We start from the raw sequence: 144,179 nt of genomic DNA, 5'->3' as shown, positions 1-144,179 counted from the left end.
GTTTTGTCAGCACATAATTTTGACCGCGGCACAGCACAGCTATAGTGTTGCTCGAGTATACATAGTCGTGCGATTTGTTGGCAAAACAAGGGAATACTACACTGATTGGGATCACAGAAGCTAGCTTGTAACAAAATACTGCAAATTTACTTAATATGTAAAATTACCTTACTTACCCTACTACATGCCCGCTCTCTGTTAGAATGCGGGCCAGCAGAGTTGAAATTCAGATGTCAGTATAGTTTTAAAAAAGCTGTCGCCAGACGTGCCAATAATAGTAAAATGTTTCCTTTATAAATATATTAAATAAATTACGAGTCCCAGGCTTCACCCAGAAGAAAGCTGCCATAACGATTAATAACATCTTCCGCCAAACGTATTTCCACCTTTAATAATTGAATCCCAGAAGGATGTCGTCGAGGCCAGGATTTTTGTGCCAGAATAATCGATGGACTGTCCTGTGGAGATACAATGTTCGGCTACGACTGACTTACTGGGCTGCAAAAGGCGAGTTTGTCGATCATGTTCAACGCATCTTTCACGTACTGTGCACGTTGTTTGGTCAACGTAGGCTTTGCCACACTGGCATAGTATCTGTAGATTCAAGCTCTCCTCAATCCTAGATCGTCCTTTTCCCAACTGCGAAGAGCAAAAGTCTTTGTAAATGGGAGGAAAATTGTAAATTATAGACTGCAGCAATCAGTCGTCCTTTTGAAATTTTATTGTGCAGATCTACATTTTGGATAGAAGCTATCCATTCTCAATACTAAGAATACAAAAGGTACATAGTTAGATGGTGTCATAAAAAGTGACAAGTAATGGCTTAACTCAAATGGTTGTACATTACATACCACTATTATTTTCACTCAATATGTACAGCACCTGTCGTCTTGTGTTTTATAAATTTAATTTTTTTTAACTTTTACCCACCTGACGCAATTTAGATGTTTTGATAATGAGTGAACATGGAAATTTTATTACTTGCTGGCAAATATGAAATAAGTCGGACTACAATGTAAAGAATTTTACTTATGTTTCATTTTATGTAATGTATTCAATGAACTGTGGGTGAAGCCCGATCAACAGGGACTTACATACGCTGAGCGAAAATAATAGTGGTATGTAATATACAAACCATATTAGTTAAGCCATTACTTGTAACTTTTTATGACCTAATCTAGCTATATACTTCTTGTATTCTTAGCATTGAGACTGGATGGCTTCTAGCCGAAATCTAGATCTGCACTATAAAATGTAAAAAGGATGACTGATTGCTGCAATCTATAAATTGCAAGTCAATATAACAGTCACTGAAAGCAACAGCTTTCTGATTGGAAGGTAACCTCATGGGGTTCGTTGAAATTCTGCTAATTGCTACAAAATATTGCCTTCATACGTGTAGAACGCTCTATACTTGAACTGCTGCTTGTCCACTTGATCTTGTGCGTGGTCACGTTTCTTCCTCCTTAATTCGTAATAATCTGATGTCGATTATCTTTGAGCACAGATTGTAGGTGTTCCACCTCCTTTCCAGAACTGTCTTCATCAGACACAACACGTGCCTGGTCACCAACATTCGAGGGATGTCCATGGTTTGGCAGAAGGACACCTGCAAATGTAAATCTGTATGTGTGGGCTTGCGGCAGTCGGGATGCCCCAATGATCCACCCACTTTCCAATCGATAAAGACATCCATAAACGGTAGACAGCAACCCTTCTCCACGCCAGTCGTAAATCTGATATCTTCGTGGACTGAATTCAGATGCTGCAGAAAGCGTGACAGCTATTTTTTCATAGTGGGGACACACTACAAAAGTAGAAAAACGGTGAAAGTGACGGTATCGTCGACCTTTACACTATCGATACTTGAGATGCATGTTATATATAGTGATATGTTGCTCGAATTAATATGATTTGAAAATAGTGTATTCCTTTACTTTTATTAAAGATTATCTGATGGTGACTTCCAATATGTGAAGTACTACTAGGTGTTTTAATTCTTGAGAATTACTCTTGGCTGGTCTGGAACTTTCACAGAAAGACGCCAGAACAAAGCAGGCCGAAGAGCACCGTTAATTTAACGCAGGCTGTAAAAGGTGACGCTGATTCCAGGTAGGACAGCGTTCGCACAAGGCTGTTGTGTGTACTGCACAGAACGAGGGGATGCCTGTCGCGGGCCATCACAATGCTGACAGCAGGTAACGCCACGGACGTCTAGACGGCAGCAGAGGAATTATTGGAATTCTGCACGAGATGTCCGTCGTTCCCAAGTTAACGCTTAACCGTTTTTCTGCGGTGAGGACGTTGTAAAGTACAGTAAAGGTCTTGGAATGTAGGCAACAATGAATGAGCCTTGCACGGAGAATTGGAAGAGGGGGAGATTAGTGTTTAACGTTCCGTCGACAAAGAAGTTATTAGAGACGGAGCACAAGCTCGGATTCTGGAGGAGTGGGGTTGGAACTGTGGAAGTAATTACACTAAATAAAAGAAAACGCTTGCGTGGATTTTATACTGGAAATAATCACTTTTCTTACACCTTACGAACACAATAGAAATAAAACACTGTCGTTTTCCCCAAAGAACCTCATTCGCAAACAGAGTGTTTCAGTGTCCTGTCAAATATCGCCTTGTCACTCCCATACAGCACACAGCCCCCCCCCCCTCCGCCCCCCCTCCCTCCCCTTCCGAAGTGCGGAGCTTATGTAGGGGTAATTACACTACAGAACCATCCCAGCATTTGCCTGAAATGATTTAGGGAAATCACGGAAAAACCAAACTCGGGATGGCCGGGTTTGAACCGCCGTTCTCCCGAATGCGAGTCCGATGTGCTAACCATTGTGCGACCGCGCTCGATCACGGAGAATGCGGGGAAGACAGCGCCAGTCTCCCTAAAGGAAAGCAATATTCTGGTGGATAATATGGAGGCTCTGTGAAAGATACACGTATTTACGGCTCTATGATCTCAGCACAGCACGACAGACGAGGTGTGAGTATTCTATAAGTGTGAGACAAAAACTTCCTCGTCCCAAAGATACCTGTAGCTAGCCACTCATACATATAAAGCAGATAGGAATGTTAGGAGGGTCCTAGAAACCAGCATGCTATAATACAACAACTCCTTTGAGGCATCGATAGGATAGAACCAAAAGAAATTCCTTTTTTAGAGGGAATTTAATTGGTCGGTCTGGTCTGACGTAGTAGTTTTGGAAAATTATTGAGAAGTGGGAGGACGCTCCAGGAAAATTGACACTTGTCACTGAATGACTGCTTATGAGAGGCTATGACTGACTCTCGAAGAAGGGGCGAATGTTATGAGGGGTACGCAGGAGGAACTAAGGTGACACTTCGTTCAGTGCTAATGAGAGAATAACTTCAAATTCTGTTAGGAAAATTCGGTGTGAGATGTAATCATTTCACTTTTCAGCTCCAACTGGAACGTGATGTAAAGTTTGCATTAGGGAGTTTTTCGGGATCCACAGGTATTGTTCGACACGGTGACTGCCAACAGCAGCACTGGCGGACAGCGTGAGGACGCTGTTAAAAAAATGGGAAGTGCTGCAATCGGCTTTGGCGTGCATAGGTTGCAATGTACTCAGCAGTCGTTAGAAAGTTAACGAGTGGGATGTAGACGCCCTTCTGGCATACATCATTTTACGAACTCAAATTTTGGCAATCACTGTCGTCAGATCACAGGAACGCATCAGCGTGCTATTAATGTTGTAAACTGCCTATCAATTCCTTGTCGTGAATCTCTACCACCATTAATTACTTGTAACTGTTTCATGTTCTTGTGACAATTTGTGAGCGAATACGATGTTATTAAACAAGTTCGTGTAATACTTCAGTGGAACTACTACACACGGTTTGTGTGAGGACTGATAATAAACAGTAGAACTTGTAACGTTGACCATCAGTTTATTCGTATTTCACCTGGTAATAAAATTCAGTTGTCACTATCCATCACGCTTTTGAAGTCTATAGGGTCATAATTTAGTTTTAATACAAAATCCTTGTGTAACGAATGGTAGTTTACAGTCTTCATTAGGCATCTACATACTGATATAGGCTCATTACCTAAGGACGTAGGCAGAGACGTAGTACGTTTTGGGGTTGCCATGATAACAACAGTGATTGCATACTTCGTGATATTTTTACAGCGTTTTGCCTAGTATAAGAGAGAAGTAAAATTTTTGGATCACTGAAACTAGATTGGTTTACAATCAGGTTTCTTGAGACGTAAATCCACGTTAGTCATAGAACTTCTGCTGGTGCGCATTAAATAACGTAGGCATGTGATATTTCAGCTTTCTCTCGTTTGTGTGGGTTTTACTCCACATCCTTTCGTTCTGTCAGCGTTGGTACAGCGTCGAAATTACTTTGGACGGGTTTAATAATATTTTATTTACCCTGTGAGGAGTTTTGAATAAGTGTTTGAATGACGAGAAGGACACAGATGAGAGTAGCTAGAAAGTTATTTAACGGAAATTTCGAGTATGGAGCGAAATTAGATAGGGAATTATCAGGTATGGGGTGGGGATCAGATAACATTTCCCACGGAACGAACAATTCGGACTCCATCCGTGCTTCAATCTGAACAGACGGAGAAATTCCAGTTAGAGGGTGCGATCGGATATGACGGGGAGAATGGGAAAGAGGACGCTACAGTCTCTTCACTACACGATGGCGTCGTTGAAAGGATCAGAGTTTGCCGGGTAGAAGGGAGCAGCAGAGCTGTTTCATCATTGCAGACGCATTCGCAGTTGAGCTCAGAAGCGTGTACTCTCAGGAGATGAGATGAGCAAAGTAACTCAGAACTTGCTTTATTGCAATGATTGAGAAAAAATGAAATAGGATTAGGCAGCGATAAAAAAATATTACATGAAATGAAGGCAACTAGAAAATAGATAAAGGAAAAAGGAATATTTTGAGCGAAAATTTGAAAGATCTAAAAAGGTTAGCGACAGAAGCAAAGGGTGAGGCTGCAGGGGCCAAGAAGGTAGTGCAACCAGCTAAATAGCTGACACAAGACTTAAAAAAAAGCACAGGAAGGAATAAATACACAATTACGACAACTTCCAGTCCTGGGAAAGTAATTGGAAGAAGTAAGCAGGAGGCAGAAAGAACAAGAAATACGCACGGTAGAAATCGCAAGAAGACTGGACAATATTGAGCTGATATTGTGATGAAATTAGATGAAGCCACAGTAGTGTTAGAATAGCAGAAGGAGAAATTAATCTTACGCAAAAGACAGAAGAGATGAGAAGATCCTGGGAATTCGAATTTAGCTTCAACCAGAGAAAATAAGGGAAACTATCATTGGTCCAGTCGAATACGTCACAAGAAAGAGGAATTAGAAACGAGAATGCTTTTCTTGAGCCGGCCATGCGACTTTCACGTTTGGAGATGGATAACAACCCACGAAATGATTGTACTCCACTCATGAGGACGCATGCAGTGGACATGAACGAGTTTGTCGCGAGGGAAAGTAGATGTAGTGAAATAACAACATACGAGGAACTTGTAGCAGTAAGTAGATGGTAACAGAAGGAAGAAAGACTGGGTTATCTTTTGTGATAACTGGATTTAACGAAGGGAAGGTTTCTGCATCTCATAGTATCGAGAGCTACTATGCGGTTGATGTTTCACAGGGCTGTTCCAAGAATAGAGGGCACTAGTGTTGATGTTTTGTGGTATTAAGGTCCACGCCCAGAGTACGTTTGAACACATATTAATAGAGTGCAACGTCGAAGAGCCTTTCGACCAAAATATAGATAGGGAAGGAAAGAAGAGTTATGTATGCTGCGCTAAGACACGTTTGTGCTGAATATTTAAGGAATTCGGGGGGAAAGAAGTTGGCAACTTTTTTTTATTTATTCAGGGGCACTTGGATGCTGGAAGATGTGGAATGTCGAGGACACCTGGAAGTAGAGGGTGTACGACGTGGACCGGCAGTAGCTGAATGCCCATCAGGCAAGAATTGTGTTACAAACGTACGTATCGTATGTATACAAATTTAAACAAAGCATGACGTATTTTTCGATGAATTTATTTTCTTAGATGAGTACGACGCCAGTGAGTGCGAGGAGGAGGAATAATATGGGAAAAAATACACGCTGACAATGTGTCAGACAGCAGGAGAGAAACGTGTTATGGAAGATAAAGGTTTACAAAGGAAACATACAAAGGTAGAGAAAAATTGTCACTACATTAAATTTATATTTACAGTTATTCTGTCTAACGTTTGTTTCACGCCACATTTGAAAAATTCAGAGATGAGCATTTATTTGTTTGTCTTTCTGTTTTCTTCGTTGTGAATTTGCTTAAGGCAATTGACAAACATTCCGAGAGAAGCACCACGTGAGGAGTAATAAGAGACAGGTACCATACAAAATGCCGATCGACCGGTAGGTAGATGGAGTAGATAAACAGATGTAGATAGTAGAGCATGATTGTGCGGAAGTTATTTGATCCACCTTCTTGTTTAAAGGCGACAGAATTTGTATTAGGTCGAAACTACATAAGTGTTTACGATTATATCAACATGACGATTGTGGTGGGTAAAGGCACGTTAAATTTTTGAAAACGCTAGCATAGTACACTCGAGTGCGTACGTAAGCTAGCATAAAAGGTTAAATCTCCACCTTGTAATCTATTCCTATTATTACAAGTAGTAAATATATATAGAATTTCTTGTATCTCTTGGAATGATTCTAGGCCATTGAGCCAAAGAATTTAACTTTTACAAAACGAAAAGCAAAATACTGAAGAACATAGAGCCATTGTCTGCATAAAACAATTTCATTAATAATATAAGGAGGAATACGTACGGTTAATGTTTAATCAGGCTAATTTCTGCTTTACTACTTACGTACAAAGTGTTTGCAAGAATCTGTTTAGTTGTAAGCAATGTGCAGATGGCCCAGCAGATTACGCGGGATTGCTGAGCGGATCTCACTTATGCTCGCGAGACAGGAGGGAAACCACAGAAAGATGACCAGCAGCTGTGAAATCAAAAGTAGGGGCTGGTTGATGCACATTCTATTGAACGAGACCACAGAGGTAGGAAGCGAGCACAGTAACCCTGTCTCACGTGGAGGCCCGTGGCGTTCCTAGATACTGGTTGCCTCCTGGCCAGATAACAGCGGGGACAGCGACTCACCCACTAAGGAGACACTGATGGTGGGGAGGGAGGTACGACATTGGCAGACGGCAGAGTTTAGACATTGACAAAAACGACTCTGCAAGTGGTAACGAAAGTCAAGGAACGACACGAGCTGGCATCATATGAAATGGAACCAAACTAAATCATAACTCGAAATCAGTGTAAACCCGATTCTTTGTGCAATACCGTGAACTATGGGATCAAATGCCATATCCAGTTAACCCATTCCAACATCACATACCATAGTTACTTTCCCTCACCACATCATTACGAGAACCTCGTATGACTACAATTTTCACTAACACATGGAGGATAGAACAACCGATAGAGATTTTGATGAATGGGCTAAGGGCAAATCCAGCCAATACAAGAATCCCAGAATGGAGTCCTGCAGTCAGGTCCACGAAGAAGATGTATGTATATGCCAATGTAATGTCATACAAGTATCCTCATGCAAGCTGTTACTAATGGATGAGATGAAATGTAATGGAGAACAACAGCAATGGTGATCGGTTTATCTCCGCCTAGAAGCCAGGACAATACTACATCTTTTTTCGGAGCAACTTGATCTTCGCTACCCCTCCCCCCTCTCCCCCCCCCTCCCACCCCCACAGAAGCTCTGGAATGAATCATTTTGCCCATAATAAGCGTGTTAACACTGTGTCTCCAAAGGTATGGAGGAAGGTGTTGCCCTGTGTTGTCTCAGATTCAATGAAGGAAAAAGGATTTTGTGACTTACATTTACATACTGGGTGATCAAAAAGTCAGTATACATTTGAAAACTGAATAAATCACGGAATAATATAGATAGAGAGGTACGAATTGACACACATGCTTGTAATGACATGGGGTTTTATTAGAACCAAAAAATACAAAAGTTCAAAAAATGTCCGACAGATGGCGCTTCGTCAGATCCGAATAGCAACAATTAGCAGAACAAAGTAAGACAAAGAAATGATGTTCATTACAGGAAATTGTCAATATGTCCACCATCATTCCTCAACAATAGCTGTAGTCGAGGAATAATGTTGTGAATAGCACTGTAAAGCATGTCCGGAGCAATGGTGAGGCATTGGCGTCGGATGTTGTCTTTCAGCATCCCTAGAGATGTCGGTCGATCACGATACACCTGCGACTGCAGGTAGCGCCAAGGCCAATAATCGCACGGACTGAGGCCTGGGGACCTGGGAGGCCGAGCATGACGAAAGTGACGGCTGAGCACACGATCATCACCAAACGACGCGCGCAAAAGATCTTTCATACTTCTAGCAATATGGGGTGGAGCGCCATCTTGCATAAACATCGTACGTTCCAGCAGGTGTTTATCAGTCAGGCTGGGGATGATGCGATTCTGTAACATATCGGCGTACCTCTCACCCGTCACGGTAGCAGTTACAAAACCAGAATCACACATTTCCTCGAAGAAAAAAGGCCCGATAACGGTAGATGTGGTAAATCCAACCCATACCGTGACTTTCTCGTCGTGCAATGGAGTTTCCACGAGAGTTCTAGGATTTTCGATAGCCGAAATCCTGCAGTTGTGGGAGTTGACAGACCCTCGGAGCGTGAAATGAGCTTCGTAGGTCCACAACACGTTACTCAACCAATCGTCATCTTCCGCCATCTTTTGAAATGCTCTCACCGCAAATGCCTACCGTTTCACTAAATCGCCAGGTAACAGTTCACGATGCCGATGGATTTTGTACGGATAGCATCTGAGGGTACGCCTAAGTGCCAACCAAACAGCAGTGTGTGGAATGCCGGTGCGACGTGCGACTGCATGAGCGCTGACTTCCCCGTGCATAGACGAACCCGCTACAGTCTCCATTTCCTCCTGAACTGTCTCAGCAGCATTACGCCTTGTGCTCGGTCGGCCAGTACGGGATCTATCGTCTAAACAACCCGTGGCTTCGAACTTCGAAATCATTCTCGCCGCAGCTACATTTGTCAACGGACCTTTACCCGTTCGAATCCCCTTCCTATGGCGATAGGATCGTAACGCTGAACTAGCACATTCCCCATTTTGATAATACAGCTTCACTAAAAGCGCCTTTTCAGGTAACGTCAACATGCTGTGACTGCTGGCGCATCTGATTCTCTCTCTCATTACAGCTCCTTTTACACACGATTGTCATGTGCAGTCACTGACGTCTTGCTGTCCAGCGCCATCTGTCGGACATTTTGTGAACTTTTTTTTTGTTCTAATTAAACCCCATGTCATTCGAAGCATGTGTGTCAATTTTTACCTCTCTATCTACATTATTCCGTGGTTTATTAAGTTTTCAAATTTTATACTGACTTTTTGATCACCCAGTATACTGGAATGTTCTTTCTTTCTGAACAAGACTTCTGGAATTCTTTGTAAAGTTGATCTTTTATGTCTATGTCTATGCCATTCAGTTGTTTTATCACTGTGAAGTTCAAACATACACAACAAGTGCAAAATCACATAACGATAAATTTGCAAGTAAATGATATAGCACTACACTGATAAAGAATTGAATTGTTTGTCAATGTCATGCTATATCATTCACTTGCAAATTTATCATTACGTGATTTTCGAATTGTTGTATATGTTTGAGTTGTTGTAAAAGAGTGAATCTCAAGTTATAAATTTTTGGATCTCTTTTTAAACTACTAGTGTATTTATGAATTAACTTCTGATTTTTTGATGTTGTGATTTGGAATGTATACTTATTGTGTAATTGATTATATCTCTCATTTGTTCACATTTAATTTGAAGTAAGAGTGTTTCAATGGTGTGTGTGTGTGTGTGTGTGTGTGTGTGTGAGTGAGTGAGTGAGTGAGTGAGTGTGTGTGTGTGTGTGTGTGTGTGTGTGTGTGTGTGTGTGTGTGTGTTTTAGTGTCAAATTTTGGTTACTTTGGAAGCTAACATTAAGAGATTACCACCGTGTGGTTAGAAAAGAACAAACAGATAATATTGTAACTAAATACACTCTTTCCCGAATTAAGAGTGACTGCTTTTCACCGAAGAGAGCTAGACCAATTTCCTTTTATTATTGTTTAAATTCTAGTAGCTGTTGTCATCATAAGGCTGAACTACATTGGCTTGCAACATACGTAAGTGCCTTCTGCATATCAGACAGCACATAAGTTTGAATGAGGGTGGGTCACACAAGTATGTGTGTGGTGGAAAATATTGTGCTTTCACTTATAGGTATTAGCGCATCCCATCCAAAAAGTTATAGTCAATTTTGTTTCCAGGTACCAAACTAGTAGGGATACTTAAATTATCCTTCAGTCTGCGACACACAGAAATCTGTCATAGAGCTTGCAAATTTCACACATAAATGGGATGTAGCGAAATATGATGAAACTGATGGTGGTACTGGAATAAAGTGGGAGCGCGGACACTTTTGATGGCAAACTGTTATCAAATTAATTGTGATGATCAGTTAAATTGATCAATATATTACCCCTCCCCTGATTATGTAATTGGTTTTCCCCAGCTGGTGCATGTCCCCTTCTGCCATCCTCTGGAAGGTCCCCAGACCTTCCTCTCCCCCACCCCACCCCCTTCAGCCCCACCTGCAAAATTAAAAAAATGGCCGGAAATGCAAAAGATTGGTGGGAAATTCCAAAAAATGGCGGAAAAATCACTCAGTTGGTAATGGGCTGTTAGAATGGGAGGATCTCATGACAGTAATATATATCGTCAATCACACTGCATTGAACAATTTAAGGGACTGGAATATTGCTTAAACAATTTGTGGGGTGAATTTCACATTGTACATTCTATTTACTTCAAAAATTTTTACGCTAACAAGATTGCTAAATTTGATGGGGAATATCTTTGTGTGCTAGCGATATCGTTGTTTATTTGCAGCAGCCAAGAAAGTGTGGAATATTGTTTATTTAATCGATTTGTGGGAGGATGCCTCTGTGAGCTCACACCGGCAGTATGTTGTTTGGTGACCACCAACTAATTATGTTGGTTGTCCGATCATGAATGGTGGCAGACTATAATTACACTCATTACTAAATATATCTGAGAATCACACATCTAAAGCAGGAAATTACAAATTGTCATAGAACTAATCATATCTGAAGTCTTCAACACTGCTTGAGCATCACACACATCTTCAAATTCCAAAAAAAAAAAACAAATAATTAAATTCCGATCACAAATACATCGATAAGTCCCGTTTGAGAATACTGCTCCACTCACTCTTACACTAAATATATATCAGAGCACATCGAATACTGTTAGAGAAGCGTACAGGAACCACGCGTCAGCGTCCACCGACTACATGAGTACCGGGAACTGCAACCACGTCGGTTGGCTCACGTATTCCCGCGCATCCAGGTCGAGAGAGGCCCATGCACGGGGCTGGCTCGTGTGGCGCGCAGACCGGAGGTCGCACTAATCCCCCAAATAAAGTATAAACTCTTCATGCGGTTGTGCCGGCAAGTAAGAGGTGGTAAGAAGATCCAGTTCTCCGCTGGCACAAACTTAAGATATGATGTACTCGTCAGATTACTGTGCCACAGCTAGGCAGTGGGAACAACGTAGCACAAAAAAACGTCGTCAGTAAACACCTAAACATTCCACAAGGATCGCGAAAAACGGCGCTTAACATGTATACCGCAAATAGACGCACCCGGTAAGAGCTCCATGCAGATGCACAAAGCTAGAAAAGTAATTCCCTTATAGCACTTCACTGGTACCATCGCAACAACATGTCTGCTTCCTACGGTGTCCAGACGCCTTGTGCCCAAACCCGCGGAATGGTGGACAGTGGATGTATAGGAAATAGCCCATTTGCATTAAACTTCTGCTCCCACTCTATCAAACTGATTTACTAATTAATTAAACCGATACCCTCTGTGTGGGACAGTTTTTATTTGCTTCCTATTGGTACATACTAGGACTGCCATATTTGGTATGAAAATCTGGGGCTGACCCTAATTTCCCCCTTCTGGATTTTCCTTGTCTTCTGTTGGTGGATACTGGCACTGTCAGGTAGTTTGACGGAAGGTCCATTACATTGGAGGTAGCTGAAATTGGTAGTGAGAAATTAAAATTACATTTCAGTTCCGATAAATCCTTAAATATTTTGCAGGAGACAGGACAGCAGTTTGATTGGAGTGTGCTCAGAATACCACTATCGGAAACAATAAATTGATCAATCGGCAATTAGACGTCGCGATTGGAGGCGATGCTGTATAAAATGATAGTTGCAATTTCAAATTTCGGCAGGAATTTATGCCTTCGCGGTTTTGCAATTCCCGACATCTACAGGATTGCTAACTGTGTGTTTTTTAAAGCACTATAGAATTCCAAGATAGGTTTCCTCTGCTTCACAAGGAAGAAGGAGGGGAAGGGGTCTAACATGTGACAAGATAGTGGCAACAACGAATCCACATTTATTTAATTCTGCTGCATGACAGAGTCCACTGGGATGTATTGAGAAGCACTCAGCGCCACACACACAACAGACATCACCACATGGGCAGGTCACTTTGGAAACATGTACAGTTAAACCACGATGCATTCCATAGTGGGTGTCAACGTAATATGCCGAAGATTGCGGAAACTTCTGTAGCATCTGGCGATGTGTCGGAACAATAACAACAGTAACTTTATTTCGCAACAGTTTTACTTTTCCCCGACAACTAGCGTGATTATCATTTGTAGATGAACAGCGTCCGAAAAATTATACTATGTCCGCACTTACATCACCTGAGTGACGTTTCACGCAGCCTATCAAAGCTTCCCAGTAGCAAAACCCTCCCTCCATATCATCATTATCAGATATTTGTCTAGAAATAAAGAGCGTAATTACAATTAAAAGCACTTGCGTTTTTATATTTATGTTACGTACGATCTAGCACGATAGCCGGCGTATGCCAGAGCACGAAGAACTGGCACACTTAACGTAGAAAGAGTAACTTAGGGAGGTCAAGCTAACTTCTACGAAAACATCACCTCAGCCCCAACGTCTCATCCCAAAGTATTGTCTCGATTTCGCTACTTCGAGGAAATGATTTAATATATGTCTTACAGCCAACCAGTATCGAGAACACACTGTAAGCATTCTCCTCTTCGATGTCGTAAACAAATGGATTGATCTCCAGATTTCACCAAGAGTGCTGCGTCGTCATACATTGATGTGAGAGATAGTGTCTATTCATGTATTCTCATCCACATACTGTCCTTGCGGTATCGTTGGAATGATCCACGGTTCAATGATGGCACGTACGTTGGAGTCCAATACTGACCCGCACCGTGCTGTTTGAAAGCATCGGTGCACTTTGTGACCGTACCGTGAACCCTGTTACACAGCCCATATCACATGACACAAATAATGTTTCATAGTGTGGGAAATATCCAGGAGTAGGAGGTGCAAAAACTATTTTCCTTAGCGGAAACACTTTCTAAATTCAGTAAGATTCTATTACGATTGACCGTCTCCCCTATGTGGATGGGACTCTCATTCGTAGGATAAAGTCGGAGACTGAGAAATCTCATCAGTAGCTTTGTTGTTTACCACCCCAGTAGATGAATTATATCCATAGCAACACTCTGCACCTTCTTTGAATCTATCGGCTAAGGATCCTGAGAAAAAGAACTGTAGATGATCTCTCTCTATGCATCTCGTAATTCTTTGTCCTTAATCAATCCTCCTGCAACATTGTCTCTGACCAGCAGTATGAGGGTACTATACCCGCTGCATTAGACGTCTTGTGAAAGAACAGAACCCTTCGATATTTTGCTTCCGGAAAGAGTGTAATACGTATTCCAAACTTCTACAACCGATCATCGCTAGTGACAAAGAGCGGTATTATCATTCTAATACTGTAACTGCCATTCTGCGAAGACTGTTCTGTATCAATCTTACGTCACCCGTTCAAATTCACAAGCTCTCACTAGATGCCTGCGTGTTGACGAGCTTAGCACTCCTTATTGGCGTATGGCACATACGAGCCTGATACGTTCGAGAGTGTTGTGGTGATATAACAGACGATTAACAACAAAAAGAAACACATGGAAAAAAAACTGGAAATTTGTGGTAAGGTCTTATAGGACCAAACTGCTGAGGTCATCGGTCCCTAAGCTTAGGCACTACTTAATCTAACATAAACTAACTTACGCTAAGGACAACACACATACCAAAGCCCGATAAAACGATAAAACCACTACCTCCTGTATCAAAGAAAAAAGAAAAGATTTTTCGTGATAGAGTAACTATATAGCTTTCTGGAAGTGTACGGCGCCCACTGTTCACATCCAACTACGGTTTGGAAATTATGCTATGCTCACACCAATCCCATAAAATGATCATCAACAACAGAAAACCCATGAAACAACATCTTACGAGGAAATAGACAACACATGGCAGTAGTGTTTATCATGTGAAATTACACGCCATGCCGCACTAACTCTGTGAGCAGATCAGAGTCTTGGATACAAAGCATCTGCCAGGCAAACGTATACACAGCGGGTGCAGTACCTTACAACCTCCTGTCAGTGACTTGACTTAGAATCACTGCAGTTAAGAAGCTGAAGACTCGATTTATGTCCAAGATGTGACAGGGAAATGGAGTATTTAGCATACATCTTTATTCGCATAGAAGAGAGCGCCAAATCAAAGTTTGGCAATCTGTGTCGTCAGATCACGGAAACGGATCAGTGTGCTAATAACGTAGCGGCGTACATATCGGTTTTTTGTCTTGAATCTCTTCCAACCTTGGTTACTTGTAATTACTTCATGTTCTTGTGATAATTTGTCAGTGAATAGAATGTTATTAAACATATTCGTGTTTTGCATCTGTACAACTACTGCACTCGTTTTGTGCGAGGATTTGTAATAAACAGTAGAACTTACGGTAACTTTGACGTTCATTACATACGTATCGCATTTCGTCACAAAATTAAATTACAGTGTCAGTATTCCACCAGCCTTTTTGAAGCCTGTAGGGCCGCAATCTAAAAAATCTTTGCATAAGAAATGCTAGTTTACAGAATTAATAAGGCATCTATATACTGATATAGGTTCATTATCTAAAGGCGTAGGCCATGCCGTAGCACAAAGTATCATCTACAAAACTTTTGATCAAAATTTCTTCAGAATCAGGTGCCCTCTCCTCAAAGTCTTCCATAACAAGATTGCTACCAGAGTGGAGAGAAGACTATCCATGGTAAAAGCGTCAATTTGCTCAAAATATTCACTTTTGAATATAAAGTTGGTTGAGGGAAGGGCATGATGAAATAGCGCTGTTAAATCGGGTTTGAACCTACTGCTGATAAGAATGAGTCCACGAGAGGCAGTTTAGTGAAGAGTGAGACGACATGGAAGCCTACTAATAAGTCGGTCTCATTGAGTCGAAGTGGCTTGATTGTGATGGCGGTTTTCATCAGGATAAGGCGTGAGACCTGGTGATTTATTGTAGCTGCTTCAGAAAGAAAATATAGAAAATATTTTATTACCAGTGACACGTCTCGCGACAGTGAGTTTTATTAATTTGGCATTTGGATCTTAACACCGCGACGCCGAACTCCGACAGAGAATGCGCATGTAGTATCACCATTACGCATGAGCCTGTGTGCTGTAGATGGAGCGATATTTGAAGAGGGCGCGAAACAAGACATAGATCGCTCATGTAGCTGCTGTCTTTGTGCATGCGACTCCACCCCAGGTTTTTGGTATAAACTTATCGGAGTTAACTAGCAGTCTACACCTCGACCTGACGACGCCTGCCAGTCTTCATAGTGCTCGCGATTACCTAAGCAGGAAAATCCGGAAGACAATGAGGGTCTCTACTTCCATTATACCACACTGGATTACTTGCCTCTCCCTACTGCGCTAACTGAAAATTCAGAAGATCCACTACCGCCGACGGTGGCAGCAGTTTCAAGATCCGTGGGACAAGCGTCATGTGAGGCGCATGCAACGCGAATTCTGCCATCGCCTCAACGATTGGAAATCGGAGAAATGGTTGGACAAGATATATATTAATCTCCTCCAGCATGTTGGAACGGGATGTTGTTTGAGCCCTGAGGTGCACCACGCCGAGAACTCATCATCCCATCCGCACGACATATCGCTTAACTTATAATGCCCACCTTTTAGTAGAAAATCTGGTGATGCATTTGAAGCCCAGAATCAGCTGCTTGTGAAAAACCTAATTTCTGATCAACTGCAGGATTGCAGGATGAACGTGATTTCTGAATGACGTTGCCGCTTTTAGAAACAGACCACCTCTTACTGCCCCTACCTTACATCCCTAGCAGAAATCCAACGTATCCTGCAGGGGAGCATGGACAGTAGGCTCTCGGACTGGACTTAAAACGAACATCTCCATTGGCTCCCACGTAAGCTGCCAGTCTTATTCATGAGTGTTCTGAATCTTTGTCTCAGGAATGGCCTTTTCCGCCAACAGTAGAAGGAAAAAATGATAGCAATTCCGTAGCCATCAGAGGAACCTATGGTCCCTACCAACAACAGGCTCACCAGCCTTTTGAATATCATGGCGGAGGTCTTGGAGTCCAGCACTGTTTCGTTTCACTTCCCACTTGTCCAAGTTCTGGATCACAGAACGCGACGGCTAGGTGTTCATTTCCACCATATCGACGGCAGTGGTTTTCCTGGATCTGCAAAATGCTTACGACAGGATTTTACAGGACAATTTGCTTTAAAAATGCTGACGCAGACGGCCATCATGGATATCCGTACTAATATCGTGAATGATTTCCTCAGCTGTAAGACCTTCCTGATTGCTCAGCAAGGACAACGCTCCGATATAAGACGCATGTCGGTGGATATCCCTGAACGCTCTGTTTTGTCTCCCAGTGTCTTTAACATTTACATTAATGATTATTCCCGTCATCCCACACTGCCACTTGGAGCAATACGCGTACCAGCATCCATACGACCGCCCGTGACGCCAACCAGCTCATGCTCGCGGACGCAACGATCACCTCGTGCCGTTCAAAGAAGATTACACAATGGCGCCAAACCTACGGCGGTCTTCTTCACCAAATTGCCTCCTATCCTCCGGCACAACATCATTATTGGAGGTGTGCAGATCCCATGGTCCCTGGATAGCAGATATCTAGAAGTCCAGATGGATAACTAACTGCTCTTCCATGCGGAGTACATCACGGAAAAGGGGCTGAAGCTGGTGAAAGCATTTTACCGGCTCTTCATCAGCAGCGACTTAGATACCAAGCCCCAACTGTACTATAGGTTGCCCACCCTTCCCGTACTTACGGCTCCCTCCAGGGTTCAGACTCTCCAGTCGCTTCAGAGTGAAGTGCTTCGTTACTACTACTACTCCTTGGCGCTACAGCCCTTGTAGGACTTTGGCTTCCCAGAGGCTTCGTTGGAGCATGCATGTACCCCCCCACCCCCCTCCCCATCACCCAATTCACAAGGACTTTTACCCTGCACAATAAGACAAACATGGTCCCTCTGGACTAATCGAGAGAAGGCTAGGGATATCTACTGTTTGACATGAAATCCGAATGACGGACAGCTTGCAATTTTCTCTTTCGTCCAATGCTAATAATTTTTTTCTGATTAATAATCAGATTTTCTTACTGTGTAAGCCGAGTGTCCGTTGCATCTGCCTGTATGTTGGTTATAAACGTAGGCTTCCGCGCCGATTGTCACAGTCAATAAAATTTTCCTTTATTTGTGATCGCATTGTCAGTACGTAAAACTACAGACGTTTCGGTCACTGTTGCAAGTGACCTTCTTCAGGGTGTTTTTTTGTTTACTACTCTTATGTACTTCTAGACGGGGCTACTTTCTAATTCTGATAGGCTGTTAAGGATGAAGGGGAGGGACGTTAGTTCTTTGTTGGTGTTTATATTAATTATTGTCATTGGTGGAAACCCGACATTTTGATTAGTATTTGATTTACTGCTTGTGATTGGTGGAAATCGGAGAATGGAAAACCATGCGGCAGTTGTGACGTGGCGTTGTTTTCTTCCTTTATGACACCAGCTGTTGTGCGGTAGTATCCTATGTACGTCCGGCTGCTGCGGTCTCCCGCAGTTTGCATAAAGCCCGATACTAAACTGGGCCGTGGAGTATATAGGAAGCCAACCAGTACTGACAGGTACCTACGTGCCTCCTCTCATCATCACCCTTCGCAGAAGAAATCCGCCCTGCACACTTTAACCAAGAGACTAACAGGACCAGCGATAAGAAACATCTAAAGGGTGAACTACAAAACTCCATTTCTAGTGCCAATGGTTATGGGATAAAACTATGGCGACAAAGAATGAAGTAAACAGAGAAGAGCTCAAGGAAGCACAAAACATCGCTCTGTTATCATATCAGGTGTCACTGAAAGGATGGGCAAAATTTTCCGCCGAGCAAGCATTAAGCCTCAGCCGGTGCTAGAAATCAAGAAAACAACGCCACGTCACAACTGCCGCATCGATTTCCATTCGCCGATTTCCACCAATCACAAGCAGTAACGCAAACATCAATCAAAACATTGGGTTTCCACCAATGAAAATAATTAATAAAAACACCAATAAAGAACATCCAACGTCCTTCCCCTTTATCCTTAACAGGCTATCAGAATTAGATAGCACCGATGTCTGCAGGTACATAAGAAACAAAGATTTCTCATTCAGCAATAAACAAAAAACACCCTCAATAAGGTCACTTGCAACAATTACCGAAACGTCGGTGGTTTTACATATTGACAATGCGCTCACAAACTCAGTAAAAAAATTTTATTGACTAAATGTAGAGCGTTTAATTCGATATATAACTAAAACTGAATGCTGTAGTTGTTCCGCGTTTCCTAATGAATCATGCAAATCTTGAAGATTCATATCCGTTTCAGAACGTCCGCGCTGTCTGGTATCAACACATGTGCGCGGAATACGCACTAGGGACGCCATAAAGTATTCGGTTCCCGTACTGAGGGAGACGTCGCCGCAACGTATCAGATGTTGCACCACTTTGATGTGGGCCGTGAGCCAGCAGCTGAGACTGCCAACTGCGCTCTTTGCCGCAGAACACCGCGGATTCCAATTTGGGTCTGTATGACTGCTGTCTAACCTACAATTTGGGAAAAGATGAGCTTATAGGAAATCAAAGGAAAAAAAATTTCTAGAAAAATGTAAGGATTGCTCCTGTGACTAGATCTCTTTGATGTTCAAATGGTTCAAATGGTTCAAAGCACTATGGGACTTAGCATCTGAGGTCATCAGTCCCCTAGAACTTAGAACTACTTAAACCTAACTAACCTAAGGAGATCACACGCATCCATGCCCGAGGCAGGATTCGAACCTGCGACCGTAGCGGCCGGCCGCGGTGGCCGTGCGGTTCTGGCGCTGGAGTACGGAACCGCGGGACTGCTACGGTCGCAGGTTCGAATCCTGCTTCGGGCATGGGTGTGTGTGATGTCCTTAGGTTAGTCAGGTTTAAGTAGTTCTAAGTTCTAGGGGACTTATGACCTAAGATGTTGAGTCCCATAGTGCTCAGAGCCATTTGAACCATTTTTTGCGACCGTAGCGGTGGCGCGGTTCCAGACTGTAGCGCCTAGAACTGCTCGGCCATAGCCTCTTTGATGTATCCAGACGACGAAAAGTTATGCAAGGTGTATAATAATTAGTTGTGAAAACTGCCACGAGTGAAATTATGGGATACTAGCTGCAAAAATATATCGCCCTGAAGTCAGTGGTGGCTTCTAATGAAACATCCGCTGTTATCTCGCTAACGGCTCCTTTGAGGAGGATGTTTACTGGACCGTTTGCTCTTTGGCCATTGTATATTTCACGTCAGTTTGCGGTATACATTATCGTAAATTAAACTACGTTCCCAGGACCTGGTGGGCCCAACGGTACCTCCAGACTGCTGTGTCAACCTGCACCAATGACGTCATTGGATTCGGTACGGAAGGGTGAACGATTCGGTGGAGTGTGCAGATGTTCCCGGTAGTGGTGCCACGCACCGACAGTACCCGATGCATTCCTGGACTGTGGAATTCTTACTGTCAAAAAATCATATGTGCTTGCTTGCCTGTCAATAGCGAATACGTAAAATATAATTTACTGTATTTATTGTCTGAAAATTTTCATCTAACTTCAGTCATTTTCATGGCGACGGTAAGCAATAGAGAAGCCGTATAATATTGAAAATATTATTGTGGTATTGGCACTGGTAATAAAGTAGTTCGTGTTGCTGAGAGTGTTGAATATTTGTGCTGAAAGTAAGTTGATGCTACGTTTCTGCGACATACAATAGTCTGAAATACACTGATTTTTGTTTACAGATGCCTCCTTGCAGTGTGCCGACCTGTAAGAAAGAAAAAGGAAAAACCAGTGGCATAAGTTAACAGGAATTTCCTGTTGATAAAGACCGAAGAAAAGCGCGTTTTCGAGTGGTTTTTCGAGAAATTTTCATGCCGAATACACTGTCATATTGATTATTAGTTTGCAGTCAACATTTGGCGGACATATACCATAAATCTAGTTCCAAGCGCAATATTCTGAAAATACGTATCATTCGCAGCAGATTTCCAAACTATATTACCTTCTTCGAAAAGTAAAGTTAAAATTTCGCTACATAAATCACCTTTTAGTAACACTTAAGAACCAATAATTTTTAAATTTGTAGATTTTAAACTACCCGTGCTCATAAAGGGCTTCGTATATTTATGTCCAGATACACAGTTTAGTACTTTTAAGCTTTCTTCATTAGCCTGTATAGGTGGATATGTTGTAATGAAAGTACTGAAGGAAATAGCCTGTCAACCTCTAAATATGTGATTTTAATGAATTGGCCTAACTCATTAGTAACAGATTTGATACATTCACGTGACGTCACAGGGAACAGTAAGTGTTATCATTCAGAGTGCTTCGTGACTTTGTTAAATGCCGTGTTAGATATTGTAGCAAGCGCTCTTGCATACTCGCAAACTTATGGTGTAAGAAAATAGCTGCAAATGTTTATAGTGCCAGAACTAGAAAAAGCAGCGTGTTTTGTTCTAACAGTGGCGAAAAACCATCCAATACCTCTGAGTTTTCTTGTGTGTAAATACTTCTTACCGCTTTTACTGAAGCAGACAGCTTCCTTCGCTACGGAAGCTTACGAAAAATCGAAGGTTTTGAAATCCAAATCGAAGAATCGAAACGCTCTGTGTGTTCAACGCCATAGACACTGCACCCAGTGGCAGCTCGTAACAGTCGGCAGTTAGCGCTTTGCGGCGACCAACTGAACTGCACATCATGACAAGTTCAGGTAAGGAATCCCGAGGCAAGCAGGATACTGGTGGGCTGTGAGTCATCACACGGCACTCGGGCGTTGTACGTTTTCGCGACCAGGACCCGCTACTGCTCGATCAAGGAACTACTCGACTGGCATCAGGAGGTTGAGTGCTCCCCGCTCTAGTCCTCCCAGCAAGCAAAAATCCCTGGTAGTTCTGAGAATCGAACCCAGGTCCTCCGCACTGACCTCTCAGCTAAGGAGGAGGACATTATTTTTGGTACACCATCTAAATTTCTATGTTTAATTATATTATTAGTGGCTGTAATTAAATACGAATAGCAGATCCCAGAGGGAACATGCGAACCAACATCTATTGATAATGTTTATTCGTGTATCAAAGAAATTAGTTACTCTGACAAATTTTGTTAGAAATAAAGGACAAACGATTACTTTTGCTAGGGGTATCGGTAGCCAAAAAGAATTGCAAGAGAGTAGTAACGCTACTTTTTTCGTTTATAAATGTATAGCCATGGTGTTTTTCTAATAATTGACAAAGGTCTTTTTAGGCAATTGTGGGTTTTATTGTTCTGAAGAAGGTGTAGTTATCTACGCCGAAACCTAGGTAAACACTAGGTGCTTTTTTCGCAGTCGATGAGGGTTTGTAGTTTTTTAATACGAATAAAAGTATTTTCGGATAGGTTTTCTATCGTTATCTTAGAATTATTAGAGAGGAATTGCAGACTGCATTGCCTTTACTCGATAAAACTCGGAAGAGAAAGAAAGTGAAAGAAAAGAGACACGTTTGAAGTCAGTACCAGTTATGAAAGAACCATAAATTTCAGCGAAACCATCTTAGGTAGATGGTTGCAGCCTCCTTTAGTGTATACGACGCAATGTATTTGGCTTCTGCACAGCTGCAATATTAACACACTGCTAGGCAATAACACTGCGTGTGCTGCAGCGGGCCGCGCCGTACCCTGTGGCAGTTATGTGATGAGGGGGAGGAGATGGGTTGGGAGGGAGGAAAGCAGCACCACGAGCTGTGCCTACCAGGACAGACAGGTACATGACGGTATTTGAAGCTGTTGCACGTGCACTAGCTGCTTACTCACCACCACGTCATAACAAAACTACTGAGATGCGAGTGCATCCGCAGCTAACAGCCGCTGAGTACATACGAGTAAAACAACTTCCTCCTCCTCTATGATCGACTTTGGTTGGAACGCTGGTTGATTTGGGGGAGGAGGGGGGGAGGGAGGACAAACAGAGAGGTCACCTGTCCCGTCGTATTAGAAAAGAATGGGGAAAAAAAGTCGGCCGTGCCCTTTCAAATAAACCATTCCGGAATTTGGCTGAAGCGATTTAGGGAAATCACGCAGAACCTAAGTCAGGATGGCCAGACACGGGTTTGAACCGTTGTCCTGCCGCATGCGAGTCCAGTGTGCTAAACACTGCGCCACCTCCCTCGGTCGATCGACATAGGAACGTCACAGATTTAATGTCTATCCACATTTGCAGAAAAACCAGCAGTGTGGCAGTGATTAGATTTCGTAGTTGACAACCAGGTGGACGGGAAAAGGTAGAACCTGTTGTTAACCCGTTAGCGTTCAAATGGTTCAAATGTCTCTAAGCACTATGAGACTTAACATCTGAGGTCATCGGTCCCCTTAACTTAGAACTACTCAAACCTAACTAACCTAAGAACATCAGACACATCCATGCCCGAGGGAGGATTCGAACCTGCGACCGTAGCAGCAGCGCTGTTCCGGACTGAAGCGCCTAGAACCGCTCGGCCACAACGGCCGGCAATCCGTTAGCGAGCTACATTTCAGTTACAGTTTGCAAGTATGACCGCGGCTGCCATTAAACACAGATGCTAAAAGATATCGGCTTGGTTCTTTCACAGCCCAACAAAGGGAATCTTTGTCTTCGTGCAATGCCCATAAAGCATTAGAATACATTGAATTCTTGACTGACATACACAAGAAGAGACATGAGCACAGCTTAACCGTCGCGTTTTTCAAAGATGTTTGATGCCGAATGTCAAGCGTTAGTTCATGGACAAATATGAAGACTCGATCGACAGGAGGACAATTATCCGAAGCACCGCAGGAGGCTTTGCAGTTACTGGAAAAAGGAGAAAGGTGAGCAGGTTCTGGACTGGCCCCCACAGTATGGTATTACATCAAAAGCAAATTGCAAGGGAAAAAGATCTTTACTTTGAAACAGTTGTCAACGTAAATTCGACGCATTTGGAAGTTTCTTCCACGTTAATACGCGGAAAACCAGTTCTCAAGCTTGTCTCGGAGATGCCAAGCATTTATCGACGCTGCGGTTGATTAGGTGTGTTATTAATAGCAAACTCATTTTTATTTTGTTCATATATGATGTATGTATATGTTTAGTATATTGTCAAACATATTTTTCTTCTGATTAACCCAACCATTATCTTATTTAACCGACTGTAATATAACCACTTACTGGATGTAGGAATTATATAAACCATTTTCAGTAGCAAAAGCTAAATGATGAGACACATCAGAGGCACACACATAAAACTGTAATTATGGTTTATCGATGACATGAAATTAAGTAATAGACTTTAAAACAGGATGATACAGCCTCTGTGTTTAAGGTGGTTTCTAGTCTCGGAACTTGAGAACCGCAGTTGAATTCTTCAAAGGTATGCTTTACAGCGTCATCTAATCTTCCCTTTGAGCTGCGATGGTGATATGTATGTATATCTTTCGATAGAAGTTAACGTTGAGCATATTCTTTAGTCATAACATTGTGGCAGTCCAATATCTATAAGGGGGAGTCTTCCTCCTATTCATACTAAGGAAGCTGCTCACTCATGCTGACGCACAAAAATCAGCATAAGCATCCGTATAACATTACGACATTGGTATGGACACCAAAGAGAGGAAGAGAGACTACCCTCGCCATACGCAAGATATCCGCTTTCAGTTCTCGTATGTGCATCATTCCAAACAGGAAGCCTTGAGTTTAGCATGGGATAGTCTATTTAATCTGCGTTATAGATCCACTTTCACTAAAATAAATTCAAACAGAAAACTTTCAAAGTGTTAAATGTTATTTACGCAAATCAGAAAATTTATCTCATTGTCCGCAATAACTCAGTGGAAACCACACGTAGGTACATTTTCTCCTTTGTGGTGGCATGTCTTAGCTTCGTCGCTCTGCAAATGTAGCATATCTAATACGTTTTTACGCAACAAATGAATAGACCCAATATGAGACGATTGTTTACAAGTGGAATTGTCAAGGATTCTCATAGATATATTAGAATCAGTAAGAGGGTAAATAAAAATTTTAACATTGTGTAAATTAATAATATATGTGGTGCACAGGATTAAAACGCAAAATTAGACAGAAGAATCTTTTAGTCCGACGACATGCCAAAACTGGTTCAAGATCTGAGGAAGTCAATAATCACAGACGGAAATTTTAATTATGTATTTAGTGGCTTGGCTCAGACTTCAAGCTGAAATTATTACGAATTATCAAAAATAGATGTATTCGTCCTGACGGTGCTACATACACCGTTACTTATACAAAAAAGTGCCAGTCTCCATATCGCTTTCCTTAATTTCCATATGACCGGTTTTGGGTCAGCTGCTCATTTTCTGATCTATTATAAATAATTATCTTGTAATTATAGCTAGTTTAAAGTACAAAATAATGGCTCAAAATTCAAGTTTAGAAGGCTTCAAGATTCTTAAGAAATGGATTATAACAGAAATATGCGCAACTTACCATTTGTTATTCTGTAGCCTGTCGAATGGGGAACTGAGGTTACACTGTCATTACTAGCCATGGACTATTCTGCTGCGGCTCTATAATTTTTCTTTACTTTATGAAACCTGATCTGCGTTGAAGAGCGCCTTCTGTTGCTGGACCGTTGTGTTTCATAATAAATTGTCCTAGGTATAGCACAGAGCATTGATGTGAAATTTAATGGCATTAAAATATTTTTAAATAACTTTATAAAACAATTGTAACAAAAATTTAAATTATTTTACAGAGGTCCTAACGGGTGCAAAGTTTGTTGCGCTCGAAAATGTCTTCTGCGGACTCATATAATACGTAAAAGACGTTCCTAAATGTAACAAGTGAAACATCGAAGAGGACATTATTATTAAAAACTCAAAAAGAGGGTTAAAATATCAAAAAGTACTTTCTCACAAAAAGTACTTTCTCCTACTTCTATTCGGCGAACATAGTATGAATCATTTCAGTCCGTAGAGGGCTCTCTTGAGCGCTACTGGCTCTTCGACCTAGAATATCACTGATTGTAATCCGGTGACCAACGGAGACTTGTCTAGACGCCCCGGACAGCCACGGGATACCAACCTGACTTTCGCCCGTCATACGACCCGACAATCAGGAGTGATGGTCTGGGGTGCCACTTCTTTTCATAGCAGGAGCCCCTTCGTTGTCATCCACGGCACCTTTACAACACAGTGGTACGTCGACGATATTCTAAGCCCAGTTTTGTTACCTATCATGGCAAGCCATCCTGGGCTTACATTTTAGCAAGGTAAACCCCATCCGCAAACGGTGAGAATTTCTGTTATCTTCGTAGTTGCCAAATTTACCTTGTCTAGCAGGGTGACCTGGTCTCTCCTAACTGAGAACATCTGGAACATTATGGGCAGGGCCCTCCAGTCCACTCGGGATTTTGACGATCTAACGCGCCAGTTGGACAGAATATGGTACGATATCCCTCAGGAGGACATCAAGCAAAGCTATCAGTCCTTTGCAAGCCAAATAGCGGCTTGCTTAAGGGCCAGAGGCGGACTAACACGTTATAGAATTGCTCAGCTTGTGATGCTGTTTTCTTGCATAAATCATCCAGTTTATGAAATTCTAATAAATTGTTAGTCTGTACATGTACATCACATCAATCAATGTCCGTCTCATTCGGATAATTCCTTCGTGGTGCGTCGGTATTTGTCTTAGAATGTACTTATGAAGTATTTTTAGTAACAACAACAGTACGGATATACAAATAATGACCGTCTAGTAACAGGGAACAAAACGCACTTAGTTTTATAAAAGTCTTAAAGAAAATATCACTTAATGCTAATTTCAAAATCCACTTGTATCTGTCGGCTATTACACAGGTAACATTAACATCGGATGTGAAGCATTAATATTTAGGGCGAAAGAATAAAAACTGTTAATATTTGAAACAAAGATATAACGAGAATGTTTTGGACCGGTTTATGATGAAAATAGCACGGACTGGGGGATTCAAATATGAAGAATTAAGAGAGCTAATCAAACGCCTAACATCGTTGAAGCGTTAAAGAAGAAAACATGGAACTGAGCAGTCCATATAAGGCGAATGATGGAAAACAGACTGTTTACAACAGTATTCGGCGGGACAATAGATGGAACGAGGGGAAGAGGAAGACCTAGAAGTTCAGAATTAGGTGGTGAGGTAGAATCTGGATGAACATTAGAACCGAATGGAGAAACAGTGCCCTCAATAGCAAGAAATGGAAGAGCCTCGTAGGGAAAGCGTGTGGTCGATAACCTTGCCACATGTAAAGCAGTAGTATGCAAATAACGTATTGAATGCCAACAACTTCACATAACGACTAAGAACGTCCGTGCAGTATTTGTCAATTTCAGGCATATTCAGTGAAATGCTTTATGCTTTGCGAAATAAATAGTTCAAACTGGTAAATAAGTCACAGGTTTCCAGCCAACTAAATCTTATTGCCAGTCTCATAGCTTCATTTTTCCAAGGAGATAGTCTCAAGCCTCGCTATGATCTCCTTCTGAAATTTACGGACAGAACGACAGCGTCACTTTTTATTTCTCGTATCTCTGTTACTTAAATAAATTTTTACCCACAGTCACCTTTGTGTTATATTTCTCTTTGTAATAATAAATGCAGCACAAACTTAAAGACGGGGATGCGTAGCAGACTGCTAGCGCAATGAGGAAACGAGTGGAGGCGAGAATGCGCACGGCTACTTGCGTTCTTCGCACTAACTTTTGCGCATGTACTTTTCTCCGCTAGCGATCGCTCACGAGCAAAGAAGCATTGTATGGACATACCCTTACTTGCCTGCGCCTTTCCTACATCTTAGATCGTTGATATGCTCGTGTGTCTTTTACAGAATTATTACAAAAATAGACAGTATATTCCACATAAGTTTTTCAGAATCAGCTGTAGGTACATATCGTTGGACAGGGGTTCCGTTCACCTTACCTCCTGATGTTTTAGAATTTGATCATCATTTTTTCCATAAGAAAAAGAGCAGTTGGAGAGACGCTATCTCATGTGATAAGGAATAAAACTCTCAGATAATAACATAAATGCATAAATAAATAGCTCGAGAATCGTGAAAATGAATGAAAATAGAATGTGTGAAGTAGTAATAAGTTATAGGCTAATGGGGAAATGATCAATGGGCAGGCCAGGAAAGCGGTGGAGACATGAAACAGAAACTAACAACAGACAATAAAGACACTTAACAATAGCTTGTAACAGGCAAATGTTTGACATCTGAAGAAAGAAAGAAGACGAAGAAGAAGGAGAAGAAGAAGAGGAAGGTGATAAGCCGCGGAAAACCGACACTGTATAACCGGACCTCTCCCGAATGCGAGTCCAGCGCGGTAAGCACTGCGCACGTCGCTCGCCGTCCCTTGAGAGATCTCTACAGAGTTCATGCTGGGAGGATACTTGGTCGCTTGGTCACGTCATGTGCTTCTCCGGTCACCTACACCTGCGCCCGCAACGTGAGACGGGCTAGCCTCCGTGCTCAGGCGGCACAATTGCCCTTTATTGGGAGGGTCCACCGTGAAATACAGCCATCACGACAGCTCTTGGTCCTCGCGTATGCTGAGTTTCTTCTAAGCTTGGACTACCTGATGGGCACTACATCCTGTTCCGCGAAGATTTTTCCGTCGCTCTATCCATCAAAACAAATTATCAAGCATATCAAAAACAACTGACAACAGCTAATCGCGTACTTGAAGAGTTCACAATAATTAATTAAAATTTTCATTTGCTTTTACAGCAAATTAAAATGGAAGAAGGGGCAAAGGGGACGAAATTACACAAATAAAGCCCTTTGAAATTACTTCCCATATTCCACGTTTGTTCTCTAGTGACAGGTGTCAGTGAACCCCACAGAGAGCACATAAAGGTGTGGAGGGTACAATGTCCTACTCTCTTGTTCGACTTGCGAATAGAACGAGGCGAAAACGGTTATCTACATGCTTGTTCGATAAGACATATCATTTCTCCTGTGTTGTTTTCGTGGTCCACACGCGAGATTTATCTTGGAGGGTGGACGATCATTCTGCCGTTGCGGAAACATGTCGTTTCCCCAAACTTTCTGAATAATGTTTCGCGAAACGAACGTATTTCTCCCTCCAGTGATTCATTGCCGCCTGACTTCATGGAGCATACCGGAAGCTGGCGTACTGATCGAACCTATTAGTAGGAGATCCTACAGCACGCCTCTCAACTGCTTCGGAGTTTGTGTTCTAATGCGACATGGGGATAAAAGACACTAGAGCAATGTTTTCCATACATGTTCTGTACTCTGGTTTTTACACACTCAGGTGACAAAACTCATGCGATACCTCATAATATCGTGTCGGACCTCCTTTTGCCCGCCATAATGCAGAAATTCGAGATGGCATGGACTCAATATGTCGTTGGAAGTCATCTACAAGAACAGAAAGCCATGCTGCCTCTATAGCCAGTGCAGGATGTGTGCACGGACTGACCTCCTGATGACACCCCATAAATGTTTAATGGGATTCATGTCGGACAGTCTGAGTGACCAAATCATTCGTTCGAGCTGTCCAGAATGCTCTTCAAACCAGTCATGGACAACTGTGGTCCGGTTGCAAGGCGCATCGTTATTTTGAAAGGTGAAGTCTATAAAAGGCTGCAGATGATCTCCAAGAAGTCGAACATAACCATTCACTGTCAATAATCGGACCAGTTGGACCGGAGGATCCAGTCCATTCCATGCAGACACAGCCCAAATATTATGAACATTGAAAACTTGGGCCCATGGCTTCGTGGGTGTGGCATTACGCTCGAAACTTACCACCAGCTCTTACCAGATGAAGTCGCGACTCAGCTGACCAATTGTCTAGCGTCCTACCGAAATGGTGGCGAGCTCAGCAGAGGCGCTGCAAGTGATGTCGTGCTGACGGCAAAGGCACTCGCGTCGGTCGTCTACAACCATAGCCTATTAACGCCAGATTTCGCCACAGTGTCTAACGGATATGTCGTCGTACGTCCGACATTGATTTCTGCAGTTATTTCACCCACTGTGACTGACAGCTTTACGCAAACGCCGCTGACCTCAGTCGTTAAGAGAATCTCGTCGGACACTGCGTTGTCTATGGTGAGAGCTAATGACTGGAATTAGGTACATTCGGCACACTCTTGACACTTCGGATCTCGAAATATTGGATCCCCTAACGGTGTGCAAAATTTAATGTCCGTTGCGTCTAGCTCCAACTACTATTCCACTTTCAACATCTGTTAGTTCCCGTCGTGTGGTCATAATCACGTGGGAAACCTTTAAACATGAATCACCTGAGCACAAACGACACATCTGTCAGTGCACTGCCCTTTCACACCTGCTGTAAGCGATACTCCACCATGTGTATATGTGCGCAACGGTATCCAACGACTTTTTGTCAACTGTATTTTAGGCGACATGGTGGGAATCAAACACAGTAGAGGCTCAAGTGTGTTTCACAGAACTAACTGCAGTCTGTTCCTTATATATAGTGGAGCTACACTTTCCTAGAATTCCTCCAATAAAATGAAGTCCACAGTTAAAAAACGGTGTTATGTGCTCGTCCCATTTCTCGTTATTTTGCTACATTAGCCTTACACAATTAATCAATGTGACTGTGTCAAGCAGCAAACAACTAATACTGTATTCGAACACTATAGAATTATTTTTCCTACTCATCTTCACTAAATTACATTTTGTCATATGTAGTGGAAGCTGTCGTTCATCGCACAAGACAGAAATTCTATACAAGTCATCTTGTGTCCTCGTATAATCATTCGAAGATGACATTTTCCTGTACATTATAGTGTTATCAGCAAACAGTTACAGAATATTGCTCACCCTATCCGTCAGATCAGTTATGTATGTAAAAGGTAAGATCAGCCCAGTCACATTTCCCTGGGCACTCCTGACGATAACTTCGTCTCTGATGAAGACTCGCCGTACAAAATACTTTACTGGGTTCTATTAATTAAAATGTCTTCGAGGCGCTCACAAATAGCGGAGAACCTATTCCGCACGCACGAACGTTTGTTAACAGTCTGCAGGGGGACACTGTGTGAAAGTGTTTCCGGAAATCTAGGAATATGGAATATGTTTGCTGCAGTTCGTTCCTGGTTCGCAAGATTTCGAGAGAGAAAAGGACAAACTGAGTTTCGATCTAGTGTTACTTTCTAAATCAGCCATTGCTGAAAGTTTCACCAATATGCATTACTGCATGTATTATACTGATATACATTAGAAGTATGGGGCTGCGGATGAATACGAACGACGTGATCTATGCATGTTGTGTCTTTTCTCTTGCCGCAAGTGTCATGTGGACGGAATAGATTCCAGTCGCTAAAGTGGTCGACGTGATCGAATTACTTCCCTATCTAAAAAATCCTCTCTGTCTTGTCTGGATATCCTCTTGTTGCAGCACTTCCAGAAAACAATGTGCGAAACCCTATTAATGTCAATTGCTGTCCAGTTACTAAGATCAGCACAGCACGTTCAAGACTTGCTTTGAGTATTTGAAAACTCAGTTTATTATATATTTTGACAACCTTCATCACGTCTTGAAAGTCGAAATGGGCTCAAATTTCATGCCATTATTCGTAACATTTGAGTGAAGTAATTAGCAGGAAATTAACAAACTTACTAGCTACTGCTGGCGTTCTTACGATCCGAAAATGGATCACACCGGGAACATTCCATTTCGACCACACTAAATGGACTTCTCAGTGTTGTGTCGTAATTTCCGGGTGATGAATCGTGGCGCTTCCTGCACGCGCAAGTGTCACAAACCGTGAAAATATCATTTTCGTTCTATTTGAGACAGATCAAAATCTGTAATTTTCATATGGACGTTGTACAATAATGAGAAGTTAAGCAGCAATAGAATTAAAGTTGAAGAAAGACTGCATTCTTACGAAGTTCAAGAAACACGAAAGTGTTTGTCTGTAGAGCTACGTCTTTAAAATACCGTTTCAAGGTTACGTGATGCTAATCAGATACTTTTTATCAATGGGTACAACCGCAAAAACTTGTCGAACGAAAAATATTCTAAGTGTATAATTATTTCATATATCAATGGAAGAAATGGTAATTACAGCGGCCGCGCGGGATTAGCCGAGCGGTCTGGGGCGCTGCAGTCATGGACTGTGCGGCTGGTCCCGGCGGAGGTTCGAGTCCTCCCTCGGGCAAAGGTGTGTGTGTTTCTTAGGATAATTTAGTTTAAGAGGTGTGTAAGCTTAGGGACATGACCTTAGCAGTTCAGTCCCATAAGATTTCACACACATTTGAACATTTTTAATTACAGCGGTACTTAGGTTTCTGGAAAATAAAGATGGTTTAGGATATGTTTTTCTATACATCTACACCGCGTCGAGTGGCGTGCCTGTCTTGTCCACGGCCAGAAAGAGTCACTGGCGGCAACTCGCGTTGGCAAGGCCGTTCCAGATACGTATTTGATTGGCGCGAGCACAGCTGAGGCTGTGGTGGAGCAATGACGGAAAAAGGGAAGTCAGTTGTGTGCGCAGGCCAGGAGGGCAACTGTTCCGCAAGCAGGTACCCCAAGGTGCTTTTTACTGGAAATCGCTAATGGTCATGGCGGAGCTTGACCTCTGTGTGGACACAAACAACCCGGCGGAGAGGTTGGTGTGTTTCGCAGGCCAGTGGACGGTGACTCCAGTGAAGGCGGAGAAAGCAGCTTCTGCTTTTATAGAGGAATACGTGCTGTAAAATCAAAGGGCAGCATTTCCGTGGTTAAGGGACGCAATGCATACAGTGCAGAGTAAAAGCAGTGCACTGAGTGTATCCGCTAACAAGTAATACTGTGCTCGTTGTTATAGTGCGACATGCCATGGCTGTTGTGTAATGTCACCCTGATCATGAGAACGTGTTCTCTACAGGCGAGAGATATTTTGATTTGTTAATTACACGCCTTGAACGTGATCGGTTTGAATGTTTTGCTTTCAAGACGATGATCTTGTTTCTGTTACTCTGAGAGCATGACTGATTTGGCCTATATTATTTTACTTTGTGAGAGTGGTTTTCTAACATGTTTTATTCTGCAGAAAATTGTATTGAGATGCACCTGTACGTAGTCCTGTACACAGCTGATAGTAGCTTGTACTAGTGATTAGTTGGCGACATGAGTAGTGGTAGACCAATGTTTACCCGTATGCTATGTAGGTGATCTTAATAAAGTTTGAGAGTTCTCTTAAGGTCCTACTATAAATTGCAAAAGTTGTATTTATTGTCTGTTCCTATGTCTGGGTGAGAACAATATACTTTACTTATTACTTTTGTCCGATTCTGTACGCTGGTGCAAAATTGATCTTGAGTCCGTTTCAATGGATTCTGTTTCATTGCGCTGAAGGCACTTTATTTGTTACTCTGTTGCTTGTCCCTTGCAACCAAGAACTATATCAGACTGCATATTAAGTTACGTTGTATTGTTATTGTTCTGTTGTCAAAAAGATTTTATGTTTACTAAATTAGTTGTTAGACTGAACGACCGCTTGCGTAAAGCCCATCCCAAACACAAATCCACTCGTATTCCACATTACATGTAACTAGGCAATCTGTCCTCAGGCGATCTGTACAAAAAAAATATAATAAGAGCTCATATAAACTATTCGATCCCCAAATTCTGAGGTGTAAATTAAACTTTTAAATAGCCAGTTTTTTGAATGAAACAAGAAAGTACTCACATCCCCTATTTATAACATAGTAACGTTGAACATTGCCCTTGCACGGCATGTTCTGATATGTTTACATGGCCCTAATTCCGCTGTTTGCTCATGCTAATGTTCCGCTCTTCGTCGTTCGTGTTTAGGGGAGTTTTATCAGCATCGTATTTTATTATTTCCTAGGTCATTGCCACTCCCCTCATTTAAAAATTGTTTAAAAAAGATTTTTAAGTTTTAACTACCGCTTTCACCAGATAACGGTATATTGGACGTGAATGGTGGGGAGTGGCTACAGGTCAATGTTCAACGTTACTATGTTATAAATAGCGTATGTGGGTACTTTGTTGTTTCATTCAAAAAACTGGCTACTTAAAAGTTTAATTACCACCTCAGAATTGGGGGATCGGATAGTTTATATGAGCTCTTATCATATTATTGTTTGTACAGATTGCCTGAGGATGCACCGACAACTGCTTCTAAACCGGTGGCAGATTTAATAAAAGTCATTCATACAGCCAGTGCGGAATTTTCTTTGAAAAAATGTCGAGGTCTGGCTATGGTTGCACGCCCTACAAAACAACATGTTAATTCCGGGGAGTTTGGTTCAAATGTTCAAATGTGTGTGAAATCTTATAGGACGTAACTGCTAAAGTCTTCAGTCCCTAAGCTTACACACTACTTAACCTAAATTATCCTAAGGACAAAGACACACACACCCATGCGCGAGGGAGGACTCGAACCTCCGCCGGGAGCAGCCGCACAGTTCATGACTGCAGCTCCTTAGACAGCACGGCTAATCCCCCGCGGCGGGGAGTTTGGTGGCCGGGGGTCTACGGTAAACCCATCATTGTGCTTTCGACCACACTCGTACACTTTGAGCTGTGTGACCCATGCATTGCCCTGTTAGTAGATGCCGGCCGCGGTGGTCTAGCGGTTCTGGCGCTGCAGTCCGGAACCGCGGGACTGCTGCGGTCGAAGGTTCGAATCCGGCCTCTGGCATGGGTGTGTGTGGCGTCCCTAGGTTAGTTAGGTTTAAGTAGTTCTAAGTTCTAGGGGACTTATGACCTAAGATGTTGAGTCCCATAGTTCTCAGAGCCATTTCAACCATTTTTGTTAGTAGATGTCATAGTACCAAGGGAAAGCAAATCATGCGGGGGTGGGCATGGCCCCAACGACAGACGCATATTTGTGTTGACAGATTGTGCCTTGTAGAGTGACAGGATCACCCAAGGAATGTCACTAAAACATTCCCCAGACGGTGACGCTACCTCCTCTGGCCTCGACCCTTACCATGACTGAAGCGGTCACACATGCCAACGGCCATCTCTCCGATGAAGCATGAAATGTGATTCATCTGAAAAGTTCACCTGTCGCCACTCAGTGAGCATCAAGTTGCCCCTCCCGCCGGAGGTTCGGGTCCTCCTTCGGGCATGGTTGTGTGTGTTGTTCTTAGCATAAGTTAGTTTAAGTAGTGTGTAAGTCTAGGGACCGATGACCTAAGCACTTTGATTCCTTAGGAATTCACACACATTTGAACTTGAACATCAAGTTGCGGTACTGGAGTGCAAATTCCAGCCGTCGTCACCGATGAACAACAGTCAGCATGAGTGCATGAACCACGCACCTGCTACGGGCGCTCACACGCAGGAATGTTCACTGACCACTTGCTGAGGAGGCACTGTCGGTAGCCTCTTATTTCATCTGGTCGGTCAGTTGCTCAGCAGTTGCAAGTCTGTACGTCCTTGCAAATATCCAGAGCTGTCGTTCACCCCTGTCACCTGCGACCTGTGTTGCACCACTTTTGCGTCGGCACAGGTTTTGGATAGGGCCACTTTGCTGTGGGCGGTGTATCTTCATTGCAGCGACAGGCGAACAGTTTACAAACAGCTGTTTAGGAAATGGTTCCACTCTTGGCCCGAAAGCCAATTATCGTGTCCTTTCGGATTATGCATTGCGACGATGATTGTACTGTTGTTGACACACGCTCCACTGCTAGTGCTGTCAGCCGCCGTCTGTAAATGGTTATTACACATGTGACGAGACCGACTAATTTTCAGTTCCGCAATACTTTTGGATGCCAGGATACCTTTGATGGAGGAGTATATTTTTGGTCACTAACCACTCCCCCCACCCCCTCTCCCGCTCCCACGCCCTTTTATAGGAAGCTACCCCTAAAATTGAGGATACGCAGTCGACTCGAAACTGACAGGAACCATAAATAATTGAAAACTGAGCACTTTTCACTAACTTTTATCGGGTCTGCAAAAACTTATTTTACGAGAAGTCATGGAAAGAAAGTGTTGCGATTTCCATTCGACGTGAGCGCCTTTCAACAAAAGAGGCGCTGGCTGAGTGACCAAGACAAATCGTCGGGGGGGGGGGGGGGGGGGGGGGACGCGGTGGGGGCGGGGGGAGTAGGGGACAGCATAAGTTTGGTTGCTATGTACATTCTGCAATTTTTTTTGTCAAGTATGTTCTTATTCCATATCGAAAGTCATGGGTCTAGGAGGGACAATGAGATAAGAAATAACAATGACGTTAGTAAATAAAAGGTATGGAGAACTGAAATGTCTACAAGTGTCTATAATGGTCGTTTTACAATCGCTCTGTTACAGATTGTCATGTTCTGTCGAACAAGGCTTCATAACAGAAATTCGCTTCTGCAGGCCCAGCAGGTATTGCACATCTGTTCAGACACAATAACGACCCATAGCAACGTTCCTTACCAGCTTTCAGTACTGGTTTTTCAGATCATGTTGTTGTATTCGTGTGACGCATCGAAACTGATTAGTGGAAAAAATGCATTATTGAACATAAAACACTACTGTCTTCCGCTGAATCTAGGGAACTAACGGTATTGCTGCTCGAAGATTTCGTTGATTAAATGTTCTTGTTGCTGCGACTATATCTGCTTCGAGTATTTGCGTCATAACATGGTGAGTAAAAGAGCTACTGTAAAATGACCGGAATTAAAATTTTAATTCGTCACCAACTCTAGTTGTCTTCAATCTACTTGTCTATTTTGTTATTAGTCCTGATTGATTTCTTTAGCTTTACCCTCCTAATCCCAACAAGTTTAATACGGAGAAAAACACATATTAAAAGATCTTCAGAATCAATGTATCAGCAGAACACAGATCTCTCTCAGTTGACTTAGTAACTGCCTTTTTGCTTGAAGAGTGCTTACCTCATGGGTACATAAGTAGCAGCCGTAAAAGTTTATTTTATCAATTTCTCAATAAAATGTGCTTCTGAGACGATTCTAAGTCATGAACCAGAGGGTTGGTTTTATCAAAAGCATTGGTGTAAAAATTCTTAGTCCTTCTTTGGTGTGGTAAACAATCTAACTGCGAAACAAGGCTCGAGTCAGCTGACGATGTTTGAAGTCTTCCCCTTGTAAGTGTCAGTGCTTGACAGACCTTTCTTGTTGTAGAACTACATGCAAATAAGTAGTTGCCAGACTCCATTAAATCAGTTGTATGTTAAATCAATCTAGTATGCAGGGCGACTTGGACGAGAAATTCTGCGTCACGCTCGTAACATTATTCTACTGCGGTTGTTTAAGCATCTGTGACAACAGTGGAAGTGGTGAGCAGTAACAGTTAACGCATGCCTTACACCCCATCGTCTGACCAGAAAGGCCCAAGCGCACTTCTTTCAACAGCGTAATACTAGTCCCAATGGATTCTGCAGTCTGCGGTTGCATGACTGGTCGAGTAGGTGTTTGTTTAGTCCAACAGCATCGACTGCACACCGACCAGCGCAGTGCTGCGAGACGGCATCAAGAAGGCGCTGACCCACACGCCAATGGAAAGAGCGGGCGGCGCCATGCCTCTAGGAAGACAGAGTGCAGCGCCTCCTATCAACGCTGATTTAACCAGCAGCCTATCGGTGGTCGACCCAGATCGGTCGCAGACGTCAAGAGCATTAGAACTGAGTAACAGGAAGACGTTACTTGGTCTGCTTTCTGCGAATACTAATGTAGTACTTGTGTGTAGGAGGCACAGGAAGCAAGAGAAGTTAAGTTTATTTTCTTTTTAGAAATAAAGTGTTGTAAGGACCTTAAAGTTTAATGTACAGCTCATTCTGCGTTCCTGCTACCAGCCATCGTCGCATCTCTCCTTCCTTGTCCGTGCCGGTGCTGACTCCCACAGTAGCCGACAAAACATCTGATGACGAGGATTCCAAAACCAACTCTGCCTTCGCTCGTCCGCGCTCTGTCACAGTACGTCTCTAATATTTCTCTTTCCTTTGAGAGGGGCGTCGCTACTATTTGTGTTAGTTTAGGTGCAGCGCTCCTCTCATTGAAATGGCCATTAACCCGCCTCCTATGCCACCTCCACCTATGCCTCCGGATGCTGCTGGCTTTGATCTAATGCGGTTCATTCAGTTTCAGAACCAACAAATGTGGCAGCTGAAGACAGCAGTCCAGCAGCTCATTAATTCGCAGTCCGCAGCTCGTGGTCGTGCGGTAGCGTTCTCGCTTCCCGCGCCCGGGTTTCCGGGTTCGATTCCCGGCGGGGTCAGGGATTTTCTCTGCCTCGTGTTGACTGGGTGTAGTGTGATGCACTTAGGTTAGTTAGGTTTAAGTAGTTCTAAGTTCTAGGGGACTGATGACCATAGGTGTTAAGTCCCATAGTGCTCAGAGCCATTTGAACCATTAATTCGCAAGCCGCTGCTGCATCAACTCCGCCACAACAGCCAGCCACGAGCACAGCACCTCCTCCATGTGTTCCACTGTAGAGCTTTCGATGAACAATTACTACTCTCAGTTCGACGCTTATTGTGCTACGCATCAAGTGTAATCTATTGTGAAACTTTCTTATTTCTTGTCAACAGCAAGCACGGGAGTTAACCGCCTCGTCAGAAGTTACTCCTGACTAGTAGGCCTGAGTTGCTAATTTTTGAAGATTTAGTTTCTGCTCTCACTAAGTATTGTGAGGACCAAGTATAGGTTCCTGCAGCTCTTTACAGCCTCTTGCGGAAATAGCCAGAACTGACATATTGTCAGTGTGTCACTGAACTTGATGCGACAGTGTCGTTTACATTGTCGTTGTGGACGGTACTATAGTGACGCAATGATTAATGATACAGTATTGGTATTGGTTAAAAATAGTCTTGGTTGCAATTTTAGTTTTTTTATTTTCCAACGACGCGTTTCGCCTTATTTAAGGGGGGGGGGGGATGTTTAAGGGGGATAAACAGATCAACTATTGAAAGAGCAAATACCTTATTTTGTTATTTCTTAGAAGAATCCTTTAGTCAGTGTAGCCGAAGGGCATCGTCGAATATATCAGGCCAACATCACCTTCGTTAAACTCAGTAAAAACTAGAAATATAAAATCATTACCTTTTATAGATGGACGCGAGAGGCACCAAGATCTGCACAACGCGTTCCCGTTCACAGGAGGGAGTACCAGAGTAAGATGGGGGCTCAGGTAGTAAGCATAATGCACCACAGCGTCGTGTGCTAGTACTGAAGCCTAATACAGAATCACCTCAAGAGGTGGCGCTGCGAAGCAGCAGTGATAAGGATGAGACATCGTAAACTGGATATACATACCCACTAAAACTTTATAAATGTAATGCACATAAAACATGGATAAGATGGAATTACTAGGGGCAACACCTGTGCAATAACTTATCCCAAAATTACGTACAATGTGCCAGACAGTAGGATTGGTGAACAAATTTTCAAATATTCTCATCATAATTTGAAATTATTGAACAGCAGGACTCTTGTAATAGTGCTGTGGAAAACTTCGAGGTCGCTCCCGTTTGCAGTGTATGGCAACGTGACAAAGAGGTAAGGCCTTGCGACCGATCACCGCACGCGAACAGGCTGCTGCGCCGTGGCCAGAGTAAAAAAGTGCCAACGCATGTGTCTGCTGTGAAATCATCCCACCGCTGCTTTTCCATGCATAAGAGACAACATTGTGCTTCGCAGAGCGCCACTTTTTTTGCTTTCGGTAAGCCAGGTCATGCATAGTCTGTGTGCTTCCGACACAAAAAGAATTCTATCCACGTTTGATCTCGTCAGCGCGGAGCACATTCGCCCTCAGTGAAGGTAGTTTCTTCCAAATCGGCTACCGGTACTAGTAATGACCAAATTTAGGATGTGCCTTCACCCCGCCCAAGTGCTGTTGAACGACACTCAGTTCATCGCTTATTGTGCTACGCATCTAGTGTAAGCTATTGTGAAACTTTCTTATTTCTTGTCAACAGCCAGCACGGGAATTAACCGCCTCGTCAGAAGTTACTCCTGACTGCATTTTCATTCTAGACACTCAAACTTCTTGTGAAATTTGTAATTTTCGGACACTGAGTGCGATTTTAGTTTGACACTGGCGCTTCCGTTACATTGCTTAATCGGGCTACTCGCCACAGTTGAGAAAAACTTGCACGTAACTTACTGTGTATATCGATCAGGACATCCCAGTCCTTGGTACACGTAGTTTGCCTGCAACATTCCAGTCTCACACCAGACCAGTGCGTTTACGAGTCTGCGAAAATATTTTTGAATAGATTCGTTTGATTTGTTTGGTCTTCGTATTCAGGACGAATTACTTTCTGTTTGTGTTTTGAGTTGACTGCGAAGTTTCCTGATTTATTTTCTGAAGAACTAGGCACGTGACAATGAAGGCTAAATCGCAACCTGTTTCGGGCGCGTCCCGTCCCTAATGAACTTACAGACAAAGTAGCAAGTGAACTTTAAAGAATAGCAACACAATGGTGTTATTGCTCCTATCCAGGCTAGTCAATGAACTTCTCCCTTAGTAATCTTACAAAGCCTTCAGGAAACCTTCGTCTTGATGCTGACGTTAAATCCAATATGATTCCACAAACAATAATTGATATTCATGCGTTGCCTCACCCTGAGGAATTTTTTTTTTTTAAATTGACTTATTCTATGCGTATTCCTAAATTCCGTTCCATGTAGAATCTCAGAAAGTGTTTCTGGTCAACACACGTTTAGGGTAGTTCAAATTTTTGCTCTTACCCTTTGGCAGCGCTTCCACGCCTGCCACATTCCAACGCTAATTAGAACAGCTTACTGCGAAAGTTACATTCTGTTCAAATTACTTCGGCGATATTGTGGTGTCACGACGTACACCGGAGAAACATATCAGTAATCTTAGTACGCTTTTACAAGTACTTTTAGCTGCACGTTTGAAGCGTCGCCAGGAAAAAAAGTGCCGTTTTTCCATTTGAAATTCAGTACTTACGCCTTGTTTTAATAGCTATGGTGTTTATCCCCCTTTGTCATGCTTGCTAACCATCCGATACCTCCCCACTCGGCGGAACTTGACGGAATTGCAGTCAGTCTCGGGAAGTTGACATGTTGTATCCGGTTTATACCCAACGCAGCCCAGATAGCGGCTTCGTTGCGTCTTTTGCGCCGGGAGAATGTGCCGTTTGTTTGCTCCAAAAAGTGCCAGAAAGCAGTCCAGAAACTTCGAAATGTCTTAAATGAGATTTTCAATCTGCAGCGGAGTGTGCGCTCATATGAAACTTTCGTGGCAGATTAAAACTGTGTGCCAGACCGAGACTCGAACTCGTGACCTTTGCCTTTCACTGGAAAGTGCTCTACTATCTGAGCTATCCAAGCACGACTCACGCCCCGTCCTCGCGGCCTTACTTCCGCCAGTACCTCGTCTCCTACCTTCCAAACTTTACAGAAGCTCTCCTGCGAACCTTGCAGGACTAGCACTCCTGAAAGAAAGGATATTGCGGAGACATGGCTTAGCCACAGCCTGGGGGATGTTTTTGCGGAGACATAGCTTAGCCACAGCCTGGTGGATGTTTCTCATTCTGGAAACATCCCCCCAGGCTGTGGCTAAGCCATGTCTCCGCAATATCCTTTCTTTCAGGAGTGCTAGTCCTGCAGGGTTCGCAGGAGAGCTTCTGTAAAGTTTGGAAGGTAGGAGACGAGGTACTGGCGGAATTAAAGCTGTGAGACCGGGGCGTGAGTCGTGCTTGGGTAGCTCAGTTGGTAGAGCAATTGCCCGCGAAAGGCAAATGTCCCGAGTTCGAGTCTCGGTCGGGCACACAGTTTTAATCTGCCAGGAAGTTTCATATCAGCGCACACTCCGCTGCAGAGTGAAAATCTCATTCTGGAAACATCCCCCAGGCTGTGGCTAACCCATGTCTCTGCAATATCCTTTCTTTCAGGAGTGCTAGTTCTGAAAGGATCGCAGGAGAGCTTCTGTAAAGTTTGGAAGGTAGGAGACGAGATACTGGCAGAAGTAAAGCTGTGAGACTGGGCGTGAGTCGTGCTTCGGTAGCTCAGTTGGTAGAGCACTTGCCCGCGAAAGGCAAAGGTCCCGAGTTCGAGTCTCGGTCGGGCACACAGTTTTAATCTGCCAGGAAGTTTCATATCAGCGCCCACTCCGCTGCAGAGTGAAAATCTCATTCTGGAAGTTTCAAAATGTCTTGTTGATTTAAAGATGCTTTGTTCATTTCGATCCCGCTAAGCCTGTGCTTTTGACAGAGGACGCTCCTTCGTAATTCCCACACGTCAACGGTGCGGGACTTTGTGGAAGCGGGGGGGAGGAGGATGGGGTAGGAGGAATGTGAAGTAATAAAGCATCGACTGCACACCGACTAGCGCAGCGCCACGAAAAGGCGTCAAAAAGGCGCTGACCCGCGGGTCAGTGGAAAGAGCGGGCAGCGCCACGTCTCCAGGAGGACGGAATTGAACGCCCCCTGTCAACGCTGATTAAACCAGCCGCCCGCCGCTGGTCGGACCAGCTCGGTGGCAGACATCGAGAACATCACTAACAGGAAGACGTTACACAGCCTGCCTTCTGGGTGTTACAATAGAGAGTCCAGTACTTGCCCAGGAATTAAGTATTATATCAATCTTAAAGTTTAATGTACAGATAATTTTGGATTCCTGCTACCGGCCCCCGGAACCTCTCTCCTCCCTTATTTGTGCTGACCCCCACAGCAGCCGACACAACAATGTTCTCTCGGAGGGTTGATGAAGAATAGTATATGTAACAATTTCAGGTAAGGGACCCTTGTCCAGAGACGACCGAGTCTGAAGGTATAAGTGAAAATCTTTGTCACACCTCCTCTACTACAAGCTATTTGCTTTCTATATTTTGAGACAACGTAGTATGGACCAAACAAGAAAAACAAGTCCAGTAAACACGATTTCTAATGTGTACGCCTTCAGAGCTATGAGCACTATTCATCTTTAACACTGTGAAACATGGGTCTTCTACTGAACAAGTGTTCATAATTTTTAGGATGTGCATTTTAGTGCCGACGTTTACTGTTCCCAAAATACAGAAAGCAAAGAGCTTGCAGTAGAAGAGGTCCGATGTCAGAGATCAGAACGATTTTCACTTACTACTTTAGACTCGTTAGTGTCCGGACCAGGAATCCCCTCACCTCTCACATACATTTACCCTTCTTTATCATCCTTGAAAGTTTGTTTGTCATCACGGAATCACCCTGTAGAACAGAATTTCGCCTGGACATCTAAATATCATTCTCAACCATTTGTATCCACAGCTGGTGCTGTCACTGGATCATGAAAAGCATAGACAATGTACCGTGTTACCTGGCAACAATTTGCGATGAGGAAGTACTACGAAGTACATACGCCTTCATCAGTAATTTACGTCGCTATCAGCTACGACACAGAGTTTCTCTGCTCTGTTTTATACTGTGAACAAACTCCTGACGTTCACACACCCGGCTTTTTCAAGAGGGTAGACCTCAACGCCTTCTTGCCTTTAAACCGTTTCACCGGAATTCTTTCCATGTGATGATTTAACAGACGGCAGGACGTGAATACAGAATAAAGTCAAGTTTCGTGATACTGCTTCCCAGCTGCGAGGCCGTCACGACCTGCCCTTTGTCAAACTCGTCAGCTTTCACCATTCTCCTCACGCGAACATGAATAAATGTTTAGTCTGTATCCCAGGCACCTACTGCACGCGCTTTGAGGTGCTGGTGAGGCGATTTCACAGTAACAGCCTGTACAGATAATTTATTTACCTTCATAATTACAATTCGAAGCACTTGCACAGGCTTATGCTTATGGAATACAATCGTGAACACGTTTGAGTATAAAAAAAAAAGAATAATAAATCTAAAAATAAGAAGTACGTAAGAACGGGATGAAAACTGGAGTGAGACAAGAGTATGATCTCTCTTCACTTCTCTTCATCTGGATTGTCAACTGGGAGAACATCAAGGAGGCTTCAGGGAGGCTTCAGGAAGACAAGAGCCAGCGCTGAACGGATCATCAACCTTAAAGCTGTACTGGCATACTCCAAGACCAGAAACCGCAAGGTGGTCGTCACCTCTGTTAATTTTAAGAAGGCTTTGAACTCCGTTGATAGAGAAACGCTTACCAAAATACTCCAGAAACTACGACTAGACAACAAAACCTGCGGAATCATTCCAGAAACCTTGACCAACATCCACTACAAGGTCAAATTTAGAGGTGAGATCTCAGAAAGCGAGATAAAAACTGGAGGGAGACAAGGGTATGGACTCTCTCCACTTCTCTTCAACTGTGTCCTGGAAAAGATTTGAGAGAATGGCGCAAGGAACTGACCAATTTGAGAGTTCAGAGTGGTGTCTACCTGGGCCGTAAAAACGGACTGATTGTAGATTGCCAGGCTTTTCCAGGTGACATAGCACCGATTGCTGATTCTCTTGAAATGTCTACAATGCAGGTAAACTGCCTGGAGAAAAGCAGAGTTCTTCACATCAAAAGGACTGAGGAGTTTAAGTATCTCGGTGAATGGACGGAACCCAATATATCAGAAGAAACGTCATTATCCATGGGAGTCAACAATTTGGAACTAGCCTGTCGACTGACTGTGAACACCTATAACAAAAAAATGCCTGTCACGCAACGTGAAACTTAAACACTATACGTCAGTCATACGACCAGTACCCTGTATGCCATGGAATGTCCTTCCATGAACCGGAGAGATGTGATGGAGAAATTGGAAGTCAGAGAGAGGAGAATCCTCCCGGAAGATCCTAGGCCCAGTAGAAGAAGCAGGGAAATTCAGAAGGTGACATAACTCGGAGCTCTACGAACAATCGAGATGCTCTCTGACTGAGCAAGAAAAAGAAGGGTAGATTCCTATAGCCATGATGCAAGATTGCTTCCAAACAAATTGACCAACCGACTATTCACCGTCTGGCAAAACAAGAAGGATCGCACCACTTGGCTAAAGAAAACTGAATAGGACATTAAAGAGCTGGGAATAGCTGATATCCAGCACAGGCAGTCTGTAAGACATACCCTAAAGGAAGTCCGAAGATATCAAGAAAAGTCCCGAAGGAAACGTACCCCTTGGACAGAAGACAGAAAGGAGTTACATCGGCAGAGGATGCGACAGTACTGGGCAAAGCCCAACAGTTGAACAGTTGAACAATCGTGGAACAAAGTAGGCCCATTCGAAAGAAGAAGAAGAAATCTGTGGCTATATTATGAATTACTTCCGTTATGTCGACTACGTCAACTGCCTAATGTGTAGTTTAGGGAGTCGGCCTTTGAAACACAGCAGCTGATAGACACCTGTATGCCGACTTAAATATATGTGCAGTTCGTTGCGCTGAATGTGAAGTATATCATTCTTTAAAATAGTAGGAATGTACGTGGGGAGTAGGAAACAAGGTCAGCAGTTCATAATGGCTCTTAGCACTATGGGACTTAACATCTGAGGTCATCAGTCCCCTAGAACGTAGAACTACTTAAACCTAACTATAAGGACATCACACACATCCATGCCCGAGGCAGGATTCGAACCTGCGACCGTAGCAGTCGCGTGATTCCAGACTGTAGCGCCTAGAACCGCTCGGCCATACGGGCCGGCAGCAGTTCATACATTACCTTATTATTTTATGTCGGGTTCCTTATAACATCGACTTTTATGTCGTTTTATTAACTCTTTGCTATGATTACATGTCTTCCCAACAAACAAATCTCAAGCAAAATATACTGCTAAAATGTTAGTCACAACACAGCTGACAAAGAGCACACATAAACCTTTCAGTCACCCACTTAGGCACAAATCGAATGCAAATTTCAATGTTAACAAAATGATTGGTATGATCACAGCCTACAGAAATCTTCCATGAAACGCCCCTTGAGGTGTTCTCCCTGGAGTATCAATACTGACAGCTGTTAATTTCTCCACATTTGAGCAGAATTCAACAATTATAATTCTGAATACAATTTATTCTCCTCTAACATTCTGCCATTGTGAAATTTTAAAGAATATCGTAACTCAGAATGAAAGTTTCACACTGCAGTGGAGTGTGCACTGATTGAAACTCCCTGCCAGATTAAAACTTTGTCCATGAAAGGCAAAGGTGCCCGAATTCGAGTCTCGGTCCGGGACACAGTTTTAATCTGCTAGGAACTTTTAATACTAAAATTGTTTGACAGCTAAACTCCCTAGGCATTTCATACTGCACCATATTTTTGCACTCAACGGAAAATTATAAATGTTTCAACATGTTTTGATAGGCAACATTACTTAAACAATCGCCTCGCGCTGTTCGCGTATTAAGAGTTCCAAAGAGAAATGTAGTTGTCTTCAGTCCCTACCTTTAAAGAGATACTGAAGCTACAGCAAGGTGTCAGCGCGTCACAATCCGCTGTTAGTGAAGGCACCTGGATAGCTTGTGCCACACTGTGCTTAACTGCGGAAGGTCATTGGAATATTACCCAGTGCCAAGTATGAAAGAATTGTTAGTGCACGTAATAGAACCGAACACATAATAACACCATCCTCCACATTGCATGGGTGTTGTCGTTCCTCTTCGCATAATGCACAGGTTGGCAGAAATAGAACTGGGCCGCAGAATATTTCCTGCACCTTAAAATATCCAGCATCCATCATCCGCTACGTGCGTGGATGATGTAAGTTAAGGTGCCTGTCTTAAGATGGAGGAAATATTCTGCGGGACAGTTCTATTTTGACATTCCTGTACTATCTGACTAGTGCATGTTACAAAATTTCTGCCTGTGAATACATTTCATAAATATTGGTTTCATAAATATTGGCTTCAAAGGTGGACGATTGGGCGAGAAAACTGAGAGAAATTAAACACTTGCGAAATAGAATAAAATGACTACATCTACCTCTGTGGCCCACGAACAACCTGACGATACTTTATGTGCCAGTATTATTTTCCTCCTTTCCTGAAGAATGATTGTCGGTAAGTGTCCATCTGAGCCCTAGTTTCTCTGGCAATAGCGCTATGGTAATTTCGTGAGATGTATGTAGAACGAAATAATATTTTGCTTGACCGTTCTTTAAAACTACGCTCATACAGTCTTAACACTTAACCTATACGTGAAGTACTGCACTTCTATCATTGTCGTCGGCTGAGCTTTTCTTAGATTTCCCTGAGCTTAGGCCTAGTTGTCAAACCTATGGCGAAACGCACTCTTCTCTTTATGGTCTTCTGTATTTTCTCTATTAATTCTATATGGTACAGGTCACCCACAACATGAAGTACTGAACAACGGATCGATATTTCGAAGCTACCGCCTTCGTGAGTGAATTATATACAATTAGAATTTTTCCAATGAATCTGTCGGGCATCAGCGTCTCCAGTACCTAGTTATTTGTAGTAGTTTAACTCCAGATGGCTTCAGATGAACACTCCTATATACTTTATAGTTGCCAATATTTTCTGTGATTGATCGCCACTAGCGTAGTGGAACAAAAATTGGTCCTGCCACTTATGCACGATACGTTAAATTTGTTCATGGTGAATGTTGATCGCCAAAGCCCATGAGGTCCTTCCTTCACAATACGCAACAGCAACATCCACGATCATTCTGATGCTTTGCCAACGTCATGCACTAGATCATTTATGTATATCGTGAAGAATAACGTCCCTAAAACAAAAACTTGAAGTAAGTATGAAGATACACTCCTGGAAATGGAAAAAAGAACACATTGACACCGGTGTGTCAGACCCACCATACTTGGTCCGGACACTGCGAGAGGGCTGTACAAGCAATGATCACACGCACGGCACAGCGGACACACCAGGAACCGCGGTGTTGGCCGTCGAATGGCGCTAGCTGCGCAGCATTTGTGCACCGCCGCCGTCAGTGTCAGCCAGTTTGCCGTGGCATACGGAGCTCCATCGCAGTCTTTAACACTGGTAGCATGCCGCGACAGCGTGGACGTGAACCGTATGTGCAGTTGGCGGGCTTTGAGCGAGGGCGTTTAGTGGGCATGCGGGAGGCCGGGTGGACGTACCGCCGAATTGCTCAACACGTGGGGCGTGAGGTCTCCACAGTACATCGATGTTGTCGCCAGTGGTCGGCGGAAGGTGCACGTGCCCGTCGACCTGGGACCGGACCGCAGCGACGCACGGATGCACGCCAAGACCGTAGGATCCTACGCAGTGCCGTAGGGGACCGCACCGCCACTTCCCAGCAAATTAGGGACACTGTTGCTCCTGGGGTATCGGCGAGGACCATTCGCAACCGTCTCCATGAAGCTGGGCTACGGTCCCGCACACCGTTAGGCCGTCTTCCGCTCACGCCCCAACATCGTGCAGCCCGCCTCCAGTGGTGTCGCGACAGGCGTGAATGGAGGGACGAATGGAGACGTGTCGTCTTCAGCGATGAGAGTCGCTTCTGCCTTGGTGCCAATGATGGTCGTATGCGTGTTTGGCGCCGTGCAGGTGAGCGCCACAATCAGGACTGCATACGACCGAGGCACACAGGGCCAACACCCGGCATCATGGTGTGGGGAGCGATCTCCTACACTGGCCGTACACCACTGGTGATCGTCGAGGGGACACTGAATAGTGCACGGTACATCCAAACCGTCATCGAACCCATCGTTCTACCATTCCTAGACCGGCAAGGGAACTTGCTGTTCCAACAGGACAATGCACGTCCGCATGTATCCCGTGCCACCCAACGTGCTCTAGAAGGTGTAAGTCAACTACCCTGGCCAGCAAGATCTCCGGATCTGTCCCCCATTGAGCATGTTTGGGACTGGATGAAGCGTCGTCTCACGCGGTCTGCACGTCCAGCACGAACGCTGGTCCAACTGAGGCGCCAGGTGGAAATGGCATGGCAAGCCGTTCCACAGGACTACATCCAGCATCTCTACGATCGTCTCCATGGGAGAATAGCAGCCTGCATTGCTGCGAAAGGTGGATATACACTGTACTAGTGCCGACATTGTGCATGCTCTGTTGCCTGTGTCTATGTGCCTGTGGTTCTGTCAGTGTGATCATGTGATGTATCTGACCCCAGGAATGTGTCAATAAAGTTTCCCCTTCCTGGGACAATGAATTCACGGTGTTCTTATTTCAATTTCCAGGAGTGTAATTTCGTAGTTAATGATGTCTTCCCGTGAAGAATTTCTGGGAAGTCCTCAGTGCATTCACAATGCCTGTATGGTACTCGTCAATCTAGTGTACTGCTCACAATGTCACAGCTTGCAGCAATATGTAACGCCCTCCGCAACAGTGAATGAACCAGTGTGTCGCTATCCAACAATTGATCTCACAGATTAATAAAAGAGCGAACTCAGTTTCTCAAAGTCCGAATTGATCTCCATGTAATAACGTGTTACACTATATGGACGTAAAATATGTTCCATGAATGTGTAGGAAATTGACGTCATTAGTTTATGTGCATCTGCCGGACGATCTTTCTTCAGAACAGGAACGTTGCTAGAAGGAGATCTCTTACTGGTAAAGTCCTCAGCTGTTAACGTTAGGTGAAGAGTGAGTTAACAGAAACCGAGTGACTATTTTTACTTGTGCACTGTTTTTATAGAGTTTACGCTCTCTCAAAATACAAAAACAAATATTCTACTTCTTACTTATTACTGTACGTTTACCATAAGTGTTACGTCACCAAACCTGCCGAGGTATAATTTTTGCAGTGGCTGTCATAACTTGGTTTGTGATGTATATATTTTAAGCAAAGTTACAAGACATTCATGAACGCAGTAGTTTCTCGTGGAATTTACAAAATGTTACCTTCCCTCTCAAGCGAAGTATACATCGTATTGACGCTTCGGAACAAATTGAAACTCAGCTGGACTGGAACATGAATCTAAACCATTGTCCTAAGAGGTGATGGCCCTTTTCGGCTGAACTACGCACGCACTCTTCATGATTTGCCCCAGATACTGAAATGTCTGTTGTTTCCAGTTTAGCAGTTTCCATATTATGAGATATGTTCGGAAAGCCTCCCTTGAAGTTTTCACTGATGAGTGAACATCGAGGGAGAGATACTAATGGGATTGCAATGATATTTTTCGAATAGTAGAAAAGACACCGCCTCAGGTTAACACCTTATTGGGAACATCTAACAGACCTCGGGGCTTTGACTTGCCCCGCAAAATCTGGTCTACCCTTAACAGGATCAGGACGAGCCACGGCCGTTGTGCGGACTCCTTGTACAAATGGAGCATAGTGCCATCACCACAGTGCGACTGCGGCGCTGACAGGCAGACAATTCACCATATCGTGGTAGAATGCCCTCTGAGGGCCTACCCTGGGCCAACAAGGGACTTAATGGATGCGACTAACAGTGCAATCGATTATATTTCTAACCTAGATGTTTGTTTGTGATATTGTAACTGTTTTGTGTGTTATGTACTTTTAGATTTTTCATACGTGATTTGTACTTGCCATACGCTAAATAAATAAATGAATTTCGAATAGTAATCTTTCCTGTGTTATCTGTCTCCATTATGAACGACACTTGAGACTGCGAAACATGTCAGGATGTAGTTGTTGCTCGAATTTTGCCATAGTCTGCTCAACTGTTGTTCTCGTGTCCGTAAGCATTTAGGCTGTTGAAAGAAATTTAGTATTTGTCACATAATTGTTCACCGAAAAAGTAACTTCTGATTTCTAAAGGAACGATACATTACAAATTGAAATCATTGACCTATTAATAAATTTATGTAGTGCCATCAGATAAATGAGCACGTTTAGAAATGTGTAATTTCAAAAATGGCTCTGAGCACTATGGGACTTAACTTCGGATGTCATCAGTTCCCTAGAACTTAGAACTACTTAAACCTAACTAACCTAAGGACATCACACACATCCATGCCCGAGGCAGGATTCGAACCTGCAACCGTAGCGGTCGCGCGGTTCCAGACTATAGTGCCTAGAGCCGCTCGGCCACTCCAGCCGGCATGTGTAGTTTCACAATGAGGTATCTCATCTGCCCCTACCTGGTATCATATTGGAGGGCTTGCCCTTTTCGTGACTCTTTCGTTTCCTTCCGACGTGGGCAGCGCAGGTCAGCTAGGTGAGTGAAGGGCAAAGTTTCTGGCGCCAGTCAGAACAGAAGCGGTTGAGGTGATAACACTTAGGCAACTAAAGCCTCTATTTTTGACGCTAATTATGTGATTTTGTAATATGATTGTGGTTCCATACGCGGTGCCAGTTGCGTAGCGATGGGTTTGGAGAAGGCCTTTGTTTGACGTTATCGCTGAAGATTTATTAATAAAATGGCATTTCATTGTGGAATTTGCAATTTTAGTTATTTAATAAACTATTTAATTTTATTTAATTTAATAAATTATTTAATAAAAAAAGGGATTATGTGACCAGCCGAAGGAATGTAAATACATCAGTTTTTATTTGTATGAAGGATTCTGTTTAGGACAATGACTCGTTATTTCTTGCCCTTTAGAAACTGCAATTACGACCCTATTAATAACTTCTTGTCACCGTGACTGGAATAAAAAAACACTAATTTACTCATTTATCAATGAAAATCTTTCAGACTTAATTTGTTTTTAATCTGGGACAAACGGAACATTACCAAGCGGTCTACGAAGAGAGTGCATCAGTGCGTGCTGTTTACCAGGTGGTACACAATGGAGATTTGATTTGTGACCAGCAGCTACGCACTACATTCTTTAGAATTTTCGATATGCCGCTATGGCCAGAGCTGGACGATAGCAGGATGTTACCAGCTGTGATTCTCACAGCCAGTTGCCGCTTGTATTCACAAGAAAAGTCTTACACCATCTCCTACAAACGCTAGAGTGCCTTACTCCAGACCTAGAGGCGAAATTTCTCTCACGAAGGCTAATATTAAAGTATTTCACTGTCAGCGACCTCTCCCCTAGCGAGTGGCCAGATTGGATCTTCATACGGCCAATCGTTTTCACAGCTGTTCAGTAGCGACCTTTTTCTCCAAGGTACGGACTTCAAAAAGCAAGTTAAAGATTGCTTTTGCTGATCTAGTAACATTTACTGAATGCCACACTGAATGCTTAAACAGATACATGACATGCTTTTTCAACAGTCACCATGTCTCTTCCTTTTCGAGCAGCAACACACAAGTCTATAAAGCGTTCGTCAAACGGCCGGGATCATTTCACTGCGGTTGGATGCGATTTGGCATTTGGTGTACATACCATTAGAATATCACATTGGATCTGTATGCAATTTAGACTTTTTGCCCACAAGAATCTTATCGCGCCAAAATTGTGTCAGCATGGCAGCATGGACACACGTACACTCTTGTTCTGCAATGGTCTTAGAATATGACTTCATGTGTAACTTAGTTTTGAACTCCCCAAGAAAATAGTCACAAACACTGGCTGAGATAACCACTAACACCATTCCTTCGTTACAGCAAATTAAGCCCCTTCTGATAATTTCAAGCTCCATATGGAGGGGACATATACATTTTTCAACTCTGTCTTCGAAGAGCGTTTTTTTTTTTTTTTTTTTTTTTTTTTTTTTTTTTTTGCAGTTTAACTGCGTCCCCGATTCTCTACTTCTGATTACTATACATAAATGCAGCAGGGCGTAGTGAACCTCCTAAGAAGTGTTCCCAGGCCTCTGGCTCCAGGCTACATATGGCTGCTTGTGTCTCGGGAAGGCAAACTCGCATCCTGCTATATTTACAAGGTGTCGTACAATATTCAATAACAGTGTATAAATGGAAAGGAGAAGTTTCTAGCTTGTCAGATAGCTTCGTCCTCATCTTTAATTTATTTCTATACGATCGACGTTTCGATCTCTGTGCAGGGATCTTCTTCAGGATCTTCCGGTATTCACGTTTAGTTTCAGTGACAACTGCCACGAATGCCTGCAGACTTACAAACCAGTTAAATAAGTTAAGGATGTCGGTATTGTGTTTACTGCTGCTTTTTGTGAAGGCTGTGGCGATGCTACATTTTCTGTAATATGTACTGCGCTTTCGTTAATGGTGGAGATGTCGGAACACTGTAGAACTCTGATACTTTCAGACAGATCCTAGCGAGCTTTTTTGCATTTCTTTCTGGAACAATAGTGTGTGTCACATGACATTTTCTTACGATATGCTAGATTTCAAGGTTTCTTTTATGAATGTCTGCAGTAGATCTTCGAGATGAATAAATCTACTTCCTATCTGTGTGTTAGCTCCTTAATCTTTTGAGTTGTTGTGATGAAAGAGGACAAGCATCAGTAACGACTTTAAGAAAGATACGCTGTTCTTCTACCATGCTAAGTATCTCAAACAACAACATGGCTAACGCAAGATGTTTAAGTTCAAAAAATAATCAGCAGTTAGTGTATCAGCGAAAAGTCGCTTTTTTTAGTACTAATTTTAGACCTGTATATACATATGCATGGTCGCAAACAGGGAGATAAATCAAAGGTATCATATTTCTTATGTGGCCGATGCATAACTAAACTTAGAATTTACGAATTCTTTTCATTTTTTGTAACAACATTCAAATATTTATTATCTTAATAAATTAGTCAATGTAACATCCATAACAAAAATAGAATATACATATCCAATACTGATTAATAAAGCGTAACGAAAAATGTCCACAATAGAAGGTTGTAAACAATTTTAGATGGTAGAGTATGGCTAAACAGAGAAAAACTTTTTCGTTTAATTATAGGATAATGATGCACAGCATTATACGATATTGCGGTTATGGACTGCTAGATAAAGGCAGACAATGAAGTTTACAGGTGCCATCAGTTCAATTTGCGGTATCAACTGATACTTCTCATCATTAATCGACTGTACATCCGAAAATATGCTGTCATTTGAGGTTAATTTATGTATGAAAGTGAAGCGGAACTGTATCACATACGTATTTTCATGGATGAATTTTAAGTAATATCTTCTTAGAAAAACACTTCTACATTTGTTGAAAGAGGAAAGAGTAAAAAATCCAGTCCAATGTTCGTTTTTTGAAGAAATGTCGATAGCTGCAAAGGGTCCTCACTGAAAAATTAAATAAAATAATTTTCGAGTGTGATAGGTATGAGAGGGTACCTCCCCAGATGGGCATTATGCTCACTAGCAAGAAATAATAAACAGTCAAATGGAGATCGATAACCATGAATCAGTAGAATTTTGCTGTAAGTGCTGTTATCTTATTTTTCTAGGTCTTATCCACGTTTATTTGTTGAATCTGACAAGAAAGACAATGAACCTTTTTCTGGTCATTTTCTAAATTTTCATCTATTTCACACTGCGCATTTCAGAGCCATTGCTATAATGTGCATATTCTTCTGTACTTTAACCCGGCTGCCCTCTATGTTGGTGAGACTCTTGATTTAGCTTTTAGTGTATCCAGTAAATTGTCCGGCCAAAATTTCTGTGACCTCAAACAGAAATGGATCTGGCGTGGAAAGAATCAGATGAATTTCAAAACAACTTTTCTAATACAGAGTTATTTTCAGTAATAAATTAATCGCTCAAGTTTAAATCTCGAACGATGAGTTTATCGCTAATGATAAGATAATAATTAACAACTGCAATATCGTATGGTTCTAGACTTTTCTGAACGGTGCGAATCAGTAATTTATTCGTTTTGAAAAGTTACCATATGCTGGACGTAGAAGACAGAGGGATGTTCGGATGTGAAAAACAGAGAAATAATTTTTGTAAGGGTATTGTTCCGGTAAGCGAAGAACCTCTAGCAAGCAGTACGCTTATCATTCCAATACCGAGATCGCATGTTTGCTCTGTTTACAGTATACTGCCTTTGTGACAGCTATCAAAGACCTCTGGTGACAACGGAACATAAGAGATGTTGAAGAAGTTCGCATTGCCAGATTGCAGGTTTGTTTAGATGAAGGAAGTGCGTGGACGAATTCGCTGCGTCGCTATGTCCACCTCGCTGACACGGTGCCTAGTATGATTGTAGCAGGTGTTGCGGTCAGAATTGCCGCCTGTGGAGCCTGGCGTACGCCTCTCCCGGCTGGTCCTTTCCGAGCGGCCTGCTGATGACGTGGAAGCCGTGCTTGTCGGCGCGATAGGTGACGACATAGACGGCGCCCGTCTTGGGCGACACCCTGGTGTACGAGCCGGACACGTCGGGAGAGCCGTCCGCCGTCAACTCCCCCTCCTCGGCCCGTTCCGAGCCGTCGCTGTTCTTGAAGCTGCGACATACAAGGAAATTAGTGTTATCACTTTTTAGCTTTGGAGGGCACCATTCAGAGGTAGGTATACGTTCTGGGTGTTCACAAATTTTTAAATTCACGTAAATATGAGAGTACCGATACGAAATTAATAGCTCCAGCTGTATAACAGTTACGGTTATTAACATATATACAACTTCAGCCCCTGTCAGTAACCGTAATAATAATTATAATAAATTGCATAACTTGCCTGGAAAAATGAAGAGTTGTTTTTGTAGAATTTTGTTCTTCTGCACATAATAACGTATTGTCTAGGGCAAGAAGTAAATAATGTCCAAGCTTTCGCTGTTCTCCGTTTCGAATTTTTGTGTAAGTGTGAGTTATCGTGCATTTTTATTTATTTGGACAAGTGTTCAACATCCCTAATTCATGTATTAGTTAATGAATTAACATCTGGGCTGAAAAATCAGGCATTCTTACATTGCACCTACATAACAACTTATGCTTATTATACACTTCTTTGTTAAATATTCTCTTGTAGTCATGCTTATTTGATTTCGTCACTTTCTCAGATAACGGATATGGTCTGGAAAGCCCTAGATCCTTTACGGCTAACTTTTCATGTTAATTTTCTTTTCTTTAGTGCTTAATACAGGTTCAACAGGGTTCATGTTGACACTCCGCAGGAAGGCCCTATTCCTGTACAGCAGACAACCAACTCCAAACGCAAACTGAAGAATTATTAAATTCAGGTAGTACCATTTACCAACAAGGTGATTCGTGTAGGATACAAATAAGGCGCTGAGAGTCATAGGAACGAGAAACACACCGTCTTCGACCCACCATATTTAAGTGAATATCAGAGAAACCACTGAGACAGCTTTTCGTGAATGTTCACATATACTACAATATGGGCCTGCAGTACAGATAAGTGACCCACCATAAGATAAACAGATGTCGCAAGTATGAATAAATTCTACAGTCACACATGCGACGATGATATGCTTCAGTGTTCTCAGTGCCTCAAATGAATTACAATGCAATAAAATCCAAAATTTAATATACTACGTTCCACTCAGAATCCCATAAAATAGGTTTTTATATCAGTATAACTACAACATATATAGATGTCCACTCTGATTTTACTAAATAGAGAGTTAATTCGGATATCTGTGGAGTTTGCTACGACTTAGCAGGATTTATGCCAAGTATACGTAGATAGAAGTCTGCTGCAGTGTACTACCAGCTGGTGGCCAGACGTAAGCTTGTAGCTGAGTCATAAGGGCTAGCACTGCACGCCATGAACAGTGCACATTGTTTATCAAATATGTATGTATTTGCCTCGTAAGACAATTAAGTCATGCCAGTTGCGCATGCGCAGAAGCTCCTTAAAACATGCACAAGTGGAGATGTGCTCATGACTCTAATTCCAACTTTTACAGAGTCTAGAGAAGCAATGTGTAGCATAGCGCGGTAGATTTAGTGCCGTGTATTTGAGATTACCGTATCTTGATTGTGTTTAGCAGTATTCAAAGAAAAATAACCAATAAATCCGCAAGGTGTCAAAAGTTAGGGTGTTCACAAGCTCTTCACTGGGGCCAATGGCAGTTCAGTTCTTGCCAGTCTTGGCTGCAAACGTAAATAAGCCGAGCTACTTCAAAGTGAAACGGGTGACTCACCACAAGTTTTCAAGACAACACTGTTTCCATATTACCAACGGAAACATGCCCGGAAAAAAGTGAAAACTATAGATCGTTTACGTTGACAATAAAATATATGCTATCTGATCAAAAGTATCCCGACAACTGTTACTAGACATCAATATGGGCTGTGTCCATCTTCTGCCTGTAGCTAACGGACCCTGGTGTGGAAATAAAAGCGAGGTCGAAAGTTGTAAACGAAATCATTCTAATACCTCTGACAGTGGATCTCTTTAACTGCAATCTCTTTGCCTTCCATATTTTTGGAGGAGGTAACATAGACCAGAAAAAGGAAAAAAAAAGTGAATTTAAACATTAACTACAAAATTCATAGTTTAAGAGTTGTGAGCATCTGTTTGGTAGAAGAGCATTTTACTTCACAGCGTCAAAGATGAACGCATGCTCGTAATTCTGAAGGTATGCAATTTAGAGCCCATGTTTACAGGGCTTTTTTTTTGTTGGTATGGTCCATACTACCTCCTCTCAAATATGGAAAACAAAGAGCTTGCAGTATAAGAGGTCTACTGTCAGAGGTATCATAGTGATTCTCGCTTATAACTATTGACTCAGTCGTTTTCGGTCCAGGGTCCGTTACCTCAAATTGATACATCAACCCTTTTCCATAATCCCTGAAAGTTTATAAATCATCACAATATCGCCTTATATAATGGAGTGACTACGTGCTATATCATTTGCACCTATACACATCTAAAACCAATGAAAAAAACCACTTCACCATATCATTATCGGATGGTAAAACTGAGAAGAAAAGTTGAAAGAGGTGTCTGAGAAACTTTAAGACGTACAGCCCGGAAGAAGGGCTCACAGAGGGAGTGCAAAACTTTTTTGTCAAAAACCGAGAATATCTTTTAAAGCCATAAAAATGATTACATTGTCATAGAAGGAGATACAGACGCTGGAATGGGAAAGGTGGTGAATTCAAATCGAACATCATAAATATGATTTAGTAGTTTCAGTAAACTAAAGTATTTTAGATATAAAAATGTATGTAGATGCACTTGGTTGGTTCACTATACCGAGTATGAAATTAATGCATGACAGGAAGATATACAGCTGGAAGATGTCAATATAGATCAAATTTTGCTTACCACGAAATTATCAATTCTTAACAGACGACGAAAGGTAAAGAAAATAAAAACGTAGAAGAAGAAATGTTTATAGTTAGTTTATTAAAGGAAGATACCAACAAAACTCTCTATTAACCAAGACATGGTAATGGAATACACCTGCACATAACAATATATTTCAGGAGTGCGATAACATTAAAGTATGATTTAAGGAAGGAAACACTCAAAGCTGTAATAACACATAAAAAAAAGAACTGAAAATAGTTGATTGAAAATATGGAAGAAAGCTACTGCAGAGTCTATAAAAGAAAATAAAGCCACTTATCTACAACATTTACAGAACCCAACAAATGAAAATGTCACTAAGTCTAAAAGAAAAACACTGATAGCCTGTAGAGGCATGTGGAACAATAAAAGATGGAGCTGGAATGAAAAGGTCATTGACATTGAACGCGTTCTCTACAGGAGACAGGAGAAAGTACACTAGCTTCAGAGGGGATCTCTGGTCTAATGAGAATTAAAGGACCATAGAAACAGTTGAAACGCAAGTGTAAGTATTTGTTTGTATAGTATAACAGATGAGCTCAATACAACTTTATCAACGTTAAGGAATAGAAAAGCACTGAGATGTAAAAGTATAAATTATTAATTGTTTGCATACACAAACAAATGAAGGTTAGAGTTTTAAATCTTCCAAACTGTTGTTTTAAAGACAGGCATGAACTGTAGTAATGGAATATAGCAAAGTATATTCTATACATAGGAAAGGAGATAAAACTAAAACCAAAACATAAAGGGATATAAGCTAGTTACACTCAACACATAAAATATGTGCAAAGACAGTATACAGAGAAGTTAGAGTAATAGCAGAAGTAATTAATAAATGACAAATTGAACAGTTTCTATAGGGGTAGATTGTGTGCAGATTATGTTTTCACCACAACAGGATTTAACATATCTACCTTATTACTTTTAGCGACTATGAAAACGTATTTGACAACGTAAATAGAACCAAATCATTAATAATTTTATTCCACAGTGTTGATGATGTTACAAATAAACAGCAATAATGTTACCAAAACACATTAAAATAAATGGGGCTTCTGCATACATAACTTTCTTTGCAACTGACCCAATAATTTGAGCTGGAACAGATGATTTATAAAATGGGGTGTCGTTGCTTAAGAAGCAAACTGATATAAATCTTATAGATCTTCAATCAATTGCACAAGTGATTACCCTTAGATTGTGTGAACCAACTGGGATGGAAGTTGTAATTAACAACCAAACAAAAGAGCAAGTTAATAAGTAATATATCAAATAGTGGTGAGTAGAAAGCTTCAGAAATTTCAGTATCTGCTTGGTAAAATTTAGTGACATTGTAAAACTGCATAATCTGTCTAAAGTAATAGCAGCACCAGTGTTGCTCTATGGACCTGAAATGTTGATCACTTAGTAAATAACAGAAACAAGGGATAAAAGTGCAGCTGTGGGATTTCTGTGAACAGTAGCTGGATGTACATTACTTCATGGCGAAAGAAACGAAAATATCAGGATGAATTATACCTATTTAATCCGAATTAATAGGGATGTAAATGATGAAATGGAAATCTAGAAGAACACCACAAGGGAAAAAGAATAAAAGTTTGCTACTTTTATTCCATTTATGTACCTTTAGGACTATGTATTACAACACAGCAATATTTTAGGGTAGAAACAAGTTAATCACTGAAATAATGTTACACAGTGCACAATAAGCAAAGATGTGATTATTCTCATATTTTTAAATACATTTTAAATAGCATAATAAACAAAATATGATTTTGTACATATTCATTGGTCTTACATCGATGTAAAATTTGTATAAATTGTATTTTTTAATTTATTACAAAATGCTAATATAACTATTAAAATAGGTAAAGTTACCCATGTATATATGCATTGATAAAACTGCTGGAACATTTTGGGAACAGTAGATTAGTGCATGAATTGTTATGTTTCATTTTTGGAATTGCCATCCTGTAAAATTTACTTTGATGGACTTATCAACCATTTCCACTGCAACCATACAGATATATAAAAATTGGTGTGTATATATGTGTGTATATTTTTCACATGTCTTCCTAAACCACTGGGTCTACTTTAACCAAGTTTAGGGCACATGCTTCAAGCGATCTGGGAAGAATTGCTGTGGATGTAAGAACTATAGGGATGGGGAGGGGGTAAACGAATGTTGCTAACACCTGACATCTAGGCTGCACTTCATGACAGGTGTGTTGTGTGGGCAGTATTGGAATGAAGGCCACAGGTACACATATGAAGGGCAACAGCTCAGCAGAGGGTGGAAAATGAGATGGATAGAGAGAGGGGAGTGGAAGTGATGAAAAGAGAAAGATTGGGGGAGTACATCGCCAGCTAGAGGTAGGAGGAGGAGATGGTTGGAAACAGGAGGAGATTTCAGATAGAGAGGAGGGAGGAGCAGATGGACAGATAAAGGTGGAGGGATGAGATGAACAGATAGAGGGGGAGAGAGAAGAAGAAGGACATGAACGGAATTGACAGAAAGAGGGAGTAAAGGAAGATGGCCACAAAGAGAGGTGTAGAAAATGGTGAGAGGCGGGAGGAGAAGATAGAGGGGGAGGAGGAGATGGAAATAGAGGAGCGATGAAAAAAAATGGTTCAAATGGCTCTGAGCACTATGGGACTCAACTGCTGAGGTCATTAGTCCCCTAGAACTTAGAACTAGTTAAACCTAACTAACCTAAGGACACTACAAACATCCATGCCCGAGGCAGGATTCGAACCTGCGACCGTAGCGGTCTTGCGGTTCCAGACTGCAGCGCCTTTAACCGCACGGCCACTTCGGCCGGCAGAGGAGCGATGAGGAGAAGATAGACTGAGACAGGGGAGATGAGGAGAAGGCAGATAAGACAGAGAAGGAGATGTACAGAGAGGGAGTGGGTACGAGATACAGATGGGAGATAGAGTGATGGCAAGTGAACTGAGAGAAGGGGAGGAGGCGAAAGACGGTGGGGGTGAAGGAGGAGATGGAAACACATAGGGGTGAGAAGAGATGAACAGAGAGAGGGGGGTAGAAATAGGTCGGTGAAAAGAGGGAAGTGGAGGAGGAGATGTATGAAAACTTCAATGAGGCATGGAAAGGTACGCATATTCAAATACAGAGATACTGTATGTAAACAGGCAGAATATGGCACTGCGGTCTCAACGCCCATGTAAGACAAGTGTCTGGCGCAGTTGTTAGATCGGGTACTGCTGCTACAATGGTAGGTAATATAAATTTAAGTGAATTTGAATGTGGTGTTATAGTCGGTGCACGAGCGATGGGGCACAGCATCTCCGAGGTAATAGTAAGTGGGGATTTTCCCGTGTGACTATTTCACGAGTGTTCTGCGAATATCAGGAACCCGGTAAAACATCAAACCTCCGATATCGCCGTGGCTGGAAAAAGATAATGCAAGAACGGGACCAACGACGTCTGAAGAGAATCCGTCAACGTGACGAAAGTACAAACCTTCCGCAAATTTCTGCAGTTTTCAATACTGGGCCATCAACAAGTTTCAGCAGGCGAACGATTCAACGAAACATCATCGAGATGGGCTTTTGGAGCCGAAAGCCCACTCGTGTAGCCTTGATGACTGCACAATATAAAGCTTTGGGCTGTTGAGGACTTGAAACATGTTGCCTGGTCGGACGAGACTCGTTTCAACTGCATGTGCAGTTGGAGTGATATGGAACCCCTGATAAGCCTAGAAGCGACTCCGACAGATGGCACATATGTAAGCATCATGTCTGACCACCTGCTTCTATTCATATTGGCAGTTAAAGCGCTGACAAAAAAGTTTTCAGATAGTCTGTGTGACCAGTTACGCTGGCCACTGATGCGATATATATAGGGATCGTGTCAACCTCTTCTGAATGAAATACTGCCTCAAGAAGGCGCATTGAAACGCCGAAACCGGCTGCAACAAAATAGGTAAAATCATAAGGACGACTGTAAGCGTTTCATTTTCTCGCAATAGTAAACGGCCGTCGTCCCAAAGACGACCTGTCGAAAGGATGTACAACAAAAACTTGCATCTACTAATGTCCATTGTTCATTCCGACGGACTTGGGCAATTCCAGCAGGACAATGCGACACCCTACACGTCCAGAATAGTTACAGAATGGCTTCAGGAAGACTCTTCTGAGTTTAAACATTTCCGCTGGCCTCCAGACTCCCCAGACATGAATGTTATCGAGCATAACAGGGATACCTTGCAACGTACTGTTCAGAAGAGATCTCCACCCACTCGTACTCTTACGGATTTATGGACAGCCTTGCATCACTCATGATGTCAATTCTCTCCAGCACTACTTCATTAGTCGAGTCCACGCCATGTTTTGTTGCGGCACTTCTGTGTGTTCGTGGAGGCCCTAAATGTTATTAGCAGGTTTACCGATTTGTTTGGCTCTTCAGTTTGTATGTACATGAAAAAAATCACACCACCGTTAAGAAGTAGTGCGACATAAACGAAAGTTGGTAGGCGAGTTTCTACATGTGAAAGATCGTGTCTCTTCAGATTTCACTCCAGTCACATAAGAGTGGCGCCAGTAGTGCCACCATAAGGATTCAGATCAGGTTTGCTTTAAATAGGGCCACAGAGATTGTGAGCGTTAGTTACCTTTGATATTGTACGTGGTGAGTTGGTGTCAGTCATGAATGCATTTAATGAGACAAAGACGCTATTGTCAACACCTCACTGAGTTTGAACGAGGTAGTGCAATAGGGCTATGAGAAGCTGGACGTTCCTTCTGCGATACTTGGGAGGAATGTAGCCACTGCACATAACACCTGAATGTGGTGGTCACGAGAACGCATCGCCACAAGCACAGACTTCAGACGGCCATGTGGCACTACTGAGCGGGACGACCATCGTGTGGCATGGGGCTCTGTCGCACTTACTGCATTCTCAGCAGCAATTTGAGAAGCAGCTGGCGCCAGATGACACGATGAACTGCGCCAAGTCTCTTACTTTAAGGACAGATTCAAGCCAGATGCCCTGTGGTGTGAATTACACTTTCAACAAACCACCGCCATTTGTGACATTAGTGGTGCCAGGCGAGAGTTCATTGGAGGGCAGGGTGGAGGACTGTTATGTTTTGTAATGAAACCTGGTTCTGTCAGAGTGGTAATGATGGCCACGTTTCGATTATGAGGCTGCGAAGTTTTCGTGAAAAGATAACTGTTCTCGAGTGCAGGCCGTTAAAGTGCAAGTCGCTAAGTGGTTTTTCCGTTTCCATTAGAGTATTTATACATAATTCATTGATAGCGCCTGTTCAAATTTGCCGTTAGAAAACATCGAGCCTCTTCAGTTTCTTACTCGTTTCATGATTTCCGCCACTATAACCTACGCCAGCAAATAACTTCGCGGTATTTACATTCGCCTGCTGCTAAATTCGCCTGACGTCCGGAAATACTCTGCCCATCTCTCCGGAAGCTAAGTTACTTTCTACTAATTATCAACTGGTGTAGCGGAATTGCTTGTAGAGTAATTTGTATTGTATATGTTTGTGTTGTTCGCTTGTAGTGTAATTTGTATTGTTTAATCTGCCATCATGTGTGACAAATGTGGATGTTGTCGTAGATTAGTGAACACGGGAGTGAAATGTCAGGATTGTGGGTTGGTGTTTCACTGGGGTGATTGTAGCGGAGAAGCTGTTATAGTGCCAGTTGAGGTTCGCCAATTGAGTTGTAGATCATGTAGCCGTGCCAAGAAAATCGCGGAACAGGGAAAGAAGATTTGTGCCCTTCAGGATGAACTAAAAATGGTGTACGTCGAATTAGACAGGTTGCAGGGGGAAAGAGACAGTAGGAGCTGGGAACAGGTAACAAGTCGTAGTCAGAAGGAGAAAACCCCAGAAATCACTTTTCAGATTCCAGTGACCAATCAGTTAGATTTTATACCGAAGTATGAGAGCCTAAAACAGTTTTTGAGCAAAGTAGGGTGTAGTAACAATTGCAATACTAGGTCGGGATTTAAGTCAGGCAGAAAGAATGGACTCCTGCTGTTAGGTAGCAGTCTTGGGAGAGGTGTAGACCAGTTGCTACAGGATAGGCTAGGAGTTGAGTACCAGGTCACAATCATCGTGAAACCTAGTGCTAAGCTTAGCCAGGTTACAGAAAACCTAGGGGCATTGTGCAAAGATTTTGATGGTGAGGACCATGTTCTCATAGTAGGAGGAGCAGGTAACAGCCTGGCTAGCAGTTCGGACAGTAGTATTAGGTGTGATCTGGATGTATTAGGAGCAGCAACATCTCACACTCGTGTGCGATTTGTGGGTGTTTTGCAGCGCCATGACCAGCCCTGGGTTAATACGGCTGTCAACCGTGTTAACAGTGACCTGGGGTGGGGGGAGGGAGTGGGGTGGGGGTGGGTGGGGTGTAGGAGGTTACTGTTGATAGAGGCCGGCCGGTGTGGCCATGCGGTTCTGGGCGCTTCAGTCTGGAACCGCGTGACCGCTACGGTCGCAGGTTCGAATCCTGCCTCGGGCATGGATGTGTGTGATGTCCTTAGGTCAGTTAGGTTTAAGTAGTTCTAAGTTCTATGGGACTGATGACCACAGATGTTGAGTCCCATAGTGCTCAGAGCCATTTGAACCTTTTGAACTGTTGATAGAAACTAAATCCCATACCTGTGCTGTGCCTGTTGATGCAATTGGGAGGCGGGGTTACACTAGTCATGGCCTCCACCTGAGTAGGAGGGGAAGGATAGATTAGTTGATCTTCTTGCAGAAAATGTAAGGGTGACCACATGCAGGCAAGACGAAATACCTGTGACTACTGGAGTCAGAGGGACACATTTTTTTAGGTTAGAGTCAGGTTACAGACAGAGGGTATTGAAACAGATTAAAACAGAACAGTGCCATAATGTCTGTAGCAGTATCCAAAGAAATAAAATTTGTGATTTTCATCAGAACATTAGAGGATTGAAAAATAAGATGGATGAGGTTGTATGCCTAGAAAATGGGGTAAATTCTGAAGGTATAGATGTTTTGTGTCTCTCTGAACACCATGTAACCACAGGGATGGAGAAGTAAAATTTAAGGGATTAGAGATTAGCATCTTATTCATGTAGAGTCAACATGGAAAAAGGAGGAGTTGCTACTCATATAAAAACTGGCCACAAAGCCAAGAACATTGAAACAAATAATTTTTGTGTAGATCAGATCCTTGAAGCATGTGCTTGTGAGTTGCTACTGCAAATACTTCTATAGAAACTGTAAAAATCTACATATCCCCTCAAGATAACTTCGGCTATTCATGAAAAATCTAGAGGCATTATTGAGCTACCTGTCACACAAAAAGAAGCAGTTAGTGGTTTGTGGTGATTTTAATGTAGATTTAAGAAAGACACTGATAGGAAAAATGAGCTAGAATCCTTGTTTGGTTGTTTCAGTCTAGTATCAGTTGTAAATTTTCCAACTCGTGTGCGGCAGGACAGTAGGTCACTTATCAATAACATTTTCGTAGACAGTGCTCAGGCAGAAACAATTAATGTGTTCCCAGTTGTTAATGGGCTATCTGATCATGATGCACAGTTAATGGAAATAACACATATAGCACCTTACATGATTCAGGCAGTTTCACACAAGGCAGGGAGGCTTATTAATGGGAACAGCACTCACAGTTTTTAGAGCAGTCTAGAAGAGGTTGAATGGGATGAAGTATACACAGAAAATGATGTTGATGCCAAATTCAGTTTATTCCACCGTAAATTTGTCTCAGTATTTGAGAGTGGCTTTCCTGAAACGTTATCCAAAAAAGCCATTACAAAGTCAAGTAAGCCATAGATTACTAAGGGAATTAAGACATTGTTTAAGAGAAAGAGGGAAATATATAGACAGGCCAGAATAAGACTGTATCCGACGTTACTTGCTTACTACAAAAGATACTGAAATATTTTAAGGAAAGTCATTAAGAAGTCGAGAAGGTTATGGGTTCTGAAAGAAATTAATAATTCGGATAGTAAGATTAAAACTATATGGAATATTGTCAAACGGGAGATGGGGCAGCCTGACATTTCACAGCATACCATAGCAATAAAGCTAAATGAAGATGTTGTGTGTGATAATTCACAAGTTGCAAGTACTTTTAACAATCATTTTCTGAATGTATCAGCAAAAATAGGGTTAAAGGGTTCAGCTGAAGAAGCAAAAAAATGTGTTAAAAATGTCATTCCCCAGGACTTTATGCCATTAGAAATATCACCAACGTTCCCCACTGAAATTAACGGAATTATAAATATACTGAAAAACAAGAGCTCGTGTGGTGTTGATGTTTGAAGTGTTGTTCTAATTTAATAAGTGGTGTGCTTAGTGATATATGTAATGCTTCGCTGGCACAGGGAATTTTTCCAGACAGCCTGAAATACGCAATTGTCGAACCTCTTCATAAGAAAGGGGACAAGAGTGACTTAAATAATTGTAGACTAATCTCATTCTCACTTCATTTTCTAAAATATTCGAAAAAGTTATATATTCAAGAGTAGTCTCACATTTAAATGAAAATAATTTACTCAGCATGTCACAGTTTGGATTCTGGAAGGGTTACTCGACTGAGAATGCTATCTACACATTTACCCATCAAATAGTACAAGTCCTAAATAACAAATTATCGCCATTTGGTATTTTTTGTGATCTTTCCAAGGCATTTGACTGTGTAGATCATGTCACACTCTTAGAAAGCCTCAGGTTTTATGGAACTGAAGGCTATACACACAGCTGGTTTAACTCGTGCTTAATTAACAGAAAGCAAAACGTTGTGCTGAATAACACAAATAATGTTGGGAGGGTGATAAATTCTAGTGAATGTGGAGTTATCACATCAATTTTCGGTCACTGCTGTTCTTTAATTATGTGAATCTCCTCTCACTTGACGTTCAGCAAGCAGAACTAGTACTTTTTCCAGATGACACGAGAGTTATAGTAAATCCCATTCCAGAAAAAGCAGCTGAAGGTATTGTTAAGGATGTATTTCAAAGAATTATTAAGTGGTTTTCAGAAAATGGACTCTCTTTTAATTTTGAAAAAATCAGTATATCCAGTTCCGTACACCAAATAGAGTTGTACTGACTACTGATGTAGCATATGAACAGGACTCAGTTAACAGCGTAGATTTCTCCAAATTTCTGGGTGTTCACATTGATTAAAACCTGAACTGGAAGCAGCATATTACCGAGCTTCTCCTACAATTAAGTTCAGATTCTTTCACTCTTCGTATAATCCCTAGTCTTGGTAATAAGCAGATCAGCCTCCCGACGTACTTTGCATATTTCCACTCAACAATGTCTTATGGAATAGTTTCCGGGGGAAACTCACCACTTAGACATAAAGTACTGATTGCAAAAAAAAGAGAGCACTGAGAAGCATTAGTGGTGTTCACCCAAGGACGCATGTAGGCAAGTAATCATGGAGTTAGGTATTTTAACTGCACCATCAGAGTACATATATTCGCTAATGAAATTTGTTACAAATAATCCATCTCGATTCGCGAAGAACAGTGATGTTCATACATACAACACTAGAGACAAAAATGACCTTTCCTATCCGTTATTTAAGCTGTTAGTTGCTCAAAAAGGAGTACATTATTCAGCAACAAAAATCTTTGATCATTTGCCCAACAACATTAAGTGTCCGGCAGGTAGCAGATCTAGTTTTAAATCTAACTTAAAATCATTTCTTTTGGACAACTCCTTCTATTCCATGGACGAGTTTCTGTTTCAGAACTGGTAAAAAAAGAAAAAAAAATTGTACCTCTAAATGTAGTTGCATGTGTAGAACTAAAAATTTCAGTAATATATATATGTATATCTTGTAATCTGACTTGTTCCACATCGTATCGATAAAATAATCGTGAAAATGATCTACGGAACGTGACATAACTAAGCCAGTTGAGGGCCTGCAACCAATCTGCCTGCATGGTAGATACACTGGACATACACCTGGTGTTACGGTCTGGGGTGTGATTTTTTGCTATAGCAGGAGCACTCTTGTGGTTATCCCATGCAACCTAACTGAATTTGTACCTAAGTCTGGTGATTCAACCTGTTGTGCTGCTATTCATGAACAGAATTAAATGGGTGTTTTGCAGCAGGATAGCGCTCGTCCACATACCACTGTAGAAAACGAACATGTTCTACGGAGTGTCAAATGTTGCCTTGGCCTGCTCGATCATCAGATCCGTCTCCAGTTGAGCAAATACGCACGTTTGCATGCTTGCATTCAACATTCTGATGGTGACACTGGTTATTAGCAATCAACATTTACAATGGCTATCCTGTTCTTACATCAACCTATGATCTTACGATGTTAATCACTTAAATATGTTACCTAGACAAATGTACTCGCAAAATTTCATAACTGTGCATTAATTATTTTCATTATTTATTTTTTGGTATGGTGGCTGTTCTACCTGTCACATAGACTTATATCTCTAATTACTTACATACCTGTTGATGGTGTGTACATGTATGAAGTTACACTGATGACCCAAACGTGTCTTCTGCGTGCCTCCCTTTTTGTCAAATGTTCAAATGTGTGTGAAATCTTATGGGACTTAACGGATAAGGTCATCAGTCCCTAAGCTTACACACTACTTAACCTAAATTATCCTAAGGACAAACACACACACCCATGCCGAGGTAGGACTCGAATCTCCGCCGCGATCAGCAGCACAGTCCATGACTGCAGCGCCAAAGACCGCTCGGCTAATCCCGCGCGGCCCCTTTTTGACGTATATATTTATATATATCGGAAAGCATGAGTGGAATTCGATGTATACACTGTCAGTATGTATGTAAGTTAATTAGAGATGTAATTCTCTGGGACAGGTAAAATGGCCACCAGTGTGTCAGTGTTGTTCATATTTAGAGTTGTTACTAGGCATGCTAGGATATGTAAGGGGTGTGGAGAGTGTCAGACGCTGAGTGATCACTGTGTAGGATGTCAAGATGCCATCTATTCATGTGAGACAGAGTTACTAGGACCTGAATGACTTTTACAGGGGTCAAATTGTGGGTCTCTATTTGGTGGGTGGTCGAATCGAACATTATGCAGATTTGTGGGGCATTATGATGTGATAGTGGTGCGATGTGCATGTAAATGTGAGGGAAATGGATACCTGTTTCAACGTCCCAGTCGCCCACGTCTAACAACCCAGAGGGAGAGTCGCCAAATTGTACATCAACCCCTCCACGCCTATGCCTGCCATCCCACAATAAGTAATGGAGTCCCTGAAATATTCTATGTCATCCCACACCGTTGGTCGGAGACTAGCAGCAGCTGGTCAAGGTTATTACGGTCACAGGTGCTGTCGTTAGCATCATAAAAGCGTCGGCTGCCCTTTTAGAAGATACCGTAGCCAGAAAGTAAGGTCTGCTACTAAATGTTGCATTTTCGACAGCGATGAATCATGGTTCTACACTACCACAGGTATGCGTCACCAGCAAGCAGCCGGCGACCTAGCCAGAGGTCCATGCTTTCAGGATTTTGAAGCGGCACAGCGGTGGTACTCCTGGGGTCAAGTCGTAGGCATCCGTCGTGTATAACTTCAGGTGATGGCTGACTGTTATTGAAGTAAGTCTGAAGGAAAAACGGTCTGTCACGGTCCTCCTGCGCTAAAAACTGTTACCTCTCAGGCGACAGTATCATGAAGCTTTTTTCCAAAAGGATAATTCTCGTGTACACACGGCATGTGTCTCTGTGAACTATGTATGTGATGTTACGATACTCCCATGGCCAGCAAGATCTTGTCACCGACAGAATGTGTGTTGGACCAAGCCGAATGTCCACCCTGTCCCAGTACCGCATCCAGAATATCAAGGACTAATTACAACAGTTGTGGGACAGGAAGGCGATAAATCTGCTTTGTGACACCCTCCTCAACTTGATCATTGCATGTATCCACCAGAGAGGTTGCAATATACTGATAAGTTGGTTCGTACTGCCACGTTCTTTGAGAAAGCTATCGACATTTTGATCACTGGTAGACCATCAAATACCCTCTGAGTCCATGAAGTTTCGTTTCCCTGTCACCTTCACTGTGTGTGTGTGTGTGTGTGTGTGTGTGTGTGTATGCACATGTGTTTGTGCCTTTGTAAAGAGAGACAGCAGCGCAGAATAAGGAACGGTCGAACGGCTCCTTGAGCAAACGGACGCCTCGCTGTTTCGTTGCGTAACGTGGTGTGGATGTGGGTCGCAGGTAACACTGAAAGCAGATGCTCTGGCCGTGAGGTGAATCGTAGCGGAGCAGCACTGAAACCGCGGGTTAACGGCGTCGAGCGGCGTGACGGGAAGGTGAGAGGAGCGCAAGTGTTGCGAAACAGAATATAGAGGAGGCTACGGAACCACTGCCATCCAGAAAGCTGGTCCTGAACGACGAGCCATTCAGAAGCGTCAGCTTTGCTGTAGTATAAACTCTGAAATGAGCCTTAAAGTATGTGTCGGTGACTGTTACAGGAATAAAAACACACAGCAATGTGAGAATTTAATACACTTCTGGCCATTAAAATTGCTACAACACGAAGATGACGTGCTGCAAACACGAAATTTAACCGACAGGAAGAAGATGCTGTGATACGCAAATGATTAGCTTTTCAGAGCATTCACACAAGGCTGGCACCGATGGCGACACCTACAACATGCTGACATGAGGAAAGTTTCCAACCGATTTCTCATACACAAACGGCAGTTGACCGGCGTTTCCTGGTGAAACGTTGTTGTGATGACTCGTGTAAGGAGGAGAAATGCTTACCGTCACGTTTCCGACTTTGATAAAGGTCGGATTGTAGCCTATCGCGATTGCGGTTTATCGTATCCCGACATTGCTGTTCGCTTTGGTCGAGATCCAATGACTGTTAGCAGAATATGGAATCGCTGGGTTCAGGAGGGTGATACGGAACGCCGTGCTGGATCCCAACGGCCTCGTATCACTAGCAGTCCAGATGACAGGCATCTTATCCACATGGCTGTAACGGATCGTGCAGCTACGTTTCGATCCCTGACTCAACAGACGGGGACGTTTGCAAGACAACAACCATCTGCACGAACAGTTCGACGACGTATGCAGCAGCATGGACTGTCAGCTCGGAGACCATGGCTGCGGTTACCCTTGACGCTGCATCACTGACAGGAGCACCTGCGATGGTGTACTCAACGACGAACCTGGGTGCACGAATGGCAAAACGTCATTTTTTCGGATGAATCCAGATTCTGTTTACAGCATCATGATGGTCGCATCCGTGTTTGGCGATATCGCAATGAACGCACATTGGAAGCGTGTATTCGTCATCGCCTTACTGGCATGTCACCCAGCTTGATGGTATGGGGTGCCACTGGTCACACGTCTTGGTCATCTCTTGTTCGAATTGACGGCACTTTGAACAGTGGACGTTACATTTCAGATGTGTTACGACCCATGGCTCTACCCTGTCTTCGATCCCTGCGAAACCCTACATTTCAGCCGGATAATGCACGACCGCAAGTTGCAGGTCTTGCAGGGGCCTTTCTGGATACAGAAAATGTTCGACTGCTGCCCTGGCCAGCACATTCTGCAGATCTCTCACCAATTGAAAACGTCTGGTCAGTGGTGACCGAGCAACTGACTCGTCACAATACACCAGTCACTACTCTAGATGAACTGTGGTATCGTGTTGACGCTGCATGGGCAGCTGTACCTGTACACGCCACCCAAGCTCTGTTTGACTCAATGCCCAGGCGCATCAAGGCCATTATTATGGCCAGAGGAGGTTGTTCTGGGTACTGATTTCTCAGGATCTATGCACCCAAATTGCCTGAAAATGTAATCACATGTCAGTTCTAGTATAATATATTTGTCGCATGAATACCCGTTCATCATCTGCATTTCTTGTTGGTGTAGCAATTTTAATAGCCAGTAGAGTAGTTTATCTCATCAGGATCAGGAATGCCAAGACATCACATCTTGTTTTCGGAAAGCAATTTAAGCTACGCAGACAAGTTTCATAGGAAACAGGTTCCTAGCTCTCGTAAAATTTATGATGCTCTCTTATTTATTTATTTATTTATTGTTCCGTGGGACCACATTTAGGAGAAGTCTCCATGGTCATGGAACGAGTCAATACATGAAATTATAACACGATTGTAGAAACACATAAAATGAAACAAGTCGTTAGTTTAAATAAAGAAAATCAAGAATGTAACACTGGAATTTGCTTAATTTTTTATCTCTTCCAGGAGCTCCTCGACAGAATAGAAGGAGTGAACCATGAGGAAACTCTTCAGTTTAGACTTAAAAGTGTTTGGGCTACTGCTAAGATTTTTGAGTTCTTGTGGTAGCTTATTGAAAATGGATGCAGCAGAATACTGCGCTCCTTTCTGCACAAGAGTCAAGGAAGTGCATTCCACATGCAGATTTGATTTCTGCCTAGTATTAACTGAGTGAAAGCTGCTAACTCTTGGGAATAAGCTAATATTGCTAACAACAAACGACATTAAAGAAAATACATACTGTGAGGGCAATGTCAAAATTCCCAGACTATTGAATAGGGGTCGACAAGAGGTTTTCGAACTTACACCATACATAGCTCGAACAGCCCGTTTTTGAGCCAAAAATACCCTTTTTGAATCAGAAGAATTACCCCAAAAAATAATACCATATGACATAAGCGTATGAAAATATGCGAAGTATACTACTTTTCGTGTTGAAATGTCACTTATTTCAGATACTGTTCTAATGGTAAATAAAGCGGCATTTAGTTTCTGAACAAGATCCTGAACATGGGCTTTCCACAACAGCTTACTATCTATCCGTACGCCTAGGAACTTGAACTGTTCCGTCTCGCTTATAACATGCCCATTCTGTCTGATTAAAATGTCAGTTCTTGTTGAATTGTGGGTTAGAAACTGTAAAAACTGAGTCTTACTGTGATTTAGCATCAAATTATTTTCCACAAGCCACGAACTTACTTCATGAACTACATTATTTGATAATGTTTCAATATTACACACAAGATCCTTCACTACCAAGGTGGTGTCATCAGCAAACAGAAATATTTTTGAATCACCTGTAATACTAGAAGGCATATCATTTACATAAATAAGGAACAGCAGTGGCCCCAGCACCGACCCTTGGGGAACGCCCCATTTAACAGTGCCCCATTGGGACTGAACATCATTACCACTCTCAATATTGCGGAGGATTACCTTCTGCTTTCTGTTCTTAAAGTAGGAGGCGAACCAATTGTAAGCTACTCCCCTTACTCCATAATGTTCCAACTTCTGCAGTAATATTTTGTGGTCAACACAGTCAAAAGCCTTCGTTAAATCAAAGAAAACACCTAACGTTCTCAACCTTTTATTTAATCCGTCCAAAACCTCACAGAGAAAAGAGAATATAGCATTTTCAGTTGTTAAGCCATTTCTAAAACCAAACTGTACATTTGACAGCAAATTATGTGAATTTAAATGCTGCAGTAACCTTGTATATACAAGCCTCTCGATAACTTTAGCAAACACCGATGGCATAGAAATAGGTCTATAATTGTCAACATTATCCCTGTCTCCCTTTTTATAAAGTGGCTTCACTACCGAGTACTTTAATCGGTCAGGAAACCGACCACTGCTAAAGGAAAAGTTACAGATATGGCTAAGTACTGAGCTAATATACGTGGAACAATACTTCAGTATTCTGCTAGATACCCCGTCATATCCATGAAAGTTCTTGGTCTTTAGTGATTTAATTATTAACTCAATCTCCCTCTTGTCAGTATCATGGAGGAGCATTTCAGGTAACAGTCTCGGAACACTTTTTTCTAAGAGCGCTATATGATTCCCTGTTGGGACTAGGTTTCTATTTAGTTCACCTGCTATATTCAGAAAGTGATTATTAAGTACTGTACATATATGCGACTTATCAGCAACACGGACATCCCCACTACGCACTGATTCTATATCCTCGACCTGTCTCTGCAGACCAGCCACTTCCTTTACGACTGACCATATGGTTTTAATTTTATCCTGAGACTTAGCTATTCTATCTGCATACCACATACTTTTTGCCTTCCTAATAACTTTTTTAAGCACCTTACAATACTGTTTGTAATGGGCTGCTGCATTTAGATTTTGACTGTTTCTAACGTTTTGATATAATTGCCACTTTGTTCTACAAGATATTCTTATCCCTTTAGTCAGCCACCCAGGCTGCCTGTTTGTGCTAGTACCCTGTTTTAAACGTTCTAACGGAAAGCAACTTTCAAAGAGCACGAGAAAAGTCTTGAGGAAAGCATTATATTTATCGTCTACTGTATCAGCACTATAAACATCTTGCCAATCTTGTTCCTTGATAAGGTTTACAAAAGTCTGTACAGCAACTGGATCAGCTTTCCTAAAAAGTTGGTAACTATATTTAACATGTGTTGAAGCACAAAAATCTTTTAGACTTAAAATTTGTGCATCATGATCTGAAAGGCCATTCACCTTTTTGCTAACAGAATGCCCTTCTAATAATGACGAATGAACAAAAATATTGTCTATGGTTGTTCTACTGTTCCCTTGCACTCTCGTTGGAAAGAATACGGTTTGCATAAGATTATATGAATTAAGGAGGTCTACCAGCATCCTTTTCCTTGCACAATCACTTATACAATTAATATTGAAGTCACCACATATAACTAACTTTTTGTATTTCCTATAAAGTGAACCAAGAACCTCCTCTAGCTTTAGCAAAAATGTTGCGAAATCGGAGTCTGGGGATCTATAAATAACAACAGTAAGAAGTTTAGCTCCACTAAATTTAACCACACCTGCACAACATTCAAACACCTTTTCAGTGCAGTACTTTGAAACATCAATTGACTCAAATGGGATACCGTTTTTCACATACATGGCTACTCCCCCACACCGCAAAGAGCTCCTAGAAAAGCTGCCAGCCAACCTGTATCCTGGTAAAGGAAGCCTCTGAATTATCTCCTTATTTAAGAAGTGTTCAGATATACCAATAATTTCAGAGTCAACATCTATAAGCAGTTCACTAACTTTATCTCGAATACCTTGTATATTTTGATGAAATATACTAATTCCCTCATTAATCGGATACCCAAGCTTTGTAGAAAGTGGTTTCTTTGTTAGAGAGACTTCCCTTAAGCAGGAATACCTATCAGCTGACTTCAATCTAAAAAAGGCACAGCTCTAACACCCACAACTACCGGAATTTTCCCATGAGTGATCCCACCACCCCCACCTATGCTGTCACCTATAAGTTTTGCCAACCTCCCCTTCCCATATCTGTTGAGGTGCAGGCCATGTCTAGTGAAACCCGTCCTACTGATAGACTCCACCGACACCACTGAAATGTGACTCATGCCTTCTGTCATCAGCGCACCCCCAAGTCTCATGTTATTACGCCTGACGGCTATATTAAGATGAGGCCGATCGTGACGCTGAAACAGTTCCACGAAATGCACATTCGTGTTGCCAGTCTGAGTGGCTATCTTTTCCAGGTCACCATCTATGTCATACTTCCCATCCCTATCAATACTATTACCAGCCCCACCCACAATCACTACCTGATCCTCTTTAGTAAAATCCCTACATAACCCCCCTATGTTAAAAGTCACCTGAGCCAATCCTGCATTAGGCTTCACAATGCTGGTGACCTGGTACTCACTCCCCAAAACTTCCTGCAACTGCTGGCCTACACCTCTACCATGAGAACTACCTAACAGCAGAACCTTCTTCTTTCTCTTAGACTTTGCAACTGTCCTAGCCACCGTAACTGCTGAGGTCTGCTGCATACTTCCTACATCTACAGCTACTAGAGATTCCTCTCCACTAGACTCTGACAGTTGGTCATATCTATTACAAACACCAATAGTAAAACTATCTGAAAATCTCCTTCTCCTAGCAGATCTCTTGCCAACAGCCAGCTCCCATTCCCCAACCCCCTTCTCCCTCCTCATCCTATCTAGCTCCTCCTGTGCGTTTTTCAACTGCACCTGAAGGGCACAGATCTTACGCTCCTGCTCCTCTATCAACTTACTCTTGCTACATAACCTGCAGTTCCAGGAGAGGATCTCACCAGAATGCCCACTGGCTTCCCCACTGCATTCCCCCCAGTGAAAATACTTCGAACAAGTCTCACACCGCAATCCACTACTCACGAACCTACGGCAAAGCCCACACTTCTCACTCATGGTAAAATTTTACAATTATTGAAACAAGAAAACAACTTTATCTAAGTTCCGCTACTACAATAAGAAGATGTTAAAAACTGACTACAATTATCACAAACTTGCTCTACAAGGGAAGTAACCACTATTATTGAAAGTATTAATCAACAACAAATGAGAATATAACAAAATACTAACACAGAAAGAAAATCAAACGTCTAATGACAGTAACGAAACTGAAAGCAGTTCGCAAAAATTTCTTCTGAAGTTATTTCACCGGAAAACACCAAGAACACCGGTTGAAGACCACTAAAGTTCCTAAATAAAATACTATACACAAACAATTAATTAGTACTTAGCTTTCGATGCGCCGCTACAGCTGCAACTGGTCAGCGCGGAATGTAAACACGGGTAAGAGGTTAAGTTGCTCGATACGAAACACTCACAAATATCAGGCCACAACACACGAAATGCAGAGGTGAATGAAGAAACCACTAATAAGTCACTTATATAGTAAATATTATCACAAAAACAGTTAAAATATATATCTGAAAACTAAAAATAGATGAAAACTTAGAGAGCGATCTCACACGCAGTCACGCGCTTATGACGTCACCCGCTTATGACCAAGCATGGCATGAAACTGGGCTATTGCTTCCGGCTTTGAGTTCTCGTCAAAAGTATAACACTTAGGTCGGTGGCAGAGGTCATCAAACAGAAGTAGCTGTGTCCATGTCAGGTAGCGACTCGAACCATTAATTGACTATTAATGTATGAGAGCGAATGGTGGCATGTGGGGAGAGTGTCATATTGGCGAAGAAGAAGCATCGTAACTATGCGTGCATCAAAAAAATCGGAGAGGACAAACATTACACAAAATAACATGGAATAGAACTTTATGTAGAGGTCTCAGCGTAATCAGAGACAGCTCACTGGAGAACAGGTCGAAACACCTATATGTAATTAGTCTGGCAAAGGAGAGAGAGCTGGAGGAGACGGCAAATACTGTAAAATTGTGATATTGTTTATTGGGATATGGTTTGTGGCTGATACGCAGGGTTTGACGAGAACGAAAGAAATGAATAATAACAGTAGACAAGAGAAAATTTAGAAATTTGAGAATAAAAACTTTAACTCCCATTTCGATCTCTTTCCCATCTCTACTTGTAACGGGTGGTCACATACCCTGGAGCAATAACCAGACAAGTGAAAATTTGCCCCTTACAACCCCAATGACCATTTTAAAATATCTTTAGCGTCTGAAATAATGTATAAGTACCTCCAACGCCAGGGGCTAAGGCCGTTGAAGTCGTTTTCCTGTTGGATGATGGTAGCGTCCTTGGTGTTAATTTGCGGTGGCGCTCCCAAGACGCTACACCACATAGCAGCCATCAGCATCAACTGGAAATAATAATTATAATTTGTATCGATCACATGATTTAGATACAAGCATTTCTAAATAATGGAATCATGATGGGGTGGATAATAATAACAATAATAATAATAATAATAGTAATAATAATATCAGTCCATACATATTATAAAAAATGTGTGTGTGTGTGTGTGTGTGTGTGTGTGTGTGTCATGTTCCACATCTCCACGTTGAGAAGTGTCGTGGACATCCAACCATTCAGCCACTATGGCAGTTTCACTGTCCTACCTCATTCTGTAGATGCTCACGAGTGTATCACGTGTATATTCGACCAGCTTCATCGTTTTCGAGATACTCGTTCACAGGCTTTGCGTGATAATAATCTGCCCTATGTCAATGTCGCTTATATCATTGGATATCCCGTTTGCAGCCCTGATATTCGCTAGAGTGATCCCCCTTCCGTGTCTACTCCCTTTATACAGGGTGAGTCACCTAACGTTACCGCTAGATATATTTCGTAAACCACATCAAATACTGACGAACCGATTCCACAGACCGAACGTGAGGAGAGGGGCTAGTGTAATTGTTTAATACAAACCACACAAAAATGCACTGAAGTACGTTTTTTAACACAAACCTACGTTTTTTTACATGGGACCATGTTAGTTTTGTTAGCACATCTGAAAATATAAACAAATACGTAATCATTGCCGTTTGTTGCATTGTAAAATGTTAATTACATCCGGAGATATTGTAACCTAAAGTTGACTCTTGAAACCTCCGACGTTCAGTTGCGTGTTGTAACAAACACGGGCCACGGTCGGCGAGCAGCATCTGCAGGGACGTGTTTACGATGACGACCGTGTTTACGAGTGTGGCTGTAGTGCACTGTTGTGGTTTGGTCTAGCTGTCACAGTGTCCGCATGTAGCGCTTGCTGCTATTGTTATTCTGCATTCGTCTCCGCACGCAGACCAACTGTAGTACACCGTGTTACCAGAAGTCTGTGATAGTGTAGTGTTGTAGGAACTGTGACCATGGTGTATTCGAACTCTGAAAAGGCGGAGATGATACTCATCTATGGCGAGTGTCGACGAAATGCAGCTGAAGCCTGCAGGGTGTATGCAGAACGGTACCCGGGCAGAGAGCATCCGACGTGCCGCACATTGCAAAACATCTACCGCCAACTGTACGCAACAGGTATGGTCGTAGCACGCAAACGGGTCCGTAACAGGCCCTTCACAGGAGAAGCGGGTGCAGTTGGGGTGTTAGCTGCTGTTACCATGAACCCACACATGAGTACACGGGACATTGCGAGAGCCGGTGGACTGAATCAAAGTAGTGTCATGCGCATACTGCATCGTCACCGCTTTCACCCGTTTCATGTGTCGCTACATCAGCAATTACATGGTGATGACTTTAATCATCGAGTGAAATTCTGTCATTGGGCATTAACAGAGAATGCGTTGCAGTTCTACCTGTTTACCGATGAAGCGGGTTTCACAAACCACGGGGCAGTGAATCTACGGAACATGCATTACTGGTCCGTGGACAATCCTCGCTGGCTCAGACAGGTAGAGCGACAGCGACCGTGGACTGTAAATGTATGGTGCGGAATCATTGGCGACCACCTCGTTGGTCCTCACTTCATTGCAGGGGCCCAAACAGCTGCAACATACATCGCGTTTCTACAGAATGATCTGCCAACGTTGCTCGAAAATGTCCCACTGGAAACGTGTCGACGTATGTGGTATTAGCATGATGGTGCACCTGCAAATTCCGCAATTAACACTAGGCTGACCCTTGACAGGATGTTCTACGGTAGTTTCATAGGACGTGGAGGACGCATAAATTGGCCAGCCCGTTCTCCTAATCTTACACCTCTGGAACTCTTTCTGTGGGGTACGTTAAAGGAGAATGTGTACCGTGGTGTGCCTACAACCCCAGAGGATATGAAACAACGTATTGTGGCAGCCTGCGGCGACATTACACCAGATGTACTGCGCGTGTACGACGTTCATTACGCCAGAGATTGCAATTGTGTGCAGCAAATGATGGCCACCACATTGAACATCTATTGGCCTGACATGTCGGGACACACACTATTCCACTCTGTAATTGAAAACGGAAACCACGTGTGTACTCGTACCTCACCCGTCTTGGTAATGTACATGTGCGTCAGTGAAAAAGACCAATAAAAAGGTGTTAGCATGTGGACGTAATGTGCTGTTCCAGTCTCTTCTGTACCTAAGGTCCATCACGGTTCCCTTTGGATCCCTAAGTAATTCGGTGCTCTCCAATACACACAATCGAACAGCGGAGGAGTGGTACTCAAGCGTCAACTTTAGGTTACAATATCTCCGGATGTAACTAACATTTTACAATGCAACAAACGGCACTGATTACGTATTTGTTTATATGTTCAGATGTGCTAGCAAAACTAACGGGGTTCCATTTTTAAAAAACGTAGGTTTGTGTTAAAGAACATATTTCCGTGCATTTTTTTATGGTTTGTATTAACCAATTACACTAGCCCCTCTCCTCACGTTCGATCTGTGGAATCGATTCATCAGCATTTGATGTGGTTTACGAAATATATCCAGCGGTAACGTTAGGTGACTCACCCTGTACAATTTCGTTACCTCGTCAAGTGCCCGCAACCCCAACAGACGGCATCCAACGTCGCGGTAGCCAGTGGTCATAATTTTTGGCTTATTAGTGCATCCACACCACTACATATTCAGAAATTTATAAATTATTAGAGTGCCTCATCATCAACCATTGTAATAGAACTACTGATGGGCGAGAGGGCCCACAGGTAAATAGCTAATAATAATAATAATAATAATAATGCTAATAGCCACAACAGCAATAATAATAACAGTAATAACAATAAGTCTTTCGAGCTGAGACAGGGTACACATTTCACTCAAGCGATTACCTCACTTTTAGGATTTGGCAAATGAAATGTCTTACATGTGCCCTATATCATCCTCTCCTTGCCGAACGTTACACTGCATGATGAAGAATCAATACAATATGGCAAAACAAGGTAGCTATTTTAAATGATTCAAAATCGATTAGCGAACAATTCCAAGCTGGAAAACAAACTGTTTTGCACTTTATGTGAATGTCTGTGTCATGTCATAGCCGTTTTCCCCAGGGAGCCGTTGACTGGCAAATAAAATTACTGAATTATCGTGGGTGTCTGCTGTGTGTACATCCTGTACTCATAGTTTCTAGGTACTGAAAACTCGAGCAAAACTAACAAAACCCCAGAGGAAGATGATGATAATGATGATGATGATACTTGGTTTGTGGGGCGCTCAACTGCGCGGTTATCAGCGCCCTTACAATTCCCCACCTTTTCTCAGTCCAATCTAACCACTTTAATCAATGATGATGAAATGATGAGGACAACAAAAACACCCAGTCATCTCGAGGCAGGTGAAAATTCCTGACCCCGCCGGCAATCGAACCGGGGAACCCGTGCTCGGGAAGCGAACACGCGACCGCGAGACCACCAGCCGCCCCAGAGGAAGAGGCTCCACTGGAGATGTCCTGAACATGTTTACGGCCTCGTCGAGTTCATTCGAAAAAACAGTCCCCATATTTTCCAATTCATTTACTGAACTTAGTGTTCGGGGGGCGGAGGGTGGACGGTGGGGGACGGGGGGGGGGGGAGGGGGGAGAAGTAACAGGACACAGGGGTAGATTACGTGTAAAATTTACAAGGGATTATACAAAATTACCTTTAGTAGACCGACATATTAACCATACGATGAGCTAATTCAGAGAACCGATATAATGTCTGAATAAAGAATTTATTCCGTTACGCGAAAAATGGAAACCGCACAGTAAGCAGGTGAAACTTTTTAAAGGCAGAAATAGAGAGGTAGAAATAATCACACTACATCAAAGAACTACGTCTATACCACATTAATCACCAAAGAAAGATGGATATCATAGGGAATATCTGAAAACATAAGTGACTAACGACATGATTGAATTTGATAGAACTGGAGCTGCTAAAAGGAAATAGGTCTTTCAGCTAAATACAAAAGGAAAGGTAGCACTGGTCCAAAATTTAATCAACCGATAGTTTGTTGCTTCACACCATGAACCGTAGACCTCGCAGAGCTGGTGTGACTTGTATGCATCAACGATACTCCCAGATGTGCCCTAGATGCAGCCACAGTGGTAGCGTAACTGTGACGAGACCAGACAGACCTCACGCTTTCTGTTCTACAGTGCAGTCTGGCGCTCACAGTATGCGATCACTACGCAAGTGACTACTAAATTTGTACACCTGAAGACGGGAATGTGATTCGAAAGATTTGTCTTGTTTATAATAAAACAAAGAGACAACTGAAGTGGATATGTTTTGTCACACGATGCAACCCAGCTTCGGATGTACTGTATACAAAAACATGAGCTTATTCTTTGTTTAAGAACCATGAAAGCTGCCTGACTTCAACACACCAGAAGGTTTCAGGTAGATTGTACAATGGTAAGACAGTGATCTAAAGTGTAAAACTTTTTCAGGGCGGATGTTTGTTCTGACCTTAGTTGGTTGTGACCTCCAGATTTAAACTGAAGGATTTGCAGAACAGTAGGGAATTAAGGATGTGAGAGCTGAATTAACTGAAAGAGCCAGAAGTTACTGGGAGTTTCAAAGGGAGCGTTGGGCAACTAATGACTGAAAGTAATACAACAGAGATGAATTGGTAGCTTTGAGAGCTGAGATGGCCAGGAAGAAGAGCATGAAATCGGCAAAAATACATGGCCTTCTAGAATTCCTTGGATGCAAACAAATATGACAGTGTACATGTGATGTGTTACGACAGTGAAAGGAACCTGTGACCACTGGAGGTACTTCATTTTACTTATTTTATGTTTACCATTAGATATACGTTTAATTTTGTCAAAAGAAACCCAAAACCATGTTCTGAAATAGTGTTTTGTTTCTCCACTAGGCAGTGCCACAAGTTCCTCCAAAAATCGTAACACAACACACACACACGCAAATGTCTTTTTAACAGATGTATACCCACCAGATGATGGAGGTTTAAACCTCTGAAACGCGTCGTGTAGATAAATAAACACTGACTGGTAACAGCAAACTTGTTGTTTCATTTAACATCGTAAGGTATCAAGGAATTGTTAGTTTGGTAATAGACGGAAGTGTGTGTGTGTGTTTGTTTGTGTGTGTGTGTGTGTGTGTGTGTGTGTGTGTGTGTGTGTGTGTGTGTGTGAGTGTGACGGCCGGGGTGGCCGGGGGTTCTAGGCACTACAGTCTGGAACCGCGCGACCGCTACGGTCGCAGGTTCGAATCCTGCCTCGGGCATGGATGTGTGTGATGTTCTTAGGTCAGTTAGGTTTAAGTAGTTCTAAGTTCTAGGGGACTGATGACCTCAGAAGTTAAGTCCCATAGTGCTCAGAGCCATTTGAACCATCTCTCTCTCTCTCTCTCTCTCTCTCTCTGTTCTGTGTGTGTGTGTGTGTGTGTGTGTGTGTGTGTGTGTGTGTGTACTTGGGGGGGGGGGGGAGAGGAAAGGGGTGTATTTGCAAAGGCTCGAGACCAAGGCTTGAATACAGCGACCGCGTTCAAGTGGATGCAAACAGCAATAATTATGTAGAGACGACGAGACTTGCACAAAACAGACTATCATGGAGTGCTGCATCAAGCCAGTATTGGAGCTGAAGACAGCAACAAGAACTGGTAATTCTTTCACATGTGTAGATGAGAAGCAACCTGGGGAATTCTCTCGTCACATATTACAACGTAAGACAGCTGTAATTTTGACTTCAAAGGGAAAGAGTACAGGAACAGTATTGTTAGTGAAGAAAACCACCCTCTTGAAAGTGGTAACTCACAAACAAGACTCAATGCTTGAGAAGGCTTCAATGAACCTAAGAAAAAAAGCGAATGAAAATAAATATAGGACGTAATCATGAGTACCGTGTACATACAGGACGAAAAGCACTAGTCAAAAGATTGAGAGTCTATGTGGACGCATTGTAACAGAAAGTATACGAAACACCTGTCTGCATCTCCTAACGAAGCAAAAACGTGACTATTTCGTATGTCGGAAGAACGTTATCACGCGTTAAGTAGTTCCTCAACAAACGAGCGAGTCTGCAAAGTGCGAAATACAAGGGACAACATCAGAGACAAAACGACACAGATTGTAATAGTATCTATGAGAAAAAGGTATACTGTGACTGCCTCCCGACTTTGAATCTTCAGGCGTTTGGAATCAGTCGCAACAAACATAGCTATAAACTATAGCACACCTCACAAGAGAGAGACGGTAGATTATCTCCAGAACCATGAAACGATACTCCATTTCTGTTCACGAGAAAAAAAAAATCATTTACTATGGAAAGCATTGACGAGAAGTAGGGACAAGATGATGGTATTTGGCAGCAGATGTCTACAAAAAGGTAAAGCAATTCCCGTAAATTACGGATCGGAGGTTAGAGGGCACAGAACTGGCACACGATAGCGCAATAGACGTGTTCTATTGGGTTCCGATCAGGCGAATTTGGTGGGTAAGACATCAACGTGAGTTCACTATGACGCTTCTCGAGTCACTGTAACACAAGTGTGGAACATGCCACTGCCATCGAGAAAGACATCAAATGTAATGGAACGCAGACGGTCTGCAGTAACATTCACGAAGATCATAGTTGTACCAACCTAGCACAGCTCCCATGGATGCCCAACCGAATATCCCATAAAACATTTTAACCATCGACCTGGGGGAACAAGACATCATTCGTCCTACCACGCGACATGTTTCCAAAGATGTGCGGTTCAGTTTCCATGATCCCACGTCCACTGAAATCATAACAACCGAGTCGTTGGGTCAACATGCGAACATGTTTGGTACGTCTGCTGCGGAGCTCCACGGTTAACAATGGGCACTAAACAGTCTGCTTCGAAACGACAACAGGCCCAGATTAACGCGCCGCTGAGCTCAGTCGCTACTGCACGAGGTAATGTTGCGCTAGCCGTAGCTGACCGCCAGCCACTGTCTCATCCTGGTGTGTCAGAACCGCATAGCCACCATGCGTCGACGACGCGCCACCGCGTCACTTCGCGTGAGCCAGATGTCGACTCCTGACAACGCTGCGCAATCTGGACGCTGTGCATCGACATCAGACTACGCCACACGGTGACAGCACTCGCCTATAGCTGCTGTAAGCGTGTTAGGACAGTAATGAGTTTACATGCACGCCGTCTGTCTTACTGCAACCGCCTTGCCACACCGACGGTCTCCTCTAGCTCTCGCCATCTCGTCGAACCCACAACACTAAGGTCAGAGAATCTATCGCCATTCCGACAACCTGAAGAATGGCTCTTCCATCCTTCGGAAGTTCAAATGGTTCAAATGGCTCTAAGCACTATGAGACTTAACAGCTGAGGTCATCAGTCCCCTAGAACTTAGAACTACTTAAACCTAAATAACCTAAGGACATCACACACATCCAAGCCCGAGGCAGGATTCGAACCTGCGACCGTAGTAGCCGCCTGGTTCCGGACTGAGCGCCTAGAACCGTTCGGCCACCGCAACCGGCCTCTGGAAGTGATCGATGCACTGCCGATCACTAAAGCTCACATTTAAAAGGCTGTTTATTTGTTTGCCTAAAAGAAATAAAAATAACTGTCCATGCGATGCAATAAATTACTACCTCCCAGCCGACGCAGGATTTTAGACGGGTTCCCGGGTTCGATTTTCTCTGCCTCGTGATGGCTGGGTGTTGTGTGATGTCCGTAGGTTAGTTAGGTTTACGTAGTTCTAAGTTCTAGGGGACTGATGACCATGGATGTTAAGTCCCATAGTGCTCAGAGCCATTTGAACCAACCAGGATTTTAGAAAACATCTTACATATTGACCTACGGAGATTTTATACAACTTTCTAATATAAGCGATGAATGAAAATTCGTACCAAGTCCAGGGTTAGCATCTCGGCCTTGGTACAAATTTTTGTTCGCTTCAGTCTGTATGTATAGGGAGAACATTAATATAACCGACAAACCGCATGGACAGATTTCTGACTGGAAATTGAGGAAAAAAGGTCTTATGGACGTGACTGGGAATGCATCGCTTCCATGGTATATGGCTCCGACGAATGACAGTTCCTCTGACCACATGCCGGATACACATAATCGTATTTTGCCTTATACCATACTAGCGGACCACTTGCTTGGAGCTTGTACTAGGGTTCCTCAGTATCTTGTAGAACATGGTCCTCCAGATCTTTACCTGCCCTGTCTGTTGCCTTCCTGCACATTCATTTGTCTGAAGGGACCCATGGTCACACAAACGCTCAAAAAAAAAAAAAAAAAAAAAAAAGCTTGAAATGTTGTGTGATGTGGTTGGTATGTATGAGGACACTTATTTTGTATAACAATCCTGTCTCTTGGCCATCTGCCTGGCCGTACACAAACACGATCTCGGTTTGCTGCCAACATGAATACTGGACCATTCTGCAGGTTACAGTGCTCTGCGTCAATCAAAGAGCCTGCAACACACAAGGAGGACTGTCATTCGCCAGCCCCACCTACCGTGGCAGCGATACATTTCCGCACACATGTTCAGAGGACCCATTTTCCTCCATTTACAGTCACGAATCCGTCCCTACAGTTTGAGACTTGAAAAGATCTCTGCAACCATATAGTTTCATTTCTCTAAGTAAGATTCAGGTTACTGTATATTTTTTACTGAGTTATTCCACTGTTCCACAGTTTTTGTTCTTTTTAGTTTACTTACGTTACCCACCACAGAAGTATACGCACTTCACTTTCCTCCTCGCAACTTGACATAACATAAACAACATCAGAGAGTGGTACGAATGTTGCATTTTTAAGGTCCGATCGGTCACGAAGTTAAAACCACAGTGAAAATCCAATGAAGCTTTGCGCAGACGTGTTGTGCAGTCTTTCTAGTATGCCTCGCGATCGCGTCCCATTGCATTTTTTAGTTCTAAACACACAGTGAGCAGGTACAGATGTGTAGGACGATAGAGTTTCTCACTAAGTATGAAGTGGTAACGTTGTTCAGGTTTCTGAATGCTGAGGGGTGACGCCTGATTTCTTGCAGCTCAAATACCGTAATTATCATGTGTGGAAGCAAAGTGCGGCAGTGGTGCAGGAACTTAGAAGCAGGATTTATAGACGTTCATGTTGCAGGCGGTCAGGGAAGGAAGCAACAGCTGGTGTTGTTCAGCGAGTGGATCAGGCGATTCAAGAAAATTATCTAGAAAGGTCATTTCAACACAAACTAAGAGGAATTATGTCATCAGATAAGGAATCAGTTGTCTTTTGTAAACGCAACTAAATAATTTTTTTAAGGATCATTACTATTGTTACTATTTCGTGAGACTGTAATACTGATTAAGTAAGTTACAAATAATTATATTTTTTCTCTAATACTGGCATTAATGCGTGCCACAATATGGTGGAGACTACAACTTGTGAATGGAATGCGTGGACATCACGTTCCTCACATAGTCCAGCCACTACACACATACTTTGCACTTCGTACCATTCAGCTATGAAAGTAGAGCAGACCATGTGGCCGAGCGGTTCTAGGCGCGTCAGTCTGGAACCGCGCGACCGCTACGGTCGCAGGTTCGAATCCTGCCTCGGGCATGGATGTGTGTGATGTCCTTAGGTTAATTAGGTTTAAGTAGTTCTAAGTTCTAGGGGACTGATAACCTCAGATGTTAAGTCCCATAGTGCTCAGGGCCATTTGAACCATTTTTTTGAAAGTAGTATTGAGATATACACATGACATATTCTTAAATATCTTATCGAACTACCTCCTCCGACAATTCCGCGTCAGGTCTTTCAGTTTCTGCCAGTTCAGAAGAAAGGTTTCCAGGAATCAAGTGATTTACAGGCAGTATATATAGTGCATGCACATCATGTTAATTGATTATATGAGGGGGTTGGGGTTGCAGGGCGTGGATGAAGAAAGTGTCACCAGGGAGAAGAGTGGTGCAGAGGATGCATGTTTTAAAACAAATGACTATCCTCGGTGTGGATAATTAGCTTCCTTTTCTCAGAAGGAGTTGTAGGTGTTACCTGCAATGGACTACCAACTGCTTCATAATTCTGTAAAAAGGATGTTAGGAATACGCAATATCAGTTTTGTCATTGAATCATTAGTTCGTGTCTTAATAAAAAAAACCTGTTAAAACTAAATTACAATTACCTACACTCATTTAAAAAATTAAAGTGTTCAAAGAAAGTTATTTTTCTTTCCTGAGTTTACTTAGGAACTAATGTTGGTAAAGGTGGGGTAGGGGGTAATACGGTTTTCAACGGCAAAAAATATCCCTGATATTGACATTAATCACTAAATGTGGGTTGTTTACGGACAGAAGGTAATGAGTAAAGGTGCTGCTTGTCAACGGTATTTCAGAGACTATGTCTCGACGGTGAGTAGGTTCAAGCGGATCGTTCTTGAACATTTTGTACCATAGCGCAGACAAGGATTCAAGGGACTTGCCTCCTAAAGCTTTGACTTCAACGAAGAACTTCAAGATGGTTTTTCGGAATTTTATGAAGAGCGAATCTGTTAGGTGAAAAATGTTTAAATCTCAATGGTGATTAGGTAGAGAAGTAATACAGAGATACAGATTTAAAATTTTTCTATTAAAGGTGGTTTAACAATTACGGAATTTCGTTTATAGCTTAATAGAGATGATTTTGCAGTATGTACGAAAAATAGTTAGAATATATTTTTAAAAACGTCTGAAGTTGTCTGAACAGTCTGTAATGCAGTTCAAGTACATGATTACGCAGGAAATCGTCACTGAACAATAAACAGTAGTAGTCGGCTCTTGAGTTCATTGCGATTTCATGGATTGAATGCACCTGAGCCGGAGACGGAAGTAGCAGCCAGAGGCTGGTTATAGCTTGTCGTTATAGCCTCGTGAGGCCTTCGCCTGCAGCAAGGTTACATCTGCAAGCAGCCGACGTTTACCTGGTGTTAACGACCTCTCAACAAGGCACGAGAGCTGACAGCGCGTGTTTCGCGAGTTAACACAAGCAGTCTCTGATGTCATAAACGAGTTAGTCATCATTTTCTTCTTACATTGGTGACAAATAACGTACTGGTATTTCCGAAAATTTTCTCACTTCCGTTTACTGGAAAAACATGTTAGTCACAAAAATACATACAGTAGTCACCCCCATTATAAGTAGGACGCTGGTAGTTTTTGAGTGCTTCAGAAGTGGCAGAACTCGTACCAGGATGTCATGAAACGCAGCTCACGTCAGTGAAGTGGTGTGTCTACCACTCGCATCAACTAGATATAAGATCGTAAAGAGCTGGTAATCCTCAGGGACCACAGGAGTGGCATGATTTTTCAATGGCAATCGGTGAGTGAACATTGCGAAGTGGCATGGAAAGGACGTTTGACGTCTGGTACGTCAGGAAAGAGTATTGTTCTTAACACATACGAACTTCACGTCTTCAGTGGGCCTAAAGTCACAGAAATTGGACGTTTAGCTGCTTGGAATCGACTAGTTTGGTCCAACGGAACGCGATTTTGCCCCGTTTTATATCACGCAAGATGTCGAGTGTAACGACGGCTCAATACGTTTACTCAATAACGTGCGAAAGGTTTAGTTCTTGCCGTGGTAGGTGGTTCCGTGATGTTTTTAGTGAGATTTTCATACGATGCCTTGAGTTCATTTGAGGGTTACTCAGGAAGTAAGGTCCGACAGTTGCGAAATGGAAACAACAATGAAAATAAAAAATGTTTATTTGCAACAGTTTGCTACACCTTATAGCTACATCTCTTCATAGTCGCCGCTCCGACTTAAACATTCATCGTAGCGTTATATGAACTTTGCAATATACCCCTAACGGAAGGCAGTCACCTGTGCTTTCCGTCACTTCACTATGCAGGACTGCAGCTCATCGTCTGTGCCAAAAAGTTGTCTTCATAGTCAGCGGTTATGTGAGCAGAGATGAACGTCAGAGGGGGGTCAAGTCTGGGCTATAAGGTGAGTGATCGAATACTTGCCATCTAAAACGTTGCATGAGCGTTCTCATTGCCCTTGCAGTGTGAGGCAGAGATTCGTACTCTAACAAGTATAACTGTGAATTCGATTTTTAATCATGTATTATTATTTATAGTTGTTCCTAATTGAATACTGCGTCCTATATCTGTAAATACTGCTCCTATAGATAGTACATAGTGTAGTTGTGCTATTACATAATAAGTGTAATGAATTAAAATATCAAGGGATGAATTTGCTAATACTAAATCTATTATAAGTAAGGAAATACACAACATGTTAGTTACATGCGGTTGCATCAAATCAGGTGAAACCTCGCAGGGGCACGCATACCTGGCGAGAGGCACAGTTGTTGCAGACACCTTTAAGCCCTCACTGTGCGTTCAGAACTGAAAAGAGCGACGTGATTCAATTAAGAGGCGTACTAAAAACACTGCCCAACACATATGTGCAAAGCTTTATCCGATGTTCACTCTCGTTTCCATTTAGTGATCTATCGGACCTTACCTTCCGAATAGTACACGAGAGCAAAATAAATGCCCAGTCTTTGGAAGCGGTAACTGGGTGTGACTATTCGAAATGATCTCAAATGGAGTGATCAAACTAAACAAGTAACGGACCAGCGAACTCTAGATTGCGGTTTATTGGTAGAATCCTGAAGCGATGCAGTCCTTCAACAAAGGAAATTGCTTACAATAAGTTAGTTCGTCCAGTCTTAGAGCATTGTTCGTCTGTATGGGACACTTACCAGTTGGGTCTGATTCAAGAGCTTGAGAAGGTCCAAAGAAGAGCTGCAAGGTTCGTGACTGATACAATTAGCCATCGCGAGAGCGTTACAAATACCATTGAAAGTTTGAAGTGGGACACACTTGCAGATAGACGACGCGCTAGACGGAAGGGGCTGCTCACTAAATTCCGAAATGCGATCTTCGATGGGATGTAGAGCATATATTATCACCACCAACTTTCAAATAGCTCAACGATCACCATTCAAAAATAAGGGAAATTAGAGCTCGTACTGAAGCGTTCAGACATTTCCCACGCACGATCCGCGAGTGAAACAAAAAAATGGTTCAAATGGCTCTGAGCACTATGGGACTCAACTGCTGTGGTCATAACTCCCCCAGAACTTAGAACTACTTAAACCTAACTAACCTAAGGACATCACACACATCCATGCCCGAGGCAGGATTCGAACCTGCGACCGTAGCGGTCGTCCGGATCCAGACTGTAGCGCCTTTGCGAGTGAAACAGGGGGGGGGGGGGGGGGGGTAATATGACTTTGGCGCGAATTGTGCCCTCCACCACACAACGCTTGGTGGCTAGTGGAGTATATATGTAGATGTAGATAGCTCTCGTACATTCAGATTACTGCGACGATGAACGAAGATGCTTTTTTCAACATACTCGGTGCCCTTTCTTCTACATCGGCATGATGAGGAAGATGTGAACACTTCCGTCCTCGAAGACGACAGAGCTACACATATGCTTTCCTTGTTTGAGGAACGTCCAGACACCCTGACCCATCTGAACTGGCCCTCTAAAGTACCCTATCTTAAGTCCATAGAAAATATATGGACTACATTCAACAGTGGCTGAACCGTGGACAACAATGACCGAAACATTTTCTAGTGCTACGAGATGTTATCACCAATGTGTGGCTTTATCTGGATATAGGATACGTGAAGACGCCTCCTGAATCAATCTAGACCATTAGCGTGGCTAGTGGCGATGTCACTGGTTATCAGTGTGATGCATCCTAAAGACGACAAACGTTTTTGTTCTGTGCTTATACAGTGGCGTGCGAAACTGAAAAACGAAAGTAACATCCGCATGATGTGACACTTCCAAGTAAGGTAGCTCGATAAAACGTGGACCACATGTAGAAAGAACTGACGACTCACAGTACAGAAGTTAGCAAAGAGAAATATCCAATGAGACGAACAGAAATGACACTTTTATTCAAAGACAATAATTGAACTGATTTCACCGCGATTTATGATGGTCCCCTGGCCGTTAATGAGGCGCGAAACGGTTTTTAATGGTGTGTAGGATCAAATGCATGCTCTGCAACGAGCTCCCATGATGCCCACAAAGTTGGTGAGAAGTTCTCCTGATGGGGTGTTCAATTCCTCCATCAGCGCGAGTGAGAACTACTGGACGTCACAGCAAGTGGATATTCTCCAATACGTCTCCCCAACTCATCCCACACGTGCTCGATGTGGACCGGGGAGCCCAGTCTATTCGCCAGTAGATTAAGGATAGACCCAAAATTTCCGCGGTCCAGCAAGGATTTGATCCCGCGACCTCTCGATTTCCAGGTAATCACTCTACCGTTAGACCATCCGAGGCGACATAAAATAGTAAAGGTCCCTGCCCCCGTGGCACGATTTCATATGTGCCACTGAGCACAATGTGCTGGTCGTCGGACAAGGAGACTTTCCCCAAGCAATCACCGTGCCGTTATGGAGCGTGGGATTGCGTGCCATGCACTCCTATTAAATGTGATTGCAGTTGCCTGTTGCACGGTATAGCGGTCGTCTGCTGCTGTTGTTGACCATGGTGGACCGTTTCTTCTCCTTCGAGCAGCAGTACCTGTTACTCCGAACACTCGCCATACACGTGAAACGATGTTGTGAGTAGCACCAAACTCCTGGTCTATACTCGTCAAACTTCCTCCTACTTCCAGTTTCCCGATGATTGTTGCCTGTGTAAAGTCATCCAAATGATACCTCTGGAGCAAGTCATAATGAAGAACACCTTCTTAGTGCACCATAAATGCTCGATGATTAAGACATATTCTTCCAACGTTCCTTCAACTGTCCCATTCGGCACTATAGTAGCGCTAGCCTAACGCCACGTCTCGTCCAACTTCCTGTGAACGACTGGGAACCTCTGGCAGTATATTTCCCCTCTTTTGATCTATTTTTCCCCAGCCTGTCTCTCCATTCGACATCTTTTTGTCACCTCTCTAATGCCTTCTCTCTCTCTCTCTCTCTTTCTCTCTCTCTCTCTATGTCTCTCTGTTTTTGTCACAGGAACCATCACTGCAAGTTTCTGTACCGGAGAGTGAGAGCTTTGTGTTACATTAATTTCTCGGCAGCTTCGTATGAGACCTCTTCACCGGAAATAATACAAAAGTTACTCAAAATATTATGCCTTTCAAAAATGTTCAAATATGCGTGAACTGCTAAGGGACGAAACTGCTGAGGTCATCGATCCCTAGACTTACAGCCTACTTAAACTAACGTAAACTAACTCATGCTAAGAACAACACACACACACCCACGCCCGAGGGAGGACTTGAATCTCCGGCGGGAGCGGCCGCACAATCAGTGATATGGCGCCTCAAACCGCGCAGCCACTCCGCACGGCAATTATGCATTTTGGGATTGATTAAACAGTTTTCTTTTTCTTAGAAAACATCTTTCTCATACGGCGTGAACGCTGTCGTGAAACGTTCTCATTAATAAAAAGTGCCTGAACTGGATTCCGGCACAGAAATATGACTTTCACACGCACTAGAAATCGAATCTGTGGGGCGGATCACCTGGCTTACCTGATTGGTTATCACTATCCGCGATATGTAACCTTTAGATTTCTAGTCCTACTACAGCACACAGGTTAAATGCTTCAGTAGATGTCAACCATGTTTATGGTTCAAATGGCTCTGAGCACTATGGGACTTAACTGCTGACGTCATCAGTCCCCTAGAACTTAGAACTACTTAAACCTAAGAACATCACACACATTCATGCCCGAGGCAGGATTCGAACCTGCGACCGCAGCGGTCTTGCGTTTCCAGACTGTAGCGCCTACAAACGCTTGGCCACAACCATGTTTATGTTCGGTCAATAAGGTGATTCAGAAAACTGTCGTTAAGACACTCTAGGGGAAAGAGTATTAAACCATCGTCTCAAAATCGTCATTTAGGACTTCCACAGTTGACCTGATGATTATAGGTGAATGGTGGGACCTTCGAAAGAGCGCAACTCTTTGTCCGAGTTAGTACACTAATGGCAACAATGTCGACGAGACGCGAAACTGGGACTGATTTCCATCTCCAGCCCTGGAGAGAGTTATGAGAGTGAGCAAGGTGAGTGCTATGAAACATTTTGTTGCCACGGTATACGCCACAGTAGCGAATGGATTGCAGTTTCAGGTGTCCAGCTGCCTCTGTCGTGAAACTGATTGTGGGCCGAAGCGACGTTCAATGTGCATTTAGCAGTCCTTGCGAGTCAGCACGTGAGTGCAGGACAGGCCGCTCCTGTTGGAAAATGTAACAACTGTTGCAGCCGGCATTGGCGAGTGGTGAATCAGTCGTCTTGGCCGCGGTATTAATGTGTCGAACAGAAAGCGAATGGGAAATACGGCAGAAAACGGTACAGTTGCTACAGGCTACGCGCAGAAATGCAGTGAACGTGAGGCACGCGGAGTACGACTTAGATAATCTTAGCCACTTACGAGTTTGAACTTTAGGATGTTGGGAAAAAGGAAACATTATCACATTAGGCGCGGCATTCACTTGTTTCGATATTACCGTGTTGTAATACGGGGCAGTAGGCTGTATGAATTTTCCAAAGAAAGTTATTTATGATTATGGCTGTAGAAGATATTACTCCGCTATTGCTTTACGGCTGCTGTTAAGTATAATTAATTTATATTTCAACCCGCCTGAGAAACAGCACAAGTGAAGGCACCGTGTTGCGTGTGTTATTGGTCACAACTGTTACTTCTATTTCTGTTAAGTGCGACAGAACTCTTCAAGGATATCGTTACTTATACCATGTTATGCTTGACACTTGCTTTATGCCGAAGCTACAATAGCCGAATGACAACCATAATGCGGAAGATGACGTCCTTTAAACACTTCTTTTGTTGAAAAACCTTCCCTCGATGTGTTTTACTTATTGCAAGTGGGAACAAAGCCATGTAAAATGATTTCAAGGTATTGTTATTTTGCTTGCACTGCATTTATGTTCTCGACTTTATTTAGTGAGGCTATAATTTTTTCTTCCTTCGTGGTACAGTTAAGAGTCTGGCTACGTGGTACGTGACTTAAGGATTTGCTCGTAGACCGTTTGTAATAAAAAATGCTTCAAATGGCTCTGAGCACTATGCGACTTAACTTCTGAGGTCATCAGTCGCCTAGAACTTAGAACCAATTAAACCTAACTAACCTAAGGACTTCTGAGGTCATCAGTCGCCTAGAACTTAGAACCAATTAAACCTAACTAACCTAAGGACATGACACACATCCATGCCCGAAGCAGGATTCGAACTTGCGACCGTAGCAGTCGCTCGGCTCCAGACTGTAGCGCCTAGAACCGCACGGCCACTCCGGTCGGCCGTTTGTAATGCACACAAACGGCTGATACCGTTTCACAAGCGTTATTTTTCCGTTTACGGACGTCAGTTCAATCTAATGTCACGATGGTCTGTGCAAAGATTTCATGACTAATAATTTTCTCCTATTTTAACCAGGTGCTATCTGTAACATTCGATTCAAGTCTTGTCTCAACATATTTGTATTATCTATTAAAAAATTTTGCATCTTATAAGGTAATTAAAGAAGTAAAGAGTGTCTTGTCTATTTAAGTTGAGGTGTAGGAATTCTCTTTCTGTATCCAGAGGGTGCCCAGGTTCACTGTCCAGTTAGGGACACTGGAAAAAAAAATTAGCTGAATGAACAATACGGTAGAGCAAAGAGAGGTAACATAGGTTAAGCCAGAACTTTTGATGACTGAAATTAACGCTTGATCTGAGCTGCTTGAGATAGCAGTCGTGTCCTACAAAGGTACGGATTAGAAAGCCAGAGATGTTAGTGTTTATGTTTGTCGATATCGAATACAATGGAGATCTTCAATAATAACCTCTTGGATACTCTAGCAAACAATTTATTTAACGACCGGTTTTGTTGCCTCGAAGCCATATCATCGGGTTAGATATGATTACTCATGACATTAAAGTTACAACATTGGCGAGACCGGAGATAGAGAATACGAGTGAAAAACTTTATGACCTATGACCTTTAGTTACGGAAATCTACCATCAATTACCTCAGTTATATACTCAAACCATGGCTGTAGGAGGGACTAAATGAAATTCCACTTAATCAGATGTCTAGCGTTTTAAAAACTGATGCTTTTCGCTTAGACATTATTTCCGGTTCTAGTTTTGGACTGGTATGTAATTTTAATGTGTCATTAGGTTCCTTCATTACTGTTTTATGTCGGGCCATGTGGTCTAACAGTAGAGTGAGTATCTAGAAATCGAGAAGTCGCTGGTTCAACTTCTTGTTGGAGCACGAAAATTCTGAGTCTGCCTTTAGTATGCCCTTTAGAACAGTGGTCGCCAAACTGCGGCCCGAATCGTGTCTTCGTGCGGCCCACGGTTCTCAGCCGTGTTTTATAATAACAGCGGAATCTAAATGCGTCAACGTTAAGAGCTTCCTGAGAGTGTATTTTTCTTGCTCAATAATAAAAAAAATCTTTATTTACAAAGACAGTAATAATTTAAGAAGTACTTAATTTTAAACGACATTGCTGAATTCAGCCGTGAGTTAAGATCAGTTGCTATGTTATAAATGTAAAACGGAAGTGGAATGGATTCTTGAATGCTTGTAGCAAGTAATATGAAATAATGTTAAGGCTGTTGTAATAAAATGCAACGAGTAAAACAATAATGATATTCAGAATTTCTAGTAAACCTTTGTGATTGTATCTCACACTGCAATTACTGTTATTAATTAACAAAACAAGCTAATTTATGTGGGTTGCCAATTATTAATAAGCTCGGTAGGGGTAGGTATGGTAAAGTGAACAGGATGGGACAAGGGGTCACTGTATATTTTTTTCACTGAAGACTGTTGCTGTCTGCCGAGAAGTGGTCAGACTATGTTGTTCTAATATACATCGCCACTGTCGTTGGTGTGACCGACAGAGAAAGCTTGTTGTGTTATTTTTTACTAAAAACCTTTTTTGTTTTTGGGTCATCTGATATAAGATAATTATTTATATTACTCTAGTTGCCTCACTTGTATGGAGATTAATAATTTTTTGCAAACGTAGTTTCTTGTTAATTATTTCAGTGCGATAATGTCTTCTGTGGATCCCTAATGCTGACATGCTGTCCAGGCAAGAGAAGTGGCCGATCGACTTGTCGGGAAAAGTGGCCAATGTGTTCACCTCAATAAGAATTAGTTACTTCCAAGATATCATCATAATACAACAGATAAAACTGACTTATAAACCCCGTTATGTACAAAGCTATCATCTGCCGTTCCATCCCTTCCTGACACTTTTGAATTAATTAAGCTATATTATTTAAAACAGTCTCTTTTCTGTTATTTTGGCCTAATACAAACGTCAGGTTGAAAACGGTCTCCTATTAGCGCTTGGTACTCTTTCAGATAGTAAGACTCCTAGAAAACGTGCCAGAAAATCAGGATACCAGACATCGGATCCTGTAGTGATGGCACTAGCTGTAGTAGCCTCTCGGGTCCTACGTAACCCTTCAGAGGGAATGTACTTCCAATATGTTTTTTTCTCTTTCACTTAAAAATATTTGGTGTGATTCTTTATAATATGTAAATTTCAAAATTGCGTTTCTCTTCGAGCGATTGAGCGACCACATAACCCCTTCTCCTCCTCCCCCCTACCCTCCCCCTCCCCCCTCCACCGTCCGATTTCCTCCCTCCTCCCTCCCGCCCAGTTCCTATGCGGCCCGCAGAGTATCCCTAAAATGTCAATTTTGGCTCTTAAGCAAAAAAGTGTTACGATCACAGGTTTCTAACGAAACGAGGTTTGGATACCAATTTACACTATAGAGCCCATTTCTCCAGATGGAAAACGGGTCAGCTAAGAGCACTCAAGTGGGGTCCAATCGACATGATAAAATTTTTTAGCTGTTACCCTAAAGTACTTACCTAAAAATACAGGGGCCTTTCTTACGGAAACATAGATTTGTTTCGTTAAGCTGCTCCACTAATCCCGACAAGGGGTGAACTGGACCGGTGATAAGACATTGGACTTACATTTGTGGGGACGATAGTTCAGATCCCCTCGCTTACATGCGTATTTAGATTTTCCATGTCTTCTTTCACATAAACCAAATGCTGGTGTGTTTCTCCACGGAAGGACACGATAGATTTTGCTGGCTTTACCGACGAGGGACACTTAAATTCTAATCCTCCATCCTTTCAGTCTCACCAGACGCCAGAGTCTAACATACACATCTGTACTCCACAAAGAAAAGTATGCTGTGCGGCGGAAGGTGGACTGTCCGTCAGAACTATTTCTCCTTTGTCCTGCTGCGTTAATACCTGTTAGTAACAGCTAATATCAACTGCGTGGACAATGCGTTAGTGACTGAACATGCATTGCCACCATTCCCATTTGCCTGCTTGCTTGTAACGAGGGTTCTTCTGTATTCTATACACTATTATTGCAACAGTGCTGCAAAAAAACCTTCTGTAGGCATTGTTTTATTCACTAGTAGTCAGCTGCTAAGAACGGCAGTATTTATGCATGGAATAAGTCGGAAAAAATAAATTTCTTTCCATTCGCGAGTAGCTCATCGAGATATTTTCAAACCTCTGAACTCATTTCATTCCCCTTCGTATTCGTATCACGCAAGTTACAGGTAGAACGCGGACGAGAAGAACGTCCTTGACCGGCTTATTTGTTGCCTTGCATCACCAGTCCATCCGTAACAGCCTAGCGTTACTCTCCATGAGCAAGGCTAATAACACAGATTACTGAACTGCGTAATTGGAAGAAAGGTCTCTCACAACAGACATAGAACTATAATCTGAAATATAATGATGTGACCTGACCCATATGTAATCACTGACAAATAAAATGAAAACCTCTGCAAGGGTACAAATGTTATAAAAGTGATTAAATTTTCGTTATTTAAACAGTAACGTTTGTGAAAATTGCATCAGCAGGAAGTGGCACTTAATGAAGGCCGGCATTGCCTTTCTAATGTATTATTTCCCTACTAATACATGACATCTGCATCTAAATATATATTTTATAGGCGACCATAGCGTGTGTGACGGAGGATATATCTCATTTTACGTTCATGATCATTTACAAGATACATGTAGGAGGCAGCAATATGCTGATTGACTCTTCTGGAATCATGCACTCTGCAATTTTAGCCGGCCGCGATGGTCTAGCGGTTCTAGGCGCTCAGTCCGGAACCGCGCGACTGCTACGGTCGCAGGTTCGAATCCTGCCTCGGGCATGGATGTGTGTGATGTGTTTAGGTTAGTTAGGTTTAAGTAGTTCTAAGTTCTAGGGGACTGATTACCACAGATGTTAAGTCCCATAGTGCTCAGAGCTATTTGAACCATTTTTTTGCAATTTTAACAGTGAACCACATCACGATGTGCAACCCTTTTATCGAAGCATCTGCCATTGGAGATAGATTAGCATTTCCGTGACGCTATCGAGATTACTCGTGACGGAAGGCGCTACTCTTCTTCGTATTATCTAGATGTACTCTACCTGTAAGGATTTCAGGTTGAAAAGTGATGCTCAAGTTTTGGCTGAACTGGAGTTTTAGAAGCTGGAGTACAGCGTATCCTGAAAATTCAGTCTGACTTTTGACGTTTCTAGCATTACGTTTTAGTGCATTACTTCGTATCCATACTCCCAGTTATTCAATGGATGTTTCCTGCCGTTTATCCTGCATTTCGATAGATTCTTGAATCCTTGCGATTTCAGCAGATATAGTTGCATCATCCGCAGACGGCCTCATGGAGCTCTTGATGTTATCAAATGGTTCAAATGGCTCTGAGCTCTATGCGACTTAACTCTCGATGTTATCCTCTTCGTCATATATATATATATATATATATATATATATATATATATATATATATATATATATATATATACTGCAGCTCCAAAGAAATCGGTAAATTGGTGTAGGCATGCGTATTCAAATACTGAGATATGTAAACAGGCAGAATACGGCGCTGCGGTCGGCGACGGCTATATAAGACAACAAGCACCCGGTGGAGTTGTAAGATCGGTTACTGCTGCTACAATTACAGGTTATAAAGATTTAAGTGAGTTTGAACGTGGTGTTATAGTCGATGCACAAGCGAAGGAACACAGCAAATCTCCGAGGTAGCAATGATGTGGGGTATTTTCCGCCGGCCGAAGTGGCCGTGCGGTTAAAGGCGCTGCAGTCTGGAACCGCAAGACCGCTACGGTCGCAGTTTCGAATCCTGCCTCGGGCATGGATATTTGTGATGTCCTTAGGTTAGTTAGGTTTAACTAGTTCTAAGTTCTAGGGGACTAATGACCTCAGCAGTTGAGTCCCATAGTGCTCAGAGCCATTTGAACCATTTTTGGGTATTTTCCCGTATGACCATTTCCAGAGTGTTCACTCGTGAATATCAGGAATCCTGTGAAACATCAAATATTCGTCATTGCTGCGGCTGGAGAAAGTCCCAGTAAGATCCTGAACAACGGCGAATGAAGAGAATCGTTGAACGTGACAGAAGTGTAACCCTTCCGCAAATTGCTGCAGATTTCAGCAGTGGGTCACCAACAAGTGTCAGCATCTGAACCATTCAACGAAACATATTCGATATGTGCTTTCGGAGCCGAAGGCCCAATCGTGTACTCTTGACGACTGCACGACACAAAAAGCTATACGCCTCGTCTGTTCTCGTCAACACCGACAATGGACTCTTGGTGACTGGAAACATGTTGCCTGGTCCGACGAGTCTCGTTTCAAATTTTATCGAACGGGTGGACGAGTACGGTTATGGAGACAACCTCATGAATTCAAGAACCTTGCATGTCAGCAGGAGACTGTTGAAGCTGGTGGAGGCTCTGTAATGGTGTGGCGCGTGTGCAGTTGGAGTGATATGGGTCCCCTGACACGTCTAGATACGACTCTGACGGGTGACACGTGCCTAAGCATCCTGTCAGATCACCTGCAACCATTCACGTCCAAAGTGCATTCCGACAGACTTGAGCAATTCCATCAGGACAATTAGATACCCCGCACGTCCCGAATTGCTACAGAGTGGCTCCAGGAACACTCTTCCGAGTTTAAACACTTTCGCTGGCCACCAAACTAGCAGGACATGTACATTATTTAGCTCATCTGGGATTCCTTGCAACGTGCTGTTCAGAAGACATCTCCCACCCCTCGTACTCTTACGGATTTATGGACAGCCCTGCAGGATTCATGATGTTAGTTTCCTCCAGAATTACTTCAGACTCCATTTCACTTCGTGTTGCGGCACTTCTACGTGCTCGCGGAGCCCTGTACGATCTTAAGCAGGTGTACCAGTTTCTTTGGCTCTTCAGTGTATACACACACACAAACATTATATATATATATATATATATATATATATATATATATATATATATATATATATATATATATATGCACGCGTTACTTCGACGAGCATTCTCGAGATTGTAAATTACCTGTGCATTTTCACATCATCTGGTTCCTTTAGTTCCTCCAGCAACCGGGAGTACCCTACTGCCAGAAGACGGGAAAGTCCTTTCGCGTACTCTATGCAGAATGTTGCAGGAATCCTATCAGGTATTAAAAAAAAAGCGTGATTTAGCCTCTGATTTTCACATTGACGTAATCGTCATATTTCATTTCATGGCACTGCAAACAATGCCCGTGTTATGTACTCGATAGACAGCGTAGGGTGTCTGACTGCGGAAACCAACATTCTATGTTTTGGATTGTAGGAAATAAACTCTTTTCGACGAAGAATGCTTCTCGTGGCCTCCAAGAGTCATCATAGGTGTTGGAGTCTCATTCCAATCCGTGACTGCTCTATCATGGTCAGCAGCTCACAAAATGCGTTCGGAGATGGCTGTAGGCAAGCATATCCCACCGTGTCATCTCACATGTGTCCAGTATAAATGATTTAAGTTAATGTGGGAATCTACAGGGGCACCTTTGTGTCTGCAGAATGATCCTCAAACCACAGTGACGCCGTTAGAGGGCGGCTTGCTGATCGGTTGAGTGGTGCTATAGGCGAATAAACGAATACACATGGTTGGACATGTCAGACAGTCAGATAAGTACCAAACTTGGTATATCGACAGAGTATCAATCTAAACCCCGATACAGTTTGTGCTATGTGCTGACCTCCGTGTCTTTCGCCGGCGAAACATGGCGGTCCGGTGGTGGTGTTCCTGTGCCAATCCTAGTGCCCTACAGCCTGTGGAGATCAGAAATGATCATGTAGGCGATGGGCTCCGGGATCCTTAGTCAGAAGGGGATTTTGATAGAGATGCTCACTGAGTGCAGTCGATCAGTGTACAATTGGCCAGTTACTTGCTGTTGTAATGGGACCTTTAACCGATGACACAACTGGTGACAGTGGACAGTGGTTCCCATCATCAATCTCAAAACTCGAGTTAAATTTTAAATATTTAAATGGCTCTGAGCACTATGGGACTCAACGTCTTAGGTCATAAGTCCCCTAGAACTTAGAACTACTTAAACCTAACTAACCTAAGGACATCACACACACCCATGCCCGAGGCAGGATTCGAACCTGCGACCGTAGCAGTCCCGCGGTTCCGGACTGCAGCGCCAAACCGCACGGCCACCGCGGCCGGCAAACTAGAGTTACTCTGTTCACTAAACACTGCTTGTAACAGCTCATAGTGTATCGGGCACCTACAGTCTGGCCGCGACCAAATGCGCTGATACCTAAAGTCTATCACAACCCCGACGGCCACCGCCAGTATCAGTAGGAACAACCCAACTCACCATTCGTTCTGGCGACGCGAGCGCTCTTCCTCGCAGCGGTTTCTACGGCAGTCTGTAGTTCAGCTTTCCAAGAAACACTACATCCAAGCAATGACACGGACAAGGTCCATCGTTAGGTTGGGGATGGGTTGTTTGGGGAGGTGACCAGACAGCGAGGTCATCGGTCTCATCGGATTAGGGAAGGACGGGCAAGGAAGTCGGCCGTGCCCTTTCAAAGGAACCATCCCGCCATTGGCCTGGAGCGATTTAGGGAAATCACGGAAAGCCTAAATCAGGATGGCCGGACGCGGGAGCACCGTTAGGGAAATGGAAGCCGACTTCTGGTCATACAAGTCACAGCGCTGACTGAGTTAAGCCTTCATGTCACTGCAGTAATTCTGATACAGTGTTCGATGTGTATACTATATGATGAAAAGTACGCAGAAACCCCTATGTAATGCGGAATTAACCACTATATGCCACAAGAGGTGGATCAACCATTATACAACGAGGCGCAAGTTATCGCATTCTCAGTAAAGAAGTAGTAACACAGAATGATTCAATCAGGAGAGTTCAGTGACTAGTGGACTAGTCACTGGATTTCACTTGAGTAGCAGATCCATCAGGGACATCTCAATCCTTCTAAACCCGCCCAAGTCGACTGTCAGTGAGGTGAAGTTGAAACATGCAGCCACAATCACAGCTCAAAAAGGACCAGGCAGGCGACATGCGCTGATGGACAAGGAACGGCGAGCATTCCGGGGAGTGACTGTAAATAATGGCTTGAAATCAGCAATAGGAATCATTCGTGAGATCGAAAGCACTACCAGAAGTTCGTCTATCAGCAGTAAGTCGAAAAGAATGCTGCCTAATGGTCGAGCAGCTCTTCACAACGCACACATTTCTGTAGCCAATGTTAAGGGACGCTTGAGGTGGAGTAATGAATGAGGCTACTGGTCACTGGATGACTGGAAACGCTGTATTCTGAGGCAATCCGATGGAAGAGTCTGGGTTTGGCGAATGCCTGGAGAATGTTACCTGCAATCATGTGTATCGCCAACATGACGTACCTTCTCTGGTTTCGGCTCTTGAGTAACAGACATTCAGATACATCACTGATAGTGTTCCTCAGCAGAGTTCAGGTGAAGGGTGGACACACCGCGTGTTAATGCCCACCAATATGTATTCGGGTACTTTCATTAAAACTATTAAGATACTGTACTTCATGCAATGAGTGTACCACAACGTGACTACGAAAAAGATCCCCATTCCGTAATAAACCTCCTTAGTAATTAACGATTAAGTCCATGAAAAACCTTTTCAGGATGCTACAGTTTTCAAGGATGTCAGTGTACAAAAGTTCTGGAAGCCAGGTAACAAACACCAATAAAATCAAAGAATACACCTGAATTTTTTGCCAGTATAGATATCAGACAGAATCTACTTCCACCGTCGAAATATTATGTGCGTACGAGACTCGTATCCGGCAGAACACACGAAACGTCAATATGTCAACCAAATTCATATTTGTAATAGCGTCGATGTACCTCTTTGTCAATGCTGCTGGTAACATGTCATATGCTATTTCAGAATGTTACATTAGTCGATCTGAATATGCTGTAAAACATTCCGCTGCGAATCTTGAATGTTTATAGATCTGTAAAGTTTCTTATTTTCCTGTTGGCGGTCTTACGTTGCCCCATAGGTTCCTCGATTTTGGCGGTTACCAGCATTGTCCGTGCACAATACTTCGACAACGTAACTCGTTACAGATACGCTTCCAAAACGGGAGCAGATTCTTTGTGATATCTATAATGGAGAAAATTTCACGTTTCTCTCATAGATCTAAAGAGAGGAAAAATTCAGAAACGAAAAAGAAAGTACAACATTTCAGGTCAAATGGATAGACTGTATAATTTTCATTAAAACCCAAAAATGTAATTTCCAATAATGATCATTAAAATAGGGAGAGATATAGTTTTGGGGCATCAGGTTTTCATGGAAAGCAAGCGAATAACTTATTATTGATGTGAACCATCAGGTGAAGAAACTCTTATATTGTAAGAGTAATGATAATGACAGTAAAAATTGCAAAAATGTGTTGTAATCCAAATAAAATCAATGAGACAGAATAATAAGGGTGATTTTTTTCTTAAAGTAATAGCGGCAAGACAAGCAATGGTCGTTTAAAAGGAATCGTATTAACAATATGTTTGTACAGTGAGATTATCATGATTCAATTTTACGCTCACCTCGTAACGTATTCGGAAGTATGTGATCACTTATGGCTTGATGAAAGTGACAGAACACTGACAGAGTACGTGAGCACAAATGATTAAGTTCACATCACTCTCGAAGAAAGGAAAACTAGACAGCACAGAAATAACGCTTTGCTGCACGGAGACAATAATATTCTGCCACCCATTTTTAGAGTTGTTTGTAGTAAATTAGGATACTGGTTCAGACGTAGGACAGAAAAAAATTGAGGAATGGGGAGGGGGCACTCAATGATGTGTTTCACTGTAGAGCTGTGTCAGACAACTTGTTGCACAACCAGCCATTTACCGAGGCGATGAAAAGATGGCACGGAGGGAACCTTGACATACCACGGCGGGTAAAGCTGGAGATCCGGGTCCAGTCCCCGAAGCGGATGTTCTTCTTGTCCTCTCCGCAGTGGAATTTATTATCCTAACCGAGGTTCCGTTATTTCGGAAACAAGCGGAGGCAGGCCATGTTCTTTCCATTGCCTTAGTGCAGATATGGAAATCGAAAATACTACAGTAAAAAAAAAAATCTAAAAAAGAAGCTAGTAAAAGAGTTAAGGTTTGCTTGTCGAGAAGAGATGCGGTAAACTTTTTGTCGACGTTTACATTTGTCTCAGAAGTCAGTGCAGCGAGAAGCGACCTTGACCAAGGACGCGGAGACGACCGAGAGACTACTAGACACCGGTCCCTCCGGACGTTAGACGGTCAGATCGGTACCAAACGTTGGAAACCGACAGAGTATCAACCTAAACTTCGATACAATTTGTGCTATGAGCTGTTGTCAAGGAGCTCGTGCGTAAAGGGAAAGTAACAAGTGACACATGACCTGTGGAGCACAGGAAAAATGTAACAGAGGGCGTCTGCCGTGAAGAGCTCTGAGAAAGTCGTAGAGCGTTAGTTTGTCGTACCAACGGTCATGGGTTCTAGCCCTGGTCATACGATACTCTGTGCTGTAGTATATATCAAACGGTTATATGGGACGTGTTCCTGACATGTAAAAGGACAGTTCGAACTTTGTAGCCATGTTCTATTGGGAGTCTGCTTGTGCTTCGTTATTTGAGAGCAGCTAACTTGTACATTTATAGTTTCACATAATACACTAAACAATCGGAACAGGAGAATAAAGAAACAATTCCAACACACGCAGGGAAGTGTTAATAATTAATAAGACTATAAATAGAAGATTTCTACAGCCCCGACAGTCCTTTTACTTGCCAGTAACAAGCAGTCCCCCAGTTTCACAAATACTACCGTGCAGAAACTGGCATGACCAGCGCTCGAACCGTGGTCCTTGGTAAAAACAACCGCTCTACCGGCTGCCCAACGGCAGATCTTTAAGGCAGAGGCTCTCAGTTTTGCCTTCTCTGTGCTCCACTGGTCAGGTCTTACTTGCTACCTACCGTTTACGCACCATCTTCTGGAGGTCAGCACATAGCACAAACTGTATCGGGGTTTAGATTGATATTCTGTCGATGTACCAAGTTTGGTATTTATCTGACTGTCTGACATCTGGAGGTTTGGGTGTAACAAGGATATTCTTCAAATACATTTTGCAATGTAAGTGCTGCAACAGCCTTTATACGGATGTGCTTTAGTAATATGCGATAGTTTTCAAATGAAAATCTAAAGTTAGTTTACTATCGAAACATATTCACCACGTCATCTTAGGCAACAGTAGACAGCAGAAGAAAATGAAATAGAAATTATAGATCGTTCTGCAGTACTTTTCATCAGTTAATAGATTACCTTTGTGGAAAATGCGAGCATCCTAACACGTATTGCTATTACCGAGTTAACAATAATTAAAGCACTGGTCACATTTTCTGGAAGGGTGGGATTAAAAGTCCTACGCAGCCTCCCAGATTTTGTTTGTTCGTCGGTTCGCGGTACTGCGGGGATAGTGCCTATGAGAAAGTCACGGCCCACTATACTATCAGCCCTCCTACTGTAGTGTCGATTTGTTCTCTCTCCCTAACAACGCCGTCGTCGGCGAAACGTTAGCCCCTTAGTTATCTGCTTCTTACGTATTAGTTTTTCTTATTCATACGACATGTCATGTCATGTCAGATTAGTACGTCAGTGATTTCGTCAATGTACGGTCGTTGCGAAGAGAGTACATAATTCCTCTAGCTTTTCTTCGTGGTCTTCGGCAGGCTATTAAAGTAGAAGTTCGCCCTACTGGAATGGGATTGGCCTTGTTTAGAAGGAACGCGCATGGATGAAAGCAGCAAATCTCAGCGAAAGTGAGTATACCTTTTCCATCGCTTTTTTTCATCGTTAATAACAATTATTAAAATTAATAACAATTATTAAAACAAGTGGACTCTTGCTATAAATGGACAAGAAGCGGCGAAATAGAATTTCTCAGTATTCGTATTACAATCTCTCCTGCACGACATTATGTTGTAACTTAAACTTTCATCAAAAGCATATTAAACGACTAGCACGTCGATGAGCCTCATTTAAATCCTGCTTGAGACATACAAATCAATAATAACGTAAATGGGCAAATATCAGATAAACAAACCTCTTTTATTCACGGTTGTCGGCCGCAGTGGCCGAGCGGTTCTAGGCGCTCTAGTCAGGAACCGCGGAACTGCAACGGTCGCAGGTTCGAATCCTGCAGCGGGCATGGATGTGTGTGATGTCCTTAGGTTAGATAGGTTTAAGTAGTTCTAAGTTCTAGGGGACTCATGACCTCAGATGTTGTCCCATAGTGCTCAGAGCCATTTGAACCATTTTTTTATTCACGGTTGTTCTGAAGGAATTTGGTGGTTTCCTCTTCAGTGAGTCATTATCAGGACTCCGTATCTTGTTACCAGAGTAATTTGTCATGTCGTAATCTAACGTCCATCGTGGTCACTTCAGCTAACTCTAGTCGTTCTAAGTGACTACTTGACATGTTACTTTCGTATGAGATGCTATTCCGATGATGGCCACAGTCGAATTAGGTTGACAGTCACAAATTCATCAAATACGCTGGAAAAATTTTTCAATAAAACAACATAATACCAAATAAATCACGTGTTCCAGTTTGACGTAGTGAAATTTGGTTAAATAATTGTTTTTTACCGGTTATAATAATCTGATCACATTCAGGTGTCATAAATTGTTTACAACAAGCTGCAGCGCAACGTTCTTACTGTAGTGCCAAAGTAAATAAAAACAGCTTTAGTAATAACGGCAGTGATGTAGAATGGTTATCCTTTTATTTAGCGCCAAAGTAAAAAGTTGTGAGGCATGCTATTGTCAATAATTTTGTGAAGTCAGATGACTGAAGCCAGTAGTTAATATAGAAATGTGACTTTTTTCAGATGGTTAGAATATTTTTGGGAAAAAATATAACGAAGCAAATATCTATTCGTAATCTTTAGTTTTCATTTACATTTGTAGTGGAATCCATAGTAGCCGGCCTCGGTGCCGAGCGGTTCTGGCGCTTCAGTCCGGAACCGCGTGACTGCTACGGTCGCAGGTTAGAATCCTGCCTCAGCCATGGATGTGTGTGATGTCCTTAGGTTAGTTTAAGTAGTTAAGGTTCTATGGGATTGATGACCTCATGTGTTAAGCCCCATAGTGCTCAGAGCCATTTGAACCATTTGAATCCATAGTAGAAGGCTTACAATACCAGGAGATTGTGTCTTGGTGTTTAAAAATATTAAATCAGCCACGTAACGGATATAGAAGCAAGTCCGTAAGTGATGATAGGGAGAGTGGGGCGGTTCTTTCAAGAGTGTGAAGTGCGAGGGGGAGGGAGGGGAGGGGGGAGAGCGGGGGAGTTAGAATGGGGCAGAAGGAAGTGGTGATAGAGTGTTGTCTAGCACTGTTGGTAGGAGAGAAGGCAAGGGTTAAAGAGGTGATAATAAGTGGTGAGAATGGTGGTGACCCGGAGCGAGGCGTGGGCGTTGACTTACCGTGCACGGGTTCATGTCGGCGGCGTAGCTGGTCTGGCGTCGTGGAGCTTGGCGCACTGGCGAGCCAGGCCGGCGGCGGCGTGCTATATATGTAGAGACGGGCAGGCAGGCAGGCAGCTAGCGCCGTACAGTACGTGGTGGCGCCGCCAGTGGCGGCCCCCGCCCCGCTCCCGGGCGTCAGGCGTCGGCCGTCGCGTCATCGCCGTCGCTCTCGCAACACTCTAAAGAGGCGAGTGCGCGCGTACAGGAACTGGCCGCTTGTTAGGCACAGCCTTTGTTACGGAGGTGCAGCGCGTGAAATAAGACGCGTCCGCCTAAGCTGACTGTGCCTCGATTTCACAGCTCGCCCCTAGGCAAACGTTTAGAAAAAAGCAGGTCTCCTCAGGATCACTGGTGGGGATCTCTAAGCGAGTTTATGAACTTCCAATTGGTTACTGAATCGTCATCTTTCGAAAAATCACTTTTTGTCCGTTTTTGCTTTCAAATATGCACTGGAGCGCCACAGGAAGTGGTATTGGCATGCGTATTCAGAGATATGTAAACAGGCAGAACATGGCGTTGCGGTGGGCAGCACCTATATAAGACAACAAGTGTCTGATGCAGTTGTTAGATCGGTTACTGCTGCTACAATAGCAGGTCTTATTACGCTTTGGCGTTCCATCTGACAACCATCTGCATCTGACGGGGAAGTCGCCCATATATAGGCCACAGAAACCCCATAATGTGTGCTCCAGAAACCATAACTGCTGAACCTCGGTAGAGCTACAGGCTTTCCAGGCAGAGTGCACATACACTGAAGCGCAAAAATTAATAAATAAACAAATAAATAAAAACTGGTATAGGCATGTGTATTCAAATACAGAGATATGTAAACAGGCAGAATACGGCGCTGCGGTATGCAACACCTATACAGAACAACAAGTGTCTGGCGCAGTTGTCAGGTAGGTTGTTGCTGCTACAATAGCAGGTTATCGAGATTTAAGTGAGTTCGAACGTAATGTTATTGTCGGCGCACGAAAAACTGGACACAGTATCTCCGAGGAAGCGATGAAGTGGGGATTTTCCCGTACGAACATCTCACAAGGGTACCGTGAATATCAGGAAACTGGTAAAAGATCAAATCTGCAACATCGCTGCGGCCGGAAAAAGATCTTGCGAGAACGGGACCAACGACGATTGAAGAGAATAGTTCAGCGTGCCAGATGTGCAACCCTTCCGTAAATTGCTGCAGATTTCCGTGCTGGGCTACTGGACCATCAACAAGTGTCAGCGTGCCAACCATTCAACGAAACATGATCGATATGATCTTTCGGAGCCGAAGGCCCACTCATGTACCCGTGATGAATGCACGACACAAAGCTTTACACCTCCCCTGGGCCCGTCAACACCGACACTGGACTGTTGGTGACCGACTACATGTTGCATGGTCGGACGAGTCTCCTTTCAAATAGTATCGAAATGGTTCAAATGGCTCTGAGCATTATGGGACTTAACATCTGAGGTCATCAGTACCCTATAACATAGAACTACTAACCTAAGGACATCACACACATCCATGCCCGAGGCAGGATTCGAACCTGCAACCGTAGCGGTCACGCGGTTCCAGACTGAAGCGCCTGGAACCTCTTTGCCACACCGGCCGGCCAAATAGTATCCAATGGGTGTGTAACGTAAATGAAAACTAAATATTACGAGTAGATACTTGTATCGTTATATTGAAAATATTGTTTTATTGAAATTTTTCTCCATCGTATTTGATGAATATATGACTGTCAACTTAATTCGACTGTAGACATCATCAGAATAGTATCTTGTACGAAAGTAACATATCAAGTAGTCACTTAGAACGACTAGAGTTAGTTGAAGTGATCACTATGGACGCTAGATTACGTCATGACGAATTACTCTCGTAACAAGATGCAAAGTCCTGATAATGACTCACTAGAGACGAAACCACCAAATTCCATCAGAACAACCGTGAATAAAAGAGATTTGCTCATCAGATATTTACCCATTTACGTCATTATTGATTTGTATACCTCCAGTAGCATTTAAATTAGGCTCATCGACGTGCTGGTCGTTTTATATGCTTTTGATGAAAGTTTAAGTTACAACATAAAGTCGTAGAGGAGAGATTGTGATGTGAATACTGAGCAGTTCTATTTCATCGTTTCTTGGCCATTTATAGCAAGAGCCCACTTGTTTTAATAATTGTTACTAACGATCAAAGAAACGATGAAAAAGATATACTCACTTTCGGTGAGATTTGCTGCTTTCATCCATGGAGACATGGGTGCAGAGACAATCTCATGAACCCAAAGATCACCCACGTCAGCAGGGGACTGTTCAAGCTGGTGGATGCTCTGTAATGCTGTGGGACATGTGCATTTGGAGTGATATGGGATTCCTGATACGTCTTGATACGACTCTGACTGGTGACATGTACATAAGAATCCTATCTGATCGTGACTTCGTAGGCTTTCCCGGCGTAATAAGTCTTGAAAGTCTATTCGGGTTTACTGCCGGATCCTAAGATCAAACCAAGTTGATTTTAGGATCCGGCACCAAATCCGAAGAGACTTTCAAGATCCTATCTGATCAGCTGCATGCATTATGTCCATTGTGCGTTCCGACGCGCTTCGGCTATTTCAGAAGGACAATGCGACACCCCACACGTCCAGAATTGCCACAAAGTGGCTCCAGGAACACTCTTCTGTGTTTAAAACACTTCCACTGGCCACCAGACTCCCCAGATAGGAACATTATTCAGCCAATCAGGGATGGCTTAGCAAAGTGCTTTCCACATGAGATCTCCACTCCCTCGTAGTCTTACGGATTTGTGGACAGCACTTGAGGATTTATGGTGTCAGTTCCCTCATGCACTACTTCCGACAAAAGTCTATGCCACGTCATGTTGCTGCGCTTCTGACCGCTCTCGGGAGCCGTACACGATATTAGGCAGGTGTAGCAGTTTATTTGGTTTTTCAGTTTATATATTTTGGAAAAAGAATTCTGCCTGGACGAAATACAATTTTCTTCGTTACCACATATATTTCGGTGTAATTTTACGATGAGTGGTGGGCTAATTTTAATTTTCTGTTGAAACACAGGTAATAAATTCGCAAATATGATATCATAACATTCAAGCGGCTCACCAGAGACCGCGTCACCAAACGTGTATTTCTTTTGTTTTCCTGAAACCGAAAAAGGCAAGGATCGAACCCCAGCCAAAGGCTGAACAAACTCGTGCGCTGTCATGTATGCTATGAGAACAACTGGCTCTAATTGTATTTGGCGGTCACTAGACCTTGCGTGAGCAACAGCCTGACAGTCTGATAGACTAATTTCAGCCGGCCGTTGTGGCCGAGCGGTTGTAGGCGCTTCAGTCCGGAACAGCCCTGCTGCTACGGTCGCAGGTTCGACACTTAGGTTAGTTAGGTTTAAATAGTTCTCTGTCTAGGGGACTGATGACCTCAGATGTTAAGTCCCGTAGTACTCAGAGCCATTTGAACCATTTTTGACTAATTTCAATGGTAATTAACTAACTTATTTTGATATCCAAATTGTACCATTTCTGAACAGGGTTTCCTTGTGCTACTCGTTACAGCTATAGTTACTAGCTTACAAATGATGTAAATACTAAAGTAATGTTGTTCAGTGCACTGTTCCCTATCATAAGGTGCTCAGAAATAATTACCATTACAAATTTCTAGGACTCCCAGAAGGGAATGAATGCATAATATTCTGAATAGGAATCCATGTCAAGAAATGTACCGATTCCGTGCTACGGCCGCTTTAAAACATGTTTGCTGTGTAGGTATACTACAGGTAGCGGTGCTGTAAGGTCCGGATTAGCAGTATCATCTGACGCCCCATCCCTCTCTGACCTGGGTCGAGCCTCATTCACGTGTCTGTGAGCGTTACAGCAATATGGTTGAGTACACGATTACAGAATACGCCGACATGTTCTTTCTGAATGGCGAAGCTCACGTTCATGGAAGAGCTGCTCTTTGCCTTCACCGAGATCGCTCTCCGCAACGTTCGACTTTGTTGCGCAACCTTTTTGCCACAATTATGGAATGGCTTCGAGAAAGGGTAGCCTCACCGTCAGCAGTTGTTACTGTTGTGTTCCAGGGAGAAGCTGCACACCCGAATTTGAAGAGACGATACTGCATCAGGTTGAAGAGAACCCATCAACTGGTGCAAGAGCAATTTATTTGGCAATCAATGAGTGGGACCGTAAAACAAGTGATGTAGTTGCAAAAGTGGTAGCGTTGCCAACAGGTTTTCATATGGATGTAATATGGAAACGGTACCTTTCCAGACATGAATTAGTTCAAAATACTACCTACCCACCCCCGTTTACAAGTCCTAGGAGATTGTAACGGGAATTTCCGAACATCCCGTATATAATGTATTTTGGAGACGCGACAGTTTTATGGACATATGTTCGATTAACCACATATAAAAAGCTATGAATATAATGACCATAAACAAATATGTATGCTGCCTGATAAAAAGGTTAACCTTGTCATCAAGAAATCCCATCCAGAGGCAAGTTGGCCAACAACTGTTGAAAGTGGTCCTCGTAAGTGATCCTTGGTACCATGGGTACTGGCGCTGGGAAAAAGTACACGTCAGAACTTGTCACACAAATATTTTATTGGGGATATATATGAAAACCCTTCTGGTCACAGGAGTACCTCACCATCACGCAGGCAGTTCTTATAGACATGTGTCATGTGAGGACGAGCAATGTTCTCTTCAAAGATGCTACCACGACATTTCCAAACGATCACAGGATATGAGGACTCAGGACACCCGTGAGGTACCTTTGTGCAATCGGAGTTCCCTCAGTCGCTTTCAACCGTCATCTGAACTTGTACACGATGCCTCCCAACACCAGGATGTAAGGAGTAACACCGCTGTCTCCCCAGGCACATCCCCCCACGTCACCACCATACTTGTCAGCTATGGTCATCGGGGGTGGGGCAGAACAGCAAGTCGTCCCTGAACACAATGTTTCCCAGTCATGGCTCCACGCAAAACTCAGCCTTTTGTGTTGTAGAGCTTCCTAGAGCATACACATGGGACGATAATTACCTAGTGCGATTGCTGCTAGGCTCTGACTATAGGTTCAGGATGACAAATGAGGCTTCAGAGTGTCCGTTACTAATACTCGGATGCCACGCACAGATCCTTGGTGCAATAATATAGCGATCCTCCCTTGTGGTGGACAGAAAAGGTGGGTCAGACACGTGATAAAGAGTGTGCCTGCCTTCATGGTCCCATGTAGTACAATACTGGACCGCTGTCACATCATAATGCCCCACGTTTCTGGATGAATCACGACTCCACCAGCTGGCCAAACGGAGACCGACAAGGGGGCCCAGTTGTCTCACACCAGTCCTCGAATCTCTGTATCCTTCACAGTGCTCACTTTACATCTGGTGCTGTTCATACCCCTCATACACGGAGTCCCAAGAGGAATGGTCAACCCACAAGGATACAACAGCAACGATCATTCGAACAAAATAGTGCAGTAGGACGATCTTGGCCTTCTGTTTAGGTATGCCCCGCTCAGCTTACCAAAGTATCAGTAATACTAGTGTCCTGACCCGGGCAGGCTATCGTGTTGAACTCCGCAGCCGGTGATTATGGCGATGCAGTCATCTCTCCTAGTATCTGCCATTCCTCGGTAGTGAGAAGGAAATTTAGGACAGATTTGTGACAGACTTCACTTTATTGCAATCAGGGAATCGAATTCTGTCGTTATGCACGCTTTAGATCCACCTGACCGACTGCCGTGCTAGGGTCTGTATGGAGCGAAGTTCACCGATGTCACTTGTCATGATTGTGTAGGACTTTGACTATATCTAAGCAACCTCCTGTTTCACGTCCTGCTAGGGGAGGACTCTTTCTCTGTCGAACAAATTTAATGGTGGCCCACATCAGCCTCGGTCTCAGTCGTTTCACTACCAATAACTGGACACCGGTCATCCGAAGACGAGTGCTGGGAGTCATACGGGATATGGTTGCTATGTGCAGTTGCTGGAACTGTATTATTTCGAGAGAGTGGGTACGCTCTACTGTCGACATGTATGCCCATCCCCCGACGCTCGGACTTGCTGGATGGCAGTCCTGGAATTTAACCTGCTATTTATATCTATAGAATCCACGGGCCAAATGAAATTAATGTATCGTAGGTACTGGCGCCTGTTGGGCTTGCTCGGCGAACACAGTTGTGTGTAGAATGTAGAAACATTTGGAGCTAACCGCTGACTCCTCAAGATCATCATACTGTGTGTCTTAAGCCAGGGTTAAGCCTAGTGTCATTTAAAAGGAGTTTACGTTACCCTAAATTTGTTGGTAAATTATTTTATGTTACTTTATTTGTGCGTATCGACTCTGAGCCTTGTAATTTGTGAATATTGTGAGTTGCATCTATAACATATTGCATGCTCAGTATAAATCCAAATTAAGTGCCAGCCGCTGTGGCCTAGCGGTTCTAGGCGCTTCAGACTGGAGCCGCGCTCCTGCTCTGGTCGCAGGTTCGATTCCTGCCTCGGGCATGGATGTGTGTGATGTCGTTAGGTTTAAGTAGTTCTAAGTCTAGGCGACTGTTGACATCAGATGTAAAGTCTCATAGTGTTTAGAGCCATTTGAACCATTTGAACCTAATTAAGTTTTCCTGTCCTTGTTGAAACCATGTGAGAGTTACCGTACAAATGTTATTTACACACCCTATAACGGAATATCTACATTAATGTCAATTAAAAATTTAGCTATGTACACCGTTAAAGGGTTCTCTGTGTCTCAATTATAGACATTCTTGTCTGTCAGGTTTACGACCAGTCTGTGATTTATCAGTATTAATTGTTGTCTTTAGTAAGCAGTGTCAATCCTACTAATTCTCGTTGCAGCGAGCTGACAGTTGTTTTCTAAACTTTATTTGCGCATCTTTCATCATTGCGAATTTGTTTCAGTATCTCTTTTATAGTGTCTTATTGCCTGCTTCGATAATTCATCTCGTTTCATTTGTTATCATTGAGCACTCTTTAATTAAATTATTTTTCTCTATTTTAGTTCGGATTGTGCTTTTATTAATCTATGGTGAAACTTGTTGTCTTTAGTAACCAGTGTTAATCCTACTAATTCTCGTTGCAGCGAGCTGACAGTTGTTCTCTAAACTTTATTTGCGCATCTTTTATCATTGCCAATTTGTTTCAGTATCTCTTTTATAGTGTCTTATTGCCTATTTCGATAATTCATCTCGTTTCATTTATTATTATTGAGCAATCTTTAATAAAATTATTTTTCTCTATTTTAGTTCGGATTGTGCTTTTATTAATCTATGGTGAAACTGAACAACCAGAGTGGGGCGAACTCAGCAGTTTGATATCTCTTGCTACATTGCGCAATTTATAATTTTAAAACTGTGCTGTTTATTAGTTTACAATCACTAGAGTTTCTCATACTTTACATAACTACTTTGCGTAACATTTTAAAACTAAAAATTGTCTTTTCTGGTTTCAATATCGTGTTTTGTGGATTGGCACCTTATCATTCAGAAGTCCTCACTTGTTACAGTATTTCAATGGTAGCAGAATGTAGTTGAGAGGGTATATCAGCTGTCATACCACAAGAGATACAAAAAGCTAAATTTATTTTTGTAAACTTAATTTTTTTCCTGCTGTGTACTATTCTAGTGTTTTATGTTCCGAACTGATTGTTGTCCATCAATGTTGTATGAGATGTACTGGGGATCAGGTGCCTCAGGAAGGATCAGTGAGTAAAACATACGCTGTCAGATAGCTGGAGGCACTATGAGTGAATTGGGACGGTGTCTCCATTGGGTGATGGACTGGCCAGTGCAGCTAAGTCTTCCTACCCTCTGTGAGGTGAAGTAGATCAAGTCACGATAATTTCTGTTGAGTAGATCGCCAGTGAGCAAAACCACATTGACTTGTTTGCAGATAGTTGTACCTCATAGTCCCACTTATTTTAGGTGCAAGCTCACCCTTAGTATTTAAGTAAAAGGGTACAGGATTTGTGGAAAATGAAAACTGATGTAAGGAATGTATTAGATATTTAGATATCGAAGAATTCCAAGAAATATTATGAAAGTCCAACATCGGTCTGGTCTATTTCACTAGAAATAAATTTCTGACGAGTGGATAAGGGTAGAGGATGATCATAATCCTATGTGTATTCCATGGAATGGTCGTGTCGTGGAGATATGGACGCATTTTGATCGTTTGCTGAATCCTATTATGACTGTTATACGAGATATTATTAAACTGTCAATGGAATTGCAGAATTTTTGTATTTTTCAGTAAAACTACAACGGGTTACTGAAAAACAGTAAAATTACAATGGGATAAGAATCATAAAAGCAGGTTGTACACATGGAAGAATCCTGGAGATACTAGAAGGTATCAGATAGATTATATAATGGTAAGACAGAGATTTAGGAACCAGGTTTTAAAATGTAAGACATTTCCAGGGGCAGATGTCGACTGTAACCACAATCTATTGGTTATGAACCGCAGATTAAAACTGAAGAAACTGCAAAAAAGGTTGGAATTTTAGGAGATAGGACCTGGACAAACTGACTAAACCAGAAGTTGTACAGAGTTTCAGGGAGAGCATAAGGGAACAATTGACAGGAATGGGGGAAAGAAATACAGTAGAAGACGAATGGGTAGCTCTGAGGGATGAAGTAGTGAAGGCAGCAGAGGACCAAGTAGGTAAAAAGACGAGGGCTAGTAGAAATCCTTGGGTAACAGAAGAAATATTGAATTTAATTGATGAAAGGGGAAAATATAAAAACAAAGTAAATGAAGCAGGCAAAAAGGAATACAAACGTCTCAAACATGAGACCGACAGGAAGTGCAAAATGGCTAAGCAGGGATGGCTAGAGGACAAATGTAAGGATGTAGAGGCTTATCTCACTAGGGGTAAGATAGATGATGCCTACAGGAAAATTAAAGAGACCTTTGGAGAAAAGAGAGCCACTTGTGTGAATATCAAGAGCTCAGATGGAAACCCAGTTCTAACCAAAGAAGAGAAAGCAGAAAGGTGGAAGGAGTATATAGAGGGTCTATACAAGGGCGATGTACTTGAGGACAATATTATGGAAATGGAAGAGGATGTAGATGAAGATGAAATGGGAGGTATGATAATGCGTGAAGAGTTTGACAGAGCACTGAAAGACCTGAGTCGAAACAAGGCCCCAGGAGTGGACAACATTCCATTGGAACTACTGACGGCCTTGGGAGAGCCAATCCTGACAAAACTCTACCATCTGGTGAGCAAGATGTATGAGACAGGCGAAATACCCTCAGGCTTCAAGAAGAATATAATGATTCCAATCCCAAAGAAAGCAGGTGTTGACAGATGTGAAAATTACCGAACTATCAGTTTAATAAGTCACAGTTGCAAAATACTAACGCGAATTCATTACAGACGAATGGAAAAATTCGTAGAAGCCGACCTCGGGGAAGATCAGTTTGGATTCCGCAGAAATGTTGGAACACGTGAGGCAATTCTGACCCTACGAGTTATCTTAGAAAACAGATTAAGGAAAGGCAAACTTACGTTTCTAGCATTTGTAGACTTGGAGAAAGTTTTTGACAATGTTGACTGGAATACCCTCTTTCAAATTCTAAAGGTGGCAGGGGTAAAATACAGGGAGCGAAAGTCTATTTACAATTTGTACAGAAACCAGATGGCAGTTATAAGAGTCGAGGGGTATGAAAGGGAAGCAGTAGTTGGGAAGGGAGTGAAACAGGGTTGTAGCCTGTCCCCGATATTATTCAATGTGTATATTGAGCAAGCAGTAGAGGAAACAAAAGAAAAATTCGGGGTAGGTATTAAAGTCCATGGAGAGGAAATAAAAACTTTGAGGTTCGCCGATTACATTGTAATTCTGTCAGAGACAGCAAAGGACTTGGAAGAGCAGTTGAACGGAACGGACAGTGGCTTGAAAGGAGGATATAAGATGAACATCAACAATAGCAAAACGACCATAATGGAATGTAGTCGAATTAAATCGGGTGAGGCTGATGGAATTAGATTAGGAAATGAGACACTTAAAGTAGTAAAGGAGTTTTGCTATTTGGGGAGCAAAATAACTGATGATGGCCGAAATAGAGAGGATATAAAATGTAGACTGGCAATGGCAAGGAAAGCGTTTCTGAAGAAGAGAAATTTCTCAACATCGAGTATAGATTTAAGTGTCAGGAAGTCGTTTCTGAAAGTATTTGTATGGAGTGTAGCCATGTATGGATGTGAAACATGGACGATAAATAGTTTGGACAAGAAGAGAATAGAAGCTTTCGAAATGTGGTGCTACAGAAGAATGCTGAAGATTAGATGGATAGATCACATAACTAATGAGGAGGAATTGAATAGAATTGGGGAGAAGAGTTTGTGGCACAACTTGACAAGAAGAAGGGACCGGTGGGCAGGACTTGTTCTGAGGCATCAAGGGATCACAAATATAGCATTGGAGGGCAGCGTGGAGGGTAAAAGTCGTAGAGGGAGACCAAGAGATGAATACACTACGCAGATTCGGAAGGATGTAGGTTGCAGTAAGTACTGGGAGATGAAGAAGCTTGCACAGGATAGAGTAGCATGGAGAGCTGCATCAAACCAGTCTCAGGACTGAAGACAACAACAACAACAACAATGGGATAATGTTCTTCAAATTCCAGATCTTGTAGCTCTTCTGTTTCTTTATTCATTGACTAATGAGTATGTATCAGGTTATTCGAAAAGTGTGTACTTTGAGTGGTTTGAGTGGTAAGATTGTTATCTATAGTTTGTCAGACAGACAGAAAAAGTAATTAATTAACAAACATTATTTTCTGGAAGAAAGTGAATCTGAAAGCCAGAATGAGATTTTCACCCTGCAGCCGAGTGTACACTGATATGAAACTTCCTGGCAGATTAAAACTGTGTGCCCGACCGAGACTCGAACTCGGGACCTTTGCCTTTCGCGGGCAAGTGCTCTACCATCTGAGCTACCGAAACACGACTCACGGCCGGTACTCACAGCTTTACTTCTGCCAGTACCTCGTCTCCTACCTTCCAAACTTTACAGAAGCTCTCCTGCGAACCTTGCAGAACTAGCACCCCTGAAAGACAGGATACTGCGGAGACATGGCTTAGCCACATCCTGGGGGATGTTTCCAGAATGAGATTTTCTCTCTGCAGCGGAGTGTGCACTGATATGAAACTTCCTGGCTGATTAAAACTGTGTGCCCGACCGAGACTCGAACTCGGGACCTTTGCCTTTCGCGGGCAAGTGCTCTACCATCTGAGCTACCGAAACACGACTCACGCCCGGTACTCACAGCTTTACTTCTGCCAGTACATCGTCTCCTACCTTCCAAACTTTACCGGGCGTGAGTCGTGCTTCGGTAGCTCAGATGGTAGAGCACTTGCCCGCGAAAGGCAAAGGTCCCGAGTTCGAGTCTCGATCGGGCACACAGTTTTAATCTGCCAGGAAGTCTGAATATGAAAGCTTTCTAAATCATATAGAGCCCATTAGATGGCCTCAACTAGCATTGTGTCAAGTCAGAGGAACTCAGGTTGTTGGCAATGTAACTGAAGAAATTCAGGCAGAGGACCAATCAAGAGTGGCTCTTGCTAATAAACCCAATAGTTCCCTTAACTTGGATAAAGTTGTTTCAGATACAGAGATCATCAGTTTTGCTGACCAGAACAGGAGGGTCACCGAGCAAAGGAGTAACTTGCTGGGGATCTCTTCCTCTGAGTATCATGAAAGTATTTTTAGGTGCAGTAAACTGGCAGATGACGTTTCCAAAAATGAGGATAGAGAAGTTGAACAGGGCGGCCATTGAAGGATGTAACCAGTTAAGGGTAATTAGAGAGTTCTCACTACTCTTTGTTTATGTTGCCCTTAATCAAGAATTGTTCTGCGGAATGCTGGATTCTGGAAGCTATATTTCCTTGGTAAATTACGTTTGGTACCTCAAGAATATGAATATTTGCAAAATATTCCACTTTGAGAACACTAGATAAATAGGTTCGGACTGTTAATAGTTACTCATTATCTCTGCTGGGACAGAGATGACCTTAAAATTTAACGGTTCTTATCGTCTATTAAAATTTTCGTTGCCAAACGTCTGTTTACTGACTTGCTACTGGAGTGTGAAACTATACAAAGAACAGGTTGTATCTTGGACAGTGCCGAAAAAAAGCTTGCCTTTAAAGCTTCATCTGGGTGAGGACTAACAGCTACATAGTCACTGACAACTTCCTTATTTAATATTGCTGATTCAAAGGGTTTCCAATTTGATGTCTGACATTTGGGGGAAGGTGAGGCATGATACTGAGTGTATCAAGTGAAATTTTGGCTGTTCTGACTGAACAGTTGGTTGTAACTGACAAAGTCGATTGTTACGTCCAACTCACTCACCATGTTGCGGTGCGTTACAGGTTGTCGCTACCCAAAATGTAGGATTTAAGGAAGTGTTCTCATAAGAAAGCTGCTCGTGTGAGATTATGTTCAGCCTCCAATCTCTCTGTATGTTTTTGGTTTCAAAATGCAGTGATGAAGATTATAGGCACATCGTGGACTACCAAGCGCATAATCAGAAGATAGTTTTGAAGTCGGTACCCTTGGGTGGTCTTCACATGTGCTTTCTTTGGTTTTAGGAAGCACACTGTTTCATGGTTTTGAATCAGAATCAAACCTATCAGCAGATACCTCTAGCAGAAGGATTGAAATCTCTGCCTGCTGTCTGCATGGACTAGGACTTGTTTGAGTGCGGCAGAGTTCCATTCAGGTTATCAACTGGTGCAGGCGTCCTACCACGTTCGTCACACTCCATTTTCGCCGAACTAAAGTGTCATTGGAAATTTGTGGTAAGTTCTATGGGACCAAACTGCTGAGGTCATTGGCCCCCAGGCTTACACACAACTTAATGTAACTGAAAGTAACTTACGCTAAGGACAACACACTCACACACACACACACACCCATACCCAAGGGAGGACTCGAACCTCCGACGGCGGGAGCCGCATGAACCGTGGCAAGGCAGCTGAAACCGACGGCGACCCCGCGCGACAAAGTGTCATTGTGTGTGTAATTATCTCAAAGTCATAATAATTGTTAAGTTATTTGTAGAAATGAAATGTTATTCGTTTCCTACTATATCTAATTTCCTAGCAAAAAACTTTAATAGGTTGAAGTTAAATAGTTGTTTATAGTAACATTTTTACTAACCACGCTCAGCACCTTCGACAAGTGTCCCGTTTCAAGGAAGCGGAATTAACAGTCAAATGCACTAAGCTCAGTTTAATCTGTTCCGGGATTCCTTTTCTGGATCTTTTAGTTTCAGCGTATGGCATTAAGACTGATAATGAGCACCCTAAGACCATTTATAATTTTCTGCCTCCTGGACATAAGAAGGGAGTTTTACAGTTTATCAGCACGGTAAACTTTTTCAGGAACTTTATTCCTAAAATCATTGAACTAGCAGCCCTGTTAAAAAAGCTTCTTCATAGAGGAGAGCCATTGAATTCGCCGGATACCCAGCAGTCAGCTGGCTGACAATAATACTCTCCTGCTAGCTATCCAGGTTTTCAGCGTCATTTTACTCGCCAGACTAAGGCCTCCAATTCGGAAGTCACTAGTGTCCTATCACAAAGAATATGATGGAGATCGTTGACCCGTCTCATGTGTTTTGAGAGTGCTCGTGGCTGCAGAGGTTGAATACTCTCGTACGACTTGGAAACATTGGCAGTTTTATTTGGCCTGGAGAAATTTTCGTTCTATTTGGAAAATAGACGTGGTATTAGAAACTGACAATCAAACACTAAGCTGGGTACTGGCTGAGAGAACAGCGGGCTGGGCAGTTCGAATTTCGGCTTTCCAGTTTGTCACCAACCATAAATGAAATGGAAATGGCGACGAGTCAGTGACCAGCGCAAGTTCGGCTCCCAAGTTTGCCTGAATGGAAGTGGTCTTAAGCAGTTCGGCCCGTTCTGTATATTCCAGATTCGTCTGACAAGTGCCAAGTGTCACACCAGTGTCTCAGCCAGGGATCTGTTGCGTGGAACTGCTCTAAAACGGCCAGGCAGGCTACAATGCTGGGGCCAAGACGGTAGCAGGAGTTCCGGCCACATTTTCTGGCATTTGTGAGTCGTCGCATTTGCCAGGGCTGAAGAGACTGCCATGTCACAGACAAATGATACGCTCAGGTGTGTTGTCTAGACCATCACTGATGCTGTCACTGCAGCAGTGACGGATAAAATACAGAAAACTCTGGAAACGAATGCGACAGAGGTCTATGCTGCCAACAAATGCTGAGGATACGGCGCAAATGCTTCAACAGAAACTGATCGAGAAATCTGACCATCTGGAACAAACTGAATGGCATTGGCAGAAGTTATGGAGTGGGCTGGAGGTCGCCAGGATCTACAAGAACTAGACCCATAAAAGCGAATTTCTTGACATACAGAAAATGTACTGAAATCTTCAGAACACAGGAGAAACTGGTGAACTCACATTTGGCAATACACGAAGATCTCACGCTCGAAAGATTAAAAATTTTGAGTAGAGCGTCTTCCAGACCTGGGTTACGAAACACATGGATAAACAATGACAGGATTTTGATGAAGACTGAAGATGTGAAGATGCGAAACGATCAGTTTGTATTGCAAGCCTATGCTATGGGAGCTTAGAACATGTCAAACCTTACTACTGCGTTTTTGTGTTCATATTATTGTTGTAGATTAACTACTGTTGTAGGTTAACTATTTTGTTTTGCTTCCTTGGTGTTTCTGTACTGTTCCTTATTTACTTTGTCAATTACTGTACTATCTTAGTCTTACTTCCAATCTTACTTAGTAATTAATTGTCATATGAGTCATATTTACCCATTATTAGAGTCATAAATAGTACACTCTGTTCTCATTCCGTTTGTTTTCTGTACTGTTACATACAAATTTTCTATCTCTGTTTAGCCTTCTCTGTCAACATTCGACTGTTCAGTGACTGCTGCAAACCCACAAAACTTACCTCCCACATGAAGATACAATCCGCTTTCACTTCCTGGAACCTGCACTCCCTCACCTTCGCATGTTTCCTTATGCTCTGTCATACACGAGTACTGACCCAGAATTGCAAGTATCAATCAGCGTGATCCTCACACTTTCTACTCCTGAACGCACAAGCTGCATGTTGCACATGAAAACGTCCAGTCTCTGTTAGCTCATCTCGACGAGTTCCGTCATATACTTCAAGACAAATGCGCCCATGTCATACTCTGTTGGAGACCTGGCTCATACCAAGAACTCCCATAAGTTCAATTAGTTTAAACGGCTACATCTTTCTAAGGCAAGAGAGATATAACAAACAAGGCGATGAAGTAGGGGTGTACAAGCACTCTGTTTTTTTTACCTACTGTACTACACACACACACACACACACACACACGAAACAATAAAGAAGGTTAGGAAGTGGACTGTATGTTTATAGAGATCAAATCCCTTAATATAAAGTGGCTGATATGTGTCCTTTACAAGCCTCCTAAAGTAGATGGGTTTGCCTGTTTCGAAACTGCTCTTTCAGGATTCTTATCGACATACGAGCGTATAAATATAACTGGTAACACTAACATAAATTTCGTATACAACAGACGTTCCACAGCGAAATTCAAGCTAATGCTTTGATTTTCAAATGTGTCTCTCCATCAGCTTGCTCTCGTGCATCATACGAACAGTAGTTACACTCTCATAGATATGTTTGTAATTAAATCCCCAAACGGAGCACTTCGTGCCTCTCACATATCTGCACAAGGCGTGTCTGTCCGTGACTTAATTGTCATAACGTGCTCAACAGAGTGATCCAGAAAGAAACGACAAATGACCGCATATCGACATTTGACACACAGTAACTTATCTGAAATTGCATCTGAGTCGCAAGAAATAATTTAGAAGAAGAGCTATATTCCGTTTTCTAACAAACAAAAAAGTCATGGATTTACTAACAAACTTACTCAACAGTATGACCAAAATGCTTCCCTAAATACCGAAGAAAGTGAGACGAAACGCAGCCCCTTGGCTAACTAAAGAACTGCAACAGGTCATGAGTCTCAGAGACGCTGCTCATCGGACACACAAACTACTCCCTACAACTGAAAACTTTATTGGTTACAATCATAAGCGGAACAAAGTCTAATTGTGAAAAATCCTAAACTCAGACGTCTCCAGTCATTATCCGACCACAGATATAGATTAACAGTCCTGTGAAAAAACGTTTATGGCCCTGGTGCAGGCAAATTAAAAGCTGCAGCTGACACCATTTTGCCAGCAGAAGAGTTGAACCGGTACTTTACATTATCTGCAGCAACAACTGAACGGCAAACGAAACAGATACTCATTGATTACTTCATGGCTGAAAATTTTATCTGACGCATGTTACTTGCAATAACGACAAAAGGGCCGTCATGTGTATCTCATCAGCATTTATTGGATACAATGGCATTACAGTCCAAGTGGTGCAGCTTATTGTTCACTGAGTAGTGCCCACTATAACAGATATCTTCAACCACTCCCTAACCACAAGTGTTTCCTCTGAGGCCTGGAGACAAGAACTAGTTAACCCAATACCTAAATGGACTTTTCCACAACACCCTCTGGTTACCTACTTATTTGCATTCTTCTTGCACTGTCAAAGGCCTTAGAATATATATAGGTCACGACCAATTAACAAACTACCTAGCTAAAACAACCTACTAGACGAATACCAATCATGTTCCTGTAAACGTCACAGTACAAAATCTGCTTTAATAAAGATTACAGGCAACCTGAAGCTTGCCATGGATGCACAAAAGGCAGCTGTCATGTGTTTCTCATACTTCAGCAAACTTTTTGATGCTGTTGGCATTTTACATGTCAAGCTTAGTAGCCTAAATTTCTCACCAAGTGCAGTGCAGTAATGTCGCTCGTACCTGACAACTTGCCAGCAGTGCGTCATTTCCGGCACCGTAAAGTTATAATGGAGCAATTGGTACCAGGTACCCCACAGGGTTCGGTATTAGGTCCCATACTCTTTTCATTCTATGTAAATGATGTGTCATTTGTTTGGTACTATTGCATGACCTACACTTGCATCTAAATTCTAACCCAATAAACCCGAGGACGGCTATAGAGATCTCTATACTGACTTGTGCACTATTAAAATGAGCATAGAATATAGGGTTTAGGCTCAACCCACACAAAACCTAAGCTGTATTGTTTGCTCGTTGTAGGTTTATTAGCCCGAAACACCACATTTTATCTTAAATGGGACAAATGTGAATGCCACTCCCTCTATTTCTCCTGGGGGCAACGTGATTTGTCGATTTAAAAAGTGTCAATGGCCTCTGAATAGCCAGTCACACCCCACAAGTGCAAGCATCGACGTCTCCCGTCGTCTCATGACTGTTTCACTGCGCACCCAAGTGTGGATTGTCTCGATCGCTGGGCGCACTGCATCCATCGTGGAAAAGACTGGCATCTCTGGATTTTCTGCGCTATAAACTGCCTTGGCAGTCAGTTCCCACTCCAAACATGCATCGCAGAATGGTGTACGAACTGCAGCCAGTTGTTCCTCAGGGCGATCCTTCCACCTCTAAGTTTATTACTAACCTCACGATTGAACCGTATTATCGTCCATTTTGGCAGTCCTGGCCCTTCCCTCCTGTAAATAGGTGGCATGTGATAAACAGTTCTTTTTGAAGTCAGCTCACAGCCACTGATGCTTACAAAAAGGTCACACGGCTGATCATTCTGCTTGTCGTCAATAGCTACTTGGCTAACAGTTTCGGTTTGGATGCGTTCTCGCTGCTTTGATTGTCGATCACGGTTGAGTTTCAGGTTGGCTCCAACACGGTTCCCTCCCAGGAGCTCGACAGCCTGTGTGCCACCTTCGCACCATTATTTACAACTGGCCTGGGATGCACCACACATTTCCAGGATCGTCCAGGCTCATGTCCTGACGCAGTGGCCCGTTTCTGTCAAGTAAATTTCGTTCCTCCCTCTTCTTAGATAGTCGTTAAGCAAGACGACGATCGCCTCCACAAATCTGGGATAACTGAACCAGTTAAGCCCAGTGCTTGGGTCACACCGCTGGTAGTGGTCAAGAAACCAGATCACTCTGTCTGGGTATGTGGAGATTTTAAATCGACAGTCAATGTCAGGCACGAGTGGAAACTTAACACATTCAGCGTTCAGAGGAAGAGCGCCTCCCGAAACGTTTCAGGGGTAGATATTTTTTCAAGATAGAGCTTGTTAAAGCATATTTACCGATGCCATAGTATTTGAAACCGTAAAACAGTAGAGTTATCAACACTCCCTCTGGCTTACAAAACCACAAGCACTTGAGCTTTGGGATCTCTTACGTTCTGGTAATCTTCCAGACACACCCAGAACAGTTAACAATGACTATCTCTGCTTTTACTAACTATCTTGCGACTTAACTGTCACAGGTACTGTGTATCAGAGCGATCTGTACAAGCACAACCCACTATAGTACACTGCATGATGCAGAGCTCATGTGGCAGTCTTTTTCAGGAGCAAGTGGAGTACCTCGAACACTTGCTCAAAATGAAGTGCTCCAGGCCACTGACCACAACGTTGGCCCCACGACTTGCTGGAGCTGCAGGCACTTTTAGGATAGACGCATTATTGTTCTAAGTTCCTGCCATAGGCAGCCCACATGTGAATGCACTCAGCTATCCATAGGAAAAGGGCGTTCCTTGCAGCTGCACAGTTGCTTGTAAACATGTTTTCGCATAGCTGGAGTGTCTGCTTCTCTCGGCTCTCTGCCTCACGCCATTTTCTCCATCACTTACCCGAGTTTTGGGTGCTAATGCTTCTCCCTATAAATTTTGTGCAGTGCTGGCTCATGGGATATTGACAGTAATGAGTAACTTTTTATTTATATGCCAAAGACCCTGACTCCTGCTCAAAAGAGCCGTTCACAGATTTAAAAAGAAGCTTTGGCGATTATCTTTGACATTTAGTAGTTCCATGTTCCGGGTTTACCTTCATTACAGACCACAAACCGCTGCTAGCACTCTTTGGACGACATTCCCAGGTTCTGGAGCAGATGTAAGAACGGTTTCAATGCTATGTGCTTTTCCTCACCTTCTACAGTTGTACCATTAAAAACCTTGCCGATAGTGTAGCATAAAATGTAGATCTCTCTCTCTCTTGTCTCTCCTCGGCAAGAAGAATATAATAATTCCAATCCCAAAGAAAGCAGGTGTTGACAGATGTGAAAATTACCGAACTATCAGTTTAATAAGTCACAGCTGCAAACTACTAACGCGAATTCTTTACAGACGAATGGAAAAACTGGTAGAAGCCGACCTCGGCGAAGATCATTTTGGATTCCGCAGAAATGTTGGAACACGTGAGGCAATACTGACCCTACGACTTATCTTAGAAAATAGATTAAGGAAAGTCAAACCTACGTTTCTAGCATTTGTAGACTTAGAGAAAGCTTTTGACAATGTTGACTGGAATACTCTCTTTCAAATTCTAAAGGTGGCAGGGTAAAATACAGGGAGCGAAAGTCTATTTGCAATTTGTACAGAAACCAGATGGCAGTTATAAGAGTCGAGGGGCATGAAAGGGGAGCAGTGGTTGAGAAGGGAGTGAGACAGGGTTGTAGCCTGTCCCCGATGTTATTCAATCTTTATATTGAGCAAGCAGTAAAGGAAACAAAAGAAAAATTCGGAGTAGGTATTAAAGTCCATGGAGAAGACAGCAAAGGACTTGGAAGAGCAGTTGAACGGAATGGACAGTGTCTTGAAAGGAGGATATAAGATGAACATCAACAATAGCAAAACGAGCATAATGGAATGTAGTCGAATTAAATCGGGTGATGCTGAGGGAATTAGATTAGGAAATGAGACACTTAATGTAGTAAAGGAGTTTTGCTATTTGCGGAGCAAGATAACCGATGATGGTCGAAGTAGAGAGGATATAAAATGTAGACTGGCAATGGCAGGGAAAGCGTTTCTGAAGAAGAGAAATTTGTTAACATCGAGTATAGATTTAAGTGTCAGGAAGTCGTTTCTGAAAGTATTTGTATGGAGTGTAGCCATGTATGGAAGTGAAACATGGACGATAAATAGTTTGGACAAGAAGATAATAGAAGCTTTCGAAATGTGGTGCTTCAGATGAATGCTGAAGATTAGATGGATAGATCACATAACTAATGAGGAGGTATTGAATAGAATTTGGGAGAAGAGGAGTTTGTGGCACAACTTGACAAGAAGAAGGGACCGGTTGGTATGACATGTTCTGAGTCATCAAGGGATCACAAATTTAGCATTGGAGGGCAGCGTGGAGGGTAAAAGTCGTAGAGGGAGACCAAGAGATGAATACACTTCGCAGATTCAGAAGGATGTAGGTTGCAGTAAGTACTGGGAGATGAAGAAGCTTGCACAGGATAGAGTAGCATGGAGAGCTGCATCAAACCAGTCTCAGGACTGAAGAAAACAACAACAACAACAACAAGACACTACTTTGAACAGGGTGTCGACTCTCCTCCATGTCATCGGAACACTCACTATAAAAATGCGTTACTGACGTGATCTTCGAACTCGGAAAGTGATCCTGTTGAGCTTACTGATTCTTCCAACTCGGCATCAGTAAATGATGTAATCACCATGATGTCGCAATTCAGACTGATCACAAACGATAGAGCACACAAACTAAGCGGAAACAATGGATAATTCGAACAACTGACAAGTCGTAAATACAAGTCCATTGTTGTAAACGCAGCGCCTTTGTTGGCTTCTAGAATGTTAGGTAAATATGAACATTGAAAATCATTACTACCATAAAGTATGAGACAAGCTGAAAGCATATGTCTTTAGAGTAATCATATTAGTGTTTGGTCACGTTAACCCGACATTACGTATGTAACTCTTAAGGTTTACGACCAGATGACTTAAAATTCGTATCTTAAAACTTTTTGTAACGATATACTGCCCTCGCATTTTCAGACAAAGTCAAAAAACTTTATTAAGTATTTTGATTTTTAAATAATTACAAACGAAATTTATAAACAATTCGGCTCATATAGACTCCAACAGAACAGCAGGGGTTCGAGAAAACAACAATTTTAGTGACTGGCCAAATACGTATTGAAGCCAAGCTTCAAACTCTATGTATTATTGCTTTAAAATATTGAATATTACAACTTCTTTCAATTAAAGAACAAGAAAACAGTTAAAATTCTAACCATCTGAGGAAAGGAGAAAAAAAATTTGAGAACCCAGTCAAAGTTCAACTTCAAAGCAAGCTTTCAGCTACGCATAATGTTTTGCGGAACTCTTGATTCGGTGAGCCATCTGCCGAGCCACCAACCTTCGGTTGTCGCAGACCATCGTCGTCTTCTATAAGGCGTGGACCTTACGCTGGCAAAACTGGAGCACTGTTGGAACATACTTATTACTTTTTTTAGTTTAGCACACCATCCCACTTATCAGCAATTACCTGTTCTCAGCTGTCACACACTTTTATCCTGCCAGTCTTCTTCCGACAGACCTCTGTTTTCCGTGAATTTGGCTATTAATACCTCATAAGAAGGATTCGGATAATTTTGAAGAGTAACACGCGGAAGGTGGGCCCACATATTTCGTCATTTGTAATTTCATGGAATGCACAATAACTTAAAGAACTTGAAGAGCATCAATAAAAAAAAACTTTAACAATTTATAGCACCACTAGGTGTGGCTGTGGGCTGGCTCAGAAAACTGAGTTTTACCAGTAAAATGAATTACAAATGACTGCCATTGAAATCACTAACAACTTCCAACCATGGATAAAGCTTTAAACAAATAGACAATACCCACACATAATGCAGAAAGGATTAAATGTCACGCCACTAATTGCGGCTGTTGTAAAGCTCTTAACAATTTAGAAACCTGATTAAAATTCCTTAAGCAATAAAATACCAGAAAAGCTGGGAAGGCATATAATTTAAACATGCCTACCAGCTGCTACAGAGCAACAGGAACATCAATAATGACACTTAAACAAACACAGTCCCCAAAAATACAAAAAAGCTGGAAAGGCATACAATTTATATGTGACTCATAACTGGTGCACACCAACAGAAAAATTAATAATGACCTTTAAACAAATACACAATCCCCAAAAGACGAGAAAAACTAGGAGAACATAATATTTAAGTCTGACTCTCCAGCTGATACACACCAGCAGAAACTTTTAACAAAAAATCCCTAAACAAATACACAATGAAACGACCCTTTTAAACAATTATGAATGATTGTGCTGATAAACTTCTACGTTATTTGATTTTCAAACAGCTGAGCAAAACTCAACGTACTCAAACAGTTTCCTCTTTACTTATTCTGATCGTCACTAAACTGACCCACAATATTTTTAGCGCAACGTAATCTGACTTTAAATAATCCCTAAAAAGAATGACCCTGACTAACAATAACCTATACCTTTCACGAATCACTTACCTTACAAAAATCTTCGTTACTCGAACTACTGCAATACAGCGAGCGCCAATACTGCCAGCTAAATAAAAGATTCTAACTACTGAAGGCATTAACTACTGATAGGCATAATTAGCAAATGAAAGATTTTGATAGAGAACAAACAATGTATTTACCTTAATAGTGTTCTAAAGTCATCATACATATCTATCTATCAATTCATGACTTCTGTCATTACAAATTTCCTTTTTCTGGCGGACGTCCAGATCGTTCGCTTATAGTAACATCTCAAAACTCTGGCATCTCTCTCTCCACATTCACCACTGCTGGTGGCTCACCTCCAACTGTGCAACGCTCCGGGATGTTCACATCCAACTGCCCAACACCACAATAACGAATATTCCAACAATGCCAACCACCCACAGACTGCACACAGCAGTCAGTGATTTTCATACAGAGCGCTACGTGGCGTTACCAACATTAAAACCTAAACACCGTACTTACACAATATCCCCCCAAATACAAGAGAACCAGGGATGACATAAAATTTTAATGTGACTCCCAAGTGGTACAAACCGGCAGAAACATTAACAACGACCGTAAACTATATAGGCCATCGCTGAATATAGAAGAAAAGTGACAAACTAAAGCTACCTGTTATCATATAAAACTGGCAGCAACTACGCAAGTTTAACAACGAATGAAGTTAGCTAAAGTGTGTGGGTAAGAAAACTTGACAGTTCCTAGTCATAAGTAGAAGCCTTTAAAACTTGACAAGCTTCAGAACTAGCGAACAGGGTCTGCAACATTTAAAGAAGTTCTTAACTGGCAAATATAGTCACAAGGAACTTCGGACTTTTAGAACACACCTTAAGACTTGTGTGCTTGCTCAACTATCAATATTTGAATAGATCAATGGTTCCGGAATTAATTGGGCGACACAAATTTACTCAACTTGAGCTAAGGCGAGGCAGCTGGTAGAGGCTCCTGGCTGCGGGCAAACCTAGACGCCGTGCGACGACGGGAGCGTCGCCTTAGGAGGCAGAAACACGTCTCTGCCCTAGCTGAGGACTCAGGGACGCGTCGTCCGTTGTCAGAACTATACCGCCAACATGTGTCACAAAGGAAACAGTAATCTGCCGAAATAAGGCTACAAACGACAATATCGAAGATGTAGGAAATGGAAGTCACAACTAGACCACCCTAAATATTACATTAAAACTGACGACGTGAAATACAACCATCTGCAAATCCAAATAGCAGAGCACATACTCTTTTGATAGTACATTGCCTTCGACACATATTGCAGTCCCAATTACATCAAATCAATTTACAACAGAGAGTATTTGTATATTTGCAGGGAACATGATCTGGAACAAACTGGTGACCATCCACACAATCCCTCAGAGGCGTAATGAACATGATAGGTTCAATTCAACATTAACACAGATTTGGGCTTACGATAACAAGTACCAATAAAAGATAAACACTTAATTCCACTTAGGTGCGAAGGAGCCGTGACTTCAATGGTTCCAAGCAGGATTGTCATTGCCTCCAATCCATGTAGGTGATGTAAGGTGCCGTAACGTTTATGCCTGCAGAGTTGGCCTGGTGCTTGCAGACCAGGTTGCACGCTGCGTCAGCTGCCCTATTTGCAACTCACCGCGATCAGTACCTAATCCAGCTGGAAAACTTCGCTTTTGACCAATTTAACAACTCACAGCTTCACGAGCTCCAAGCCCTGGCAGCAGAAGTGCGGTAAAAACCGACTCGCTATCAACGTCGCCTCTCGATAAGTGCCCATACCATGGCCTGTCAAACCCAACAACACACTCCTCGACCAAAGGCATATGACAGGGATCGATATCGGCTGTACAAGTACGTAGTGGCGCCAGTGGGAAAGCATGGCCGCCAGAATTAAAGCCTCCACTGCTCAACCACCCCCCCACACCGCCCGCCCTTAAAGCAATATTCCTCACCTCCCTGAGAAAAGGCAGTGAGGTCAACTGGCTTAACTGGACTAAGGTGGGCTCCGAGGACCTTGGCAGTGGAAAAATCCTTAATCAGCAAATTAACTGGCACCAGAACCTTGTCAGTCGAATTCGGTCTGGCGAAATCGGGCGTGAAATTAGCAAGTCTAACGCCACCCCGGGATGGCCCGGCATAAACAAAAATCTTGTCGTCTACCTTGCCCTGAAAGGCGCATCTGCCATGGTTATGGCGGTTTCGTTATGGCGTTTTCCCTGCCGGCGATGAGCCCATATTGTTCCTAGGTTGTTGCCAACTTTCCTTACAGGTATCGGTAATGACAGATTTGTGTAGAAGGTCATTAATATTCCACAGGTTAGGTTTGGAGATCTGAGGGGGTATGACAACATAAAGGCTGTTGGTACAGCCTTGGACGCTTCATGTTAAGCGGAGTTAAACGCAGAGTTGATCCAAGGAAAGCTAGTATTCCATTTACTCGGGGACTTATCATGGTATACAATCAACGCTGACTTAAGATTACAATACATTCTTTTGGATAAAGATGCCTGAGGATAATACGGCGTGATAGTGATATGCTTAATGACGTTACGAAAACAAAGCTGTTTAAATTGCTAGCGTTATCGCTAACCAGAGCCTTAGGAAGGCTAAACCAGGAGAAGATGTTGGTAATGTGTCCGGTAGTAATGGCTAGGAACGAGCCAAGCAAATCGCAAAAAGGTGTCTACGACCACAAGAATATAATGTTTTCCTTTCTTAGTAGGGGAAAGTGGTCCCACAAAATCAATAAAGGGTTTATTCAGAGGATACTGTTCGAGCTCCCCCTTGGCAGGTTGTTACTGGTTCTATGAGAGTCGCAGTCACTACCAAGTCGCCGGATATCCCTGTACAATGACGGCCAGGTGAGGTGAGCTCTGTCTTCACCAAGATCTTATCCAGGTCTAAATGCCCACTCACTAGCGAAGTAATGAAAGATGAAGAGGACTAACTCAAGAGACAGGGAAATTCTTTATTCCCCGGATTCACTCAATTGTTTACACAATATACCATTCTTTAGTGAATACCTAGGCACCTCCTTTCCCAGACAACAATTGTCTCCTACTTGGTTCTTACAACAGGTCCTGATCATGCTTAATTTTAACAACGGCAAACAGGTGGGGCACTTCGCTCAGAGCGGTACAAGCAACATCATATAAGCCACGGGCTTGATCTCCCACAGTGGTATCTTCCCCGCTCAAGCATGCGACTGAGCGCATTAGCTACCTGGTTGTTGGAGCCTTTAATGTGCTGCAACTTGAAATCAAACTAAAAAATCTGGACTGCCCACCTCGCGATTCTACCGGTATTTCAGTGTCTCGCTAGGACCCAACTGAATACCTGATTATCCGTTTCTAAATCAAACTCCCTATGTTTTCTAGGACGAACAGAATACGAATGCCTCACATTTGTGCACAGAATAATTTGTCAAAGCTGGACAGCCTCCTTGAGGTAAAAGCTAAAAGGCGTCTTTGGGTTTGATCTTCCAGGAGGAGAACCGCAGCAATCACTGAATTGGACGCCTCAGTTTGGACAATAAATCTCATGTCGAAGTAGAGCACATCCAAGACGGGAGGGTTGGAGATGGCGGTCTTAATAGCTTCAATGACCCACTGTTGGCTTTCGCCACATACGAAGTTTTCTCCCTTTCTGCGCGGATTATTGTGAGGGGCAACAAACTGAGCAGAACTGGGAACGAACCTGTGGAAATTATTGCTCATTTCGATAAACCTAGCTCCGTCCTTCCTAGTTCTAGGTTGGGGGAAACTCTTCATGTCCTTCGTTCGCTCTTGGTTGATACTAACGACATCCCGAGAAACGAGATGACCTAAAAATGAAACCTGACGCCTGGCGAGAGTAATCATAGACTGCTTAACAGTTAAACCAGCATCGCGAAACTTCGACAACACCTATCCAAAATGGGAAAGATGTTCCTTAAACGAACCACTATAAATGACGTAATCATGCAAGTAGTTAAATACACAGACGTATTTCAAAACCCACAAGATATGATCCACCAAACGAGAGAGAACAGTGGCTCCCTACTGAACTTATAGAGATTCCAGCCGGTGCAAAATGCCGTGACGTGCTTAGACTCCTCGGTGAGAGGGATTTGATAATATTCTTGATTCAAGCGAAGCACGGTGAACCGCTTAGCCCCAGAGAACTACGTGAAACAGTTATGACTGGGCAAGGGAATTGACTCTAAAACAACATTTTTATTCAGCAGCCTGTAATCCAGTACCGGCCTATAGTCCTGACCCTGAGCCTTGAGGACAAGAAAAATCGGCGAGGTCACCCCATTTTGCAGCTTCCACCTCAAGATTTTCATTTTGGAGGGGTGGAGTGGGGAGAAGGTTGATAAGGACACTGCCGAATACGGAAATCATCGGTCAGATCTATATCATATTGGATCACAATAGTCACTCCTAGCTTATTAGAGGAAACATCAGGAAACTCCCCCGAAAGTGCCAACAAATGCGTGGCCTTCAGTGATTGAAGAAGAGCCTTGTCAAACTCCCCAGTCTCGCAACGTCTGGAGTTAATCACTCTCGGAGGGCGACAAGAACAGGAGACTGGTAAGAAATTGAAGAAGAAGACACGACTTGCAAAATCAAAGACCAACCTGGTTCTTTGGATAAAATCACAGCCGAGCAACAAATTAACTGCTGAGGCATTTACAAACAGAAGAGTAACCGGTGACGAGAAGTTACAAATGGATAAGCTACCATGCATCTCCCCCACCAGAGACAACTCTTGCCCATTGGCCACACGTCATCTCTGAGAACAGGGGCGCACGTGAGGTACACAAATGGCCGAACTCCAAATACCACTTACAGTCGCGTAACGAGACGGAACTGCCAGAGTCCAATATTGTGCTCAGAGGTTCCTGTCTGACACAGGCACAAACATAATGGAGAGACGATCTGTCGCAGCTTGGATACATGCACACCAAGGGGTTGACCTTCTCTGACACGTACGAAACCTCCCTCCCACACGGCGTCAGCTGTTAGGCCTGGGGGCCTGCACAACAGGACACACACACAAAATGGTCCTGCGCGCCACAACCAAAACAACGCCTGCGCGCGAGTGAATAAAATTTGAGAGAAGGCTTGTCACCGCCAGAGATTGAAGGCATCAGTGTCTACCATCCATCTACCCTACGCTGCTCATCAGCCCTCAACAGAATCTACTAATTCTTGCAATTCACCACAAAATTTGCCGCACTTATTTCAAACTATCGACAGAGAATTATAAAATACCAGTAAAGAGGCACATAATTGGATTGGGTAACATAGCTAAGTATTTGAGGGCAACCACCTGGACATTGGGTCTCGGAGCACTTATGGTCGCTGAGTTGATTACGTCTTAAAATTTTCTGCTCCGAACCTACATCCTCACTCTTTAAACCTAGGAATGCCGCTCTAATTTGCAAGTCCATTGCCCGATCAGTCAACTGCTTCACTCCCAGTCTCTCGGAATTGTTAAACTCCACACAGCTCAAGTCCATAAGCGATTTTGTAAATGCGCCGATGCGCTTGGATCATACCGACCTACCTAGATGTGAGTTGGCTATTCTCAAGGAAGGAGAGAGTTCGCCGTACCTCGTCTAACACAGCTGAAATGTTATGAAGACAGGCACTCATCTCCCCGATGATGTCCACCGAAAGACAAAGCGGGCTGTCCAGCGCCGCACGCAACTTGGTCGCCAACTCCAGGACACTACCTTCGACTGGAAATTGACAGACTTCCAGGTCATACTACAAGAACACCATTTTTAAATGTGAAATTCTAAAATTCATGGCTCTGGTCCCCTGAAACCAATGACAATGTATGAGTGCCATTTCTTGAAAAGGAGAAATATATCAACACAGTAATCACAAAAAACAACAAATGACATCAAAGACTACCAATTAATATCTCACAAAAAGAGTTGGGATAATTTTAAGGAAAACCCATGAAAGGTGCAACCATATATTTCGCCACTTGTCATTTCGTGGAATACCCTTTGTTGCTTAACAAAAATTATTATGATTACAAATTAAAAACCTTGTCAAAAAATGAACAGCAACTTCACAATAATTTAAAGAACTTGAAGAGAATCAATCGATTAGAAAAAAATGTAACGATTTATGCCTTTAAGACGAGGGCTTAAAACCAGGAATATACATAAGTCTACGGCAATCTGGTTCAACAAACGGAGTTTTACCAGTAAAATGATTTACAAATGATTACCATTAAAAGCACTAACAATTCCCATGCATGGATAAAACTTTAAACAAATAGCACACTCCCACCCAAAATACAGAAAAGATAACAAACGCCACTGATTGCGTCTGTTGGAAAGCCCTTAAAATTTATAAACCTTAATAAAATCATTTAGGCAATAAAATAAACAATATAAGAAAATCTGGGAAGGCAAGCAATTTAAATGTGACTGCCAGCTGGTACACAGCAGCAGAGATATTAACAGTGACCCTTAACTAAATATACAATCCTTGAAAATACAAGAAAATTGGCAAATGAAAACAACCAGTTATCACAGCAAACGGCCAGCAACTATGCAAGTTTAACAATGAATGGAGTTGACTAATGACTATGGATACTAAAAGTCAACAAAACCTACTCATAAGAAAAAGCCTATAAAACTTAACATGCTCCAGAACTACAGAACAGAGCCTGCAAGATTTAAACAAATTGTTAAAGGGCAAATTTAGTCATAAGAAATTTCAGACTTGTAGAACACACGTTAAGACATGTGTGCTCGCTCAGCTCTACATATTTGAATAGATCAACGGTTGCGAAATTAACTGGGTGGCACTCCAGCGTGGCACGTACAAAACTATCAAGTTTACTGGGGGTACCACAAGGCAGCTGATAGAGGTGCCTGGCTGCGGGCATGCCTAGACGTCGTGCGGCAACGGGAGTGTCGCCTTGGGAGGAAGAAAACACGTCTCTGCTCCGGGCCCAGGAAACATGAACTCGTCGTCTGGTGCCAGAACTACCCTGCCAACATGCATCAGAAAGGAACAGTAATCTCTCCAAGAAAGGCTACAAACGACAATATCTAAGACGTAGTCATGAGCTTGACGCTCCTTAATAATACATGAAAACTGACGACGTGATCTACGAACAACTGCAAAACCAAATACCAAAGCAAATTCTCGTTTAACAGTGCATTGCCTTCGACACAGACTATATTGCAGTCCAAGTTACATCAACTCAATTCGCAATAGTGAGTATCCATACTCTTGTAAGGAATATGATCTGAAACGAACAGATTAAAATCGGTTACATTGACTGGTGACCATCCACACAATCACTCTGAGGCCTAATGAACATGACGAATCTAACTCAACATTAACACGGATGTGTGGTTAGTAAAACAACCAGAAACTCGCCAGCCACATGGCCTCCCGCTAACTGCTCGAACTATAGCCCGTCACACCCGACAACACACGCCTCGGTATCAGCTGTACAAGTTGTTAGTGGTGCCAGTGGAGTGGCAAGCCCGCCAAAATCAGAGCCACCGTGGCTCAGCTGTATTTGCCCCCCATATTACATTCGGCTTCATCTCCGTCCGGAGACCAACAAAATGGTTCAAATGGCTCTGAGCACTATGCGACTTAACTTCTGAGGTCATCAGTCCCCTAGAACTTAGAACTAATTAAACCGAACTAACCTAAGGACATCACACACATCCATGCCCGAGGCAGGATTCGAACCTGCGACCGTAGTCCGGAGACCAGTTGAGCAAATGCTGCAGTCACGGTTGTTCTTTCATCTAACAGATTTTATAAAATAAATAAATAAAATAAAATAAATATTAATATTAATTATTGTATAATAGTGATTGGTTGTAATTAATATTTGCTTATCTGGAACGTGGACGTTTAATTATTTGGTATCAGACGCTTGACAATGGCTTTTTCGTAAATGCAATGTTATTCGTAGTTGACCGTGAAACGTGATTCAAATAATCGAACTTCGTATTTAAATCGTTTCCAAAGACTGCTGCGGTAGGTGCGGACTCAAAATCTAAATCCCAATATTAGAATAATTTGCCAGCCATGTCAATACGTCGTACAGAGGTGACTGTCTACTAAACATAAAAAAGTTTACACAGTTAGTTAAATCAGATATATTCAACGAATAAGCCTACAGTTAAATAATTCTACTTACTTTCATAAATATAAATTCTTTACAGAATCGAGTGCCTAGTAAGATTGCAACTCGCAGTGTTCTCATATAACATCAAATATGGCGGTGTGCCAGTTAATAAAATATACGTTCTTCCCGCACCAGTTGTTGTACCTGACCTCTTTCTTCTTAAAGGAACATAAGAGTATCCTAATTGTGTTTTTGTTTTATCAGCGACACAGCGCTGCAGTTCTGTGCCATAGGCTTTATTTATTTGTCAGAGATTAATTATTTAATTAAGATTTCGCGTTTCCGAGGAAACTCACGCACGGCATGCAAATGTGCCTTTATATTGCCCTCTGAATTGCGAGGCGAAAGGACACACCTGCAGGCGAGCAATTCACCTAAAGGCACAAGAAAATCTGAGTTATCTACAACTATTTACATGACATACATTTGAATGACGCGCGTGCACCGTAAAAGTTCTTATGTTGGCAAAATAGAGTGCGCGCATGCGCAGAAGCGTCTGTGTGACTCCGGCACTGCCGTTATATCGTAAATTTAGATCACGTGGCACAGTATTGCAGTTCATATTGTTCGTGTGCGCGCGCATTTCTTAGTCGTTGCACAAAGAAAATATTCCACCAAGATTACATATGAAGACTGCATTCTATGACAGGTAACTTAGTTTTAAAATTACAATATTTGTTATAATACAATACAACTTTAGGTAGTTGAATGTTCTTAGTTACATAGTATTGCATTGAAATGCTTCAAAGAAAAATGTCTTTTTGTTTCAGGTGCGTTGACCTATACACATCGTGTCGTTATTACAGATTATATTCATCCGCTGCACAATAATTTTTCACAGGTTAGTGTCGTCGTGGTAAAGTTTTCTGATCACAGTAACATCGCTGTATAACAACGTGATTGATACATAAGCATGTCCATTTCCTATTTCCAATATAGTCGTTGTGATGCAGTTCGTTGTGACAAAAAGCATTGTTTATTACAGATCAGACGTGACCCGTCGAGTAATTGGTCCATATGCAGTTCGTTTTCGATATTCAGTGGAAGCTTGGTTGCAGAACCTCGGACGGCACATAGCTGGCGTCGATCCTTGGACAGTCCAGGTAAGTGTGTCCGTCACATTTCGAGAACATTCCATTCCCTGAAGTTCCAACCAAAATTCTTCCACTCGTCGTGTTGTTTTCTGGACAGGCACGTTGTGACCATTTAATCCAGTTAACATCTTGAAGTTAGATACTGTAGTAATGTCACTAGACGATGCAACAATTACGCACTTCACATTTTCAGTTTTTTGCTAAATATAGCTCACCTAAATGTTCGTAGTTACTTATCAAAGAAATCGTTCATCGCGTTTACAAAGGTACGATGCATGATGAATGTCATTAACAGTTTCTTTCACATAGGTTTCTGCGTAGTTGCAGACTTAGTAATGTACGTTAATGTCCGTGAACAGTGGTTCACTACGCAATTTTTTTTTTAAGTTTTTCACATTTTGGCACTCGTTATCGTTCAAATTTTCACATAGTAACAGTTACATTATACATCAGTTAAAAAAAAAAAACCATAAGTAATCATACATATACACGTCATATATTTTCTTAGCATAAACATAATACAGTTACACATAAACATGTTTACATCATCATTACATATCTATAAATTATTACATTGTGTCACATTTGATTACATGAATTGCAGATATTTACGTCCTCTTTAACGGTTTTGCTGGGATTTTATCGATGTTTTTTGTGATGTCATTTGAAATTGAGATACGTTAGACACAACATTCATTACATCAGTACGCAAGACCAGGCGTTTTCACTACTCAATAAATATTCAAAATAATAAGAGACGGAAAGCTGTTAGATTCCTCGCGTTTTGTGCGTGTGTGTATAGTGTCTGTGTGGCCTTGGCTACTGGTAGATGCTTTTCTTGCTGAGAGATGTGCGTCTAATCTATTTCTCGAAGTAAAAGATCGCTTCACAGATGACGTCTGTCGGTTCGTCAGGTGTCATACCAAGTCAGTGCTACCTACAGTCACAAATGTTCCGTGAAAAATTAATATATCATTCACTGCTACGTAATCATAAATTTTACTTTAATATTCAGTCTTCTCGGTGGAGCCGCGGCGTTGAAAGAAAAGTTCTTCTGTCTTCAACTGCGTCACTGGAACCGCTGAAATAAAAATTTCTATACTACTTATTATCTGTGTTGTAGCAAACAGAGTTTTGCGAGTTGGCTTAACAATGTTTTCATGGGTATGACTTTGACATTATTTAGCATGAAATGCTCTAAGATCTCGGTGTGCGTATAGCCCAATAATTTTGTTAGTTCTAGGATGTTGTAACAGATACGCACCAGGATGCGGTATGTTAACAATTATATAAGGTCCTTCATATAGCAGACGCCACTTAGCATTGCGTCGTTTGAGTGCTACAGATTTATGATGAGTACGAAGTAGTACAAGCATTCCTACCTTGAATTTTTGTTTTCTTTTTATTATGTTTGTGTGATGTTTGTTTCGTATCTGTGCGTGATGTGTCAGTGTAGTCAATACTTCTTTTATTTTCTGTTCAGGTGTGATTTCCTTGTCTGACAACTTAGGTAATGGTTCTATGATTTTCCAGTCTAACATTTGTTTTAGTTCTTGCCACACAGCAGGTCGTTGAGATAACGGTACGTTATATGTCTTGTGGTAGAAGATCTTGTGAGGCTTAACTTCAATCTTGTAGACATACGTGTTGATAACACCTAATCGTTTGGTAAAGACTTGTAAATATTTGGATAACATTTCCTGTAGTTTTATACGTTCATGTACACTGAGAGCTGTAGCTTCATTTATCTTATGATCAAGCAATGTTTTCAAGTCCATTAGCTCTGTGTCAGATGAGTGTGTTTGCATGTCTTGAAAGTCATTGTCAAGTACTAGCTGAACCTTGTACCCTGTACAGTGTTTGTCATGCTTTAGAATTCTCCTGTCCAAATCAATAATAATTACACTGCCTTTATCATTTAAAATACATTTACCTTTGGAGAAGTCTATAATGCAGTCCTTCTCGCTCATAATATCTAATCCTAATATGCAATTTGTCACAAGGTTTTGTACAACCAGGAATGGCCATTGTAAGGTTCCATTACCTATTTTAATGTTTACAAAAACTTGCTTCGTAACCCTACATGACTTATTACCTAGAGCAGTAGTTATTTTACAGTTTTGGACAGGAAACTCAGGCACAGGCTCCAATTCACACATCTTTTTATAGAAATTAAAAGACAAAACGCTCACAGCTGCACCTGTATCTAAGATAACAGTAGTTGGAACCAGTAGTAGAGGCTAAAATAATTTCATTTGTGTTTGAACGACATTGTGTACTGTCTTGCAAACGTTCATTTGATATATTCTCATTGTGGTTATATCTTATAAATAAAACAGGTAGTTTTTGTTTAGAATTATTAGGTAAATCAATATTTTGTTGTTCAATGGTGGTGTCAAATAACTGATTAACATTGATGTCGCCCCCCAAGAATTCTTCAGCCACGACCCGGGGCATAGAAGTGACTGTTTCTAGTTTGTGGGATTAGCATTTGTATTGAGTACTGACACAGATTGAGGTTGCGTATCAGGTGTCATTTCTATTATATTCACATTCGGATATTGCCTGTTGTGATCTCCAAACTTTTGCGGTTGTTGTTGCTGTTGCGCATTATAACTTACCTGTCGGTCGTAAGGTATCCTCCAATTTTGTCCTGGTGGCTGCTGTGGTAAAGCAGTGTTTGAATGAAAGTATTGATCGCTACGAGTCCAGCCTTGATGCTGTCTTGGCTCGTAGTTATTATTATTTCTATTTCTGTTTGTGTTTTTGTTGTTACATTTGTATCCGTTGTTACCGATGTTGTTATTACCGCGGTGCCTTTTGCATGGATTGCCGCATGAAGTGTTATTACTGTTGTAACTGTTGTTTGTATTGGAATACGCGTGTTGATTTTGATTTCCGTATTGAGACGGCATGTGAGTTTGCTGTTTTTGCTGTACCGCGTATCCAACTGTGGGCGCGCCAGAATTGAGTTGGCAAGCCTGCATGTTTTGCATACCACTAGTATAAACATAGTGGCTGCTGTTTTGCCGCGCGGAGCGCTGATCTTCTAGTAACATGTCAACCGAATCTAAACCCGTTAAAAAATAATCTGGATCGTCATCCGGAATATGTAAGAGTTTTTCTTTAATGTTGAAAGGCAATTTGGCCTTCAACGCACGGAGTATATCACGTGTTGCGACTGGTTCGTCCAAAAAATGTCCCATGTTCAAGTATTTTCAAAATATCTGCGTAAGTTACCATTTTTACTGTTAAAAGTTTCAGGTTCTAAAATTTGTCTTCTGAGTCGCTCCTGGACGGATTGCGACCAGAATTTGTTCAGAAAGGCACGCTCAAACTCACTGTACGTGGTACATACGTCAGCTTGACTGTATGCCCAGACAGCTGCATCGCCTTGGATGTAACCGACAATATATGAAATCTTTTTCCGGTCACTCCAAGTGCGTGGAAATGCGTTACTAAAAGATTTAAGAAAAATCACCGGACGAATGGTTCGTTTTTCTGAAATAAAAGTCTGAAATTGTCTGTGTTTTATTAAGCTTTCTTCTTCCTTTGCATTATGATATGGATTTGTTCCACTGTAATTACTGTAATGTTCAGATGGCGAGTAAATAACACGTATCGTACAGAAGTCGGCCATATTGTACACTCGTGTATTGGTATTGTTGCAGAAGTTATTGTTTAAGGAAAACCACTGAGAATGAAATTTATCACTGAAAACTGCTACGCGCGAAAGAAATACTACAGAATCTACTGAAGAGCTAATTCACTGAATTATGCGCCTGGTCAAGCCTGCCAATGCAAAGATGCTGCGTCTTACCTTATTTTGCTGGAAGCTTCATTGCGTCTTCCCGCAAAATTTTAGAATTGGAAAATATCTTCAGATTTTTGTTATTTCTCATACATTCACGTCCAGGTCCAGAAAGTTGATTTTTCACATGAAACAAAGAGAACAATGTAACAAATGACAAAATAACAAGTCCGACACGCAGTCGCCAATATAAAATAAAATAAAATATTAATTATTAATCATGTATGATAGTGATTCGTTGTAATTAATATTTGCTTATCTGGAACGTGGACGTTTAATTATTTGGTATCAGACGCTTGACAATGGCTTTTTCGTAAATGCAATGTTATTCGTAGTTGCCGGTGAAATGTGATTCAAATAATCGGACTTCGTATTTAAATCGTTTCCAAAGACTGCTGCGGTAGGTGCGGACTCAAAATCTAAATCTCAATATTAGAAGAATTTGACACCCATGTCAATACGTCGTACAGAGGTGACTGTCTACTAAACATAAAAAAAGTTTACACAGTTAGTTAAATCA

At 42.5% G+C, this 144,179-nt stretch overlaps 1 protein-coding gene across 1 annotated transcript; it reads right to left on the bottom strand.

Moving 5' to 3' along the window:
* Nucleotides 1-54,141: 54,141 nt before the first annotated feature.
* LOC124545285 (endocuticle structural glycoprotein SgAbd-5-like) lies at nucleotides 54,142-108,169 on the bottom strand. Its single transcript, XM_047124169.1, has 3 exons — nucleotides 108,057-108,169; nucleotides 76,989-77,110; nucleotides 54,142-54,739 (listed from the first exon to the last, which is right to left on the bottom strand). The coding sequence occupies exons 1-3, from the start codon at nucleotides 108,069-108,071 to the stop codon at nucleotides 54,517-54,519; spliced, it is 360 nt and encodes a 119-aa protein (XP_046980125.1). The 5' UTR covers nucleotides 108,072-108,169; the 3' UTR covers nucleotides 54,142-54,516.
* Between the last annotated feature and the right edge of the window lie 36,010 nt (nucleotides 108,170-144,179).

Source organism: Schistocerca americana, chromosome 8, assembly GCF_021461395.2.
Source record: "Schistocerca americana isolate TAMUIC-IGC-003095 chromosome 8, iqSchAmer2.1, whole genome shotgun sequence".
In the NCBI taxonomy this organism is placed as follows: Eukaryota; Metazoa; Arthropoda; class Insecta; order Orthoptera; family Acrididae; genus Schistocerca; species Schistocerca americana.
The sequence above is the reverse complement of the archived record's forward strand: the minus strand, read 5'-3'. Positions and strand labels throughout refer to the sequence as shown.

What these genes read in the sequence shown, in the direction of transcription:
- LOC124545285 (XM_047124169.1), bottom strand. An exon ending in CTTAGCCCCTGGCGTTGGAG is followed by an intron (nt 54,740 to 76,988) that starts GTACTTATACAT and finishes TGTATGTCGCAG; the next exon opens with CTTCAAGAACAGCGACGGCT.